The 144,179-nt window shown below is 39.3% G+C and overlaps 2 protein-coding genes across 2 annotated transcripts; one reads left to right on the forward strand and one right to left on the reverse strand.

The window, feature by feature from the left end:
- Positions 1-1,955: 1,955 nt before the first annotated feature.
- Positions 1,956-56,719, forward strand: cfap54 (cilia and flagella associated protein 54). The gene is made up of 69 exons (XM_063009243.1): positions 1,956-2,104; positions 2,189-2,294; positions 3,736-3,879; positions 4,808-4,976; positions 5,054-5,112; positions 5,209-5,352; positions 5,807-5,920; positions 6,007-6,108; positions 7,592-7,784; positions 7,864-7,962; positions 8,307-8,419; positions 8,509-8,635; positions 9,828-9,919; positions 10,023-10,160; positions 10,315-10,465; positions 10,996-11,054; positions 11,222-11,350; positions 12,278-12,428; positions 12,514-12,603; positions 16,241-16,362; positions 16,452-16,634; positions 16,993-17,085; positions 18,536-18,721; positions 18,804-18,949; positions 19,041-19,188; positions 20,268-20,423; positions 21,286-21,408; positions 22,241-22,369; positions 22,461-22,596; positions 24,001-24,096; positions 24,182-24,308; positions 25,844-25,940; positions 26,034-26,122; positions 27,073-27,270; positions 28,770-28,936; positions 29,732-29,925; positions 30,043-30,252; positions 30,330-30,508; positions 34,117-34,252; positions 34,350-34,458; positions 34,652-34,807; positions 36,387-36,572; positions 36,687-36,774; positions 37,727-37,897; positions 37,985-38,051; positions 39,003-39,182; positions 39,868-39,954; positions 40,579-40,695; positions 40,794-40,847; positions 43,262-43,409; positions 43,593-43,702; positions 44,506-44,657; positions 44,752-44,884; positions 45,651-45,807; positions 46,674-46,834; positions 47,424-47,570; positions 47,689-47,815; positions 48,588-48,749; positions 48,853-48,961; positions 49,893-50,007; positions 50,888-50,986; positions 51,077-51,203; positions 51,448-51,600; positions 53,174-53,343; positions 54,607-54,726; positions 54,848-54,954; positions 55,398-55,575; positions 56,030-56,107; positions 56,206-56,719. Exons 1-69 carry the CDS (start codon positions 1,956-1,958, stop codon positions 56,323-56,325), a joined length of 9,132 nt encoding a protein of 3,043 aa, XP_062865313.1. The 3' UTR covers positions 56,326-56,719.
- A 1,355-nt stretch (positions 56,720-58,074) lies between these two features.
- rint1 (RAD50 interactor 1) lies at positions 58,075-72,471 on the reverse strand. The gene is made up of 13 exons (XM_063006236.1): positions 72,298-72,471; positions 70,015-70,256; positions 67,489-67,662; positions 67,267-67,407; positions 66,179-66,335; positions 65,593-65,703; positions 63,447-63,672; positions 63,223-63,360; positions 62,551-62,750; positions 61,981-62,198; positions 60,779-60,959; positions 60,528-60,646; positions 58,075-58,621 (listed from the first exon to the last, which is right to left on the reverse strand). Exons 1-13 carry the CDS (start codon positions 72,412-72,414, stop codon positions 58,405-58,407), a joined length of 2,241 nt encoding a protein of 746 aa, XP_062862306.1. The 5' UTR covers positions 72,415-72,471; the 3' UTR covers positions 58,075-58,404.
- Positions 72,472-144,179: the final 71,708 nt, after the last annotated feature.

Consider the following 144,179-nt stretch of genomic DNA (forward strand, 5'->3'; position numbering starts at 1 on the left):
AAGTTACTCATTTGAAAACATTTCAAGCTGATACCTGGGTTGTTTTGACCACTTATTTTTAATAACATTTCAGAGATAATATAGTTTTTCATGCTTATTATTATAAACTGTTTAAGTTTATGACTTACCATCGAACTTCAGTTGCTTAGCAGGGCATGACGAACATCTTTTTTTCATTTCTCACTGTAAGTTGACGACAACAGTTTAGCCGTCGATGAGATCTTGTCAGATTCTTTTGACCTTCAATAAGCACTGACTTAATAACACATGTGGCAGGAATTTCATCTTCACAGAAGTACACAAGCACGTACTTTGGCAGACTCATGTTTCAGAGTAAAATAACTGAAAACACTACATTTGTATTTCGCTTTAAGGTCTGTGTCGAGACAGAGACGGTTGGTTAAAATAACGGTCTCAAGTCAAGTGCGGATGTGCGCATGTGCAGAACGAGGTGTCCGACCGTCTGTAGATGGAGACTGACGTGCTGTGTGAAGAAGAGAGGTTTGTGCATTTAACATAATACAAGGTGCTGTAAAGTCATTTAACTGAATGATATGTAATGTAATATTTGTCCTGTATGGATGGGTTCTGATAACCGCAGTTTTTAATGCAGTTTTTATAAGATCATGAAAAATAATGGTTTATCTTAAATATATTATTAAGTAAAATATTATATAAAGCAAAACTGTTCAGTAGGAAGCAATGAATTCAGTCTGACAGTGGTGCATATTATGACCTCTTTAAATCAATGTAAATCAGTTGACTATACATATATATATATATTTATATATATATATATATATATATATATATATATAATTTTTCCTAATATGCGTCTAAAGAATATCACACACATTATGCTTTAAAATTTTGTTTTAAAAAAAAAGTTCAAAGACCGTTCATATAACATTACACATTGAACAGAATATTTATCAAGGTCACGTAACATTTATAGAACGTTCTATTAACGTTATTGTGAGAACGTTTGCTTATAACATTAGGATAACTTTCACGTAACGTTAGTGAAAGTTGTGGGAACGTTCCCTGTTAGCTGGGACACTGCTTGGTGTCCAAAAGCCACTTAAATATAGAAGCTTTCAAGCAGAGATTGTTGCTATCCTGATTCTTGTGCATTTACAAAGGGGTCGATCATAACTTAAGGCCACACTTCCACAACCACCACCAAAGAGAGTCTGTGTTGGAGTTCCAGTTGATGGAGATCAGGTTGCACACTGTCCTGTGAAATGTGACAAGCGTAGTCGTTGTAAAGTCTGCAAAGTCAATGCAAACACCACCCTCTGTAAGAAATATGATATGCGTCTTTGCTTCACTGAAGAAATGAATTTTTTCAAACTTTAACATTTGGCTTAGGCAAGTTGTCAAGTTTTGTTTCCTTTCAACATTTCATTTGTTTGGCTTACCCAGCAGTGGTGTGGAAATGCAATTAAAAAGGCAAATCTGTATTATTAATAATTTTTTTTTTTTAATGAGGTATATGTTTACTATAAACACCCAATGTGACATATATGTAACATTACAGAGAGAACATGCAAACTCCCATTTAGAATCAAAAGAATCAAACCCAGGCATTTTATCTGTGAGCCGACCGCGCTACCCACTGAGGCATCACGTCACGCTGTTCAGGTTAAGCCTTTAAGTCCCTGTTTGAATCATAAATATTAACAATTATTCTGGATCGAACTCATCCCTTCAGGTCACACGTTACTCTGCGGCCCCCTGTTCATACCGGCTGCCTCTGTGATAAAATTTGGGTTTTTTTGCGGAATCGACTCTTTATATCGATTCATTTTATTCGTACAACTCGGAATCGAAATTGGAGTCGACACCAACGCTTTGAAAATTGTACTGCTCTGTGCACCACTGCGCTTGCGCGTCTCTACGGCAACATCTGTAAACTTCTCACTTCTAGCAGCTTAGCGTGGTAACTCTGAATGATGGAGCCTTTACCAGCTTCTTATTATGGAGCTATAGACAAATCCAACCCTGTTATATCTGCATTTGAGAAAAATATAAAAGAGTTAAAAGTGTTTATGAAGAAAGTTCGGGATTCTTCTAGCTTCGATCACTTTTCTTATTCTAGAGGGTAATAAAGTGCAGTAAAATATCGTTGATGTTTTACCATATTGCATTCTTAACCTAACAGTGTGATTATCTTTGTTTTTAACAGATCATTGAAACTGTTTGACATCTGGAAGAAACATGAACAACTTCTTCCAAGCATTTATTACCAGGAGCATCTAGTATACATCGCAGATTTCCTTTCAGAAAATAAAGTAAGCTATATTTATTATTTCCTCCTGTCTGATGTTAATTACTTTATTACTTTATTACTTTACATACATTATTCTGTATGTAAATAATTAATTTATTTTTAGATCAGGGTTCATTCATTTATATTTTGATCAGTTTTAGTGAGAACATCATTAGCAGGGCTGTAATACACCCTGGACAGGACACCACACACTCACCCATTAACTTATTCAAGTAGACCTAGGGGCAATTGAAAGCAGCCAATCCACCTACAGACATGTTTTAGGTAGTGTAGCTAGAATACAATTGCATTCTAAATACGTCACAAGAATAAAATACACTGTACCTATCATTATTATTTTTCTTTTTGCATTTTTCCCAATTTTCCTCCCAATCTAGTCGTATCCATTTACCCAATTGCATTACACTTTCTCTCTACTGATGCTGATCCGCACTTCTGATTGAGGTGAGCACACGCCCCTTCCGACATGTGTGCAGTAGCCGACTGCATCTTTTCACCTGCACGATGCAGGTTCATATGCGGATCAGCCCTGTGTATGGAGGGCCACACCCTGTCCACATTATCCCTCGACTCTGTGCAGGTGGCATCAATCAGCCAGCAGAGGTCGTAAATGCATCAGTTATGAGGTCCCTATCTGGCTTCCCGCCTTGTATGAACAACAAGCCAGTTGTTGTTTATATAGCCACCCAGCCCAGCCGGATGGCAGAGCTGAGTTGCAAACTGACGAATTCGAAGTGTCAGCTCTGGTGTGCTACTGTGTTTTACTGCTGCGCCACCTGAGCAGCATTTAAAATAAAAAAAACTATTTTATTTACAAATTTTGCTCCCAATTAGTCTTCCACTGCTGGGGACCCTGATTGCATCTGAGGAGGGTGTATTTGTACTCTCACAAACATTCCCTCCAACACAAGCACAGTCCACCAACCTTTTCTCTTTTGCCCATAATTTGGTGGATTTGGCTCACACACACAAAGGGTCACGCACTGATCTCCAAATTCCTCCAATCTGTCCAGGCACCTCAGGCTAGTAACAAGGGTCCTTACACAGTGTTGAAGACCCCTCCTTTTTTTTTAGTCTGGTCTTTTCCCACCCAAAAGACTAGTAGGCAATTTTGTCTGCTCCAGTCACTGGCAATTGTGGCTGCTAGCGGGTGCTCAGCTGACTGGTAGCAGAGATGAGATTGGAACTCTGCGAGTTTAGAATCCCAGCACTGGTGCATTTACAATTCTTGAGTATACCTAAATATAGTGTGTTCCTGCATGTTTGTTACAGTTTAATGTAGGAGTCTGGCACTGAATGTCCCCCTGGTGCCACTCAAGGTGTGATGGTCCTACATTTTATAAATATGGTGTTTCTTTTAAAGTGTCCACTAAGTGTGTATTCTTTATTAAGTCAGGTTATTATGTGGGTTACTGTGTTAAAAGTCTAATTTTTTTGTTTAGTTTTACAGACTGGCACTGTGGCAGGGATACAGACGATATCTGCAACTGTTCTCGTTTGCCAGCTTGTACAATATCAGAAATGTGGAACAGTTCAAACAGGCCTTTTTCCCACATGGCCTTCATGCTGCTGAAGCTCAGCTTATGGTACGGTTGCTGATATGGCAAAAATACATTATTGTCCTTGCACACCTTTTACAATTAACATCAGGTAATTTAGGTTTACTAACAAAATCCATGTGCAAGAATGTTTATAAAATATTAAAAACATTGATGTTGATGACTACACTGAACTTCTAAATTTCAGACAGGGTGAGAGTTTTTTTTATTAAACATAAAAACCCAATTTAGTTATTAAACTTAATTTAGAAAATGAAAAGAACCTATATTCAGGAGTCTGTAAAATTTAGCTAATTTGATACAACTGAAACCATATTAAACAGTCTAAGTAATGCTAGGCTTGGTCATAATATTTTTCAAGGTACATAAGCTATGGCCAAAAGTATTTTACCACCCAGAGCTTGTTGGACATCCCAAAACAAATGGTATTAAAATACAGTGCCACACTTATTAGAATGTTTCTTACATGATTTTGAAGTATATCTTTGAAAATGTGTGCCTTTTCAGTCAAAACAGAATTTGTATGTTTGGGTTCCTTCCAAATCTGTACAGTAGGGCTGGGGTCAAAGCTCTGTGCAGGCCAACTGAACTTTTCCTGATGTGTTTATAGAGCTTGCTCAGACCACTTTTGGGATATATTGGAATATAGATTATGAGCGAGGCCTTCTAGTCAAACCAGAAATGAATGAATAGGCAGAACCTTCCACAGACACACTCCAAAATCTTGTGGAAATTTTTACCTAAAGAGTGGAGGCTGATAAAATTTGGAGCAACTTTATATTGATGCCCATGGTTTTAAAATATTAAGTCCAACAAACTCCTGATCAGGTGTCCACATACTTTTGGTCATAATACACATTTTAAAAAGCCTCCTCAGATTCTGATAGAACAGTAGGGTTTGTAGCATGTCATGCCTGTTGAATGGTTTGTAACTGATGAATTGTATGTCTCTTAGTTTCGTGCTCTACAGGGAGAGTGCCTGTGCACCTTTCACTTGGAACAAGAGCGATGGAACCACCACGATCACAGCAGGTTGGAAAAGCTGCTCAGCATTTTGGGATTTTTGCGCATCATGATGCAAACCATCCTGCCCCATGAGAACTTATCCTGGTTATTATACAATGGTATGAAATACACTGTCATGTTTATAATGGTGTGAAGTGTTTCTGTAAATACTAAATACTTTAATTTTTCTTTGCAGGCTCTTTAAATATATACAACATATGCAGATTTCTTATGACGGTGGGCCATGCTGCACAGGTATACAGTCATGCACGTTTGCCTCACAATGCTGTATTATAATTTGTATGATGATTTTCAGTCAGATTTCAGATCATTGTATTTTATTTTTATTAGGCTTTAGAGTATTTGCTGTGGGCTTGTGTGTGTCTGGAGACCTGTATTCCACTGCTGACACCTAGGTTCCTGTGCTGGAGGGCCACACTGTACTGCGCTGTGTGTGAATGTTACTATGATGGCCAAGCTGCGGTTCAGGCAGAGGTCAGTTTCACAGCTTCATATTGTGTGATATATTGTGTGATAGGTAGTTTCTCTCTGATGATTCAGCATTGCTGGACTGTAACATTTCCACTTTCTGTACCGTTTCACTATCATTATCTTAAACTCTTGATGTATGGCTTTCTCTTTGTGTACAAGAGTTTCAGTTTTATTTCTTAATGTGGCGGACCATGTTAAGTGACAGTGGTTTTCTGACATACCTCCAAGCCTGTGTGCCTGCATTTATCACAAAACCCTAATGGTTTCTTATTTACTGCTGTCTCTGGGATTGAAGGGCACACACATTCAGTAGCAATGTCTGGCTTTGGCCTACATAGACTGAGATTTCTCTGGATTCCCTTAGTCATGCCCTTTCACAAGATTATGTATGGTAGATGGTGACCTAAATTATTTACAATTCTGGGTTGAGAAATGTTATTATTTAACTGGTTTTTAGGTGTTTGCTAGACGTGCTCTTGGTAAAATAAGTGAACTAGGGAAGCTGGAGGAGTTGAGTGGCTTGCCATCAACACAAGAGACACAGCACGCATTTAGAGAGGCCACTATCAAAGTAAGAATGACACTCACTGAAAACATTACTGAGACGATTCAAAGCATGATTTCTTACATTCTTCTTATTGTATTGCTGGAGTGCAGCTTGCAGTGATGGTATTTAAACGATCAGTCTATGAAACACGAAGGAAACCAAAGGGAATCTTCAGGCCAAAACAGAAGAACAATCTCAAAGAAGGTCACAATGTAAGTGGCCCTTTTCTCTAATTGTTACACTTGCTTATACACTCATCAGCAGCAGCATTTAAACACTGATAGATGAAGTGAATAACACTAATTATTTTATTATGGAGACTTTAAAGGTGTAGGAAAGAAGTGTGTGGTTAAAATGAGAAAAGTAGAAAAAGTGACAGTAACAGGGCAGAATCGACAGGTTCATAACTGGTGCTTTAGTTTTAAGTTATCAAGTTTTAAGTAAACAGCAACATAAAATTATTGACTGCAGCAATCACACATTAGCTACAGGTACTATTGATAAGAAAAATGCTGGATTATTAATAAATGTATTTATTAAACTCTTTTATTGATAAATTGTTTTGTAACTGTAATAGATTTGTAACTCCAAACCTTTCTGCAAAGCTAAATTTTGCATTAAATTAAGTCTATATCAGTTGAATGATACAGCAAATAAACAAAGATAATAAATGACATAATATTTTAGAGTAAAAAAATATTTTGTTAATACTATAATATCACAGTTATTCATACCCTAAACAATTTTGCTGATCTTAAAACCTAATGCAAGTCTGTTTGACCTAAAGTTGGGTTACAACATGATTAAACCATCAGAAACTCAAAAAACACCCCTCATTTCAGCACCGAGATTCTGAACTCCTCGGTTCAAAACTCGGCATTGTCACCAGTCGGCTGGGTGCCATCTAGCAGGCATAATTGGCAGAAGACACGGTTCTGCTAGGGCGGAATGATCGGACTATGTGGGTGGGGTCTTCAAATGCTGTGTAAGGACCCTGATTGGCAGATAGAGAGGTGCCTGTGCAGAGTGCATAGATGAAAAAGAGTTCCGCAAAGGGCTGCGCGTGGGTCAGAGGAGGCGTGAGTATCTACCTCGACTGCAATCAGGGATGCCCCAGCAGCGGAAGACAAATTGACTACACTAAATTGTGAGAAAATGGGAGAAATTGCATATTCATTTCATAGCACCTGAAGGGCAATGGGTATTAAACATTTCCAAGATCTTTAACATTCCTATAGACACCATTGTGCCAGAAAGAATTTGGATAGACCTGCGGAGCTCCATAGGACAAAGTTCTATAGAGAGATAAACTAAAACAGGAACCTTTCAGCCATATGGATCAGCAGTTTCTCTGGTGCAAGAAAGGTGAGGCTTATGCTTATGTGGTATTGGGTGGTGAAAACAGCTCAGAGCATCACTGGCACAGAGCTCTCGGACTTGATCGTGTTGTATGCTAGCCGACTAAAGAAGAAGGCCAGCAGCATCATTAAAGACACCACACACCACATACCTCTATTGGAGAGATGCCATACAAAATTTCAATGTATCTGTGTATAGTGACATTAAAGATTCTATTCTATTCAATCCTATTCTATTCTATTCCATTCCATTCCATTTCATTAGACAGTAGGAGTCACTGTTGCAATGTTCCATATTTTTTTACTTTAATTTTCATTTAAGTGTTTCACTCTTTAGAACACATGGCCACGTTCAGCGACAGAGCGCATCCTGATGGAAATGTTTGTGGGGAATGCTGCTCAGTTTCTGGCAGTCTTGGAGGCTTTGTGGGACAGTTCCCGCAGACCCCTGCAGACTGGCATACCAGACGAGACTGAGATCCAGGAGGTGGCACTTGAGCTCATGTCAGCCGGCATCAGCTTACTTTCTGGTACTGTCTCAACTTGTTTTTTAAATTCAGTCTTGTTTGCCATGGCTTGATATGCTGACTTTGTTTGTTTGTGCTGTAGGAAATGGTGGCTCCTCAGATCGAGTCCATAATGATAGTCTGCCTCTGTCTATAAATGCTGTTACACCTACCTTCAACCTAATGAAAAAGGCAATAGCTGGTAAATCTTCATTCATTCATTCATTCATTGTCTGTTTTACCACTGTTTTAACTGATTCAGGGTCATGGTGGTTACAGTTCACTGAGTGAAAGGCAGGAAACACTCTGACTGATGAGCCAATCATTGGCCGTTTAGGCGCCCAGCGGAGCTTAGATTCGAACTCATGAGTTCAGGATGACAGCTGTGGTATGCTAGCATGTGTTTTACTGCTGCGCCACCTGAGCACCTGGTTCTGTATTTTAAATAAATGTAGTTGTATCGCTATAAAATGTAAAAGAGATACTTGGGCAATAGGATTTGAAAGGTTAGTTGATTTAAGGCTGTTGCTTTTTTTCTGTTCAAAGGGGAGAATCAAATATCTATGGACGCCGCAGTAAAGTTTGTGAAGCTGCTGTTTAGATATGAACAGTGGGACATGTTCAGCAGTCTTTCAGACAAACTTGTGACAGTGTTGTCTGTAAGTCAGTATTAAAATATAATGTTGTTTTAAGGTATTTGTGAATAATTACCTGGCATTGCGTTTATATACCTGTTTTTCTGTGGCAGAACATGGAAGGTTGTCTCTTCAGGAAGGCTGAGTTAGAGCTCAGTCTGTTGGAGGCCATGGAACGTGTCATATCCGCTTACAAAGTCCGACTGGGCACCAAAGACATCATGACTGAGGCTCAAACTGGTACAAGTGTTTCTCCTTCTGAGACGCCACTTTCTTATGTTACCTTACTTGAGTCAAATTGTAGTTGTCCAATTGTAGTTGTATATATATATATATATCAGTAAAGGGTTTCTAAAACATTTCTAAAGCTCTAGTACTCCACCGAACTACAGCAAGAGTACTTGTGGGGAATCTACCCAGGAGTGGCCGACCTGCTAGAATTTCTTTAGGGCTTGAAAAAGTTCTAAAAAGCTTCTAAAAAGATTTTAGGTACCCTATAACCTCAGCTGACGTGTGTAATTATACTTCCACAATACAAACTTTTCATTTTAATGATTTATGATCTGAGGCTAAGGTGCTAATAAAAGTTTATCCAGTAATAGTCCTGACCTGAAAGAGATGCTTTGGTCTAGCAGTGTGTCTGATTATATGTAGTCATAAAAAAAACCTTACACATTAGGGTCAAAGACTAATACACACTTTTAGAAAGTGTTAAGTAGCAGTTATTGCTGCTAAAGTGGCTCTGTTTTTGTATTATATCCTGTCTTAATGTGTGTGAGGCTGTTGTTTGAAGAGAAAATGTACTGGGCAGTTTTGGACATACAGAGATACAATTAGCTTTACTTACAAAAATGATTGTACTATGATAATAAAAATGATTGTAAAATGATAATACTACTCTCTAATTGGCTGATACTATGATCAAGTTGCAGTGCTGTGAGTGTGGGTTATTAAACATCAATGCTTAGCAAACCTATTAATTTTATATAAAAGGTTTTGAAGAAAATAGATTACTTAGGTTAAATGAAGTAAACACATGTAGGATTAAGACCTAAACAAAATATTAAGCCATTGCCCAGTTGACTAATGGGTTTTTACATATAACATGTCTAACATATTATTATAATTAGCCTTTTTTCACAAATGATTGTTTTAAGTGACAAGAAATATATAGAAAACATAGATACAACAGGGTAGTGGTAGCTCAGTGATCAAGGTACTGGACTATAGTTGCCACTTTGGATAAAAGCATCTTCTAAAATATCATCTGTATAAATCTAAAGATAGCTGTTGTATAAATAAATGTTGTAGGTTTAACAGTGTGCGATGTATATATTGCGATTTATAAAATGTATCATGACAAATGCTAATAACTGGTATCATAACTTACATATTTTCTCATAGTTGTAGTTTACCTCTTTCCCACTCATAGATAAGGACAAAACTGTGGGGATTATTACCATGACGGATGAGCTCCTAAACTTGGTTCATATTCTGCATGTGTGCATCTGTGAGGCACCAGAGGTTATCTTGATATCTTACATCTATGTCATATGGTGGAATTTTTTAATCTGTGTTATAAAATATTGCTGGGTATGTGTATCCATGTGTCTTTATTTGTGTTTAGGATGCTCGGCCTGATGGCGACCTGGTGCTGGACATTGTGCTCTTCCTATGGGCTAAATGCAAGCTTGTGTTTCAGAGATCTCAGTCCAGACACTACGACTCTATATGTTACCTGGCCAAGATGGAGCATCAAGAAAAGGTTTTTACTGAATGTTAATTTGTTGTGCTCTTGTATTTTCCAGTTGTTTACATGTTTTTTTATGTGCAAATGAAAATTAAATCACATAGCATTTTGCATGAGATATCTGTGTGTGTGCATGTTGGAAATGAATAACAATACCAGTGTTATGCAGTGGGTGCAGACTCTGGTCCTGCTCTGTGAGGTGGCCTATCTGTGTCAGCTGGCTAATATAGATCCATTGGCAGTGGCTGAGATGACTCTTAGACTGGCCATGGTGCTGGAGGCCGGTGCAGACAGTGCATTACTGACTGAATCAAAACAAGGTATATAGACATAATCAGTTTATCATACATTTGCATAAGTGCCTGAATTGAGAATATGCTCTTTAAAAAAGATATTTTGATAAAATACACTATGTGGTCCTTTTCTAATTAGGATCAGGTGTTTCAGTCACACCCTTAGCTAACAAGTGTAAAATAAAAATAAATAAAGTGTTTTCTTGTTCCTAGTCAGTCATGACTGTGCCTGTGTGCAATAAACAAGTTCTAAAATGACATGATTTGATTAGTTAGATGTTAAGGAATTCTAATTTTGAAATTTGAAACAACAAGCTCATAGTCACATGTTCCCATACTTTTGGCTATGCAGTGTACATAACACTATTTTGTGTATATACATATATATGAATTGATAAACATGGCAGTTTTTGGTACTTAGACATGCATTGTTTTAGTAAATAAATACTAAAGGTAAAAATAATTAAACTTGACCTAAACAAAGATACTTTTTTAAATACAAATTTACATTCTAGTATAGACAATTCCCTTTCATGAACTTGTTTCTATCTCTGTAGACACAAATGAAGACAGCAGTCTGCCGTCTACTCCTGTTGAAATCTTTACACTGTTTATGGTATGTTAATGCCATTTCCACTGTCCTATTGCAATTCCTGTCCTGCTTATAATAATGACCTATTCCACTTTTCCATCTTAATTTAATGCATGTATAAAATATAAATTGTACTGTTAAAATTCTGGGCAATAAAATGACAGTAACTGGTTGTCTGTTTGTACTACTAGAAGACTCGAGTGGAGCATCTTGAGATGGCGTCTGCTGTTCTGGAGAGAGGCCTGGATTGTATTTCTAGAAGCAGAACTGTGTTTTCTCCCTGTGATGCCTCAGCAGTCTGTGACACTGTGTATTTACAGGTAACTATGGTAACAGCTGACAAGGGTTGTAGTGTATCCTGATTCAAACAGGGCACTGTCTTCACACTTACACCTTGGTACAATATAGAGCAGTGGTCCCTAACCACCGGGCCGCAGACCGGCACCGGTGTGTGGGTCATTTATTACCGGGCCACACAGAAAGAATAAATAATTAGAGATCGCTACAAGAGCAATTACATTTCCAATACTTTTCAGGTGTTATTGTCTCCAATCACCACTAGGTGGGAGCAGCGTCTTGTTGCTGCTCACTGATTTTCCTTTCTATTGTTATTCTATTTTAAATCCTTCCCGCCCCCGCCGGTCCATGAAATTATATCTTATATGAAACCGGTCCATGGTGCAAAAAAGGTTGGGGACCTCTGCAATAGAGTACGGAGCTCTAACATAAACTTCACTGCACACCTTTGAATTGAATTTAAACTACGGTTACGATCCAGGCCTTTCAGTCCAAGATTGTGCCTGACATCATGAATGCTTTATTTATTTAAACACAAATTTCCACAAGCACACTCCAGAATCGTGGTTTAGCCTTCCAAGAGAGTTAAATAATGTTGACACGACTGTTGTTAACTAATGTTAATGTTACCATTGAACTTTTAATGTCAATTATGCGTAAAATAATTATTTATTGGCTGCTGTATGCTAAAATTAAAAGCAATCTGAATTTAAGCTGCAAATTTTTAACCACATCTGTTTAAAAGTGGGTGGATATATTTATTTAACATTTATTTAAGTAAAATATCCTGAAAACCACTTTGGAACAGGAACTTGTTTTTGTTGTAAGAAAATAACAGACTTCACAAAAAGCAAAACTAGAGCATTTATCAGGTTTTATTTTTTACATATTACAGTATATTTTAAGTGTGAGTACTGTACTTTAATCTGCAGTGTTTGTGTCTGTTGCAGAAGTTTTCTGAAACACATGTGAGCTTGTCTGGATGTAAAAATAAAGAGAGCACTAACAATTCATGTGTGAGTTCTCTCTTAATGGACCTGCATGTTGAACTGCTGGCTTTCTACCACAGAATATCTCTCAGACTCCTAGATGTTTATCCAGGTAGCCCAACCTTACCACTTTTGTTTAAAAATGCATGTCATATTACATTCTGGCATTAAAAAAACTGCTGTTCTTTTATTTTCAGATGAAGATAATGCTGAAGGAAGAAAACGGCCTGGGATTCAGAGTACCCAGCGACAATCCTTAGATTCACGCTCAGAACGAGCCAGAATAGGTGAAATAAGCTATAATTGCTCAGACTGATACTTTCACTCTTTCAAAACTAAAAATGTTCCTTTAATTAAAATACAATAAATTCCATCTGGGTTAACGACTGTTACTTTTACAAGCATGTCTGCTTACCTTTAACAGTAGTCATATAATAATTCATTTTATGAATATATTTATTTATTTATTTATTTATTTTGGGAGGCACTGTCACCTCACAGCAAGAAGGTCCTGGGTTTGATTCCCATGTGAAGTGATCTGGGTCCATTTTGTGTGGTTTTCCCTGGGCGCTCTGGTTTCCTCCCACAGTCCAAAGACGTGCAAGTGAGGTGAACTGGAAATACAAAATTGTCCATGACTGTGTCTGACACTACGCTTGAACTGATACATTTTGTGTAACCAGTAACTACCTGTCCTGTCATGAATGTAACCAAAGTTTGTAAAACATGGCATTAAAATCCTAATAAAATAATATTTATTCATTTTATTTGCATTTAACAACCTGCTCAGCACGTATTTGTGCCATTTATGGCATGCTGGGTATTATGTTTCAGTCTGTCTCTTCTGTTAATAGTTTCCATTCTTTATATTTTGAGTCCACTTTTTATTTTTATTTTTATATTTATGGCTGCAAGATTTGTTATTACTGTTCTTGTATTTTCTTAAGTAAGAATTTGTTTTATGGTTCCAAGTAGAAGTAGTTGTTGCCTTTTTTTTATATTAGGGCATTCTATTAGGATGTGCTTTATTGTGATTGGTGTTTTTTTTCTCTTATCAGGTGTTGGTAGGTTATTCTAGTGTGTTGTGTGTATGACCTGGTTAATATGCCTTACTTGGTTTGTCCTTGGCTTGTTGTTGACGTTTGTGTGTATCTCTTGAAGCTTGTTTGTGGTTAGTTTATTCCATTCGGTTTTCCAGTTATCTTTGATACACATATTTATTAGTGGTTTTATATTTGTAGAGGGATTTTTTATTTATCCACTTTTTTGTTTTCTGCTATTCCAGTGTCCTGGAATCCAGCATAGCCTTATTTGTTGTATTTCAGGTCTGTTAGTTTGTTAATAATCATTTGTACAGTGCCTTGCAAAAGTATTCAGCCCCCTTGAACTTTTCAACCTTTTGCCACATTTCAGGCTTTAAACATAAAGATATGAAATTGTAATTTTTTGTGAAGAATCAATAACAAGTGCGACACAATTGTGAAGTGGAACGAAATTTATTGGATATTTTAAACTTTTTTTAGAAATAAAAACCTGAAAAGTGGGGCGTGCAATATTATTCAGCCCCTTTACTTTCAGTGCAGCAAACTCACTCCAGAAGTTCAGTGAGGATCTCTGAATGATCCAATGTTGACCTAAATGACTGATGGTGATAAATAGAATCCACCTGTGTGTAATCAAGTCTCCGTATAAATGCACCTGCTCTGTGATAGTCTCAGAGTTCTGTTTAAAGCGCAGAGAGCATCATGAAGACCAAGAAACACACCAGGCAGGTCCGAGATACTGTTGTGGAGAAGTTTAAAGCCGAATTTGGATACAAAAAGATTTCCCAAGCTTTAAACATCTCAAGGAGCACTGTGCAAGCGATCATATTGAAATAAAGGGAGTATCAGACCACTGCAAATCTACCAAGACCCGGCCGTCCCTCTAAACTTTCAGCTCAAACAAGGAGAAGACTGATCAGAGATGCAGCCAAGAGGCCCATGATCACTCTGAATGAACTGCAGAGATCTACAGCTGAGTTGGGAGACTCTGTCCATAGGACAACAATCAGTCGTACACTGCACAAATCTGGCCTTTATGGAAGAGTGGCAAGAAGAAAGCCATTTCTCAAAGATATCTATAAAAAGTCACCTGGGAGACACACCAAGCATGTGGAAGAAGGTGCTCTGGTCAGATGAAACCAAAATCGAACTTTTTGGCCACAACGCAAAACGTTATGTTTGGCATAAAAGCAACACAGCTCATCACCCTGAACACACCATCCCCACTGTCAAACATGGTGGTGGCAGCATCATGGTTTGGGCCTGCTTTTCTTCAGCAGGGACAGGGAAGATGGTTAAAATTGATGGGAAGATGGATGGAGCCAAATACAGGACCATTCTGGAAGAAAACCTGTTGCAGTCTGCAAAAGACCTGAGACTGGGACGGTGATTTACCTTCCAACAAGACAATGATCCAAAACATAAAGCAAAATCTACAATGGAATGGTTCACAAATAAACTTATCCAGGTGTTAAAATGGCCAAGTCAAAGTCCAGACCTGAATCCCATCGAGAATCTGTGGAAAGAGCTGAAAACTGCTGTTCACAAACGCTCTCCATCCAACCTCACTGAGCTCGAACTGTTTTGCAAGGAAGAATGGGCAAAAATTTCTGTCTCTCGATGTGCAAAACTAATAGAGACATACCCCAAGCGACTTGCAGCTGTAATCGCAGCAAAAGGTGGCGCTACAAAGTATTAACGCAAGGGGGCTGAATAATATTGCACGCCCCACTTTTCAGTTTTTTATTTCTAAAAAAAGTTTAAAATATCCAATAAATTTCGTTCCACTTCACGATTGTGTCCCGCTTGTTGTTGATTCTTCACAAAAAATTACAATTTCATATCTTTATGTTTAAAGCCTGAAATGTGGCAAAAGGTTGAAAAGTTCAAGGGGGCTGAATACTTTTGCAAGGCACTGTATATTACTGATGATGGGGTGGTCTGGTGTGTATGACTCTAGTGCTTTGAGGCATGACCTAGCTGTTTGGGTTTCTTCTACATATTTAATGCCAAAAGTATGGCATGGTCTTTTGACGGTGTAGCTGGAACTTAGTTGGGTATTATGAATTTAAGTCCCTGTTTTGCTGGACCACAACCGTTTAAGAAAATGTGTTTGTGGATGGACTGGTTGTTTTATTTTTCCACAAAATTCCTAAAACAGATTTCAAAACGTTACTTAAAAAAGAAATCCAGTACAAAGGACTATATTTCTAAAAAATGGGATTATGTGATTACCATACTCTATCATTCATCAAAAACTTCTTATTACTCTATAAAACCCATGTCCCCACTCAAGGATAACAGTCAACAATGCTTTTGCATTACACAAGAAAATAATTGAAACATGAGGAGCAGCTGTGGGTCATGAACTTGGTGACAAATCAGCAGGAAGGGGCGGAGACAGAGGGCCGTGTAACACAAACAAAAACATCAAGTCCATGTATTCTGAGAACAGAGGGGAACTGAAAATGTTGTATGTTTGTTTCTGTAGTGTAGTGGTTATCACGTTTGCCTCACACACAAAAGGTCCTTGGTTCGAAACCAGGCAGAAACAATGGTTGCCTTTACGGGGACAGTGGTAGCTTAGTAGGTAGAGCTTTGGGCTATCAACTGAAAGGTTGAGAGTTCAAATCCCAGCTCAGCTTGAGCAGGGCCCTTAACCCTCTCTGCTCCAGGGGCATCATACAATGGCTGACCCTGCACTCTGACCCCAGCTTCCAAACAAGCTGGGATATGCGAAGAAAGAATTTTGTTGTACTGTACACCTGTATATGTACAGTATATATGACAAATTAAGGCATTCTATTCTGCATTCTATATTGTTATGCTGTAATACATAATACAAGCTGAGCAGTGTTGCTATCTTTTTTTTTTTTTACAGAAAATGCACTGCTTGAAAAAATTGGGAAGAATAAAATCTTCAAAGCTCTCTTCCTGTCCCAGAAGGCATTGCTTTCCTACAAAAAGTATCCTGTTACTGAAGATGTTAAAAAGTTGCTTGAGGTCAGTATGGAAGCACACTATATAAAACAGCAGAACACTTCCTGTAGTAGTGCACTCTCTACATCCCTCTCTTTACTCTCTACATTCAGGAGGCTGCAGCATTAATAGAGAAAGCAGGGCTTGAAGAGAAGAGGATGCTGAGTTCTTCTGCCTTTGCAGTAAAAGCTTCAGGAATGGAAAATGGGTGTAGACCTCCTCCACCCCCTGTCTTGCTCTCCTGCAGAGACCAAACTTTGATCTTCACCCCAGCGCCGTATTACCTGGAAGAGCAGGTGCTTTTCTTTCCCTTACCAGACAGCATACTGATGCTATATTGATTTATTTAGTTTGTTTAATTATTCTTTACTTTTATGCAAATATTTTTTAAAGTAATGTAAATGTATGAAGTATTTTTGCTTAAGTAAAAAGGCACTCAAGCTGTTGTCTCTTGGGTAGTGTAGTATGTAGTGCATAATTGGACCTTCAGCATGACATTTAAATGGGCATTTCCTCTTAGATAAATAATTCCAATTATGTAGATGTATTATAAATACTGTAAAAAAGGTGCTGAGCTTCACCTTCGTGGCAAGATGTGCTTTTTAGCTTATGACTAAAAAACTTGTTTTTATTTGTAACTTTGCTTTGGTGCAGGTTTGCTGGTACCGTATTTATGGCAGAGAAGTAGAGGGAGTCAATCTAAAGGTGCGCATTGGAGACTGCCACCTGGTTGGCACAGGTGAAACGGTATGCTTTTTTTGGTTTACTCTGAGATATAGTGAGATATAGTTTTATTTTTTTGTTTACTAGGGAGGGTTGTGTCGAGAAGTCCATTTGGTATAAAACTGTGCCAGTTCAGGTATGCAGACCAGAATGATTAACTATGTTCACACACACACACACACACACACACACACACACACACACACACACACACACACACACACATATATATACTATATCTCCTCCAGCTAGTAGATCCAAACTACTCTAGCCACTTCTGGAAATGTACACTGATCGGAAAAAAAATTATATTATGACCACCCACTGAAAATGTGCATGGCGATGCCCATTTTATGACAGTTGTGCATATGAAAGTGAGGACTATACATTTTTGGCTGATTTTAGTTGCTCATAGTTCACCTGTTGAATGCAGCAGATATGATCATGCATAGAGACCTGAGTGACTTTGATAATGGCGAAATTGTTACAGCCAGACAACTGGGTTAAAACAGAAAGGAGTTTTCACAGGCAGCCGTGGTAAGTACCCACCAACTGTAGTACATGGAGGGAAAAGCTACGAACTAGGTTGTTGGATGGTTTTGGAGACTGGTACAGACCAACAGAATGGCTACTGTAGCTCAAATTGCAGATCATTTTAATACTGGTGCTGATTTGGTTGTGTTACAACACACAGTGCATCGAATCCTTCTGTATCTGGTGCCTATGCTAACTCCACAGGAAATGTAACTGGACATCAGAGCAATAGAAGAATGTCGACTGGTTAGAGGAATCATGTTTTTCCAAGATCATATGGACGGCTGGGCATGTGTGCATCGTGTACGTATGGAAGAGATGACACCTTGGGCACCGTTGGACAATCAGTCTTCTAACATACAGATGTTAAAGAACATACTGGCAATGTTCTGGTACCAAATATCCGAGTAATGTTTTGGCTCATCAGTGTATTATCTAAACAGTACAGAAAATCCCTGAAGTGACTAAATGCCCTGGCTGTCCCAGATACAGCAGAAATTTACCTTTTTCTTTTTCCTACTATATTATTCTGTTGTGCTACAGAAGGACTACACTATATGTCCAGAAGATCTGTTATGAAAAATGTCCAAATCCAGATTTGGAGAGTCTTAGCATATACTGAAAACCATGCTAACTTTCTGTATTCTTTCGCCACTTGCACTGGCACCTGTTGCATGCGCCAAGAATGCCAGTCCTTGTTTGACCTTTCTTCCCTTAGACAGGGCCCCTGGCCAGAGACTCACCTGAGACTCATGTTCGAGTATTAGACTGCTGCGTCACCTGTGTACCTCATTTGCTATATTTTTATTATTTTTATTATTTTACTATTCTTTTATTTTTTTTACTATAATGGTCTTTTGGGTCACTTATACACGATCTATAAATAATAAACCTTAAATAATTTATATAGTTGTTATAGTAAAACTGTTGACCCATTTAGATTCCGTCTAGAGGGGAGCGTTTGTTTTGTGTAAGTGGGCTTGAGCCCAACCAGAAGTATGTCTTTGCCATGGCTGCCTACGACGCTCAGGGTAACCTAATCGGTAACAGCATTGGAGAAACATCCAGGCCTGTTCTTGCCTCTCTGCCTTTGCCTCTTTTAACAACCTGGGCTTACCTGGCTCAGGTACGTGCATTTTTTATACAAATACAACTATTATGTCCTGTTCTAAATGAGGCTCCAATAATGATTCAATCGTTTGTGTCAGGTGGCTTACCAAACAGGCCAAAATGCACTAACCACAAAAGCCTGCAATGAACTTTGGAGCCACTTTACCTTCCTGCCAGCATCAGATTCTGGAGTATCTCAGGAGCCAGTAGATGAGAGAGAGCCAGATGGGCTTGCTCAAACAAGGTAAAGTCAGCAAATCTTCTGATGTTTTTAATGCTCTGTCAAAGCTCTGAGACCCTGCATACCCTAATGGTGTTGTTTTTTATCGATTAAGTCTTCACCAAAAGACCCTGCAGCTCTCGTCTTCCCTACTGCAGCAACTTTTTCTCACCTCCATCTTCATGCAGACTGACATCCATATCCAAGAAAAAGCACTCTACTGTGACTCCCTTGCTGATGGAACCCAGCTTATCTGGGGACAGGTGAGTGAAAATGTTACACCCAGCTACCTGATCATGTAAACTTGAACTTGTATTTCCACTGATAGCAGGTGTACTGGTGCCACACAACACAGGGTCTTGTGGGCCTGGGGTAAATCCTTTGAAAAAGACAAATGTTAAAAATACATTAAACTGTGTTTTAGTATTGGAAAAGAAAAGCAAAACATACAAACATGTTGAACATTGTGTTTCTTGCAGGGCAACATACATTTACCTGTTATCTCGGTTACTGACTTATGGTTAGGTCTTTTCTTTAAGAATGTTCTTTTATGTGGCTGCATTAATCAATGTCTCAAGTTCCTGTTTCCGGCACTGAGTTAAAACCTCATTTCATAATGCAACCACCACCATGTTTCACTATATGGATGGTATTCGCCCGGTGTTTTTGCTGGCTGTTCCGCCCAGAGGTTCAGTTGTCATCTAATCAGGCCAGTAAATATTTTTCCTCTTGTTGCCAGAGTCCTAACATGCTGTTAAAGGAACATGGTGGAGGCATCATAAGCAGCAGGGACAGGGAGACTAATAAAATTAAGGGACGGATGAATACAGCCAAGTACAGAAATGTCCTTGAATAAAACCCCACCATTGCACATACAAACTCTGAATGTGGTGGCAGTTCAACAGCCAAAACAATACTGCAGTGGCTTTAAGGCAAATCATGTATTGTCCTTAAGTGGCTCTGCCAAATCCAGACTTAAACCTCATCAAACATCTGTGGAGAGACTCAAAGACTACAAAACACGTATGCTCACTAGCCTATCTGACAGAGCTTACAATGATCTGCCTTGAAGAATCAGATAAACTGCCCAAATCATGGTGATTATTAAAGCTTGTATGACTGTGGACACCCATGTTTCACTTGCCTTTTTCTTTTTTTCCAAAAGTACTTATAAGTCCCTGTTTTACATGAATAACTGGGACATTTGCACTGTGGTGATTAAAATGAACTAAAAAACCACTCCGTATAATCTACAAATATATTTAGCCATTTTTGGAAGATGCTTTCATTCAACAGTGAGTAAATGCTGATAATGCTCATATTATTATCAATCCTTTAACAGGAAAGTAGACTTGTAGAGTGTGAGAGGATGATGGTGGCTGTAGACTTGGCTCTACATCTAAACGACAGCAGTACTGCCCTGCAGGCTGTAGTGACTTGCTATGGACTCCTGGCTCCTCTAATATACTATCAGATCCCATCAGATCCTCTCATTCAGGTGAATGTACTGTCTATCTGTCTATCTATCTTTTTTGGGGATGTTCACACAGTTAACCAGGAGTTAAGTGCCAGGGCGGCACGGTGGCTAAGTGGATAGCACTGTCGCCTCACAGCAAGAAGGTCCTGGGTTCGCTCTCCAGGTGGGGCGGTCCGGGTCCTTTCTGTGTGGAGTTTGCATGTTCTCCCCGTGTCCATGTGGGTTTCCTTTGAGTGCTCCGGTTTCCTCCCACAGTCCAAAGACATGCAAGTGAGGTGAATTGGAGACACTAAATTATCCATGACTGTGTTTGATATAACCTTGTGAACTGATGAATGTTGTGTAATGAGTAACTACCTGTTCTGTCATGAATGTAACCAAAGTGTAAAACATGACTTTAAAATCCTAATAACAAACAGCGCCAAATCACATTCTGTACATTACATCTGTAAGAGAGTGCAGGTGCTTGACTGGCCTGTCTGTAGTACAGACCTGTCTCCCATTAAAAAGGTAAATGGCATATATGACAACAGAAACCCCTGACTGTTGAACAGCTGAAGTTTTAAACCAATCAGAAAAAGAAAATACGCTCTCACACCTACAAGAGTTGGTGTCCTCAGTACCCTCTAAACTACAGAACAGTGTTAAAAAAGAATAATGTAATAGTGGTAAACATACCTGTCTCCCAAATGATCTGCAGCTATCAAATTTAAATACAAAACCTGTAAAGCTAATTAGTTAAATTACCGATTCCAATACAGGTCAAACAGTATTTGTCAAACAGTATTTGCTAACCCTTCATTTATATTTGCTTCTTTTACAACCCTATTTGGAACTGGATTCGTAATTATGAATAAGTAAGAACTAGTTCTGTTTGTTTCAGGTCTTGCTAAAGTGTCTGATTGTGCTTCAGGAGTTTCCAGATGTGTTTAAACAGAAACGGCCTGCTGCTACTAATGAATCTCTGTACCACATGGTGGCCTGTATTACACACTATGTAACCAAGGTAACACACATTTCACCATATGATTTAACCATATAAAATGACTATACATATTACTGTATTGCTGGGAATACATTTTAAATTAATTCTTTTTTATCGGTGTGTTCAAAAAGACAGTGTGAAATTTAGTGTGTGTTTGAATTGGACGTCAAATACCTTGGAGGTCAAATACCTTGGAGCCTTGGCAATTTGCAAGAATTGATGGAACCATGGATTTTGGGTGCCCTGGGATGGACTGGCGACCTGTCCGGGATGTTTCCAACCTTTTGCCCAGTGAATTGGACCCACCACGACCCTGAATAGTATAAAGCGGTGGTAAAACAGACAATGAATGAATAAATCAATACATTTTGGGTGTACTAGATAATCCTGAAGCAGAACATCTGGTGCAGTTTGAAATAGCCAATCCACCCTCAGCTCTTAACCCATCAAAAACAGCAAGAACGTGCCTCAACTTCACAAAATACTAAAAGACAAGGTTTGAACTTGAACCCTGGTGCTTCAGTATGCAGCACCCACTTAACCTGATTAGTGTTAGCAATATACTCCAACACTAGCTTACCCCCTTCTAATGTCTTTAAGATGCTTCTTCAGCATTCTAAGTTTAACTTGGATGTGATTTTGAGATAATTTAGACTCTTGGTAGAAATAAAATTTCAGTTTCTAATCAGCTGCTGTGAAGTCTATCTCAGCACAAACTGCAACCAAATGAAGACATAATTGTAGATTATAATTGCAGATTATAATTTAGACTAGCGGAGAGTATAAGACACAACCCAGTTTACTAATGATTATCTTTGTTTATAAAAAGCATTCCGTGTGCATGTGTATGTAGGGCCTGCGAGCCCTGAATGACAATGATATGGCATCATCAGTCATTAAAATGGGAAAGAAGCACATGCAAGAGATGAGTGAGAGCCTCCAGCAGTCCACCAGCAAGTCTGCACCAGTGGAGAAAGATCAGGTAGATAGGGTGAGTGTGTGATTATTGTCAGATGCCAAGTGAGCACAGAAAAGTGGTCAAGTAATCTTCATGTAAATGATGTGTGTCTCAGGCAGAGAAACTCCAGAAGAAGGGAATGTCTGTTCATGAGACAGAGCTCAGTAAGCAGATGGAGGCTTTGGAGGCTGTTACCTTCAAGCACAAGAAAGTGCTTTTGAATTGTGAACTCACAGCCCTTAATGAAGCAGGTTTGTTATTTGTTTGTGTATTAGGATTTTAACGTCATGTTTTACACTTTCGGTTACATTCATGACAGGAAACGGTAGTTTTATCTTCACACAAGGTTAATCAGTTCACAAGTTTATATTGAACACAGTCATGGCTGATTTAGTGTCTCCAATTCACCTCACTTGCATGTCTTTGGACTGTGGGAGGAAACCGGAGCGCCCGGAGTAAACCCACGCAGACACGGGGAGAACATGCAAACTCCACACAGAAAGGACCCAGACCGCCCCACCTGGGGATCGAACCCAGGACCTTCTTGCTGTGAGGCGACAGTGCTACCCACTTAGCCACCATGCCGCCCTAATGAAGCAGGTAGGCACAGGATAGAACATTCTCGTATAAGGGAGGGTGCATTTTCTCCAAATGGAATCAAATTCAGTTTATGTAGCTGCGACTTAGTATTACTTTTTTATTCTTAGTATTAGTATATTTAGATATTTTTACTTCATATAGAACACTTTTTAGGGCTTTTAATTGTCGTCTTGTTAAACTACTTTAAAAAGAATGACTCTCACACAAATAAATGTCACAAAGTAATTGTGTACCTCATCCATCTTTTTTGCTAATCAAGTTTAGTAGCCAATTAATGTTACTACTTGACAAAAAATGCTATCCTTTGGATATGATTATTTTTTGCATTTTCCCCCAGTTTTCATCCCAATCTAGTCGTATCCAATTAACCTACTGCATTACGCTTCCTCTCTACTGATGCTGACCTCCATTCTGACTGAGGAGAGCTGTGACTAACACACCCCCTTCGACACGTGTGCAGTACCGAATGCATCTTTTCACCTGCACGAGGCAAGTTCATATGCAGATCAGCTTTGTGTACAGAGAGACACACCCTGATCCTCATTATCCCTTAACTCTGTTCAGGCGCCATCAATCAGCCAGCAGAGGTCATAATTGCATCAGTTATGAGGTCCCCTTTGGCACTGCCATTAAACAACAGCCAATCGTTGTTCATATAGGCACCCAGCCTGCCGAATGGCAGAGCACTACTTGGATGATTAATATGTACCACAGTGTAATAAGTACAAGTATATAAGTGCTAATTAACACATTTGCCTGTCCCTACCTGCTAGTAATTTTTAAATGTTGGTTGTTCTGTTTAGTAACGGCTTTACAATACAAATTTCACTCATTCAAGTCCATGCAGGTTTTTCACACAGGGTGCCCACATGCTTTAAAAAATTCATTTCAATGATTGAAATCTCTTACGCTAGCCCACCACCGCTGAAATCCAGGTTTAAATCTCAGCCAACTGTGTCTGTGCAGGCACCCCTCATGCTAACAGCATGTGCAATGTCTGGGGGGTTAAGTTCTGTTGTGAATTAGATATTGAGTGTCAATACCTTTTTAAGCAGATGGTGGTCATGATCCTGTCCTGGCTGAACTGGAAGACCCTGCATTGCTCTACACCATTATTGGTTCTAGCTCTCTCTGTGACGCCTTCAAATATGGTAGACTGAATCAATACATATAATCAATAATTTGATTTGTTGATAGAGTTATTGTAATATGTGTATGTGTGTTTATCTGCATCAGTAATGAAGTTTAAATCGAAGCCTTTCTTCATGGAGTTTGCTGTGCTCCTGCTGCAAAGGGCCTTAAAGGAGGACCAGCTGGAGCTGCTGCTACAGTGGAAACAAGAGATCTTCAGCTGGATTAGCTGGTCAGTGTGTGTATATACACTTATTATTTAAAATTATTGACACCGTTGGTTAATCCATTTATTTGTTTTCACTAACTGGTTCATACTGGTCTGTGTTCTGGCGGGTTTCAGATACAGTAGTCGCAGGGCAGAAATACACAACCAGTCTGTCCCAGTTTAGTCCTAGAGCCTTACCCAATCACTTGTTTACTTACTTTCTTATTTATTCACATCCTCGTGCATTGGGACAGTTTAGAGCAGCCAATCCACCTTCTTGTATGTTTTGTGGTGGGAGGACTCTGGTATTCCTTTTGTATTGGTGATTATAGAGAGACCCATGCTGCTATCAAAGCAACGTCTTTTCTCAGAAAGTCCATGATTATTTCAACAAGTCGATGCCAGTCCTCATTCTGTACATGCTACAACAGTGTGACTTTGTAGACACAGAATGTATCTGTTAGACTGGCCTGCCTGCAGCCCAGATCTGTGTCCTATTAATATTGTATGACATATCATGAAGAGGAGACTCGGGCAGAGGGACTGCTGAGCAGCTGAAGTCTTATACCAAGCAAGAAGGGAGAAAGATTTCACTTGCAAAACTGCAACAATTAGTGTCATCAGTTCCCAAACCATTAAAAAGACTTATTAATAGGAAAGTTGGTGCTATCGATTGGTTGGGCGCCATCTAGCGGGCACAATTGGCAGTGCCTGCAGCAGACAGAAATTGGCTGACCGGAAATGACCAGACTAAGGTCTTTAAACATTGTGCAAGGATCCTGGTTAGCAGACTGAAGAAGAAGCATGGGTGTAAAGAAGGGGTCCGCTAGGACTGCACACGTGTTGGAGGGTGCGTGAGCAGCAATATACCCTCCTCTAATGCAATTGGGAATCCACAGCAGTGGGAGACAAACTCACTATGCTAAATCAGGAGAAAATGGAAGGAAATTCATAAATAAATAGAAAAAAAATATTGGAAAGTTGGCGAAGCACAGGGGTGAACATGCCAATGTACCAGATTTTTGAAATGTGTTGCAGGCATCAAATTCTAATTGTGTTTCTATTTACAAAATACAATGATCAGTGAAAACATTGGAAATCTTTTCTGTTTACTTTTATCAGTTAAATAAGATAAGATATCCTTTATTTGTCATATATACTTGTCAATGAAACTCTTTCTTCGCATATCCCAGCTTGTTTGGAAGCTGTGGTCAGAGCGCAGGGTCAGCCATCGTACGGTGCCCCTGGAGCAGAGAGGGTTAAGGACCCAAAAGTGGCTGCTCGACACTCGACAGAAATAGCGTAGCAAAAATTCTTCTTTTTACTGCTTTTTACATGTCACAACTTTATTGAAAATGTGGTTTGTATTTTTAAACCCTATTTAAACCTGTAAGGTAATCTGAACAGTAAAGTCTACAAAAGAGGACTTTAACCCCTATTTAACAAAAACATGTCAATAATTCTGGAGATGACAGTATGTGTGTAGATGAATGATTGTAAATGTGTGTGTACAATGATGTAGTTCTAGTTCAAGTGACTGGTGTGTGCTTTATCACTAGGCGAAATGAAGGTTTGACCCCATCAAAGAAGCATGACAAGAAATTGGGGAAGGATCAGGAGAAATACACAACATCTGTGATAGAATACACTTATAAAGTAAGTCTGGAAAGCATACACATGTGCACACAGTTGTTAACACACCCTGTGTCCTTGCCCCTCATGTTTCTGGTGTGTATGTGCATGTATCAGAAGCAGAAAATTAGCAGTTTTTCGAGTGATAAAAAGAAGAAGAAGTCACAGAAAGCTACTTTGATCCCAGGATTCGACAGCTCTGAGACGTAAGATCCTTTGGCTTGTGAAATATGTTAGCATATTTTATTATTTAACAATCTTATTTAATTCATTTAATTTAGTACATGGCCAGTGACTCTGGACAATATTTGTCAATAATATATTATTGAGCATGCATCAACACATTTAGCAGACACTTTTATCCAAAGCGACTTACAGTACTGTGACAGTAAGCAATTGAGGGTTAAGGGCCTTGCTCAAGGGCCCAACAGTGGCAACCTGGCAGTGGTGGGGCTTGAGCCAGCGACCTTTGAATTACTAGTCCAGTACCTTAACCACTAGGCTACAACTGCCTTATTCACCCATACTTCGGTGGATTTGCGCATGAGTCCAGTCTCACTCATGAAGAGTCACGCACTGATCTCTGCGTTCCTCCACATTTTTAAAGGCGCTTCAGGTCAAAGACCCTGTCCCCTTTTTAGTTCGGTCTTTTCCCACCCTGCAGGTACTACAAATTGTGCCTGTTTGTGGGCACCCAAATGACTGGTAGCAGAGCCAAGATTTAAACTCATGGAGTTCAGAATCCCAGCACTGGAGCACTAACGGAATATTCCACTGTGCCACCTCGGCCATTTATATTTTGTATTTATAAATTTATGATTATTCTATTTTTCAGACCATATTTTTCTAGTAGGGCGTATAGCTTCAGTATTTAAAAATAAAGGATCATCACATCTATGAATTAAAATGAAATAGCTTAATGTCAGTATTTTTAACTTAACAGGGCAAAGAAGTTTAAAATGTATTTATTATTTAAGTTTATTTATCTATTTGCCTATCTATTTGATTAGAGTCATATACAATTAGGTGTAATGGCACATTTTAAACATGTACAAAATGTGACTTTAATTATTATATTTAACTGTTATGGCCTGTACAGTACGGATGCAGTAATGGTAGAATGTTACTTATATTTGTGCACTATGTGGTGTGGCAGAGATTCCAAGGCATGGGAGACCCTACTGAAGCCGCTGGGTTCAGTCATCAGGAGGCACCAGCAGCGGAAGAAGCTAAGACGGCTCTGCTCGAATGCGTGGCCCTGGCCCTGCCACATCAACCTGATAATGGCTCAAGCCTATCTGGGTCTGCTGAGAAAGAGCCTGCAGCCCCAGAGCATAACATCTCTACAGAATCGGTATAGTTATATGAGCCAGTGCCAAATATACATTTGACAATGTTAATGTACAAAAATACATAAAAATGACCTGCATTTTACAATTAATCTGATCAGTACATTGACATTTGCTTTAAATCTTTTATGAATTTGTTTCCCAAGCTTGATGATTAATTTTACCGTTCAAAAAGTATACCTGTTACAACACCCCAGTGGTGACAATAATATTAGACGTTGATCACAATCTTTTGACTATCAAATGCACTGTACAATGTATTTAGTAATATATGTAATTAAAATACATAAGAAAGAGTAACACTCAGAATAAATCTGGAATAAATTTAAAATAGTTCTTCAAAATGAACACACACTACCTGTCAGTGTTATTAGCATGAGCGGCCAGGTCAAGGGGTCCAGCTTTAATAATGCATTCATGATGTTCATACTACATCTGAGTGGAGACCACAAGGCACCCCATGCAAATGTACATGTATATAATATTAATCTATTTTATGCAAATCTTATAAGATTTAACCTGCAGGAAAAAAGTAGAAGCGCTTCAAGAATAAATGTCACATTATGATGCATTACCCTGCTTACTTTTTCTTAAAAGCATACAAGACTTAGTTCTTATTTGTGTACTGTGCCAAGAGAAGCTTAAAAAAATCTAAATTTATGAACAAAAGATTTTCAATAAATGGAATATTAATGAAATAAACTGTCCTATTTTTTAGAAATGTGTCATTCTACAAGTGTAAGGCATTAAATGCCACTTACATTTTTTATTAACTATAAAAGCCTTAAGTTGATCATGTTCCCTGATAATTTGGAATTTTAGGATGTAAATATGCCGAAATGTACTTTTATTTAAAGACATTGGAGATGGGTTTTCTATGAAGTTGGTATTGAACAGTAATGTGGTAGTTTAAGAGATTCAAGAGGCTGTATTGTCATTTCAGCTGTATACAAGTACATATTGAAATTAAATTAAAACTTGTTTCTCCAGGAACCAAAAAGACACAACAAACAACACAATATACCCAGTGCATATTTCATTTATAAAAATATTTAAAGAATATAATAGACACAAAAATGTACATCACCATATGCCTAGATTTACAGTGTTCAACACCTACATTTTACCAACAAAATGACTGACACAAGAAGGTACTGGGTTTGATCCCCAGGCTGGGCGGTCAGGGTTCTTTCTTTGTGAAGTTTGCATGTTCTCCCCGTGTCTGTGTGGGTTTCCTCCAAGAGCTCCGGTTTCTTCCCACAGTCCAAAAACATGCAGTCAGGTTAATAAGAGACACTGAATTGCCCATGGTTAATGGGTGTGTGTATGTGTGGGCCTTGTGCCCATTGAAAAGCTGGGATAAGCTCCAGCACCCCCCCCCGAATAAAATGACTGACTGAATAGTTTAAGCTTAACAGTGATCCTGTATTTACCATAATGCCTTTCGAAACATAATAAAGTAATAACTTATTAGTGTTTTTTTTTTTTTTCATTAAAAATACAGGTACAGCAAGATGCCTCTGCACTTCTTCTCCCTCGCCCATACTGGAACACTGCTAAAATGGAATAACATTCCCAAACTGTATCATCAAATCACCAAAGCCAATCCACAACCCAAACACAGGGCCTTCATCCATAATGTTCCTCACAAAGTAAAGGATTCTAATCAGGGTAAGTAAACTTTAAAGTTGTATAGAGGATATGTCACACATTTCTCATTGAATTTAGTGTCTGTCCAAGGGTCACAAATACAGGACAGATTTGTCTGGCATGTGGCCTTTTTTTTTTTTTTTACAAACCCCTATTTTCATAAAAGCTGGAATATTTTGTAAAATGAAGTACATTATTAATACTTAGAACGTGAGATATATTTATGGCATGATTGCCAGTAGTCATATTCCAATATTTCGAGAAATGTGGCTACAATGGAATGTTACTGGAAAGTGGTTTACATGACAGGAAGTGTGTCAATTGCATTGTATGAGCTGCAAAACCCACTTTTAGCTGGTTTAGACCAGTTTATATGTTCTAGCTAAAAATCTCCACTGTCCTACAAGGTCACTGATGAGAGTATAAAGGGTGATTATTTTCTTTCCTGCTTATCACATTTACCAAGTCTCCATGTAAGACTTTTTTTTTATCCTTCTCTGCAGACAGGAATAAAACTTTTTTTTACTCATAATCCAGTCTCTGAGGTATTTTATCGAGAGTTTTTCCACCTTAGTATAAAAACACATCTTTATGGATCTTTTTGCACAGGCAATTTTTTGCATCTAGGAGTGTCTGAACTCAGTAAGTAGGAGTTGTCTCCACATACTTTTGGCCACATAGTGTACATGTCCCTTAAAAGTGTTTGTAAATGTTTGACTTTGATATTAATATTATGATGAATTCCAGTTTACCTGACTTCATCAGTCTGTCTGTAAATTTTATTTGAAGGTAATTAACCTTTTAATGTCATGTCAGGAGATCCAGACCTCACTGAAGAGGGGTTTATGGAAACTGTAATGGACAGCGAGCTGGACTATGCTCGCACACAGCTGACCAATGATTCAGGAAGCACTGAACCAGCTGTAGATGTTGCTCCTCCCTCACAGCGTATTCTCTTACAGCCACTGTACACAATCTACAAAGCCTCATTACACCTCAGGAGAACAATGGTGCACATCAACTTTAAACTTAAGCAGACACAGTGAATAAAAACACATTTTTCTCTCTGTGCCTTGGAGAGAAGTTTGTAATAAATATTTTCCTTGACATCTTCTTGCTTTGTGCAGGTGCTGGCTCATCGCGGAGCACTTTGGACATCTCTGCAGTTCGCATGTGCGACCCTGTGGGATCATTACCGCACCATAGCGTTGCTAGTGGAGTGCAGCCAAAGCCATAATTCTCCTAGCATGTTGACGCTGGATCAGTTCTACACAGTCTTTACTCCCCTGCTGGTTCTGGCTTCAGAGCTGCTCATGGACATGATGGAGAAGCTGCAGGTTATTTAGTGCAGAAGTGTACACTTTAAAAGCATTAACAGTTCTTTTGTATTAAATGCTGAAATATTTTTGTGTAGCAGTGGAAGGTGTATGATGAGGAACCTGATGAGTTAGAGGCCACGCCTCTGAGTAATGGACTGCTGATGGACCTGTGCTGGTTAAAAAACCTGGTACTGCATACCCTGGAACTCCTGCACTACCAGGCCAAGTGGGAAACTCTTGCCCACCTTGCCCTGCTCTACAACTCCTATACACGGTACATTTAAGTTACATTTAGGTCATAGGGGTTTACAATCATATTTGCTATCCAAGCTATTGGATTGGATTGCAATAGCCTTGCTTACGGGCCCAAAACTGGGCCAGTATCTTAACCACTGCCGAGGGTTCCATATCAGTTCCATTTTTCTGTCACCTACTGTTTTACCTGTAGCTTTTGGGCTAGTTAAGTATTTACATTTTTTGATACAACACTTTGTGTTGTGGATTTCATTATGAATGGATATATTTGACAATTTTACCCATTGGTCTATACAGAATCACCCATAATGGTAAAGTTAAAGCATTTAAAAATATATTTTAAATAATTAAAGACTGAAACCCTTTATTTATTATTTTGTTGATGCTCTTTTGGCAGCAATTACACCTGCAAGTCTTTCTAGACAGATTTCTACAAGCTTTATACAGCTCCCATTTTCTATGGCAGATCCTTTTGAGCTCTGTCAGATCAGACAACAAGAATCTGTAAACTGTCTTCAGAGGTTTAAGTCTGGTCTCTGGCTGGTCCACTTAATGGTATTCAGAGACTTGCCCTGAAGTCCCTCAATTTTTTTGACTGTATGCTTTGATGCTTTGGGTCTCTGAATTGTCTCTGAACTGTCACCCAAGTCTGAGTTTGTGTGCGCTTTTGGAGCTCATTTAGTGTTACTGTTGGGTTCCGTCTTACCTTCCTGACCAAGGCCCTTCTTATCCAGATGACCAGTTAGTTTGATGTTGTGCCAAGCATCTTCCATTTCAAAACTATTGAGACCACTGTGATTGTGGGAACACTCAAAGCCTTAGATATTCTTTTATTTTCTCATCTTGATTTATGCATTGCTACAATTTGATTACACAAGATAGTTTCCTTTACTTCATAGCTTATATTTTCTCCTTCCAATGCAGTCTAAATTGTGGGCCCGTATAGACCCAGCTGTGTATCTGCCAAAACTATGTCACTTATGCTTTAGAAACACTTGCTTTTAAATAACCTGAGGTATTCTTTGGCCGTCTTGGAGGTAGGGCTGGGTGTTATGACTAAAAAACTCATATCTCAATATGCTTTTAAGAAGTAGCGATATACAATACGATATCATGTAAACTTAACAAAGTACAGTAGCAGGCCACTGCCATTTTACTTCAAATAAATGAGCATTAAAAAAAATCCCGAAAAAGTTAAATATTTGATAACACTGGATCACAGAAAACATTTTTTTGTCTGCTACTTGGAGTGTTTCATGTGTCCTATACTAAATCGAGTGTGCAGAGTTTAAATCTGTAGACGAATTTTGCCTATGACGTCGGGTTCTGAAGTTATACTCTGTATCATTGGTTATTCAAACAGACGCGAGAAACTGTTTTTGTATCTGTTATACAGCCACTGTGCATAACTAAATTGTGGTTCAAAACTGCTAGAGATTACAAAAACTGCTTCACATTAACAAACGTGTAACTGAAAAGTTCTCGTGAGTCTTTATGCAATGCACAATTGCACATACAGTGTTCAAAAGTGCTTCAGGCACGTGCTTTTGCGCTTGTGAGTGTCTGTTGTTGACCGCTGCAGAAACCAGCAGTAGTCGCCCATCATGTTGGGGTTGAAGTGACTTTGATATCTTTTTTCCATGGTGGCAATATCCTGGTGGAATCGTTCCCCGTGTTCATCACTCACATCACCCAAATTTGAAGGGAAAAAATCCATATGAGAATGTAAGAAATGAATTTTGAGTGACATTCGGCAGCCGAGTTGCTGATACGCTGCTAACATGTTGCTCACAAGTTCAGCATGGTTGTCAGCCCGATGGTTGCCAAGAAAGTTTTGCACAACTAGCACAAATGCATCCCAAGCGGCGAGTTCAAGCGTGTTCAGTTTGGATCTGAATGTGTCATTATAAACACAAATTCCTGCTTTTAGTTTCATTCCCGCAGCATAAGCAATAGGAACAGAAGGCTTTTCATTGCCATTGTGCAGCAATACAGCTTTCAGGCTAGCTTTGCCAGAAGCAAGTGAGGCTTACCATGTTCAGATTCTGGATCATAACATGCGTCAGGAGCAACATCATCCTCATGATCTCCATCAGAACTGTCATTTTCAGAAGCACAAGATGCAGGTGGAATTGGCACTGTATTCTCAGCGTCATGTGGCACTGGCTTCAGAGCAGACTCACAATCAGGATAAACAATTTTTGACTTGTTCTTCTTTGAAAATCCAGCAACATTAGTCATGCAAAAATAGCAGTCCGAGTGATGATCTTTCGGTTCCCGCCAAATCATAGGCACAGCAAACTGCATTGCCTTTCTCTTGCCATTGAGCCACTGTGTGAGACCAGCGTAGCACACAGTGCAGCAGATGTGAGGTGCCCAGCTTTTGTCTTGATCTCCAAATTTACACCCGAAATATTACTTGTAAGCGATCATCACTCTCTTCGTCAGGTTTTTGCGCTGATCGTATAGGGTGTATTTACCACAAATGTAGCAAAAATTGTCTGGATGGTTAACACAGCTCCTCCTACTCATCTTTAGGCTTAAGCAGACATACTAGCAATATAAGAAAACAATATTGTCAACTAGCTATGGTGCAGCAATTACAATGTTGCCAAGCTGCAGAACATGGACAAATCTACCAAGCTGTCACCAAACTGCATTTGGCCTGTAACTTAAAATCTCGACGTCCTGCGCGAATTTTGACTTCATATTCGGAATCAGCACACTCGATTTCATGTAAATAGCATGTTTTATTCCAAGTAGCAAAATCTTTGTTATCCTGTGTAATCTTTGCTATCATTGCAAAATGAAAGCACACAGTAAACAGCAGCACCGCAACCCAGATCAACCACACAGCAGCATAAAATCATAACCGCTGCTTACCTAAGCTTCTCTTAAAACGAAAGAGAGTGTGTAGCACAGCACCTTTGAGCTTTGTTCTCAAATGGTAACCTGTGTATCCTAAGCATACTCAACATAACAAATATGGCCATCTTCAGTATTGTGTAAAAAGTAATATCTAATATATCGATATTTGCAATATACCGCCCAGCCCTACTTGAAGGGCAATTTCAAGATATACCCCTCAATTTTTACGCCATCCAAGAGGACTGGAAGTATGTTTTTAAATCACTGTACTGTTGTAGCCTAATTTGCTAATATGTACTAAAAGTCATTCTTCTATCCATCCAAGATCCAATGAGACTTTGTAACTGATATATTTTTTAACATCTGATTTAGTATTTCTGAAATGTATTAAATTTAAAGTAACTTTAAAATATTTTGGTACTTGCTGCAGGGTTTTGTTTACTTCTTTTCAAAGGGGTGCCCAAACTTTTGCAAATGTTATATTGTATGCCCTTTGCCCACTCATCCTTGAAATGATCAATGCTGCTGTTATTCTAGTTTAGGTTGTGAGTTTAAAATAGTTTGGGTCTGAACTCAAATGCTTGTGAATATCCATCTTTGCTTAAACCATCAGTGCCAAACTTTGCAGAGACAGTAACCAGAGGCGATGCTCAAACCCATGTTTACAGGGCCCTGTAGTGCCTCTTTGCTGCCACATTTCTCACCGTCACCTTGATGTTTCTCAATGCTAATGTTTTTGTCATGTGTCCTGTGTTCCAGTGAGCACCACACTCATGTGATAACCCCTTTACTGGTGCACGCTCAGAGAAGACTGCTAGAAAGGATCAGTCACTTTGGAGGTTCTTCAGTTCCTCAGCCTCACTTCATCTATACTGAATCAGTTACTGGAGAAAAGGTGAACAGCACTTGTTTAGCCTGAACTAGCATATTATGATTGACTGATTATATAATTATATTATTCTACTGTTATTATATTGTTGGCTGATTTACAGATCACCTGTAGAAACTATGCAGGCAAACAGTTGCTTTTGCCTCATCCCATCATTGACGAGAGCGCGCACAAGGGGATCTCAAGCAATGCGGCCACTCAACCTTTAGCAGGTAAGGTGGTGTGATTTTAACCAATTGATTTAATATTAGATTAGTACCTGCCATTCAGTCATATTATTTTACACACACACCTTATCTTTAAAAAATAAATTTTTACACACATTTTTACTCCAACAAAGAACAATGTGTGTCTTACTTGCTGTGGTATTTTGATAGAGTAATTCTCATGTTTTCGTCTCTACAGATGTAAAAAGAGCCATGTGTTTGGTGTCTGTGCCCCTGGATATTGAGGACACTTTATGCTGTTTTAGAGAGTCACTGGCCAAAAAACACCATACAATTCACGCTTTCCAGCACAGTCGCACATTGCTCCTACGTTTGCTGGCTGACACACAGCACTGTGAGTTTCTTTTACTGTCTTACATAATCTGCACCATTCAGACACACTGGTAAGAACTGGGTTATTTGTTTAATCAAGGACTTCAGGTTTGCTTGAGATAAAACGCATCAAATACCTGGACTGGCTAGGGGTTTGTTGATCGATAATTAAGAGATAATTGCTTTGCACAAACAAGGAAAAGGATACAAAAAGATAGACAAAGGCCTTGATTGTTTCTAAAGATACAGTTGGAAGCACAGTTTGCAACTTTAAAGTTAAAGGACCTGTGGTGTCAAAAACTCAACTTGCAACATACTTTAACTAAAGAAAACAAGGTAACGACTGACTTGCATTGACTCTGGTCCTCTGTTTATTCTACCAAAAACAAGGGCTGGTTTAGGCGGGCCTCTTTTCACCTACTCCTATTTTAGGAACAAACATACAGACCCCGTATTTCATATGTCACTTGTTTATGACATGGGCCCCTCTTTCTCACACTTTATGGTCCCTGGGCATCTTCTACTACCACAATAACTGAGTTCAGCTGATATCTTCTCACACATAAGACTATACAAAAGCAGTACAGACTATGACCAGAGATAAACGCATCTGACAAATATATTAATGATTTACCATATAGGATATTATTTTAAAATTATGCACTTATATTGATTAAATATTTCACTGAAAAGTCACTTCAGAACACTGGCTACACTACCTGGACGTGGCAGAAATAGGAAGCTATTATCGGCTGCCACCAGATTCCTGAGAAGGCAGGTGGTCAAAATCCTTTACTGTTCCAGCATGGCACAAAGCGAGGTCCATAAAGACACTGTTTGATGAGTTTGGTGTGGAGAAACTCCACTAACCGGCACAGAGTTACCTCAACCTCATTGAACACCTTTGGAATAAATTTGAACATTGCCAGCCAGGCATCACCCTATTTAGCAGCACTGAACAGATTTGAAATGAACTGGAACATCACTTGAGTGCATCCACTGATTCAAACCTCCACCGCTGACTAAGGGCGCTTCTCAAATGACACACGCCCCCTCCGACACATGCTCAGTACAGACTGCATTTTTCAGCTGCACGAGTCGAGTTCATATAGCATTATTCCTCAGCCCTGTGCAGGTGCCATTAATCAGCCAGCAGGGGTCATAATTGCACCAGTTATGAGGACCCATGATCTGACTTGTCCCTAACCCTATGAACAACAGCCAATCGTTGTTCATGCAGCCGCCAAGCCCAGCCAGATGGCAAAGCTGAGATTTGATACAATGTATTCGAAAACCCAGCTCTGGTGTGCTAGTGTATTTTACCGCTGCGCCACCTGAGCGGACACTTGACGGTTTCTTGACCAGCATCATTGCCCATATACAGTATACAAATGTTCTTTTGACTGAATGGGCACAAATTCTCACAGACACAGACATACTTTAAAGTCTTGTGAAAAGAAGAGTGGCTGCTGTTAAAGCTGAAAAGATCACATAAAGGTCACTCTATTTTAATATCATTTGTTTTTTAAATTGAATTCCAACAAGCTAGATCAGGTGTTCAACTACCTTGGTTATATAGTTTATATTTGTCGGCTCTGTAGCAAAAGAGGTGCCATTCTGTGAGGAGTCAGACAGACCGGAGTTGAACATGGCAACCAGCGGTGCACCGTCTATCGGTCCTCCAGATCTGTCCAGCGAGGACTACAGCTTTGTGCATGCTGTGTACAGCTCCACTCTGCCTTCATCACACATCCAGACTGTCATTTCTTCCTACAGCAGCTCTATCAGTAAGAATTTTCCTAGAACTCTTAAGTACATAATGTTTTAATACACTTCTATACTGAGATTGGATTAGTTTAGGTTGTGAATTAAAAATAAGTTCTTTGTGTTTGCCAAAACAGAATATCTTCAGGCAAATCATTATAACTCATTACAAATTCAAGCCCTGCACGATCTTGGAAACCTGCACTACTACAACAGGAATTACAAGTAAGTACCATACATAGTTTATACATTATATGGCCAAAAGTAGGTGGACACCTGACCGTGTGCTTGTTGGACATCCTATTCTAAAATCAAAACACCCTTTGCAGTAATAAAAGAACAAGTGAGTTCTAGCCTTGAAGTTATATGAGACCTAACTGTTCTTTCATTCTCCTGGTCAGGGTTACGGTGGGTTTGCTTTCTCTGAAGTCACTGGGCACAGTGCAGTAACACACCCCGGCCAGGATGTCAATCCATCGCGGGGCCTCGGCCACCCCACTCTCAGACATAGCCTATCATGTCTGTATGCACACACCTGACCGATATGCTTGCACCACCAGTAAAACCTAGCAAATCATGTATTTTGTAAATAGCAGTAGTTGTGGCTAACACTACACCTAAATATTAATAATTAGGATGGGTTATGATTAAGGCCCTACCTAATTTGCGTCACGGACCGTGAAATGAGCCATTTTCCGTGTAATCTGCAATTTGCTGTCATCCATCGCTGCAATTCGCTTCAAGTGCCTCACGTTTACTGGTTAATTTGCACTCTGAGGTAGACTTTAGAAGTCTAAAGCAGCTAAAAACAGTACTTAGACAACCGAGATTGGAAAACTGCCAACCAATTCTATGTCAAAACACGGACGACAGTTTTTTTTCTGTGACAGAGCCTCACACTGCTGCTGGATGTTCTAGGTTTACATTCAAATGTTAAGGTAGGCTGTGCTGTGTATTGTAGCTTCTATTTATTCTGTCATTTAATTTATGAGTGTAATTTAATGACTGCCGTGAAATCTGGGATTTTTGAAAGACACATTTTTCCATTAATTTAGGAAAGCCCTAACTATGTGATATGGATGTCCACACACTTTCGTAATAACTGACTGTGGGTATTTCAAACAAATTCATAACAAAATTAATTTAATTTAATCAAATTATTCCATGTTATATTCAGGGCTGCTCACCTACAGTGGAGTAAAGCTGTCGACTGCGCTCTGCAGACCTCAAAAGTGCTGGAATCATGGGATGGTGATTCATGGGGAAGCAGCTCCTCTCAGCAGCCCCTGAAGCATGCAGGGATATGGGGTTGTCTTCAAGGAGCATTGTTTTCTGCCAAGATTGCTCAGTGTGTTAAATTTTACAACAATAATCTCATTGATTTCATTTGGTTGTACTTCTGTGTTAATCATTGTTTTTTTGCCTCTGTGCTCAGATATATCTTGACATCTAATATCAACCAGCGTACACAGTGCTGTCTGCTTTCTGCCAAACTCTTTAAGGTACTTTACATTAAAGGAAACATGTATTATTATTTACCTTTACTACATGTACATTTTTCATTCCTAATTGTCTAAGAAGTGCTAACAGGTGTAATATATCAAAGAAATTATATGCTTCTAACTTTGTAGCAACAGTTTAGGAAAAGTCAATTTCCTGTTCCAGCATGACAGCAAGGTCTATAAAACATGAAGAAAAGCTTGGTTTAAATAAACTTCAGTGGCCTGTACAGAGCCTTGACCCCAACCCCACATGAACAGGCTTTCTTGACCAATATCAGTGTCTAGTCATACAAATGCTCACAGACATACTTGTGAAAAGCCCTCTGAGAAGAGTGGCTATTATAGCTAAATGATTATATAGTAGTCACTGTATTTTATTACCATTTGTTTTTGAAATGGGATGTCCACCAAGCGTATGGTCAGGTGTCTAAATATATAGTGTACCTCTTAATAGAGATTGGTACAGGTCTCTGTAGGAACCTGCCTCCTGCCAGTCAAAAGAGGCAGTCAGCTAATGCACATGTGTCGGAGGGGGCATGTTAGTCACAGCTCTCCTGGGGTAGGAGTGGAGGTCAGCAGTAGGAAGCAAAATGCGATTAGGTGATTGGATACAACTAGATTGGGAGGAAAACTGAAGAAAACACAAAAAATGATCAATGCATAACTAAGGTTAAGGACAACAGAGACAATTGAGCCACACAATGAAACTGATGACTGACTGGTATTCAATATTCTTCACAGTAAATAATTTTAAAACATATCACACACACACACAAAAACACACCAGATTGTAAGTGATTTTAAAGAGATTTTAGAGTTATAAGGTCAGTACTACAATCAGTAATTGTTTACCCAGTTACTATACATATATAATACTGCCCTACATTACACAAAAACAAGCACAAGCAAGTACTGTTTAGTGTGTAAATACATTCTGTGTGTGTTCTGCAGTGTCTGCTGATGGCGTCCCTGCCCCATCCCGATAATGATATAGAATATGCATCTTACTCGCTGAGCATGAAGCTCATCCCTGGAGTGGACATCTTCTCAGATCAGAGTCTTGTCAGCAACACTGTGGCCAGCCTGGGCTTTTTGTGTCACTGGCTCTACACATCAGGACATCACCTCACAGTATGAAGGCCACAAACACACCTGACACCACTGACACTAACAAATAACAGTTTAGCCACAAATCAACCCCACATTATTTCAGTTAACCAACCAAGTTTAGTTTTGAAGTTTAGGAATTTAGATATAGAGTGGAGCTAATACTTCACTAAACTTAAAAAACATGCTATACTCCAAGTATTCCTCCACCTCTTATGCCAGCACCTTGAACAGGCTTGAACAGACTAAACAGGTGATTCCAATCTGACTTTCCCTCCCTCAGACACGGCCAATTGTGTCTACAGAGTGGCTACTAGGTTGATGACACTGCTGAGACTTGAAACCTGGTCCCTGCAGTTGTGGGCTAGTGTAATAAACTGCTGCACCATCCAAGCGTCTGTTACACTATCATAAATAACACTATCATGATCAATCTGTAAGATGATATGAAGGTGCTGCACAGCACCAAGGGCCTGTGAATCTGAGTTCAATCTCTGCCTTTGGTTACTATATATGTTTTTGCATGTCATGTGGGTTTCCTTTGGAATCTACAGGGACTAAAACAAGCATCTTAGACTGACTGCTTTAAATAGCCTCTACTGAGTGTGTATGTGAATAAGTAAAATATGTGAATTAATAATGCATTGTTAATTCATTTTAATGCACATATGTTAATATACATATGTTATGTTTTTGTATTTGGTTGCAGACTCTTCCTCTACTGGCTCTCTATCAGTATGTAGCCAGCAAGGTGTGTCGTGACACTAAACTCACTGTAGGCTGCAGAATACTAAAGGTGTGTTATCTGACAATTCTGTGTATTACTACTGTCATTTAAAAAAAAAGCAACAAAAATGGTTGGGATGATCATGAATTTTAAGAAGAATGCACTACAGTCATACAGTGCTTGTAGAAAATTACTTCACCCTTCAATTGTTTGACACATTACACACATTATTATATTTAACATCAAAGGTAAAATAGCAAAATAATAAATATGGTCATGTATTATAATGAAACTCGGTCTGGGTTTAAATCCCAGTGGTGCTATTGGCCAGGTTTCTACACAGACACAGTTTGAAGGGGGGGATTAGCGTGCTGTCCAAGATATTGCTGCCTTGCACACTGTGTGCAACCACCCAGAATACATTATGGTGGTGGCAACATTATGTGGGAAATAAATGGGTACTGTTAAGTACACACAAATTTTTGGTTGTACATGCAAACATGCAGCCTTAGATATTCCAAGACGGACAGATGTTTTACTTCCCAGTATAACAACAACCCTAAACACACCACCACCACCATTAACAACTACAAAAAATAAATTTTTTAAGTTAGATCGTACTTATTGGGTTTTGTTTTAAGCTGATTCATTTGCCAGTCTAGTTATAGCTTGTATCCTATTGTCCGTGTACAGGTGAAGGTGTTGACAGAGCTGAGTATGTTTGGTGAGGCGGTACGAGAGATCCACAGTCTCACATTTGAGAAAGTCCCCTTTACTCATTGTGGTTACACTGGATCAGAGAAAGCTATGGTACAACACATTTCATTTAACAATATAATCAGTTTTTTTGTGATTTTTAGATCATTCAGCTTGTTCAGAGTCTATTTGAATGAATATATTCTTCACAGACACAGGAGAAGTTCAGAAATAGCATGCCACTTGTGGATCCTACTAATCTTCAGGTAACAGTCTTTCTTGCTGTTTTAACACAGGCATTTTGTAATTGAAAAAAAATATATACAGTGTATCACGAAAGTGAGTACACCCCTCACATTTCTGCAAATATTTCATTATATCTTTTCATGGGACAACACTATAGACATGAAACTTGGATATAACTTAGAGTAGTCAGTGTACAGCTTGTATAGCAGTGTAGATTTACTGTCTTCTGAAAATAACTCAACACACAGCCATTAATGTCTAAATAGCTGGCAACATAAGTGAGTACACCCCACAGTGAACATGTCCAAATTGTGCCCAAATGTGTCGTTGTCCCTCCCTGGTGTCATGTGTCAAGGTCCCAGGTGTAAATGGGGAGCAGGGCTGTTAAATTTGGTGTTTTGGGTACAATTCTCTCATACTGGCCACTGGATATTCAACATGGCACCTCATGGCAAAGAACTCTCTGAGGATGTGAGAAATAGAATTGTTGCTCTCCACAAAGATGGCCTGGGCTATAAGAAGATTGCTAACACCCTGAAACTGAGCTACAGCATGGTGGCCAAGGTCATACAGCGGTTTTCCAGGACAGGTTCCACTCGGAACAGGCTTCGCCAGGGTCGACCAAAGAAGTTGAGTCCACGTGTTCGGCGTCATATCCAGAGGTTGGCTTTAAAAAATAGACACATGAGTGCTGCCAGCATTGCTGCAGAGGTTGAAGACGTGGGAGGTCAGCCTGTCAGTGCTCAGACCATACACCGCATACTGCATCAACTCGGTCTGCATGGTCGTCATCCCAGAAGGAAGCTGACGCACAAGAAAGCCCGCAAACAGTTTGCTGAAGACAAGCAGTCCAAGAACATGGATTACTGGAATGCCCTGTGGTCTGACGAGACCAAGATAAACTTGTTTGGCTCAGATGGTGTCCAGCATGTGTGGCGGCGCCCTGGTGAGAAGTACCAAGACAACTGTATCTTGCCTACAGTCAAGCATGGTGGTGGTAGCATCATGGTCTTGGGCTGCATGAGTGTTGCTGGCACTGGGGAGCTGCAGTTCATTGAGGGAAACATGAATTCCAACATGTACTGTGACATTCTGAAACAGAGCATGATCCCCTCCCTTCGAAAACTGGGCCTCATGGCAGTTTTCCAACAGGATAACGACCCCAAACACAACCTCCAAGATGACAACTGCCTTGCTGAGGAAGCTGAAGGTAAAGGTGATGGACTAAACCCAATTGAGCACCTGTGGCGCATCCTCAAGTGGAAGGTGGAGGAGTTTAAGGTGTCTAACATCCACCAGCTCCGTGATGTCATCACGGAGGAGTGGAAGAGGATTCCAGTAGCAACCTGTGCAGCTCTGGTGAATTCCATGCCCAGGAGGGTTAAGGCAGTGATAATAATGGTGGTCACACAAAATATTGACACTTTAGGCACAATTTGGACATGTTCACTGTGGGGTGTACTCACTTATGTTGCCAGCTATTTAGACATTAATGGCTGTGTGTTGAGTTATTTTCAGAAGACAGTAAATCTACACTGCTATACAAGTTGTACACTGACTACTCTTAGTTATATCCAAGTTTCATGTCTATAGTGTTGTCCCATGAAAAGATATAATGAAATATTTGCAGAAATGTGAGGGGTGTACTCACTTTCGTGATACACTGTATACATTACTGAATTTTAAATAGTTACGTCTGTCACCTTTAATAATCATCAAATTGCAGCTAATTTAAGCTAACCATGATTTAAGATGTCGTTCAATTTATTGTTAAGTTTCACAATACTAGAGAGATCCTATTCATCATAATCAATTCATATGTTAATCCTTAATTTCAGTTTTATGTATTTTTATTACATTTCGTGTGTAATTCTTTGTAGCAGTGGTAGCTAAGTGGTTAAGGAACAGGACTAATAATCAGAATGTTGTTGGTTCAAGCAGCACCACCACCAAGTTGATGTATTTAATGTGATAATTATAGGATTTAATTTACTGTCCATGTTACTGTACTATATTACATAATTTGTGTAAATATTTGCATAAAATATGGTATAATGTAAAAAAAAAAAAATATTTATAAAAACTTTTTTATAATTATTACAGGTCTCTGTATGGCTAAAAATGCCCAAGTTTTAATTGTCCAACACGTCAAAACTACCTCTATACATATTAAACAAGTTTAATCTATAACAAACTTTTAAACAAAGAAAATTTAAACAAAGAGTGTACAGCTAGCTTCACTTTGGGACGATTGTGATATTAAATTCTTGCAATGCAACAGCAAGTCTAAACCCCTATTCTGATTAATTCAGACAAACTAAATTTGTTGTAGTATTTGCTACAGATCCAGAATATTTTTTATAAGCTTATTTACCACCCACTAAAAATGACATTCTTTTTTGAAATTGAGTAAAACATGTTTTGCTGTGTTTAGGTTCTTGAGAAGCTTTTGAACAGCAGACTCACTGAAGACATGATTGCTTTATATGGAACCAGACTGACCCATCGACTCCTTCTGGCTAAAATTCAGCTCATTTTGGCCATGTGTAGCATGATTCATGATTTACCTGAACCACTTTCAGGTAAACATTTCACTTTTGCACTGTAAGTATTGTAAACATATCGCTCTGAGATTCAAACCCTGGATCTCAATGGTAGTGGGCTAACATATTTTACCACTATGCCACTCTAGCACTCTTTTTCTAAACTATATATTCAATATGTTTATGTTTGCTGTGTTTTTGTGTGTATGTGTGGACACACAGACGTGTTAGAGACACCTGAAGTGGATGAGTCTTCCAGCATGAAAAACAGGGAGTCCACAGGCCTGTGGTTAGATTTCCAGAAGGACAAGCTTACCCAAGGACAAGTCAAGGTCATAACCTGTTATTTTAATTTTGAGTCACAGAACCCTTTGCTTTTTTATTGTGAATTTGATATTGAGTCAATCTAATTGTCCCCTCAATCTATAATTAACCACCCATAATGACAAAGAAAAACATGTTCTTAAGGCAAGGGGTCATGATGCCACCTGCCATGGAACTCAGCAGGGGAGTGTGAATTGCAGTATCATGCTCACCTGCCATGCCATAGAGGCACAGATGAATCACAGTGCCAGTGTCTTTTTATATCAATTTCTATGCCTCAACAAGCATTAATTCTCTTCAGGTGGATGAATGTCTATATAATCATGACTTCTTTTCCAGACGGTTGCTGGCTTCTCTGAGGCTGTGATGCCTATTTTTTGCCCAGCCAGTTGTTCCGTGACTCTTGGCCATCATGAAGAAGTATGTGTGACAGCACCTTTATGAGCAGGCACAAGAAGTGCATCCAGCTCATGGAGCCCCCCCACCTGTGAACATATGAACCCAATGGCAGGATATTTAACCAAGGTCAAATAATAATGTGGCTAAAGAGCAAACAACAGAAAAGGCAAATGTTTATATGATTGTATACAACCATCAGCAACAGGTGTGGCTAAAACACCTGAACTCAGTATTTAGAAAAAGTGTTGACCATATATTAAATATTTGGTGTCAAAAGTTTGCTTCTTTAGTTTTGCACTGGATCTACGGGGCCAATCCTATATAATATACACTTTCTACTAGTTGAGTGTAATGCAATTTCAGATATTAGTTTTGTATACAATATGTGTAATGGCAGTGTGTAATTCTGCAGGCTGTGCTACTGAAGGAGGCCTCTAAGCAGTTAAATTTTAAGCTGTTTACCCTGGACCACATCAACACAGACCCTGAAGAGCTGGAGCTGGCCGTGGAAACCAGACTGCTGTTGTCTAATCTCAAGTTGCAGCAGGGCAAAAGTGCATCTAGGTAAAAAAATGAACTCTTTTGTATATAATGTGTGCATGTACACATACAGTATATGTGTGTATTTCTATGTTAGCATTGTTGCTTCCTGTTACAGTGCAGATCTGACAGCCTCCGCTTTAAGGTTACTTCAGGACTCAACTTTTTTCCAGAGTGACGATACCAAGGAGGGTTCCCCCAGAAAACCACTCTATCTATCTGTGCCTATTAACAGAGCCAAACAGGAGCAGGTAACCTTACTACTGTATATTAGAGCTATGCTGGACTAAATACTGCAAACTCACTCTCTTTGTCTAGTCTTAATTTTTTACATTAAAAATATTTGCACGTATTTTGAATGAAAAATTATGTTTTGTATTATTGTGTATTGCATTTTGGGCTATAAATATATGAAACATAATTAGAGTTAAAGTTAAAGGTTTACATACATTTGTAAGAGACATGAATGCCATGACAGTCTTGGGATTTTATTGCTTTTCAAATTGTTTTTTTTTTCTGTAATTAATTGATTAATTAAATACCCCCTTAATATGTGCAGTCGTTATAGACAGTAGTCTGTGTTGAAGTATCTCTGAATCAGCCCATGCTGTTTACAGGCAGCCACGGTGATAACGACACACAGACAATGACCTGTGTTTGAACCTTGCCTCCTGTCTGCTTGTGTTTCCATTAGGGACCCATTTACTTCCTACCTGACAGTTGTATGCAGGTGGACTAGCTACAGAAATTAACCCCTAGGTATATATGAGAGGGTGTATATTGAGGTGAAGCTTAGTGTTACAAAAGCAGTTACTTAAAATAAATAAATAAATGAATTAATTGTAGTTTTGCTCCTTGGCACATACTAGAAGTGCTCTGTTTTTGAGAAAATGTGGCGCTGCAAAAACTTCCCAAATATTGGTATAGTTTAGGTTCTGCATTCTGATCTGATATGGCACAGTTTACATCTAATTACCTAGTTTAACCTCTCTTTGACTTTTGTTTGTTTCTGTACAGAAGAGCATGCAGGAATCGGACCCTTCACCTCAGCTGTGTGATATGCCTGATGCAGTGAATGCTTTAGAGCGCATGGGCTGCTCACTCTGGTTGCGCTGCACTTTGGCTTTGATCCAGAGCCTCACTGCGCACATCCCTGGCACTGCTATCTGCCCAGGTCAGCAAGATATTTTACAATTTAAACCACAACAACATCAACAAGTGTGCTGTCTCAGTGATAATTTCAGTGGACATTAAGATTTGACCCTTATCAAAGTCACTCAGGTCTTTATGCTGCCCAAATCTGCTGCATTCAACAGGTGAACTATGAAAAACTACCATAAGCCCAATATTTAATATATCCTAAACCTTTACATGCACAATTGTTACAAAATAGGCATAGCTAACATTTTTGGGGGTGGTCCTAATGTTTTGGCTTATCAGTGTGTACTGAAATATACTAAGATATACTGTACATTAGTTAATTAATGTCTGCACTGTTCTACTTAAATTAATTCCTTTTTATGCATTTTCCCCCAGTTTTCCTTCCAGTCTAGTCATATTCAATTACCCGATCGCATTTCACTGCCTCTGCTGCTGCCACCCTCAACTCCTGACCAAGGAGAGCCGTGACTAACACAGGTCACCATTGTCTCATTGTGCAGGCACCATCGATTAGCCAGCAGTGACCATAATTGCAGCAGTTATGAGGAATCCCCTCCGACAATTCCTACCCTCAGACGAGCCAATCATTGTCCATATAGGAACCTGGCTTGCCAGTAGCAGAGCTGAGATTCAAAATTGTGTGTTTAAAATGTCAGCTTTGGTGTGCTAGCATCTTTTCCGCTGTGCCACCTAAGTGCCAGGTCTTAAATTAATTCATGACTAAAACACTTAACTGACCAGCTAGACTTGATCAAGCAAACAGTTAATGTTGTGGTAATTGTGAGTCACTGGACTAAAAGGTTTTGATCTAGATTGCTTTGGAGTAAGCAAATGCAGTTTTTTAAAAATGTGTGTGTGTGTGTGTGTGTGTGCATACAGGTGTGGACAGCAGTGTGGAGGCTGAGAGGTTGCTAAAGCAAGGTCTTGATAAAGCTGAGGAATGTGGAGACCCAGACACTCAGGCCCTACTACTGCTGCAGGGTGTCACACTAAACACACATCGTGGGGGAGCACCAGAGAAAAGTGCCTCTTTATTACAGGCATGTAGTAACTAGATTTGTGGGTTCAAATCCTGGCTCTGCAATGCAGCTAATGTTGGGCCCTTAAGCTAAGCCCTTAACCTTCTTGTGTCCAGGGGCGTTGTACAATAATTTTCATTTCATTGTACTGTACACATGTATATATGGCCAGTGATAGCTCAGTGGTTAAGGTACTGGACTAGTAAACAGAAGGTTGCTGGTTCAAGCCCTGCCACCACCAAGTTGCCACTGTTGGGTCCCTGAGCAAGGCCCTTAACCCGCAATTGCTCATCGTGTTCTGCTCATTGTGTAAGTCGCTTTGGATAAAAGCCTCTGCTAAATGCTGAAAATGTAAATGTAGATATATGACAAGGCCATTCCATCTACCCTTGATTATCATTATCATTAATTTACTATACAAAAACAGCCTTTAAGTATTTTTTTAATCTACTCAGCATACGTACCCCTAAACTTTAATTAATTATTCAACAGAGAATTAACTTATTATTAATTAATTATGCTTATATTTCTATAAATAATAGACTATTTTATTAGCATTTAAGTAATTTAAGTAGCATTTGTGTTTGTTTTTTTACATTTACATGTTTAGGAAGCTGTAAGTTTGCTGTCCGGGCGTAAAGCCCTTTCACATCGCTCTGGTCTGGTCCTTGCCAAGTGCACTTTGCTATTAAGTGAATTGAGAGGTTCAGGTGGCCAGTCACTTGACCTGCTTACTCAGAAACTACTGCAGCAGCAGGTCAGTCCTGTTACTAGTAAACTCTGTGTTGTTGATTGTAAATATGATTACATACCCAGTAATTCTAGCAAACACATCATTTAACACAACATTGATGTTGATTCTCTTTCACTGACAGCTAAATACTTTAGGGGAGTGTGTCATCCTGAAAGCAGGTGGAGGGATAGGGCTTGCTCCCACTCACAGTTTAAGGAATGTTTACCTCCCACAGCTCCCTCTACTGGCCAGGACAACCATGCACCTGGGTAAATCCTTTAATTACATTACATTTTCTTTACTTGTAATAGTAATTAAAGGAATTATGAATGTATGCACGTAAGACACAGATAGCTTTCTTCATGATAGTACTAAAATATGTAAACAATTACAGTAATTAGCACAGACTTTTCTTTCTAGCCGTTACATTTGAATATGCATTACTTCATGTCATTTCATGCTAACCTTTCTGTTTAGACACCAACAATACAAAATTCTGAAATGTAAACTAGCAACTTACAACAATCCACAATACATGAAACTTAAAAAAGTAAAAAAAAAAACACTAACAAACAACATTCATTTGTTCACTCATTGTCTGTATTACCACCACTCAGGGTCGCAGTGGGTCCGATTTATTAGGCAAAAGGCAGGAAACACTGCAGACAGATAGCCAGTCCATCACAGGGCAGACACACACACACACACTTATACCTAGGGCAATTTTAGTAGCTCCAGTTTGCCTGACTGTACCAGAGAACCTGGAGAAAACCCACAAAGACACAGGGAGAACATGCAAACTCCACACAGAAGACCCTGGTTGCCTGGCTGATGAATCAAACCCAGGCTGTGACAGGACAGCGCTAACCACTGTTACACCGTGCCACCCTAAAATAATATGAAATTTGTGCATATTAAATATTTTATTTACAATAAATATTAATTTCAGATTAGAAAGAGATTTGCTATATCCTTTAATCATTTAAATATTTATTATAATTAATCATAATAAAACTTATTTGTATTACTTGTATACTTTAGGTCAGTGTTTGGCCATGCAAGCCATGGCAGGCTTCTCTGAAGAGAAAGAACATGTGAAGTCGTGGCTCTTGGCTGATGAGGTCCTGCAGTCTGCACTCACCATCTCACAGGCTTCGGCCAGCAGGGACCTTCAGCTGGAGGCTGACATCCTGTATCTTAAAGGTCAGCAGGATGAAAATTAAAGTCGTTTGGCTGCGGTGCAGTGCTTTTTTGTTCTTTTCAGTCTGCTGAATGTTTGTGTATGTACATTTCTGTGTTTCTGTAGGACTTTTGGGACGATTTTTAACGTCAGAGAGAGAACTGCAGTTCCAGACAGTGGTAGAAACGTTCCTGGAGAGCATCACACTTACTCATTCCTACAGCTATAACTTGAAGTGAGTTTTGTAACTGGTCATTTGCGATGGTACATCTGATTATAGACATATAGGTGACACATTAAAGAAAATACATAAACAAATGAGTTGCAGATGCTCTCAGGCAGTACGACACAATACAACAAAGATCCTATTGTTTTCTTTGAGATGCATAAAATGCTCAATTGACCTTTGGAGCCTTTTCGGTGGCTTATAAAAACATTTCTGCACAAGTCCACAGAGTTGAGGAAGAAACTGATATGAGTCATCCTTCATCATATGCTAGTCAGGTTGAAAGTGCATGTGTGAAATACACCAAGAAAAGATTACAGAGCTGAATGCTTGGACCCTACAGAATGTAGACTTGGTTTGAGTCCACTTATTCTCAAAGAACAGTGGTTCTCAAACTGTTGTATGTCTGATGACCTTGAAATTTTGTAAGTGCCCCAAAATAAAAATGAATGATTTTATTAGGTAAAGTAATTTAATTAATTAATTAATTTTAAATTTAAATAGCATGTTTACCAAACAGACTTTTGATGCTTGCAGTTAAATGAGGGTATGCACAGTGTTTATTAAAAACACATTATAGGCTACATAGACACTTCAACTTCAATACAACCTTACATCACTTATACTGTTTCTCGATCTTAAGACTTCCAGGACATGCAAGCTCTAATGAATCAGACATACCTCGTGAGAATGAGGACGTTGGTTGGCAGTTTTACATTGTAAATTAATCAAAATGTATTACTTATGAACAATGACATGATGGAACATTGGATTTTTAGAAATGAGTAAATGTTATAATTTCCCATACATAATTTATATTGTTTAACAATAAATACAATATTATCAATTATACAATATTATCAATATTATGTAAATAATTTATTCATTCATGTAATAAGTATATTTTATATAATTCTGTATTTGTGCATATGTTTTGCAGGTTGATCCACAGTTGCTTTATGGAGATGTCTTTAATATACCTGCAACAGTGGGAGAGAAGCACAACTGCTCCTGATGAACCATCACCCCCATTAATACCAGCTAATTATGACAAGGTAATGATGGGAGAGTGAATTGCAATAACGCATAATTATTATTATTTTTATTATTATTAATGTACAGTTAGTCTGAAAATAGAACTATATACAGTGAGGGTAGAAGAGTATTCAACCAATTTGTACTTTCATTGGGTACGTCTACTTTAAATTACACACATAATACATATGTGGACTAAATGTACTGTATGTATTTATAAGCATAAACAAATAGATTTAAAAACATATTTTGAGGCTCTTTGGGTGACGCAACGTTCTAATGTTCTAGCCCATCCCCACTTAGAATCAAGTTTTAATCTCAGCTGTGCTATTGACCGACTAGGCACCTATACAGACCAACATGACAGAGAAATGGCAAAAAATTCAGATTTTTAAACTGGATTCATTTTTGTCTTTAATCTTCAAATGATAACTAGATGTTGCTAAAAGGAACGGTGAGCTTGCTCCTGTCTCTACTGTTTTGAAGCATTTTGCAGACATTACATTTGGGGTGACTGTACTGTATATCGCCAAAATAAATAATTTTATTAGGTGGAACATCAAATATGTTTTACATGCTACTGTAAAAACATTTTGTTACTGAATTTTGACGTAGTACTGGTATTTACAAATCAATACTTTTTGTTTGTATTTGTCTTTCATTTTCTATCCCAAACTTTTTGGAATTGAAGGTTGTAATTTGATAAATGCATTGAAAATATACTAAATCACAAAAAGATAAGTGGTTAACTACCTTTTTTGTCTCACCGATATAGTATTGATATACAGTATTATTATTATAGTTATTATTATTATTATTATTGTTGTTATTATTTTATTATTATTGGATGGTAGTAGAATGCTGTAATTTATGACACTATTTTTATTTACTGTTTACTAGACCAAAGCTTTGAACCTTGTGAAGGCTACTTTGAGTGAAAAAACTGTGACTCCCAGTCATTTGGTTCTCTTCTGGGTTTGTCTGAGAGCTGCATCCAAGGTAAGATAAATGCACATACTAAATTAATTTGTTGTAGTTACAATTTCTGGGTTATTCTTTTAAATCAACGATTCTTTTCATGTTTTATAGACTAGAGAAACTCTTACAAATTGTGACCAACTGTCTGGCATCACTGGAGCTGTAGAAGGGCATCTTCCTCTCGTGTCACTGAGAGCTCTGCCTGATTTTGCCTCCAACGATCTACTTAATCCTTGTGGTAAATGCTCAGCTTCAGTCAGTAATACAGTCAGTAAATGATCATCCGGTAATTACATATTTATCACTGATTGTAATTTTTAATATTTGTTTACTGTACTACTATAGTCCACTATTACACCTGATTAGCTTCAGAGTGAGCTGTACCAAACCTGTATTAACTAGCACCCTTTGCTTTGTTTTGGCAATAAATTAATATGGATTTTTAACTGTACTGTTTATATGTGTGTGGTTTTGCACATCAGGTGGAATGGAGAACCTTGATATTAGGGACACCACTACAAATTCAGATGCAGACAGTGGACTAAGCAATGATAAGCTCTCTAAGATCACCTGGGTGCATCTCTCCAGATACTTTTCACATCTGCTCAATCTGAGGCGCATCTCCACAAAGACAAGTACATCAATCCATTCATTCTCACATCTAATTATAGGTTGGATGTTTTATTCAGTGCCTTTAAAAAGTATTTGGTTCTTTCCTGATATCTTGCATTTATAATATTAATGATAGTATTGTATTTTATTTGTTATACTTAGTTGTTCAGAGATTCAGAGATTTTTCATTGACGATGTGTATTATTGAAAATGTTATACAATACCCACTGACCCAGTATGAAAATGTCTTTGCACCTCTAAACTCAGTAACTCATTGTGTCACCTTTGACAGCATTACCTGCACCCAAAACCGCCAAAGGATCAGCAAGTTTTGGCCTGTTATTGCACAATCCTGTTAATTTAGCAACATTGAAGGACCTTTAAGCATGCATGTACTATCTGTTTAAGCTCCAGCCACAGCATCTCTGGAGTCGCCTAGACAAAGTCCTAACTTAAACCCCACTAAGCTGATAACAGACTTACAGAGAGAATTTCTCCTTAAGGAGTTTCTGGTAGAGAGCAGCATAGTTTATTTTATTCATAGCAAGTCTTCCAGGCTTTAAAGCAGCAAAGCATCCCCACATATCCAAGTGTTCCTAGAGTGCCACTACTAAGTTCGACTTATGATGTACACATTATGTAATGATGTTTTAGGTTCAATGTAATGCGACCCATGTCTGTCAAAAAGTTTGCATTTCGACATATCGGTTAACGAATCATATTAAAACACTTAAGGATCATGATCCATCTGTGAATTATTGAAAGAATTTTGGTAAACTGGCAAATTTTAGGAATTTAGTACATTTTTCCCAATTTTTCTCCCAATCTAGTCGTATCCAATTACCCGATTGCATTACACTTCCTCTCTGCTGATGCTGATTGAGATGAGCGAGACTGTCACACACCCCCTCCGACACGTGTGCAGTAGCCGACTACATCTTTTTACCTGCACGAGGCGAGTTCATATGTGGATCAGCTTTGTGTATGGAGAGACACACTGACACACCCTGTCCACATTATCCCTTGACTCTGTGCAGGGGCCATCAACCAGCCAGCAAAGGTCGTAATTGCATCAGTTATGAGGTCCCTATCCGGCTTCCCGCCCCGTATGAACAACAAGCCAGTTGTTGTTCATGTAGCCATTTTACCCTCTTTCAGATTTTTTAAAAAAAGGCATAGTGTTTATCATACTGGTTAGAAATCCCATTGCTACTAATGTTCTATTTAAGTGATGTTGAGACAGGGTTAAAGGGGCTCACAGTTACCAAACCTGGGTGTGTTTAGTCTAATTCAATAATAAATTCAATAATTAATTAAATTCGGTCTATTTATGAATTGAGCAGCTTAGAGGCAGTTCCTTTTTACACAAGGCCAGCTGGTAATAGATAACCTTTTTCTTCAATAAATGAAATCTAAAGCAAAAAAGTGTGACAAATATGAAAAGAAAATCTAAAGGGGGCAAATATAATTTAATGACAAAAATAAAAATAAGTAAATACAATTTTTAAGTGTATTTGACTTTGTAAATAAGTGTGAATGCAAGATGATGTGTTTTAGGATTGTTTTGTACAGTGTGTATATTTGTGTTTTATGCAGTGATGGAAAAGTGTGAGGAGAAGTTTATGTTGGCAGCTGGTGATTCTAGTTTAACTCTTAAACTAGCCCAGCTACATGCCTTCTTCAGTGGTCACCTAGAATCCTACAAAGATCAATGTGTTATATCTGATCCTCCAGCTGCTTTTATCCTAGAGCCTCACAACATACAGGTGCACAAAAATACATTCAAAATGATTTACAGTGATGTTGGGGCCCATGCTGAATGTTATGATTACTCAGCTAGCTATATGTCAAGTTATTCAAGGTAGATTTTTGTTAGGCCTCGTAATATTCCAAGTACCTTCTAACTTTTTTAAAAGAAACTTGCCAGTTTTTCTAAATGTGTTTTATTACGTTTGTATAGATTTGTAATTTTTCTTATGAGTAACATAGAGTACAACTTTACATTTAACTGAAATGTTAGCTGGTGATTTATTGAGGGATTGGAACTGATAACAGATTTCTACTGAAGAGTACTGTATTTGACACTACAGGTCATGATATTTCAATAGACAAAATAAGATAAAATTCTGTTATTGATTCTACTTTGCAAATGGTTTTAAATTTGTTAATGTCAATAACAAATGTTTTTTTTCAACCTTAAGGCAATAAGTTGTCCCACAAGGTTCTGTTCTGGGTCAAATTGATTTTTATTTCCAGTACTGTTGATTACACAATTATTCTAATTTCTAATAACTTGCAAAAATACAAGGTTCACAAGGTTCTTTTTGTGTCTATGTGGGGTTCTTCCAGAAGCTCCAGCTCCCTCCCACAGTCCAACCACATGTAGATTAGGTGAATTGGAGATACAAAATTGCTAATGGTGTTTGACATTGAACTTGAACTGATAAATCATGTGTAACCTGCAATTACCTGTACTGTCATGAATGCATCCAAAGTGTAAAACGACCTTAAAATCCTAATAAACACTAGTGCACCTACTGCACCATTGTAACCATAAGTAATTTTAAAAGATGGCTGTGACGTGATAAAACAAAACATTTGGAAATCAGTCATTTTTAATATGAATAGAGGCTAACAGCTGGTAAGAGGCACTAATTCAACTTTATATATTATATTTACACTAGTTTATTACATGTCTCACTCAAATAGAGAGAGGGCGGCACGGTGGCTAAGTGGGTAGCATGTGGGGCCTTTGTGTGTGGAGTTTGTATGTTCTCCCCGTGTCTGCGTGGGTTTCCTCTGGGTGCTCAGGTTTCCTCCCACAGTCCAAAGACATACAAGTGAGGTGAACTGGAGATACTAAATTGTCCAAGACAATTTATGTTTGATATAACCTTGTGAACTGATGAACCTTGTGTAATGAGTATTTACCGTTTCCTGTCATGAATGTAACCAAAGTGTAAAACATGACAGTAAAATCCTAATAAACAAACAAACTCAAATGGAGATATGGGTATTTATGTTTGCAGCTGTCTCATCTCAAGAAGCCTGTACCAGACTTGTATCCATGGGCTGCTCTAGACACACAGCAGCTGTGCATCCAATGGCACTGTCCCACACTGGAACTCAACAGTCCTTCACCCAACATGGTATTGTTACCACTTCTTTTCTACAATGCACAGTGACAACTTCATCTAACTAAGTATAAAGCGTTATGCTGTTGTTTTTTTATTTGTACTTTTTATAAGATTTTATGTTGATTGTTTACAGATGATGCTGGTTTTTGCGATGAATAAAACACCACCATCTCCTGTGCAACCCAATGAGAAGGCTGTTGTTGAATTAGAGGCTGGACACAGACTCATCTCTGCAGACAGGTTAGCATACTGCTTTAAATTACCCTTTTTAAGGCCCTGCCACAAGTGGACCTTCAAGCTTCAAATTCTCACTCAGGGCTTAATTTGCTTAAGCAATTTAAGGGTGGTTATTGAGTTTCCAATGGTTTAACCATGTTGTAACCCAACTTTAGGTCATACAGACCAGCAGTAGGTTTTATAATCAGCAATATTTTGTAATGGTTGAATAACTGTGACAGCAGTATTAACAAAATACACTGCTGCTCCAATACTACATTATTTATTTTGCTCATTTGCTGTGTCATTTAACTGATAAAGCAATGTTTAGCTCTGCAGAAAAGTTATAAATCCCTATTTTCCTTGGGGAAAGGGGTTGAATATAATTGAAACAAAATACTGTTTGAAGATTAAAGAAGAAAACTTTTATTGCATTCCTTAGATTTTTGTTGTCTTTTCTCTGTCAGTGTAAAAGCTCTTCATGGACAGTTGATGGTGGCATGCATGGAGACTGAAGTGAATTTGACTGTTTCTACCTCACCTGGATTAAGCAGCACCTCCTCCATCAGCCACAAACAAGAGAGTCAGCAGAGCAGTAAGAGCCCTGTTAAAGTCAGCAGCTCCAGCTCAAGTCTGCATCAACAGGTGCATTACAACAGCTACATATTTCTGTTAGTATAATAACCAGACCCTTTCACTCATTATTGGTTAACTTCCTAACTAAAGCTAAAGGCCATGAACATGTTTTACCATGTTCAAATGATGATAAAATATTAGGTATGTTTTACATTTTACATTTACTGTCTGGTTTTTAGTCAGCCCAATCACTGCCACATCACCCAACTGCTGCGTTGTTTTCACTGTCTTCCTGTAGCTACTCACATTTAGGTTAAAACACTGATGCATGGCTACAAAGCCAGAAATGGACTCCAACCTACTTTAGAGAACTTATCAAACCCAGTTCCGTACCACACTCTTCAAGCCTCAAATTTAGCTCATCTTGATCCACCAATCAGAACTCAGGGAAGACTCTTTGTATTAGCACCCATTAGGACTTGTTTGTTTGGAGCGAATGACATGTTTTTATTGTTGGTATCAGATGCTGATGAAGAAGATTAAACAGATCTTTACTGAGATACAGAATTTACTGAAGCCTGACTTTAAATCTCATCTAGAGGTAAGCAGCTTCAAAAACTCTCACCCTTTAGACTCACTCCTGCATGTGTATCTGGCTGGTAGTTTCTGCTCTGATTAGTTTGCTTGGTTGTGTGGCAGGTATCCTTTGAGCCAAGTATTCAGAATTTAATTCAGCTGGAGCGCTGCTTTAATCCTGCGACAGGAGGCACTTTGGAGGACAGAGATCTGAGTGACTGGCTCTTCTCACTTCTTAGCTAACATGACAATACAAACATCAATTATGTAGTTGTCTAATGGTAAAAAATAGCTAAAAGCACAAAACATACACAATTTTCCACGCACCATAAATGTGGTCAACTGGTGGACTTTTGCATCTACATTAGACCAATGTAGCTAACAAGTTGAAGTAAATTTAATCCAAAGTCATTTCTGTTAATTTTTGGATGTTTGATGTGGCACTTTGATAGCACTGCTTGGGATTCAAAGCCTGGATACCAGCAGAAGTGTGCTAGCATAATTGGCCACTGCACTATCTAAGTAAAATAAAGATTATATATTATTAAATACCATTCTGCAAATGACTAATTAAAAACACAATTATAAATCTGTTGTCGTTATAGATGTCATTAATAAAACTTAAGTTTACAAGCCATCATGTTTCTGCCTCAAGTTATCATAATAGAATAATTAATAATGTCCTGTAAACTGATATGCAACTATTGTAATGTTATAAGCATTTAAGCAGGGCGGCACGGTGGCTACGTGGGTAGCACTGACGCCTCACAACAAGAAGGTCCTTGGTTCGAGTTTGCATGGGTTTACTCCGGGTGCTCCGGTTTCCTCCCACAGTCCAAAGACATGCAAGTGAGGTGAATTGGAGATACAAAATTGTCCATGACTGTGTTTAATATAACCTTGTGTGACCTGATGAACCTTGCGTAATGAGTAACTATCGTTCCTGTCATGAATGTAACCAAAGTCTAAAACATGACGTTAAAATCCTAACAAACAATTAGCATTTATGCAACTGATAAACTGCCACAATGTCAGGCAGCCTTGCATGCTAGTGTAACACAAAATTGTCACAGTCTATTTGGAATGAAACATTTGTTAAATGTTAAAAAATATATATACTGTGTATATATACGTATATATATGCAACATTATTAAAAATTTAATAATTGTTCACACTTTCTTTGTTAACATCAGTTAACATGCTTGCTGGTCTGATTTAGAATTTATGTGTATTTTTTCCCCAGTTTTCCTCCCAGTGGCCCAATAATAGTCATACCCAATTACCTGATCACATTTTGCTTTCTCTACTGGTGCAGACATCCACTTCTGACCAAAAAGGGCCATGACTAAAACACGTCTCCTCAAATGTGTGCAGTAGCTGTCCGCTTCTTTTCACCTGCATATGGCAGGTTCATCTGGAGATCCGTATTGCACATGGAGAGTCACGCACCAATATCCATTATCCCCAGTTTCTGTGCAGGCGCCATGGATCAGCCAAGAGAGATTGTAACCGCAGCAGTTATGAGGAATCTCTTCCGGCATTCCTTCCCTCAGACAAGCCGTAATTGTCCGTATAGGTGCCTGACTTGCTGGTAGCAGAGCCGAGATTCAAACTCGATGTTAGCTCTGGTGTGCTAGTGTGTTTTTCTGCTGCGCCTCCTGAGCACCTCATGAGTGTTTTTTTATTTCCATCCTAAAGGCTGACTGCCTTTCCATGCTTACAAACTCTACTGTTGAATATGCCTATAAAATCATTATCAGGGCTCAAAAAGAAACAGGTGTACTGGGAGCTGGGAACTCTTCAGAACACTTGGCCTTTAGGACATGGGCCAAGAAAGACTGGTTTGGGACTCAGTACAAGACCTATATAGATAATCGCAGGAATAGACGAACGCTGGTAATTTTACGATGTTAAACAACTGGAGACACTTTTTTTTACAGAATGGTACCACAGAAACTTAAACTTTTATTACATTATTAATTTAATGTTTGAAAAAATTGTATAGACCATACATCATGTTTAAACAGAAAATGAGGAGGAACCACATGTAGTGACAATTAATTTTGAGAATGAATACACAGCCACTAAATTTATAACATATGTTCAAGCTTAAGACTTGAACTTTCACGGCTTTTTCCCCCCCAAATAAATTACCGCTTAAAACAGCAGTCGCAATATAGTGGATTCCATCACCCACCCAAACTTATGTCTAACTTTATTCTGTTGCCCATTTTTGGTACATCCAATAAAGTTTTTTCCTCAGCTGAATATTTCAATATTGATGATCCATGATGCTGCATTAGTTAGTTACATCTTATCGGTCAGTGGTTAAGCCAGGCAGAACGCAGGTTCAGGAGGATCTGCACATCAGCCGGGGACAGTTTATAAACCCCCAGTTCATTCAGAGCTGACTCAGGTGTGGGCTGCTCTGGTCTGAGAGACACCTCTCCCTCCTCTGGTTCATCCTGCTTCAGCACATCGCTCAGCAATAAAGCTGGGCCGACCTTCAGATTCAAAATGACGCAGGCTTCCTTTACGCTGCCATGAAAAAAGAGCAAGGTTAATAAGAAGTCTGCAGGAAAACCACCGCAGTTACAAGCTTTATTGAATGGATAAATAAATGAATTAATGAATAAATACAATGCAATATGGTTCACTTTTACTGAAATAGTTTAAGATGTTCCACTCCGGCGTCTTAGTAATTTGAAGGGAACACAGTCACCGATTCATTTTGAAAAGGTGCCTAAGGTTCTCTGATATTTTTTAGCATTAAATATTTTCCTAAACTTGCTGTATATCAGGCAAGGTGGTTAGGTGTCGCAGCTATCCACCACTGCTACGATCCTGAGGTGATTCAGCCAGTTGGATGTCTACATAAACATGATTGGTTATGTCTGGGAAGGGAGGGTGACCAAAGCCCTGTGATGGATTGGCTTCCTGTCTAGGGTATTCCTTGTTTCCCGGTGGACCCGGACTTGCCGTGACCCTGATCATGATAAAGCAGTTGATGAAAATGGGAAAAAAAAATGAAAATGCTGTATCAGGCAGCACACGGAAAAGAGGAGAGCTGCAGTGTTCTAAATACCATACTATATACTAAACACTGTCCCAAATTGTGTACAAAACAAAGCCTCTATTATAGTCTGTCTTCCCTGAAGTGGGTACCACTGCAAATTCAATTTCAAATTCAAAGTTTGGACACTTACGCATAAGTCATGGCGGGTGTCCACACAAAACACTAAACTGCCAAAAACACTGCTTTTTTTTTATAAAGATAGTGACACTTTTACATAAGCAATGAATCTCATTTGGTTTGTAAAATGTTGGTTTACTAAATCTGTTTTTTCTTTTTGTTTTATTCAAGGTTTTTCATAAGTTTATAGAACTTGGTCAGGACCACAGAATTATTATTCAGTCCTGATAAAAAAAACATAGATTGAAATAGGATGTACTTTCTATTTACAGATGAGTATATATAAATTTATTGTGCTTTTTGTTCTCTCTAACTATACTGTCTTTCATTTGTTTATTTTTAAAGATCATGTTTTACACTTTGAATATGTTCATGACAGGACAGGTTACTAAAGCAATAAGCCACGAGAGGCCGTACGTTACTGTGATTTTAGCACGGGGATGACGTTTTGGCACGACGCGAAGCGGAGTGCCTAAAACTTCTTTCCCCGTGCTAAAATCGTAACAGTAACGTACGGTCTCGAGTGGCTTATTGCTTTTATAAAACGGCGGTCAACATAAAATATAATAAATACAACAATGTTTAATTCATAAATGTATTTATTGTGTATAAACTTACATTAAAGCATTCTTCCGCGACGCAAAATAGTTCGATTAACAGTGTTGCTAGGCAACATGAGGGCGAAAAGAACATTAAATTTTTCTTTTCAGTGGCGTATTAATATGGAATGATGTGAGGTGGTCATAGGTGTGAGTTTATCGGGGATTTTACAACGGCTTCGAACGCGGCTCAGCCAATCAGATTTTAGGACCGGAACTATCCGTTTTATAAACATGTTTTATCAGTTGAAGTACATTGTAAAACAGGAATTTTTTTGCATATCCAATTCACCTATCTTACATGTCTTTGAACTGTGAACTCCTAGAGAGCACACACACACAGACACGGGTAGAACATGTAAACTCTACACAGAATGGACCTAGATCGTTCCACCCAGGACCTTCTTGCTGTGAGGCAAAGGCTCTACCCACCAAGCCACTGTGCCACCCATATGTTGTCTTTCTACATGGTTTTATCAGACTGTGTTCCTATACTGGTTCCTTTTTCACTAGAGTGAGGAGGAAATGTTTACTAAAAAAACACAAAGCACTTTTGTAAGTTGCTTTGTAGTAGTGTTTTTCATAAATGCTGTAAATCTGAGATTTTCACTTTCCTAATTTTGTCTAATAACTAATACACTAATGCACTTACTGTTTGAAGAAGTTCTCGGGTCTCTTGCAGTAGTGTCCGAACAAGGGAAAGAGATTTCTGGACATGTCAAACTGAAGCTGTGCAGCACCACCCTCATTAAAGTGATTATACAGAATTACCTGTAAGCATGAAGGAAAAACAAACATACTTGAATTTTGTGTAAACAGCTGTACAATGTGTGGTGTACAATATATTTAACATTGAAAAGATAAGATTAAAAAGAAACTGCTGTTGAGATGTAAGAGACGTACGTCTTGATAGAGGAAGAGATCAAGTCTCTCTGCCAGGCCTTGCCAGAACATCTGGAAGAGAGGCAGGCAGAGTAGCTGCTGCAGTTGAAGCAGATGATTTCTCAGGCACAGCAGCATGGGACATGCAGAGCTGGACAGAGACATGGTGGCCTGGTCACTCTGCGATGGCAATGAGATCCACCTGCAATGCACATGTAACTGAGTCAGGAAACTAATATCTTTTTATGTTGGCCACAAGCAATATCTTTTAGTTATTAAATAATTAAAGTATAATTCATTCAACAATACAAAAAATTTCATTAATATTATATTTCAAATATACAAATAATACAAATCCATTTTAAATAAAAATTGAGACAATATATCAATGCAAATAAAAACAGAAATATTTAGTTATTACGTAATTAAAGCATAATTCATTTAACAATACAAAAAATATCATTAATAATTTTAAAATGTAAAAATACAAACCAATTTTAAATAAAAGTTGGTACTACAGATAAATGCAAATAAAAACAGAAATATTTAGTTTTTAAGTAATTAAAGTGTAATTTATTCAACAATAGATAAAACATCATTAATATATTATTTAAAATATAAAAAACAATACAAACCAATTTTAAATAAAAGTTGGGACAATAGATTAATACAAATAAAAACAGAGATTAGTCTTTTACTGATTAAGATTTAAGAACCTTGTTTTTTAAACAAGCAATGACAGCTTTATGTTTGCCACAGGACAAAAAACTGTGTTTCAATCCACAATTGCAAAGAATTTCAGGAATTCTCAATCTACTGTCAATAACATTATTAAAAGTTTCAGAAAAACAAACTGAGGCAAAAATCAATCGAATGCCCATGATATGTAATAAAAAAACACATGGACAGATATATTTTAAAAAACCTTTTGTCAGTACACATTTTATCTCTGCCTCAACAACATCAGGTTAAGACAAGATCTGCTGTGTAAAAAATACATACAGCAAACTGCAGTGTAATAAAGAAAAGTTCTATAATTCTCTGTACTCCAATTATTAATAAGTAAAACTGTTGCACAAATAATTGACGTTAAATTGACAGAAAAACTACCATGACATGAATCTGACTTTAATTATAAATGCTATTAAGATAAAGCATTTTAATTATTCATAATAACAGTCAAATAAAGCACTAAAACATTTAAACCGAGTGATGTGCAGTACCTGTCTCTAATATACAGTTGTGCTTTCTCCTTCACATCTCTCATAACTGCATCCAGCAGGCGGCCCAGCATGTCACCTCTTAGTCTCTCGAGCAAAGCCTGCAGCTCCTCAAACAGGGAGCCCTCAAGAGAGGCCAGTCGCCCAGTCTCTGTGGCACCCAGGGGCCCCAGCACTTCATCACCCACTGACACAGCGGCCTGTTGCAACTGCAGGAAAAACTAAAAGAAAAAGACCAGTCTGTATATGTGCTTTTGTTTCAGAATATTTCTGTACTGAAATGAACTTTTTAGGAATTGGATGAGAATATTTTTGATGCTGTCATTATTATTATTATTATTATTAATAGTAGATAGATAAATAGATAGTACATTAACTATAAAAATTACATTAATTAAAATACAGTATATAATACTAAAATATTGTAATACATAAACTTAAAATTATATTAAAAAAGTAGATGAATAATCAAACAATTATTTTAAATATATATAGTATATAATAATTAGCATATGTACTTTGTTTCAAAATAAACATTTTTCTTTTTTATTTTATTTACTTTAAAACACTAACCACATTGTCACTCCAGTCGCTTAGAACGGTGGATATGTAGTTGGCAGCATTCAGGATGGCACAGTAGCGGGAACCCAAAGGCTGTCGGGATTCTTCCTTCATCACTTGGGTGAGGCGGATACGGAAATCATCCACCAGTTCTCTCTGTAGAGCCAGGAAGCTGAGCTGAGCTCGAGGACAAGGCAAAGAACGGTACCGATCTGACAGAGACAAAAATTATTTATCAGTTCAAGTTTAATGGTGAACACAATCATGGACAATTTTGTATCACCATTTCACTTATGTCCTTGAACTGTGGGAGGAAACCTGTGGGGGTGGGGGTGGGGTTATGCAAACTCAACACAGAACGAAAACAGACCACTCCGCCTGGAAATCTAATCCAGGACCTTCTTGCTGTGAGGCGACAGTGCTACCCACCGAGCAACCGTGCCACCCCCGCTCCGATTAAGGAAAGCGAACTGACACACCATTTAATGATTGAATTTGATTAATTTAATTTGCTATATGAATTTCTGACTCAAATCTGTGAGTGTAATATGTAAAATTATATATAAATAATAATTTGAATTTTATTTCTGAGCAAGTATATGTGAACAAATAATTTCCAGAACAATAAACACAATAAACAACTGATGGTTTAAATATATTTGAAAAATTGAAAAAAAACCATACCTGTGATGACCAGCAGTAACGTCATAAAAGTCTCAGCACAGTCTGGTGCTTTCAGTTCATCCATATCAGTGATGTCTTTGTACTGAGAGCTCCAGGCTCCCTCTACAGACAGCATGGCATCCATCTTCTCCAGTGCCACTATATCAATGCATACAAGCACGTGGGTCATCAGTTCAATAAGACAAAACAGATTTTAATCTAAACAGAACTTCCAGACAGCTTACTTTTCCTTTCTACACTCAGCCACTTCTGGAAGACGCTCTCCTCCAGCAGGATGTGCAGTGCTCCGGGGTGGTCGCTAGGGTAAGCATGTGTACTGCGCAGCTCCTTCTCAAACTGCAGCACCTCATCCACCAGGTGGCAGAAGAGTCCGTCATCGTAAAGCAGCCGAGGGGCATCATGGGTAAGCTTTTCCTGGGCCAGTGTGAGAAGACCTCTGCAAAGCTCCACCTAATGAAAACAGAATCAAAATGTATCTCTGGTGCTTATAGAACAGTGGTTCTCTATAGGTACTTTGTCCTGGTGTAATTACACTATATTGCCAAAAGTATAAATACACCTGCTAATTAAGTGTGTAAAACGTTCAGCCAGACACATTGCACACCGTTTAAAAACAATATAAACAATTATGCTTCCAACTTCGTGGCAACAGTTTACATAAATGTGCATCTATGCACAAAGCTAGGAGTACACAGACATGGTTTGATAAGTTCGAAGTAAAGAATCTCCAGTGGTCTGCAAAGAGCCCTGAACTTAACCCCAATCTTAATGACCACATTTGGAACTAACCGGAACAGCAATGGTAATGCCTTCTCATCCAAAATAAGTGCCTGACCTTACTAAGGCCCATTCATCTAAACAGGCTCAAATTCACATGTGCCATGTTTAAAAAAATTAGACATTTTTGAAGTGATATTTCTGACATCAATTTTATTCTTACAGTACTATGCAAATGTCTTATACACGAATTTAAATACATCTTTATTATTTTAAAATTGTATTTAAATCTTATTAATAATTTATGAATAAAAATATTTTACTTATATAATTTATCATTTTAATAACTTATAATTTTACTTAGATTTACATCTCTAGGTGAATCCATAAAAATATAAAATTTTACAATTATAAATTATTTTTTATAAACCTTTTATTTTGAGTTATTGAAAGATTAAATTTAAGAAACATTAAGCTAACATGATAGACCATTTTTTACATAAATTATAATGATTATTTTATAAATTCTATGTTATTACAGTCTAATAAAGTTTATTTTCTAATTTTAGCTCAAATGTTTCAGTCCCAAAATGGATTTGGAAAATATAGTCTGCCAGATTCAACCATTCCCATCCAGGCCAGTCAAGAGAAGCAGTCAAGCCACAAAGCATGCAGTGTTCCAAACCATACTCCCATAGTAAGTAAAATGATGACATTTATTGTTAATACTGTATGCTGTTTGGAATTTAGATGTATATGATTTTTTCCAGTGTATCCACTAATAACTCGACCATGTGTAAACACTTTCATATGAGGAAAACTGTTCTTATGACAAGGCAAAGCACACATCAAAAAACTTGTTGATAATTTAACACCAAATGGGAAGTTTGTAATGTAATAAAAACAAGAACCAGTTATTTGTTTATTCACTTAAACCTTTCTAATAAAATTATAAAGAAATGACTTTTAATGTTTTGAATGACCAGCTTGATTGCATTGTGTTAATATACACAAAATATGAATTTTATGCATACAACACACCTTGCAGATTTTATTCCTTTCTATTCTTATGCATTTTTTACCTAAATCCTTCACTGTTCACACAAAGCATTATTTGTCTAAAACATTGTCTCACGGTTGCACTGTGTGTAGTGCTTTTGCCTCATAACAAGAAAGGCCTAGGATTGATTGCCCAGCTAAGCAATGGGGTCCTTGCATGTTCTCCCTGTGTCAGTGTGGGTTTCCTCTGGGTGCTCCGGTTTTCTCCCACAGTCCAAAGACAAGCAGTCAGGTTAATTAAAGATTAAAAATTATGCTGTGTGAGAATGTGTGTGTGTGTGGCCCAACCTGTCTGAGGTATTTCATGTCTGTTGGCCAATGAAATAGACACACCTCACTGTAACCATGATAAGAGGTGGTAAAAAAAAGACAATAAACTAATTTTCTCCCACTAACACAAATATTTGCAGGTCTCAATTTAGTGAAAGTACACACACACATTTATATGCATTAATATCTATTCATATACATACATGCATTAAAAATGCATTAAAAAAGTGATGCGTATTGTTTACTGCATACTGTTAGGTAGTATACTGTATATACTTGTTATATGCTTGTTTTTGAGATTTGACTGTTTTTAGCATTTATTACCTTGGCATTGACATTAGCCCCAGCACGATCGAGAATGGGCTGAATCTTCTCCTCCATGAAGGTCGAATTATGTCCCATCCACATGAGGACCTGGGTTAGAAACCACTCTGGCTGTAATGGGAAAAAAACTTAAATGAATATACCCTTGCTAAAACATATTCATGCTAGCAAATATATGCAAAAAAAAAAATAGATTGGAAGACTCCACAATGAAGTGGCAAAAGTCCACTGGTATGATGAGACCATGTGGGACATTTTTAAATCTAACAAGCTAGGTAACACAATCTTAAGTTGTCTGTCTTTTAGCAGAAAAATCACCTTGCAGAAAAGCAACACTACTAGTAGCAAAAAGGGTCAGATTATTAATTGTATGTGTCAGGATCTCAAACTGCTGTACAATAAAGCTCTCTGATTAATGTAGAAGAATTTGAAGAGCAGCAACTGTAGCCTAATTTCAAGAATTATTGAACAAGACTTAAATAGACTTCTGCTGTTTACTTTTTAATTAATTAATGTCAAAACAGGTTAGGAATAAATACTTTTTCAAGGCAACAGTATCACAATTACGATATAATTATGTTCTGACCTTACTTAGTGAGTTGGTCTGCCGGTTCCCAGTAAAGTGGTACCTGAACCTCTTACTGAGGGGCTGCAGCATGATCTGAACAGGAAGTGAGAGTGGAGGAGTCTGAGGCAGGCCGGTGTGTGTGGGCACCTCTTTGTTCTCAGATATGAGGTCATCACTTAAGTGGGTTAAAGACAAAAATCTGACACCCTTGTCAGTGTTTAGCTTGTAAAACAGATTACAATTACACTGATCAGCCATAACATTAAAACCACCTCCTGGTTTATACACTCACTGTCACTATCAGCTCCACTTACCATATAGGAGCACTTTGTAGTTCTACAATTACTGACTGTAGTACATCTGTTTCTCTACATACCTTTTTAGCCTGCTTTCACCCTGTTCTTCAATGGTCAGGACCCCCACAGGTAATATTTAGGTCATTCTCAGCACTGCAGTGACACTGACATGGTGGTGGTGTGTTAGTGTGTGTTGTGCTGGTAAGAGTGGTTCAGACACAGCAGTGCTGCTGGAGTTTTTAAATACTGTGTCTACTCACTATCCACTCTATTAGACACTCCTACCTAGTTGGTCCAAGTTGTAGATTTGAGTTGGTCATCTTCTAGACTTTCATCAGTGGTCACAGGACACTGCCCATGGGGCGCTGTTGGCTGGATGTTTTGGTTGGTGGACTATTCTCTGTCCAGCAGTGAAAGTGAGGTGTTTAAAAACTCCATCAGCATTGCTGTGTCTTATTCACTCATACCACCACAATACACACTAAGACACCACCACCATGTCATTGTCACTGCAGTGCTGAGAATGATCCACCACCCAAATAATACCTGCTCTGTTGTGGTCCTGTGGGGGAAAAACTGATGGACTACAGTCAGTAATTGTAAAACTACAAAGTGCTTGTATATGGTAAGTGGAGCTGATAAAATGGACAGTGAGTGTAGAAACAAGGAGGTGGTTTTAATGTTATGGCTGATCGGTGTATGTCCTGTGTAGCATATCATGATTGACAATTCATATAAACTTAATATGAAGAGCTGAGCATGCATTACTGATAGGTGTATTTGTGTCTGTGTGTAGCACAGAGAGGATACGAGGTCTGCAGGGAGATGAGCTGTGAGACCAGCAGTTCCAGCTGGCTGTTAAGTTCCTGAGCGTTAGCTGGTTGGGAGAGAGACTGTGTCGGGGGAGAAACTATGGGCCAGTGCAGCTGAGTCAGCACCTCCTCAAAATCACTAAAATGAAAGCAACAGTTAAAATCAATTTTGCCAGAGTAATGCTGATGAGGTGTAATGACATTTAGACATAACTAATACCTAGCAAGCTTGTCTTTTAGGATCTTGTGCCAGAAGTGCAGCGTCTCTCTAAGGAAGGCTTGCAGGTGGGCACAGCCTGACTCTTGAAGACCCTTGTCCAGAGTCGTCATGTGGCCTACTGCACCGATCGCCTCCCATATACAGTTAGTCATCAGAAACTGCTGAATGTTGTCACTGTTTTAACATAGAGAAAGACAACAAAAGATCACTTGGTTTTGCCATGTAGACAGGCTGACTATGACTACTAAGAAGCACCATCAGCTCTACAACCCACTCATTACTTGTTTACAGCATACACAGCATATACATACATATACAAAAATACATAGTCGTATCCAATTACCCTGATTGCGTTACGCTGACTGAAGAGCTTCACATCTGGCACACGCCCCCTCCGACAAGTGTGCAGTACCGACTGCATCTTTTCACCTGCACGAGGCGAGTTGATATGTGGATCAGCTTTGTGCACAGAGAGCCACACCCTGATCAGCATTATTCCTTGACTCTGCACAGGAGCCATCAATCAGCCAGCAGAGGTCGTAATTGCACCAGTTATGGGTAACCCTGGTTCAACTTGTCCCACCCTGTGAACAACAGCCAATCGTTGTTCATGTAGCCACCCAGCCCAGCCAGATGGCAGAGCTGAGATTTGATACGATGTATTCGAAATCCCAGCTCTGGTGTGCTAGTGTATTTTACCGCTGTGCCACCTGAGTGGCAAGTACACTGATTTGAAAAATGTTAATGCTGAGCAGCCGCTCGGTCTGGGTTCAGATCAACTTTCCTCACTGTACTTCCATTGCACTGCAAAAGTCATCGCATGTGGATGCATGTATATACAAAAGGATGTGGATACCTGACCATGATTCTTGCTTTGTACACAGGGGCACAGATATGCTGGCACATAGAAGCATCTGCCAAAAACCTCCTGCTATAAATTATATACAGCTATTTTGCACAACTGTACTAAATAGTATTTCAAATAAGTGCACTACCCATGGTGTTCTTACTATAAATTATACAGTCATTAACAGATCAGCTAAGCTTGTCGATTAGATAATTGCACAATTTTATTACTGGAGTTTTAAATCATTACATTCACAGTGATACATTTATTAGTAGCCAAATATCTCATAATATACTATAATTTTAGGTGGATAATGCTGGCAAATACTAAAGCAGGGTGACCATACGTTCTTTTTTCCAGGATTTGTTTTTGCACCGATTTCACCTTTTTCTTTAGGTCCCACCTTCTCGCACTTCTCTTAACAATGCTTAAGCATGTGGCCGCTCAGGTGGCGCAGCGGTAAAAAACACACGCTGGAACCAGAGCTGGGATCTCGAATACATCGTATTGAATCTTAGCTCTGCCTGCTGGCTAGGCTGAGCGGCCACATGAACAACGATTGGCCTGTTCAGATATGTGCGGGACTAAGCCGGATGGGGTCTCTCTCTCTCATGACTGGTGCAATTACGACCTCTACTGGCTGATTGATGGCACCTGCACAGAGATGAGAAAAGAGTGCTCTCAGGGTGTGTCTCTCCCTACACAGTGCTGAGCTGCACTGCACTCGTCAAAGTGTAGGTGATAAGATGCATATGGTATGCTGCCCACGTGTCGGAGGGGGCGTGGGTTAGATTCGTTCTCCTCAGTCAGAGCAGGGATCGACATTGGTGGAGAGGAAGCATGACGCAATCGGGCAGTTGGACAATGCTTAAGCATAAATGAAAATATACAGACGAATTACAGAATGCATGGCCTGCAAAGCTGACACGTACGCGTTGGTGTCAAATAAAGGTGGCAGTTTAGAAAACTGCAGCTAAAGGAAAGAGAGTTTGTCAGGTAAAAATCGAGTAACACAGAAGATGTTGTTACTGCTGCAGAGGGAGTTTTTGCATTTCACACCACAGAGCATTACAACAGCTACAGATCAGTGGACTGCAAACTGTTTTATTTGTTGTTATTATTATTTATGTACCATAAATACATTTGTTAGATGTCTTGTTAAAAAGTAACTGTTTATTTATTTAAGTTTAATAACATATTTGACAAATGCATCAATAACTATGCAACTATTTAAAACCCTACTTTATACACATTGCCATGATGCCACTCTGTGTCGGGTGTCCGTCTGGCCTTCCTGCCAAGTGTCCTCTTTTTTGAAAACCAAAATATGGTCACCCTAACTAAAGATACCAGCGGCCACTTTTAGCATTAGCAGCATAGCATACTATAAGCAACCAAAACACTAGGCAGGTAGAGATTTAATTAACATGAATACATTCCTAACTATTTACTTAATAGTACTTAACCCTAGAATGTCATGACCTCGATTTTATGTAGACAACCCTGTCATATACAAGTGTGACCAAAAGCCATTCGCTATTAGTATTAGCATAGCAAAGCATAAGCATATTACAATTGTAAATATACTTTCTGTTTCTGTCACTGTCTGCAGTCTGTAGTCAGAATGACTAAAGCTTAGTTGCTTTTTAATGTTAGTTGCAGGTGAAAAAGTTCCTCACCTGAGCTCCTCAATCCGAGACAAACACTGAAGGTACTTCATGTGTCTCTCCAGTATGTCCAGCTCTCCCAGAGTTCTCCCGAGGCTGTCTGCCCAGGTCTGTGCACCCTGGAGATGTTGCTGCAGGGTGTTCGAGAGGAGTCTTTCTCTCTGATGTAATGTCTCCAGTTTGGCCCGGGATTCCTCCGCAGTAGCAAGAGCAGCTGATACACGCAAAGGTACTGAGCTGGATACGGTCACCACCTATATGCACAAACAGTACTGTCAAGCTTTAATAGCATGGCTGTATATAATACAGTAATCACAAAACATTAGAAAAAATATATATCAATAATTTAACAAAAACAATACAGTGAAAAAAGATAGATTGTAAAAAATTGTGGTAGGAATGTAGGGAAGTATTTGGGGTGGATGGGAGATAGGTAAGTTGGAAGAAGTACTGAAATGGTTACAAATTGTCTCCCAGTGGGAGGAAGGAAAGTGCCCATGGAATACATGGAAAATGTAGTTGTAAATGAGAAAGGGTCTCTGTCTCAGCCTCACCTGTCGGGCAATGGCCACATAGGCTCTCCACTCCGGGCAGACTAAATATGTGTGTCTGTTCCTTTTTATAAAAACACTTACCCATAGCAAACTTAACTATTATCCTTAAGCACTACAAAACACTGGGCACTAAGACTGCACTTAGGGACAGTGGTAGCTTTGGGCTATCAATCAGATGACTGTGGGTTCAAATTCTGGCTCTGCCATGCAGCCACTGTTTAGCCATTGAGCAAGGCCCTTAACCCCGCTGCTCCAGGGGCGTACAATGGCTGACCCTGTGTTCTAACCCCAGCTTCCAAAAAGCATGGATATGCAGAAAAAAAATCATTGTACTGTACACATGTATATATGACAAATAAATGCATTCTATTCTGTTCTCTATTCCATTTTATTCTATTCTATTCTGCTTGGTTAAGATCTGTATTTCTCTGTATTTAATACTGTGGAGATAAGCTGTCCATCTCTAGTTGGACACATTGCCAGTGTCCTAAATAATTACAACCGCAAATCAGAAAAAGTTGGGACAGTATGGAAAATGCAAATAAAATAAAAATGCAGTGTTCCTTACATTTACTTTGACTTTTATTTGATTGCAGACAGTTTGAACCCAATATATTTCATGTTTTGTCTGCTCAGCTTCATTTCATTTTTTAATATACCTTCATTCCTGCATTTCAGAAATGCGGCCCCATTTTTTGTTGTATTTTAATTCTCTGATTGATATGGATATTTGGTTGTCATAGGTAAATTTCTATTATATTACCGTACACACTGATCAGCCATAACATTAAAACCACCTTCTTGTTTCTACACTCACTGTCCATTTTATCAGCTTCACTTACCATATAGAAGAACTTTGTAGTTCTACAATTACTGACTGTAGTCCATCTATTTCTCTACATACTTTTTTTTAGCCTGCTTTCACCCTGTTCTTCAATGGTCAGGACACCCACAGGACCACCACAGAGCAGGTATCATTTAGCTTGTGGATCATTCTTATCACTGCAGTTACACTGACATGGTGGTGGTGTGTTAGTGTGTGTTGTGCTGGTATGAGTGAATCAGACACAGCAGCGCGGCTGGAGTTTTTAAATACCGTGTCCACTCACTGTCCACTCTACTAGACACTCCTACCTAGTTGGTCCACCTTGTAGATGTAAAGTCAGAGACGATCACTCATCTATTGCTGCTGTTTGAGTTGGTCATCTTCTAGACCTTCATCAGTGGTCACAGGACGCTGCCGACGGGACACTGTTGGCTGGATATTTTTGGTTGGTGGACTATTCTCAGTCCAGCAGTGACAGTGCAGTGTTTAAAAACTCCATCCACTCATACCAGCACAACACACACTAACACACCACCACCATGTCAGTGTCACTACAGTACTGAGAATGACCCACCACTTAAATAATATCTGCTCTGTAGAGGTCCTGTGAGAGTCCTGACCATTGAAGAACAGCATGAAAGGGGGCTAACAAAGCATGCAGAGAAACAGATGGACTACAGTCAGTAATTGTAGAACTTCAAAGTGCTTCTATATGGTAAGTGGAGCTGATAAAATGAACAGTGAGTGTAGAAACAAGGAGGTGGTTTTAATGTTATGGCTGATCGGTGTATATCGTCAAATCGCCGAGCCCAACAGGACAATACGGTAACATTTATACTGCTGCTTCAATAATGCTACATAATCTGAATAATATTGTGATATAATCAGTATATTACAGAACTGTTGGTAACTGACCTGCTTCTCTAACACTTTATTCTCTGCTGTGAGTTTTTCCAGCAGCGTATGAACTTTCTTTAGAGATTTAACATCTCCACCAATCTCTCTCTCCACCAGTTCAGCCACATAATCCATATATCCTTCATCCACTGCTGCATGTTTAGAATCATTACTGTTATTATTGTCGCTACACTCCACACCGGGCGCCGCCATGCTTTCCTTTTTAACCTTCCACGTCATCAGCTGTCAGTATATGCGCATGCGCCCTCTGTTGCTTGGGTAGTACATATTCGTACCTCTTCGTTTCGGTAATGTTCCTCTCATTAACACTACACTAAATGTTTATTAATTATTTGACAGTGATCACTTCATTCTGGTAAGGGTCGCAGTGTGTCATACCTGGAAACACTTGGCACAAGGCAGAAATACACAATGTGTATTTATTTATTAGGATTTTAGAGCAATGTTTTCCACACTTTGGTTACATTTGGTTACACTGGGAACAGGTAGTTACTCGTTACCCAAGATTCATCAGTTCACAAGTTTAATGTCAAACACAGTCATGCACAGTCATGGACAATTTTGTATCTCCAATTCACCTCACTTGCATGTCTTTGGACTGTGGGAGGAAACCAGGGCTCCTGGAGGAAACCCACACAGACACAGGGAGAACATGCAAACCCGGACCGCCCCACCTGGGGATCGAACCCAGGATCTTCTTGCTGTGAGGCGACAGTGCTACCTACTGAGCCACTGTGCCGCCCCCAATCCAATGTAGTGATACACACACAATGCACTTTCCTATTTACACCCGGGGGCAATACACCAGAGTAGCCAAAACATGATGTATCTTTAGGGAAAACTTTAAAAAGCCCTTTATTTAAATATACTATGCCACCACGTAAAGAGGTGTGCTCTAGTCTTAGTGTCTGTGGGAGGAAGTGCCGAATATGGAATCACCTTCTTGGCATTAAAATAGCAACTCTTACAGAGGTATCCACGCAAGAGGTGGATGAATATGTCCTATATTAGGACTTTAGGAATAGTTTTATTTGAACAACAGTATTTAAGTGCCCAAAAACTGTTTAAATAATTTTTTTAATGGCTAAATTCTATTATGTTTTTGTTTATGCAACAAAAGTGTAAAGTTAGTGATCACAGTGCAGAAGTAACATGTTTTGATTTAAATCTGGCACATACCAAGTACTTCTAAGCAAAGCTGACCTTTATCTTTAGACTGGAATTTTTAAAAGATATATACGTATATATATATATATATATATAAATTTCTAAACTAATTATTTATTTATTTATTTATTTTCAATACCTGGTTTATCCTAGTCAGGTTCACAGTGGGTCCGAAGCCTGGATAAAAAGGGAAAGTTATCCAGTGTAAAAACTGTGCCATATCACGTATGCTGACTGAAAGATATGCTGTTGCGACCCCTAAATAAGGAAGCACCTAAAAGTTAAAATTTTTCATTAACTGCTTTATAGAGATCAGGTTTGCAGTGTGCTTGCCCAAAACATTGGGTGCAGGCTGTGAACACACCCAAGACAGGATGCCAGTCCATCAGAGGCCACCACATACTCACCTATTTACCTATTTATTCACTCAGGGGTAATTTAAAGTAGCCAATCCTCTTTCTTTTTGAATAGAGAAAGAAAAGTACCCATGAACTAGATCAGTCTAAATATGAGTTTTTAAATCTGGATTAAAAAGCACCTATAAATGTTACATTGCGTGTTCTTTGGTTTTTCGGTTTAAGAGTATTACTGAACACTGCTGTTTGTTATTTTTTACTGCCTACCTTCACAGTAAGCCACTTAAAATGTCTAAGGTTGGCTGATAGGCATATTGCAGGGCTATGTCTGCTCTGGATGGCATGCAGAGAGGATGTTTGGCTTAGAGCACACTTGCCAAAGTAAACCTTGCTTGGAGCGGCAGCTATAAAGACATCCATAAGCTGTCACACCACCCTTCAAGGCCACAGCAGAACCACCACGGTTCATCACACATTCGCTTTGTTGTTGTGTAACGTGCACATAAAGTCTGCGAGAGTTTTATTACTTGTTGTCTTAGTGGTACCTGTGCCTACTGATGACCCAGCTGGGCTGTGCAATTTATCATCAACTTTACAGAAGCAGAACGCTGCCCTAGAGGCACTTCAGCATGCCCTTTTACCTGTTGGAACCATAAAACTGTCAGAAAAGTGAATAATAAGTCTGTTGTACCCCAGCCACCAAACAATGATGCCATTGATCAGATATTATAACCCTTCCAGTGTGATAAGGCCAAGTGATGGTATCAGAGATAAATAAACATGACCTGCACTTGGTATGCAACATGTACAGGTATGTGATATATACATAAGTGTATAATTAGCCCTTCCTAGAGTGGCTGTAAAAACACTTCAGCAAAAAATTCAGTCATCAGATAACATGAAGTGAGCATAAGAACTTACTTGCTAGCAATAAAGTCTTATATGTGTCAACACAAAGCCAAATATTCAACAAGATCCCTCTATGTGATAAAACTTTTGAAAACTTGATGTCAGGTCTGTAAAGCTGTAAAACTCGTAAATTTTATTTATTAGATATGTTCTTTTTTGCATAAATCATTAATCATTTTACTTGATCAGTCATAACGTAAATGTGGGGTGTGAGCAGACGCGTGGGCATGCAAAAGTGAGTCAAAGTTGTGTTGTTTTTCCCAAAAAATTAATTAAAATAGCACACAACTACATCGATCAACCATAACATTAAAACCACCTCCTTGTTTCTACACTCACTGTTTATTTTAAAAGCTCCACTTACAATACAGAAGCACGTTGTAGTTCTACAATTACTGACTGTAGTCCATCTGTTTCTCTGCATGCTTTGTTAGCCCTCTTTCATGCTGTTCTTCAATTGTCAGGACCCCACAGGACCACTACAGAGCAGGTTTTATTTGGGTGGTGGATCATTCTCAGCACTGCAGTGACACTAACATGGTGGTGGTGTGTTGTGCTAGTATGAGTGGATAAGACACCTCACTGTCACTGCTGGACTCAGAATAGTCCACCAAAAAAAAAATATATCCAGCCAACAGCGACCCATGGGTAGCGTCCTGTGTCCACTGATGAAGGTCTAGAAGATGACCAACTCAAACAGCAGCAATAGATGAGCAATCATCTCTGACTTTACATCTCCAAGGTGGACCAACTAGGTAGGAGTGTCTAATAGAGTGGACAGTGAGTGGACACGGTATTTAAAAACTCCAGCTGCGCTGCTGTGTCTGATCCACTCATACCAGCACAACACACACTAACACACCACCACCATGTCAGTGTCACTGCAGTGCTGAGAATGATCCACCACCTAAATAATACCTGCTCTGTGGTGGTCCTGTGGCGGTCCTGACCATTGAAGAACAGGGTGAAAGCAGGTTAAAAACGTATGCAGAGAAACAGATGGACTACAGTCAGTAATTGTAGAATTACAAAGTGCTTCTATATGGTAAGTGAAGCTGATAAAATGGACTGTGAGTGTAGAAACCAGGAGGTGGTTTTAATGTTATGGCTGATCAGTGTACATGCATTTTATACATTGTTTTTGTATTGCAAGTTATTATCTAACAAAAGTATGAAAACTAAACAGCAGAGACATACAGCGTTGCTTTGTCATTCATGTAGGGCCTCACCGGAAGCAGTGGGCACAAGGCAAATGACATTTATCTGAGCACATTACTTACTCACACCTTAACTCACATACTTACACCAATGGAATAATACCGACAGTCAATTCTATGTTTTCAGTAGGTGAAAGACAACCTGAGAACCTGAAGGAAACCCAAAGGAACACAGGGAGAACCTGCAAAACTCCTTACAGACAGTGACAAAGGAATTGTTTTATTAAACTGATTTGACATTTATTTTTTTCGCCATATTCAATCTCAATCAGACCTCTAGCTTAAGGTGTATTACAACCCCAAATCAGAAAAAGTTTGGACAGTATGGAAAATGCAAATAAAATAAAAATGCAGTGTTTCTTACATTTACTTTGTCTTTTATTTGATTGCAGACAGTTTGAACCCAAGATATTTCATGTTTTATCTACTCAACTCCATTTCATTTGTTAATATACCTCCATTCCTGTATTTCAGACATTCCAAAAAAAGTTGGGACAGGGGGGCAATTTAGTAAAATGTGGTAAATGCCTTACTGTCCAAACTTTTTTTGAAATGTGTTGCAGACCTGAAATGCAGAAATGGAGGTATATTGAAGTTGACCAGACAAAACATGAAATATTACAGGTTTGTACTGTTTGTACTGTTCCTAATTTAAAGTGTCAGATTTGCTTTTGTCCCCATGTTTCCATTTCATTTTTACTGTCTTGCTGCTCTATCCTGGTCAGGTTAGCAATGGGTTCGGTTTACTTGGAATCACTGGGTGCAATGCTGCAATACACCCTGAGGTGTGTAATACACCATCAGATTTTCTTTTGGTCTAACATAATAAGTAAAAATAATTGTTTTTTTTATCAATGAAAGTGTTATCCTAAAACAAGGATACACAGTGACACAAAAATGACACTCATGAACTAAGAAAACGCTCCTGTTTGTGGATTAATTTTCACCTTTCAAAGGTAAGTTAGGAATTCCATGCTGGCTTCTTTTATATATTGTTTACACATTTTCTCCCTTTTTTCTTCCTTTTAGCGCATCCAATTGCATCATGCTTCCTCTCCGCCAATGCGACCCCTGCTCTGATTGAGGAGAACGAAGCTAACCCACACCCCCTCCGACACGTGGGCAGCAGCTGTATGCATTTTGTCACTTACACTTTGACGAGTGCAATGCGGATCAGCACTGTGTACGGAGAGACACACCCTGACAGCACTCTTTTCCCGTCTCTGTGCAGGCACCATCAATCGGCCAGCAGAGGTCGTAATTGCATTCGTTATGAGTCCCTAACCCTATCCGGCTTTAATATCCCACCCCTATCTGAACAACAGGCCAACCGTTGTTCATGTGGCTGCTCAGCCCAGCTGGCTGCGCCACCTGAGCGGCCATGCTGGCTTCTCTTTACATCTAAAATTAATAATATTTGACGTAATTAAAAATGGCCTGCGATGAATCCTGTCCTATCCTGTCTAGGGTGTTACAGTGATTCTGTGGAGGCTGGACCCACAGCAACCCTGACCAGGATAAAGCAGATAAAACATGAAAATGAAATAATAATTTAAACTGACAGTTGGCAGATGTCTCCTGACAAGTACACTACAATACAGTATGTGTGTGGCACTTGGTCATACATGAGATTTTATATTTTATGGTTGACAATTTTGGGATTCTGTGGATTCACCTTGAATCTGTATAATTTTAATAGAAAGCCAGTTGCAATAATCAAGTCAGTCAATGTAAATCTATTGTACTTTAAGCTTTGTATTGCGGATTAGATTCTTTGGTTTAAGGAGAATGGCTCTAAGCATCTTGGCATGTCTTGTACTGGACTGGCAGCAGGTTCAGCATTGCTCAAAATAGAGTGTATAGAGTGTATTTTCTCTACATACCTCACCAAGCTGTTTGTGTGTGATTGAGCAAGGATTAATTTCTGACTGTTATTTTCCTTGTTCCTAATGGCAACTATGGCTATGTCACGGCTTGTTAACTAGGCATGTTTTCTTATTAGAGGATATTGCTTTAGTTATATATGCACACTGTGAATTAGGTGTTATTACATCATGGAAGGTAACAGGTTGTTGGTGTACACACATGGATAATGAGAGTGAGCTTCTCTATGGGCTTCTGTGTCTGGAGTGTCTCTAAATGCCAGTGAAAACTTTAAAGCTCGTGAGTGAATGCCAGCTCTTAGACACACAGTTAAGACCTCTTGTAATGTGGCCTTTGATCCACTGCTGCTTTGAGTTTCCAGTTCGGTTAATTAAACAGCTAAGTACAACAAGCAACCTTGTAACGAAAAGCAGACGCATTCAGCCACAGCCACCATCGCTAGAACCAGCAATAAACCCTTTTCTTTGTGATCTCTGGCTGGAAGGTACTCAGTGAGCCTTTCTGCCATAAAGTGTCAGTTTAATTAAAGCTTTTAGCAGTTAGGTGACAAAAGTTTTAAGACTGGTAAGGGGCTGATGCCCGTCCCATTCAGTGGCGGTTCTGGGAGGGGGGGGGGGGGGGGGAGCAGTGACAACCAGCTTGGCTCCCCATACGGTCCCCCTAGGAAAACAGTATATGTAACTCAAATTGAATATGAAAAAGAAAAGGACTGAATAAATGTCATTTCAGCAGAACAAATGATGCCTTAAATGGTGATTCCTTGTTGATCTGGTAACATCAAACTCAAGAAAATGCAGACTGAAAACTGCATAAATAAAATGTTGAATTCTATTGAATATCGACTGTTTCCTCTTAATGCCCACAATGCACATTTGGGCAGAAAGTAATTGGCCCCTCTAACATAGCCTCTGGCCCCTGCCTGGCCTCCCCACCTAACATGGTCTAGTACCGCCACTGGTCCCAGTCTCAGTCGCCGGGATCCTCGTTCTGTTAGCTTTCTTTGTTCCTAACCATCACTGAACTGGAGGTAAAAGTCCACAGCTGCAGCAACAGTTTTATCCTCTTAAGTGTTTACCGAAATTGGTTCAGCTTGTGATTTTGGGTAGGAAAGCATGCATGTGCAAGTACGAGGGTGGGTCTGTTTGCTTCTGCCTGGCAGCTTGTTTTTTTTATCCAGCTCTGCTTACGCTGCAGGTGCAGTTTGCAGCTGCAGCTCTGCCACGCACTCCGGCAGCATGAATCATTTCCCCCTTTTTTAGAACTGCACAATCAAAGCATAAGGATGACATGACTGAGACAGAGGCCATGTTTTATCTGGATCTGTACCATGGATTTCGTACCATGGCTCCAGTAAGCTGGATTACTTAGGTGGAAAATAAAACAACAACACTATGTACAGACCAGTCAAAGCAAAGCAAATTATGAGCCAGGCATTCAATGGATAAGCAAACTTTGCAATATGAATGAATAAAATAACATTTATCCCACCATTGTTTTAGGGCAATCGAAAATGCCACCCAACTTGCAAAAATTGAATTGGTTGGTTAAAATTGCTCCTAGGTGTTCCTAGGTGTTCTAGTAAATAAGTTAGGGACAGTGGTAGCCTAGTCGGTAGAGCTTTGGACTATCAGTCAGTAAATTGTCGGTCTAAATCCAGGCTCTGCTATGCAGCCACTGTTGGGTCATTGAGCAGGGCCCTTAACCCTCTCTGCTCCAGGGGTGCCATACAATGGCTGACCCTGCACTTTGACCCCAGGATCCAAACAAGCTGGGATATGCAGAAAAAGAATTTAATTGTACTGTACACATGTATATAAATATATGACAAATAAAGGCTTTCTTTCCCAGGTGGCGAAGCGGGATATTCTGCTAGCATACCAGCGCCGAGGTTCTAAACTCCTCTGTTCGAAACTCGGTGTTGCCACCGGTCGGCTGGGCGGCATCTAGCCGGCATAATTGGCAGTGCCTGCAGCAGACACATTTCTGCTAGGGTGGGATGACCGGACTATGTGGGTGGGGTCTTCAAACGCTGTGTAAAGACCCTGATTGGCAGATAGAGAGGCGCCTGCTAAGGGCTGTGTGTGGATCGGAGGAGGCGTGAGCAGCAATGTACCCACCTCGACTGCAATCAGGGATCCCCCAGCAGCAGAAGACAAATTGAGTACGCTAAATTGGGAGAAAATGCATAAATAAAATAGAAAAAAATATATATATATGAAGAGCTGTGGAGGAGGAGGAGGGTATGAGGATTTATTTACAAAGACTTTAGTTCCTTCCACAATTCAGCTTTATTATTTACTCAGTCTAGCCATACAGGATTAGGATTAACATGACCCACTAGTGTACCAAGGCCTGGGTGTTTGCAGGGAAGTGCCTGTTTACTTTGCCGCCCACATAACCTGGTTGGGCTTAGCCAGAGACAGCAATGTGAAGCCAGATGTGAGCTCACCACCTGCAAAGTGAATTGTGTGTGTGTGTTAGAGGGGTCAGTTTGTGATGACAGATGGGCATCAGGCATGTGTTGAATTGTTTCGTTTCAGGAAACTGGCTCTGGAAATGTTTAATATTACTTAACTGGAAAGCAATGTTTCAGAAAATGGTTTTGGACCAAATGTAGCCACACACAGTATAGAGGCACACATTACAATCAATACATTACAAATCTGGTACCATTTACAATCAGGGAAGCTATCTTTCTTGATTGGAATACTTGTAAAAGGGCACTTGTAAGACAGTAATCGCCTTCTTTAGCCTCTTAGGAAAAGTACATATCATAATGCTATTCATTTGCATACCAGTATTAAGATTCGGGCTACAGTGCAGCTTTTGTTAATGCATACACCGATCAGCCATAACATTAAAACCACCTCCTGGTTTCTACACTCACTGTCCATTTTATCAGCTCCACTTGCCATATAGAAGCACTTTGTAGTTCTACAATTACTGACTGTTGTCCATCTATTTCTCTGCATACCTTTTTAGCCTGCTTTCACCCTGTTCTTCAATGGTCAGGACCCCCACAGGATCATTACAGAGCAGGTATTATTTAGGTGGTGGATCATTCTCAGCACTTCAGTGACACTGACATGGTGGTGGTGTGTTAGTGTGTGTTGTGCTGGTATGAGTGGATCAGACAAAGCAGCGCTGCTGGAGTTTTTAAATGCCGTGTTCACTCACTGTCCACTCTATTAGACACTCCTACCTAGTTGGTCCACCTTGTAGATGTAAAGTCAGAGACGATCGCTCATCTATTGCTGCTGTTTGAGTTGGTCATCTTCTAGATCTTTTCAGTGGTCACAGGATGCTGCTCATGGAGTGCTCTTGGCTGGATATTTTTTTTTGGTTGGTGGACTATTCTCAGTCCAGCAGTGACAGTGAGGTGTTTAAAAACACCATCAGCATTGCTGTGTCTTATCCACTCATACCAGCACAACACACACTAACACACCACCACCATGTCAGTGTCACTGCAGTGCTGAGAATCATCCACCACCCAAATAATACCTACTCTGCAGTGGTCCTGTGGGGGTCCTGGCCATTGACGAACAGGGTGAAAGCAGCCTAAAAAAAGGATGTAAAGAAACAGATGGACTACAGTCAGTAATTGTAGAACTTCAAAGTGCTTCTATATGGTAAGTGGAGCTGATAAAATGGACAGTGAGTGTAGAAACAAGGAGGTGGATTTAATGTTATGCCTAATCGGTGTATTTGTCACAGTTCATTATTTCAGATCATTACACAAAACATTATACAGAGAGACCAAGTGTATTTTACAAGAGAACACATAAAAAACAACACTTGTGTTAAAAAATTACCCCCTTCAACTTTAGCACTGGTTGCACAATTTCTAGTAAAAATAATTGTAACTAAGCACTTTTTATAATGTGATTTCTGTATTTACATCACTTTGGAGGAATTGTGCCTGACTCTTCTATGATCTGACACACTGTGGGGTATTTTTGGAATGAACAGCCTGCCACAGTCTACACTGTAGATGTAGAAATGACATTATTCAGTAACAGTAATACATACAGTACATCAGTAAAATTATCCATTCATTGTTTGTTTTACCACCACTTCATTCTATTTAGGGTTGCGGTGGGTCCAATTCACTGGACGAAAGACAAGATGGACAGGTTGCCACTCCATTACAGGACAAACACACACACACACACATACACACACTCATACATAAGGGCAATCATATCTCCAATTAACCTGGCTGCATGTTTTTGGTATGTGGGAGGAAACCAGAGCACCTGGAGAAAACCCACACAGACAGAGGAAGAACATGCAAACTCCACACAGAAAGGACCCAGACTGCTCCACCTGGAAATCAAATCCAGGGCCTTCTTGCTGTGAGGCGACAGTGCTACCCACCGAGCCACTGAGCTGCCCCAGTAGAATTATTATACAGTAATAGTAATGTGATTGTGTGTGTTTAATTGTTTGTTTATTGGGATTTAAATGTCATGTTTTACACTTTGGTTACATTCATGACAGGAACGGTAGTTACTCAATACACAAGGTTCGTCAATTCACAAGGTTATATAGAACCCAGTCATGGACAATTGCGTATGTCCAATTCACCTTACTTGCACGTCTTTGGACTGTGGGAGGAAACCCACGCAGACACTGGGAGAACATGCAAACTCCACACAGAAAGGACCTGGACCGCCCCACCTGGGGATCGAACCCAGGACCTTCTTGCTGTGAGGCGACAGTGCTACCCACCAAGCCACCCGTGTCTGTGATTGATGATTTGATTACTGGTATATGTGCATTACTACTCACATTTTGCAAACTAACTGTAACTTACTGTATGTACATAACAATACTGTGTATAACAGAGAGACATTTGCACCAAACAAGGCAATGAAAGCACCCTCTGTCTGTGTGATTTACAGTTAGTTAAGCACACACTGAGTGACACTGCTCCTCAAATATAGAAAACTGATAATAGATGGGTGATTTGTTCATCATGCTGGAAAATCTTTCACATGGACAGTGTAGTAGAGAAGACTTACATCTAAGCTTTTGCTTGCAATTGTTTGAAATAAGAAATTGCATCAATTTTATCAGCATTTTTGATAAGCAACCAATAAGAAAAAAATCCCCAAAGAAACCAGTCACAAATTGGCAAAGTTCAAGTAGCATAAACTTACTTTAGCACTGTACTGACAGGAATTTGTTACAATAATACCCAACTGACTCCAAATCATTTCATTCCATATTAATCTTAAGCTACAATAAACCTGTGTTTTATGGATGTAGCTTAGCTTATCTTGGTAACAGCTACTCAGACTCATGAGGCAGATAACCCCAAATTCACACTGTATAAATCTTCATGTACACTTAGGAGCAGATTTGCTTCCTCTTATAAGTGCAAGTATTGGGGGGAGGCTGTAGTCACACTTGAATGAGTAGAGAAAGTGAAAAGATATAAAACAAATAACACAGATTACCTATTCACATCACATAATATATCAGTATGCAACTTGCTGTATCAGGCTGCACCTGGAGTGGACAGGAGCTGTTGTGTCTCAAGTAACCATCCTGTGAACGAAACAGTGCCCTAAATTAGATTTCAACCAAATGTAAGGCTACTGTTCTCTAGCACACTGTATAGGATATTGTGTGCGGACTGAAACACAGCCCTTCGCCTCGCCTGCTTATTCAAGGTACCTTGTAACTCGACGTCCCCTAAACTCGATATCTTTGAAACTAGACGCACTTAGTGAAGAATTGTGCACCCTTAAACTAAACGTTTCCCTTAAACTCAACATGTTCAGCTTTTTAAAAAAATGTATTTATTTCATTTCAAATTAACAATGAACAGGGCCTGCCTTGTAGGTTTGTGGTAGCTCAGCAATTAAGGTACTGGTCTAGTAATTAGAAGGTTGCTGGTTTTAGCACCACCACTGCCAGATTGCTTTTGTTGGGCTGTTGAGCAGGGACCTTAATCCTTAATTTCTTGGATTGTATTTACCCACAAGGTAAGGTAAATGCCAGATAGGGCCCTCATAACTGATGCAGTTACGACCTGGCTGGCTGATTGATGCCGTCTGCACAGAGTAGAGGAATAATGCGATCAGGGTGTGGCTCTCCGTACACAAAGCTGATTCACATATAAACTCGTCTCGTGCAGGTGAAAAGATGCAGTCGGCTACTGCACACGTGTCGGAGGGGGCATGTTTCAGTCTCGCTCTCCTCAATTGGGGCGGGGGTCAGCACCAGTAGAGAGGAAGCATAACGCAAATGGGTAAAAATCCGTGCAAAAAAAAAAGGGAGAGAATGTATAAAAAATCCTTGCCATTTAATTCTATGTGTATTTTTGGCCTGCAACCACTGTTTTTGGAACAGGCTCTGGATCCACTGCAGTCTTGATCAGGAAAAAGAGTTTGTTGTAAATAAATAACCAGTTATTTCACTCATTAAACCTTTGTAACCTGTATGCCTTTCTTTAAGGCATTTTCTCTCTTTTTCTCCCGATTTAGTAGTCTTCCACTACTGGGGATCCTGATTGTGTCCAAAAAAGGTATATTGGCCTGACACATGCTCCATCTGACGCATACACAGTCCACGACCCCTTCTTATCCACCCACACTGTGGCAGATTCGCATGTGAGGCCAGTCTCACTCAGGGAGAGTCACGCACTGATCTGCGCAATCATCCACTTTTGCACAGGGCTGCTAACTAGGGTTTTACACAGCGTTGAAGACCCCACTCCCTTTTTAGTCTGGTCTTTTTCCACCCAGCAGACTTAGTGGCCAATTTTGTCGGCTGCAGACATTAGGGGGTGCCAGGCAGACCAGTAGCAGAACTGAGATTTAAACTCGGGTTGTGTGCTGGTGTGCTAGTGGAATATACCGCTGCGCCACCTAGGCCTGTATGTTTTTAATAGCCCAACCCATTCACAACTGAATGGACTTGTTATGTGACTCGTTAAAACAAAAATGATTGACCCCTTTATCCCTTCAATCATTTTCCTATTTTGGGTGCAACAATTAGTGGGGCGGCAACCTAAAACCACATATTGAACAAAATACCCCTGGTTTTAATGCATTAAGTGTGTCACATGGAATTTAAAGCTTTCATTATCTGTCAGCGCATCATTATTCCCAACATTAATAGCACATGGCAGATACAAAAAAAAGTGTTGTGTCTGCTGCTTTTTTCATTCACAAGTTGGGTTTTTAGAAACGGTGATAAAACAAATGACTCAAAGACAAGTGTTTACTCAGGTGGCTGTAACTGAGGTAACTGGTAGCAAGATCTAATACCTCTCATTCCTCCGAATACTGCTCACCTCCTAAACCAAACACAGCAGACCTTCAAGAGCTGGGTGAATGTTCATCAGGGCTTAAACACTGCTGAGAAGTCAGGAGGGAACTTGGCATCCGGCTCATCTCTGGTAATTTTGTTTTGACGAGCCACAAATGGAGCCAGAGTATATCTCTGACCAGCATGTGTGAAATGTGAAAAACAGAATGGGGAGAGCAGATGAAATTACACCCTTTAATTTCCTGATGAGCTGGAAAGAGAATCTGGTAGGCATGCCACGGAAAACATCTGGTCTGAAGCAGATGTTTCTCAAACCTATTCACTCTTATTTATGCCTGATTATGGCTGATTCAGCACACTTTAACGTTTTCAGCATGCGATAGACCATTGTTACACTTTTCAGACTTGTTGAGTTAAAGAATATTGGGTTTGTGTTTTACACCGGTTTGGTAATGGAAAAAGGTCAGCAAGCCAAAAGAAAGGGTTTACCAAATACTAAAACCACAGATTTCTGGAAACCATTTTTAGTGCTTGCACATTTTCTAACACAAGCTTGTCCTTCAAGCTTTTTCTTTTTTCATGCTCATCAGCATTCAAATAACTGGCTTGCGTGGCTGAAAGAAAACAAAACAACTGTAAACTGCTTCACTTTGCGTTACTCATCTGGCAAGATCAGTGTTTTCGGGAGTTTGCTCACAAGTACATCATACACCGCAGTGAGTCTTTTTAAATAAAAACATGATCTTCTCCAGCAGAAGCACAGACTGGGTCATGCTCCTGTACATTTAACCAGCTAAACCTTGGAGAAAATGAGACTCTAAAAAGGAATTATACTATTTAAACACTGATTCACTGCAGAACTGCATCTGATGAAATATGGTGTTTAAAAAGGTCCGGGTGATGTCATGAACAAAACTCTCTATGAATTGAAAATCCATTAACTCTACATTAAAATGGTTTGAAAGGAAATAGCGTGTGTTCAATATGTTTTCACTTATGAGGGCTGACAGGTTTGAGGCTAGGGAGGAGGGAAAAAGCCGAGCAGGCACGTGGCATAAAGATTTAAGCAGAGGCTATGAGGGTTAATGGGATTTGGACTTGAGTCACTTATACGTTTAACCCTTTCCTATCTCTAATGTAAAGTATGTCAAAACATTTTAATGACACAACCTGGTACAACCTCAAATCAAAAAAAGTTGGGACAGCATGGAAAAAAGTTTCTTACATTTACTTTGACTTTTATTTGATTGCAGACAGGATGAACCTGAGATTTTCATGGTTTGTCTGCTCAACTTCATTTCATTTATTAATAAACATCCATTCCTGCATTTCAGGCCTGCAACACATCCCCAAAAACAGTTGGGACAGTAAAGCATTTACCACTTTGTAATGTTGATATTCCTTTTCACCACACTTAAAAGAAGTTTTGGCACAGAGGATCCCAAGTGATTTAGTGTTTCAGCTTTTATTTTGTCCCATTCTTCCTGCAAACACGTCTTAAGATGTGCAACAGTACTGGGTCGTCGTTGTCGCATTTTTTGTTTCAAAATTCTCCACACATTCTCTATTGGGGACAGGTCAGGACTGCAGGCAGGCCAGTCCAGTACCCATACCCTCTTCTTCTGCAGCCATGCCTTTGTAATGTGTGCAGCATGTGGTTTTGCATCGTCTTGTTGAAAAATGCATGGACGTCCCTGGAAAAGATGACATCTTGAAGGCAGCATATGTTGCTCTAAGATCTCAATGTACTTTTCTGCATTAATGCTGCCATCACAGAAGTGTGAATTACCTTTGCCAAGGTCACTGACACAGCCCCATACCATGACAGACCCTGGCTTTTGGACTTTTTGCTGATAACCGTCTGGATGGTGCTTTTAGTCTTTGATCCGGAGCACACGCAACAGTAAAGCATTTACCAGTTTGTAACGTTGCCATTCCTTTTCACCACACTTTAAAGGCATTTTGGCACTGAGGATACCAAGTGATTTAGTGTTTCAGCTTTTATTTAAGATGTGCAACAGTACGGGCTTGTCGTTGTTGCATTTTTCGTTTCAAAATTCTCCACACATTCTCTATTGGGGACAGGTCAGAACTGCAGGCAGGCCAGTCCAGTACCCGTACCCTCTTCTTCCGCAGCCATGCCTTTGTAATGTGTGCAGCATGTGGTTTTGCATTGTCTTGTTGAAAAATGCATGGACGTCCCTGGAAAAGATGACGTCTTGAAGGCAGCATATGTTGCTCTAAGATCTCAATGTACTTTTCATGCATTAATGCTGCCATCACAGAAGTTTTAAGTGGCATTTGTGCTTGTAACTCTGTATTGTAGTGCTTGACAAAGGTTTGCCAAAGTAATCCCTTGCCCATGTGGTTACAGTGGGGTCAAAAAGTATTTAGTCAGCCACTGATTGTGCAGGTTCTCCTACTTAGAAAGATGAGAGAGGTCTGGAATTTTCATCATAGGTACACTTCAACTATGAGAGACAAAATGAGAAAAAAAAATCCAGGAAATCACATTGTAGGATTTTTAAAGAATTTATTTGTAAATTATGGTGGAAAATAAGTATTTGGTCAATAACAAACAAGCAAGATTTCTGGCTCTCACAGACCTGTAACTTCTTCTTTAAGAAGCTTTTCTGTCCTCCACTTGTTACCTGTATTAATGGCACCTGTTTGACCTCGTTATCTGTATAAAAGACACCTGTCCACAGCCTCAAACAGTCAGACTCCAAACTCGACCAAAAAGCTGTCGAAGGACACCAGGAAGAAAATTGTAGACCTGCACCAGGCTGGGAAGAGTGAATCTACAATAGGCAAGCAGGTTGGTGTGAATAAATCAACTGTGGGAACAATTGTAAGAAAATGGAAGACATACAAGACCATTGATAATCTCCCTTGGGGTCAAGATCTCATCCCGTGGGGTCAAAATGATAATGAGAACGGTGAGCAAAAGTCCCAGAACTACACAGAGGGACCTGATGAATGACCTGCAGAGAGCTGGGACCAAAGTAACAAAGGCTACCATCAGTATGCACACTACGCCGAGAGGGACTCAAATCCTGCAGTGCCAGGCGTGTCCCCCTGCTTAAGCCAGTACATGTCCAGGCCCGTCTGAAGTTTGCCAGAGAGCATATGGATGATCCAGAAGAGGATTGGGAGAATATCATGTGGTCAGATGAAACCAAAACCATACCTACTGTGAAGCATGAGGGGTGGAAACATCATGCTTTGGGGCCGTTTTTCTGCAAAGGGGACAGGACGACTGATCCGTGTTAAGGGAAGAATGAACGGGGCCATGTATCGTGAGATTTTAAGCCAAAACCTCCTTCCATCAGTGAGAGCATTGAAGATGAAACGTGGCTGGGTCTTCCAGCATGACAATGATCCCAAACACACCGCTCGGGCAACGAAGGAGTGGCTCCGTAAAAAGCATTTCAAGGTCCTGGAGTGGACTAGCCAGTCTCCAGACCTCAACTCCATTTAAAATTTGTGGAGTCCGTGTTGCCCAGCGACAGCCCCAAAACATCACTGCTCTAGAGGAGATCTGCATGGAGGAATGGGCCAAAATACCAGCTACAGTGTGTGCAAACCTGGTGAAGACTTACAGGAAACGTTTCACCTCTGTCATTGCCAACAAAGGTTATGTTACAAAGTATTGAGTTGAACTTTTGTTATTGACCAAATACTTATTTTCCACCATAATTTACAAAAAAATTCTTTAAAAATCCTACAATGTGATTTCCTGGATTTTTTTTTTCTCATTTTGTCTCTCATAGTTGAAGTGTACCTATGATGAAAATTACAGACCTCTCTCATCTTTCTAAGTAGGAGAACTTGCACAATCAGTGGCTGACTAAATACTTTTTGGCCCCACTGTATATCAGCTATTGTTGAGTGGCGGTTCTTGATGCAGTGCCATCGGAGGGATCGAAGATCACGGGCATTCAGCTTAAGCTTGCACCCTTGGCCTTTACACACTGAATTTCCTCTCGATTCCTTGAATTGTTTAATGATATTCTGCACTGTAGAGGGAGAAATATGCAAAAGCCTTCCAATCTTTCTTTGAGGTACATTGTTTTTAAACATTTCAATCATTTTCTCACACATTTGTTGACAAACTGGAGATCCTCTGATCATCTTTGCTCATCAAAGACTCAGCCTTTCCTGGATGCTGCTTTTGTACCAAACCATGATTACAATCACCTGTTGACATCACCTGTTTGGAATCACATAATTATTTAGTTTTTTCACTTTATTAGTAGCCCTAAATTGCCCCTGTCCCAACTTTTTTTGGAATGTGTTGCAGGCCTGAGATTAACAAATGAAATGAAGTTGAGCAGACAAAACATTAATGTAAATGTAAGGAACACTGCATTTTTATTTTATTTGTATTTTCCATACTGTCCCAACTTTTTCTGATTTTAGGTTGTATTTTCTAAGCATACTTTAACTGTTTTCTACTAAAAAAATGCCTCTCTATTTTCCATTTCCTCCATACACATACATGCTTTCGTACAAGATTGAGAAACACCTGCTTCCCAGGTCCATTTTTTCTACTGATTGTAGAGCGTTAGGCATACACAGAGACCTGTACCTTGTCCTACATACAGGTGCTGGTCATAAAATTAGAATATCATGAAAAAGTTGATTTATTTCAGTAATTCCATTCAAAAAGTGAAACTTGTATATTATATTCATTCATTACAAATAGACTGATATATTTCAAATGTTTATTGCTTTTAATGTTGATGATTATAACTGACAACTAATTAAAACCCCAAATTCAGTATCTCAGAAAATTAGAATATTGTGACAAGGTACAATATTGAAGACACCTGGTGCCACACTCTAATCAGCTAATTAACTCAAAACACCTGCAAATGCCTTAAATTGGTCTCTCAGTCTAGTTCTGTAGGCTATACAATCATGGGGAAGACTGCTGACTTGACAGTTGTCCAAAAGACGACCATTGACACCTTGCACAAGGAGGGCAAGACACAAAGGGTCATTGCTAAAGACGCTGGCTGTTCACAGAGCTCTGTGTCCAAGCACATTAATAGAGAGGCAAAGGGAAGGAAAAGATGTGGTAGAAAAAAGTGTACAAGCAATAGGGATAACCGCACCCTGGAGAGGATTGTGAAACAAAACCCATTAAAAAATGTGGGGTAGATTCACAAAGAGTGGACTGCAGCTGGAGTCAGTGCTTCAAGAACCACCACGCACAGACGTATGCAAGACATGGGTTTCAGCTGTCACATTCTTTGTGCCAAGCCACTCTTGAACAAGAGACAGCGTCAGAAGCGTCTCGCCTGGGCTAAAGACAAAAAGGCTGCTGAGTGGTCCAAAGTTATGTTCTCTGATGAAAGTAAATTTTGCATTACCTTTGGAAATCAAGGTCCCAGAGTCTGGAGGAAGAGAGGAGAGGCACAGAATCCACGTTGCTTGAGGTCCAGTGTAAAGTTTCCACAGTCAGTGATGGTTTGGAGTGCCATGTCATCTGCTGGTGTTGGTCCACTGTGTTTTCTGAGGTCCAAGGTCAACGCAGCCGTCTACCAGGAAGTTTTAGAGCACTTCATGCTTCCTGCTGCTGACCAACTTTATGGAGATGCAGATTTCATTTTCCAACAGGACTTGGCACCTGCACACAGTGCCAAAGTTACCAGTACCTGGTTTAAGGACCATGGTATCCCTGTTCTTAATTGGCCAGCAAACTCGCCTGACCTTAACCCCATAGAAAATCTATGGGGTATTGTGAAGAGGAAGATGCGATACGCCAGACCCAACAATTCAGAAGAGCTGAAGGCCACTATCAGAGCAACCTGGGCTCTCATAACACCTGAGCAGTGCCACAGACTGATGGACTCCATGCCACGCCGCATTGCTGCAGTAATCCAGGCAAAAGGAGCCCCAACTAAGTATTGAGTGCTGTACATGCTCATACTTTTCATGTTCATACTTTTCAGTTGGCCAACATTTCTAAAAATCCTTTTTTTGTATTGGTCTTAAGTAATATTCTAATTTTCTGAGATACTGAATTTGGGGTTTTCATTAGTTGTCAGTTATAATCATCAACATTAAAAGAAATAAACATTTGAAACAATCAGTCTGTGCGTAATTAATGAATATAATATACAAGTTTCACTGTTTGAATGGAATTACTGAAATAAATCAACTTTTTCACGATATTCTAATTTTATGACCAGCACTTGTATACACTTTAAAAAAAGATTCAAGAAAAGACCAAAGTGCTAATAAGTTTTAGCGCAACTTGGCATAGATTCTACAAGTCTGTGGAACTGAACTGGAATATCACGTCCTCCAGAGATGTTCCCTCAGCTGGTGTTTTGATGATGTTAGTGGATAGAGCTGTCCAACACATCAGTTCAAATTATTTCACAGTCTTCAAACTGGGTTGAGATCTGGGGACTGTAAAGGCCACAACACATGATTTACATCATTTGCATACTCTCCAAACCATTCAGTAACCTCCTGAGGCCTTTAGATGGTCGGATGAAAAGAGCACTTAAAATAAAAATAGAATTGTTCCACCATATTGACATGACATATAATTTATTCATTACTTATTAATTAGTATTCTATAACTAATTATAGGTGGTGGTATACTGTAATATTCTATTCTATCTATAATGGCATAGTTTATAATGTACTTTTGGAGTTTCCAGAGTGAAGCCACATGAACACAGGAAGAACATTTAAATTTTTATACAGACAGTAATGTCAGCTTAGGATAAAACAGAGTACCCTATATTCAGACATGTGTAAAGCATCAAAGGTATTGTCGAGTGTTAGCAGACACTAGCTCTAACTGTATAAAGAAAAAGTAAAGAGTAACTATTAATGAAAATGCTCTTCAAGCACTATTGGAAACCATTTGTGAAGAACGTCAGGACCAAAATGTTTCAAGTAAGATTGTGTTTTATTTTATTCATGCATTTTCTCCCATTTTTCCTCAATTTAGCGTAGTCAGTTTGTCTTCCGCTGCTGGGGGATCCCTGATTGCAGTCGAGGTGCGCAGCCCTTTGCAGAACCCTTTTACCTATGCACTCTGCACAGGCACCTCCCTATCTGCCAATTAAGGTCCTTACACAGCGTTTGAAGACCCCACCCACATAGTCCGGACATCCCGCCCTAGCAGAACTGTGTCTGCTGCAGGCACTGCCAACTATGCCTGCTAGATGGTGCCCAGCCAACCGAGGAGTTGGCTGGGCGTGCTAGCGGAATATCCCGCTCCGCCACCTGGGCGCCTTTAAGATTGTGTTTTTTTTACAGGAATTTCTTGTGATTGTTTGGTGGCTACTACGACTCAGGCAAACACTAGTTACTCAGTAAAGTCTTTGTTTACAATATACAAACTCATTTACATGATCAGAAAAGTTGGGATTTAGTAAATTTAGTAAAATGCAGAATCTGTGATTTGTTAAAAAAAAAAAGTCGAAGAAAACGATTTCCAATGCTTTCAATAATCAACTTCATTGTAGTTTTTAAATATAAACACATTTAGAATTTGATGCCTGCAACACAATGCAAGAAGTTTATGAATTTTACCATCTACAGTCCAAAACAATGCTAAAATACTCAAAGAATTCAGAATATTTCTAAGGATAGGGCCAAAAACAATATTAAACGGCTGTGACCTTTACTTTATTTAGACTGCATTTTTAAAAATAGACATAAAAATGGGTTTGGGAATACTTAAAAAACATCTTGTCAGACAAAAAGGGCAAATGTGTACTTCTGTGGGATGAGTCCATGACCTTTCAAATTGTTTTATAATGGAAAATAATGAGGCACCCAGGTGGCACGGCGGGATATTCCACTAGCACACCAACGCAGAGATTCTGAACTCCTCGGTTTGAAACTCGGTGTTGCCACCAGTCAGCTGGGTCAGCACAGTTGGCAGTGCCTGCAGCAGATACTAATTGGCCACTGTATCTGTAGGGTGGGGGCCGGACTATGTGTGGGGAGGGATCTTCATACGTTGTGTAAGGACCCTGATAGGCAGAGGAGACGCCTGTGCAGAATGCAGGGGCGAGAAGAGGAGGGCTGTGCACGTGTCGGAAGTGGCGTGAGCAGTTACATGCTTTCCTCGAACGCAATCGGGTATCCCTCAGCAGCGGAAGACAAATTGAGTGTGCTAAATCGGGAGGAAAATAGGGGAGAAAATGCATAAAAATAAAAAATAATGGAGAATAATGTAGGTTGCATTATCCAGGCAATAGGTGAGACCTGATCATTAGACTAAAAACAGCATTTGTCATCATACAGGGTGTGTAAGGGCCATGGAAATGGACATTTTCCACCTGTTGAGGCACCATTGCTTGGGGGAACATTTTGAGGAGCATTTTGGAGCAACAAATACTTCCATCTAGACAAAGTCTTTTCAGGGACATTCCTGCTTGTGTAAGCAAAACAATGCCAAGCCAAATGCTGCATGCATTACAATAAGAGACTGTCTGTGTTCGACTGTCCTGTCTGGAGTTCAGAGCTGGTTCCTATTGACAACTACTGTGAAGCATCATGATGCACAATATATGACATTATTTATATACACTGATCAACCATAACATTAAAACCACCTCCTTGTTTCTACACTTACTGTCCATTTTATCAGCTCTACTTACCATATAGGAGCACTTTGTAGTTCTACAATTACTGACTGTAGTCCATCTATTTCTCTAAATACTTTTTTAGCCTGCTTTCACCCTGTTCTTCAATGGTCAGGACCCCCACAGGACCACTACAGAGCAGGTATTATTTAGGTGGTGGATCATTCTCAGCACTGCAGTGACACTGACATGGTGGTGGTGTGTTAGTGTGTGTTGTGCTGGTATGAGTGGATCAGACACAGCAGCGCTGCTGGAGTTTTTAAATACCGTGTCCACTCACTGTCCACTCTATAAGACACTCCTACCTAGTTGGTCCACCTTGTAGATGTAAAGTCAGAGATGATCGCTCATCTATTGCTGCTGTTTGAGTTGGTCATCTTCTAGACCTTCATCAGCGGTCACAGGACACTGCCCATGGGGCGCTGTTGGCTGGATATTTTTGGTTGGTGGACTATTCTCAGTCCAGCGGTGACAGTGAGGTGTTTAAAAACTCCAGCAGCGCTGCTGTGTCTGATCCACTCATACCAGCACAACACACACTAACACACCACCACCATGTCAGTGTCACTGCAGTGCTGAGAATGACCCACCACCTAAATAATACCTGCTCTGTGGTGGTCCTTTGGGGGTCCTGACCACTGAAGAACAGGGTAGGATTTTACAAGAATGATTTGGTGTCCTTAATTTTCAAGGTGATGTAGCACCATGGTAAACATACAGTATATAATAATAAATACATATATAATTTGCTGTAGCCATAACATTTTAAATAAGCATACAGTATACACTAAATTATAAAGTTAGCTATTCTGAGTATTTAAATGATGTAAACCATATGCTGTTTAAGCTTACCAAGATCTCAACCCAGCTGTACACCTTTGGAGAATGTTGGGCCCTTGTGTTAAGACACTACTTTTCACCACCATCAACATGATATATATTTTTTGAAAGAATGATGTTTCATTCTTACAGTAAAATTCCACTAAATTTATGCTAAGGTACATTGATGTTTGTTCCCCTTAGACTTAGTCATCTGTTTCTATATAAGAGTTCACTAGATATATTTATTTCTATACATCAACTATCAATATATTTTTACTTGGCAATGATAAATGTTTTCAGTTCTGAGTAGATGTACTTTTTCCATGTAGACATAAAACTCTGGCCTCACTGTGAGTTTTGAAAGGTTTTCCAGAACTTGCAGACAGAAAACACATTTATTTTAATACCATTTATGAATTATGATTTAGAACAAATTACACTGCTTTCCACTCCACATTCATCTCACTGCATCTCTGCATATTTTCTTTTCACAAAAATCATACATAAAACAAGATTTGTTCATTTAACCACAACTATTTTGTCTCGAGCTGGTTATCATAAAGCCAAGTGTAATTATTTAATACTGATCCAGAAAACCATGATCGGTGGAGCTACTTCAGAAAGAGCCACATAACTCAAAACATTACAGTAACCCACACTGCTGCCGAAGAAACCTAACTGTTTTTGGGACCCTGGATGCCTGAGTCTGATTTAGTTGAAGAAAAGCTGGCAGAGATGTTAGCTTCTTCAGCTGAACCCGTGCTTTTTAGCACGCAAGCTCCTAAGGGAGCTGTTCCCAGTGTCCTCAGCTGAACCGCTGTGCTGAGTGATTTGTTCAGAGGCTCAAACAGACCCGCTGCCTATAAGCAGCAGGTGTAGAGTGTGGGTGACATAATCCAGAACAGCAGGACCACTCCACTTACTCGAAAGGTTACTGGCACCTGACCCGTCAGGTCCTGAATCTATAAAAATAAACAATTGTTGTATTAAAGTCACTATAGTGTTTCCTATACATGTATGCAAAGTATAACCTCATAATTTTACTAATAATTTAACAGTTAATATTTTGTAAGCTTCAGAAATACTGGCACCCTTTAACAAAATTGGTCAAAATGTTATGTGCAAATGTTTGTAAGCTCAAAATATGAGCAAAATCACAGTCAAAAAGCACCTATTTTTAGAATACTCCTGCATTTAGTACTTTGTATTTCCTCGCTTTGCCAAGAGAACATTGGTCTTCCACTATAATTCTTAAACAGACTGGCAAAGCAAGGAATCAGATAGCACTCCTCAATACAGATTTTTTCCAGATCCTCCAGACTGTTGGGTTTTTACCAAAAAGGTAGAGAGTAGAATTTACTACTCAGGTGGTGCCCATCACTGCTAAGATCTGAATTCAAATCTCAGTTATGCTATACATTTACATTTTACATTTTCAGCATTTAGCAGACGCTTTTTATCCAAAGCGACTTACACAATGAGCAGAACACGATGAGCAATTGAGGGTTAAGGGCCTTGCTCAGGGACCCAACAGTGGCAACTTGATGGTGGCGGGGCTTGAACCGGCAACCTTCTGTTTACTAGTCCAGTACCTTAACCACTGAGCTATCACTGGCTATAAAAAACAAAAGTTAAATAAAAAAACATAACCTGAGTTTGTTTAACTAAAAATTATTAAAAAAAAATATTTTTGTTTTACAATATTTTTCCCAAAAACATCTGACTGATCGGACTGATCAATCAATTCTCCACACATTCTCTATTGGGAACAGGTCAGGACTGCAGGCAGGCCAGTCCAGTACCCGTACCCTCTTCTTCCGCAGCCATGCCTTTGTAATGTGTGCAGCAGTTGGTTTTGCATTGTCTTGTTGAAAAATGCATGGACGTCCCTGGAAAACATGACGTCTTAAAGGCAGCATATGTTGCTCTAAGATCTCAATGTACTTTTCTGCATTAATGCTGCCATCACAGAAGTGTAAATGACCTATGCCAAGGGCACTGACACAGCCCCATACCATGACAGACCCTGGCTTTTGGACATGTTGCTGATAACAGTCTGGATGGTGCTTTTCGTCTTTGATCCAGAGCACACGGTGTCCATTTTTTTCTTCAAAAAAAGATCTGGAATGCTGATTCATCTGACCACAATACACGTTTCCATTGTGTGATGGATATTTTTGTTTTACAATGTTTCTTCCAGAAGCATCAAACAACTGATGGACCAATCAATCAGCCTGCTAACCTGCTTATTGTAAAAGAATGACAGTAAAATTAACTATAAAATATGAAAAAAAAAAAAATACTGCTAAAGATTTGGGTGCAATGTTAAGATGTTTATGCTGTAAATGAAAATGAAATAAGATGTTTATAACTTTATATTTATATTTAAGATTTATATATATATTTATACACTCAGTCTTCTAATGATTGGAAGGGGTAGAAATGCTATTTTCCTTTTGGGTAAGGCATTATTATTCATTTTCAGTAATCCTGGTCATGGCACACAACAGACACACACACCCTGGACAGTTTGCCAGTTTATTGCAGTACACACACACACTCACATGTTTTCTCACTTATAAATGAAGGTAACTTAGGGCAGGGCAGCACTGGTGCCTCACAGCAAGAAGATCCTGGGTTTGATTCCAAGGTGGAGTGGTTCAGGTCCTTTCTGAGTGGAGTTTGCATGTTCTCCTCGTGTCTGTGTGGGTTTCCTCTGAGTGCTCCACTGTAGTCGAGTCAGTTGAAGATACTAGTTACCCTAGGTATGAGTGTGTGTGTGTGTGTGTGTGTGTGTGTGTGTGATGGACTGGCGGCCTGTGCAGGATGATTCCTGCCTTTCGCCCTGTGAATTGTACCCACCACGACCCTGAATATGATAACCAGGTGAAAACACAGACAATGAATGATGAACTCAGGGCAGCCAGTCTACCTTTGTCAGTGTTCGGGAAGGTGTGAAAAAACAGCCTACACAAAGGAAACCCTCACGGAAAAAGGGAGAACCATACAAAACTTCTCTAAAGCTGTGACCAGAGACAGGGATCCCCAGGTTTTCCATGTTGTGTGGCATCAACTCCATCAGCTGTGCTGCAAGTAATTACTAATAAATAAATAGAATTAAATGAAACAATACTAGTATGCTAAAAATACAATAAACTATAATGATTTTTTTCCTACATCGTCTTCAGTTGGACATAAGGTACACTATATGGCCAAAAGTATTTGGACACCTGAAAATAAGCTTGTTATTTAAAAACAAATGGTATTAAAATAAAGTGACCTTTCTATAAAATAAAGTGATCTTTTCTATAACAACAGCCCCTCTTTTTTATGCTTTTTCTCCCCATTTTTAGCAAGTTCAATTTTTACCCGATTGCGTTATGCTTCCTCTCTTCTGGTGCTGACCCCCGCCCCTGATTGAGGACAGCAAACGGCACAGCCACTTTTTTGAGAAGACTTCTCATAAGATTTTGAAGCATGTCTTTGGGAATTGATGTTCCAGTTAATTTCAAGCCTGTTCGATGGGGCTGAGTTCAGGGCTCTGTTCAGACCACTGAACTTTTTTTAAACCAAGCTTCTCTTCATGTCTTTATAGAGCTTGCTTAGTCATACTAGAACCAGAAATGATCTTTCTGAACTGCTAAAAATCAAGTATTAAAGTATAATTTTCATAATTAATTTGTTATACCTGTTGGCAAATAGTGTGGCTGATGAATTCAATAATTAGAAAAAGTGTCCCAATTTGTGTTCCTATATTTACATTTCTAGCATTTAGCAGACGCCTTTATTCAAAGCGACTTACAGTACTGTGACAGTATACTGTCTAAGCAATTGAAGGTTAAGGGCCTTGCTCAAGGGTCCAACAGTGGCAGCCTGTTAGTGGTGGGGCTTGAACCAGTGACCTTTCCATTACTAGTCCAGTACCTTAACCGCTAGGCTACAACTGCCTAAAAAAATGCTAAATCAATTTTCTATTGGAAAAATTCAAACAAAGAAGAGATTTGTCTTCTGTTTCAGAACAGACTAGTTTGCAGACATTGTGCTTTCATACATTAAATAATACCATACATCATGCTGTTATGCAATACTCATCATTCATACATCTATAAGAACATTAAAAAAGTTTTCCATGACATAAAAGTAAACATAATTCAGAGTATTCACAGTGGTGAGAGCAGATGCACCTGTGTCATGTGTTTTTCAAGGAGCATTCCTGCAGAATGAGGCAGTGGACCATTGGAACATTTTGTGGTTTTGGGAAGCTGTGTTGGAGTTGGGGGAAGCAGGGGTGGGGCAGGCAGTTATTAAAGTCACCACTTTCATTGAGAAATATGCCTGGCTACAGAAAGGTCTAGCCAGTAGTACAAACACATCCACCCAGTCTGTGCTTCCAGGCCATCCGTGCTGGTGCAGGTTCCTCTGTAGAGCTTCATTTGACAGCACTATTTGTCAGTATGAGGCTGGTAGGCTGTTTGTTTAGTCTACAGTCTACAGCTTGAACACAGTGATGTGATCACTTAGATACTGCATTTGTGTTGACAGTGTAACCAGGTGGACACTTAAAGCAGTGTGACAATGTGTGTTAAAGTGTGTGAGTTGTGGTTTATTTGGTAATGCCTTTACTGGTTTTACTGCCAGTAGATTTTGTAATTTTATTTATTATTAATTCATTAATATAAGTATTAGTCATACACGTAGTGGTAGTGGGCGCAAAGTAGAAACAAACCCTAAACAGGGTGGCAGTCAACTGCAGGATCACAAATACAGTTAATTAGGGAAGATGTAGTCTAGCGGTTAAGGTACTGGCCTAGTAATTGAAAGGTCGCTGGTTCAAGCCCCACCACTGCCAGGCTGCCGCTGTTGGGCCTATGAGCAAGGCCCTTAACCCTCAATTGCTTAGACAATATACTGTGACAGTTCTGTAAGTCGCTTTGGATAAAAGCGTCTGCTAAATGCCGAAAATGTAAATGTAATTACCCACTCAAATATTGAGTCAATATTCAGAGCAGTTAGTTCACCTTCTGCATGTTTTAAAAAATAAAGGGAAGCAAGATTACCCAGAGGAGAATCTCACCGATGGAAAACAAAGCCCCTCACAACAGACACTAACCAGGGCGAGAATCAAACCCAGGAGCTCAGAAACTTTGTTGCTTTGTAGCATTCACATTCACCTTCAGCATGTTTTAGAGGGTATTAGGAAAACAAAAGCACCCAAAAAATAATTGACTGTGTAAATTGCACTTAAATGGTCAGCAATGTCATGTTTCAGAGATGTGACCACTGTACATTGCAAACTCTAACCTTTGTCCATGACGGGTGTAGAAATTAACCACAGTCTTATGCAGCAGTTTGGACAAGCCTTGTCAAATTCTGTAAGGAGGGGTGGTAAAACCCAAGTAAGTCCCAAATGAAGGGAACAGTTTCAAAGAAAACTAAACCCAAAAAAGAAGACAACAACAACCACAAAATAGTATGTGGCTTGATGAAAAGTATATTTATTTATATATTAGAATTTTAATGTCACATGGTTACATTCATGACAGGTCGTTACTCGTTACACAAGATTCATCAGTTCAAAAGCTTAATGTCAAACAGTCAATTGTCAAAGGACAATTTTGTATTTCCAATTCACCTCACTTGCATGTCTTTGGACTGTGGAAGAAAACTGGACATGGGGAGAACATGCAAACTCCACCCAGACCACCCCACCTTGGGATCGAACCCAGGACCTTCTTGCTGTGAGGAGACAGTGCTACCCACTGAGCCACCAAGAATCAGCATGGATCAAACTAGTGACTAGAAAAACAAAGGATTGATAACTTAAAACACAATCAGCCCCGGGTACTCCGACATTGCTGATCAGTTCAAGATTTTTCTCACTGTCTATTATTTTTGTTATAAGTACTTCTTTCTATATGTTTTTTTTATGAAACTGTGAATTATTTTAAAATGGCAGTTTACATTACCGTGTCAATGCAAGACAAAGACTCAGCACTGGGTTGCAGTGGTGAGCCGTGTATTTGCGTCTTGAAAATGGGTTTGTAAGTAAATCTGCGACCAAATCAATTTCTTAAAGCTTAAATCAAGAAAAATATATTTTCTTGTGTGCAAGTCACTACAGATAAAGTTAGTTAAGTCTGACACTTTATGTTCTTTAACCATCCAATCAGAGGACTTAAAACGCCAACGTAATTGCACACCTGCTAGATGGCCTTGGCAACGCCAACTCAAAATTTGATTGGTTAAAGTATCAATTTCATTGCCATTTATTTTAGGTTAGAGGCGCCCGCACTACTGATTTTGAAGGCCTTAAGGCAGATTTATTTGACCCTGGCAACACATGATGACTGAAGTATGATTGGATAATAGCTCTAGTTTATATATACACAGCTGGAAGCAGCACAACCAAGAGAAAATCTATGAAAGAAAGAAAACTGACTATTTGGAATTAATTTATAAATATTCATGGAAAAATATATTAAAACAAAAGTCAGTGATTCTGACAGTGTTTAGGCCAGCAGAGAAGGCCTTGCTGGCCCTCACAGTCCACCACTGCTGGGTTGGTAATCAGAGATTACACTAATATACAATATTATAATGCTGCGGTCACCCAAAGGAATTGTAGTTTATTTAGGACTACAATGCATCGATCTGCATTTCCTGTTGCTGATGGATATAGTGGAAACAGATCAGCCCGTGACATAATTCCATCTTTTGTTGACTTTCTAAAATAAAATCACATTCTTTACAAGAAACAGGAATGTGAATCGTATTTCCAAAATTATGGACATACATATAGTTAATAAAGAACCCTGCCACCAGGGTGCGCTTTTGTTGCACATTGGGAACATAATCTTTCCTGATGATGCTGCTAAATGTTAGCAAGATTAAGCCCTCATATAAAGAGCTAATTTTATTCTATTTATATCTACAATCAGTTTAGGGCTTGTCTAAGAACATTCCAAAAATGCTAAAAGCTGTACTGGGAAAAAAAGATTGGCTCTACTACTTATTAGCACCATGTCCTATTAGAATTGATCTCTTTACAGACAAGGTTTGCAACTTACACAAAAATTAATGCACATGAACTTCAAACCCTCATATTATTATTATTATTATTTTAGGTCATTCCTAAGATTAGATAGACATAACAGAAAGTCTTACCTAAGCTGCTCATATTTCTTTGTATCCATTCTTTTCAGCCATTTCTGTTATATTAAGCCTAAAATATTTCACTAAATAATTTATTCTAGGTACAGCATGTTTTATGCCAAAACACTTTACATTATATACATTTATAGTAAAAAAAAAAAACATATTAAATGTATTTAAACAAAATGTAACTGAACAATGTTTCGATTTACCATGAACTTTTTTTTATTGGTAAATAAGTATGAGATGACAAACATTAAATTCCTTAGGAAATTCATCGACATCAAAAAGAGCAACATGAGAACAAATGCAAACTTGTTAATCCTTACTAATCACAACTGGAACACTTTTCCAAGAATCACGATTCAAGATTTAAAGAAGATCAGAACATTTTAAGTCACCAAGTCTCCAGATCTACAATTACATGCAAAGATTTTTAGAAATGTGCCAGAAGAAAGCCTTTCCTTTTTTCATCTAACCACAAATAAAAGCCCGTAAATTATTCACACATTAATAATAATAATAAGGTTTCAAAATATTTTAGCTACAAATATTAAAGTTGAATTTTGCATAAAAGGATGGTCTTACAGAAAAAGGAAACAATCTTTACTGTTAGGAATAGTGGCATTAAAAAGTACTGAGTGGTTTTGAGTGAAAATCTGTCTGTCTCTGCCAAGAATCTAAAACTGGGTCATGGTTTGCTCCTCCAGCAGGACAATCATACACACATAATTCACTTCGGCTCTGGTTATCCCAGTCCGCTGATCTTCTCTAAAAAGCTGTCTGGTGAGCTGAAGAGGACAGTCTACCAAAAGTACAGGGAGAGATTCTTTATTAGGGAGTGCTCACAAAGTTCTTCCTTTGTAGTCTCCAATGTCATCTATCACTGTAAGTGATACACAAAGTACTAAATACTGAATCTCCAATAATAACAAATTTTTTCTTGAGTTTTTTATTGTTAAAATGTTTTAATAGTTTTTAAAACTAGAAATAGTCTTAAAATTATTTACTTCAATAAATGTACACAGATCAGCCATAACATTAAATCCACCTCCTTGTTTCTACACTCTGTCCATTTTATCAGCTCCACTTACCACATAGAAGCACTTTGTAGTTCTACAATTACTGACTGTAGTCCATCTGTTTCTCTACATACTTTTTTTAGCCTGCTTTCACCCTGTTCTTCAATGGTCAGGAGCCCCACAGGACCACCACAGAGTAGGTATTATTTAGGTGGTGAATGATTCTCAGCACTGCAGTGACACTGACATGGTGGTGGTGTGTTAGTGTGTGTTGTGCTGGTATGAGTGGATCAGACACAGCAATGCTGCTGGAGTTTTTAAATACCGTGTCCACTCACTGTACACTCTATTAGACACTCCTACCTAGCTGGTCCACCTTGTAGATGTAAAGTCAGAGACGATCGCTCATCTATTGCTGCTGTTTGAGTTGGTCATCTGCTAGACCTTCATCAGTGGTCACAGGACGCTGCCCATGGGGCGCTGTTGGCTAGATATTTTTGGTTGGTGGACTATTCTCAGTCCAGCAGTGACAGTGAGGTGTTTAAAAACTCCACCAACGCTGCTGTGTCTTATCCACTCATACCAGCACAACACACACTAACACACCCAAGTAATACCTACTCTGTAGTGGTCCTGTGGGGTCATTGAAGAAAAGCATGAAAGGGGGCTAACAAAGCATGCAGAGAAACAAATGGACTACAGTCAGTAATTGTAGAACTACAAAGTGCTTCTATATGGTAAGTGGAGCTAATAAAATGGACAGTGAGTGTAGAAACAAGGAGGTGGTTTTAATGTTATGCCTGATCGGTGTATGTGGTGTATAAAAACAAGTGTGTTTGTGTTTAAATGATGTGTAAATACTTCTTGCTGCTATAACGGAGTCCTTACAGACCACTTGTATTTGCTCTGAACCCAAGGTCAAATTTAGGCTTTTCTACCTAAAATGTTTTGCAGATCAGGGTCACCCTAAACTTTCTAGTCATCCACATATTCAGTAAACATTTCTCTCTTGCTACAGGACTAAGCCACCACTAACACCTCCACCCTCACTCTGCTGGACATCTGTGTGCAGTAGCTTACTGCTTCTCCTGCCAGAAACCTCCCTTGTGACCTGCAGGCTGCTGTCAAAATACACAGGCTTGGCAAGACATATGAGTTTCAGAATCCAGCTTTAATTTAAGCATATTTTATTTTGTCTCTGTTTTTATTTAAAAACATTTCAGTGAAACGGTCCCAATGGAACCGTGGTAAATTTTTATTCATTCTGGACCCAGTGCTAATCAAAGTCACTTTGGAAAACAGTCTGTTTATCAGTTTGAAGTGGTACCACATTAAAACATTTAACATTAAAAGAAAGGTAGATCATGGATGAGAAGTGGGCAGTAATTACAGCCAGGCTTTAGTAACTGACAACAGTCAGCTCTAGAAGTATTGGCAACCCTAAGAATATAAATGAAACAATATCTTTGTACACCCTGTGATAGACAGGTGACCTGTCCAGGGTGTTACCTGCATTTCTTCCAGTGAATTGTTCCCACAGCGACCCTAAATTGGATAAAGCAATGGTAAAACAGACAATGAATGAGAATCTTAAGAGTTAGTTGGCTTCATCTCATACAAAAAAATACATGCATGTGTATTATAGGGCTGGCCACTTTTTTATGTCCGATACGATACTGCAAATAGAGTATCTGCTGATATAGATACCAATCCGATACCGTCGTTTCTCCTCTGAAACAACTAAGCAGTAATAATACATGTCTCATTGCACCATGGTTACTGTGAAACAAATATTCTAAAAGAAATAAATACAGAACCTACAACATCCCACTTATGCAAAACTGCTGTTTTTATTTTAACTTTTACACACAGAACATGTAGCAGCATTTTGGGTTTCACTTACGTTCGAGCTGTTGTTCACGTGACACATCTCGCTTTACGAGAGATGGATGTCAATCAAACGTGATGGACCAATTAGAATTGACACAGAGTTGAGATTTTCCGTTAAAGTTCTGTCACGTTTTTAGATTATTAAAAACCAAGGCGTGCAGGCCGCTCAGGTGGCGCAGCGGTAAAAACACATGCTGGAAACAGAGCTAAGATCCCGAATACATCGTATCGAATCCAGCTTTGCCTGCCGGCTGAGGCTGAGCGGCCACATGAACAACGATTGGCCTGTTGTTCAGATAAGGGCGGGACTAAGCCGGATGGGGTCTCTCTCTCATGACTGGTGCAATTACGATGCAGAGATGAGAAAAGAGGGTGTGTCTCTCCATACACAACGCTGAGCTCGTTAAAGTGTAGGTGATAAGATGCATACGGCATGCTGCCCACGTGTCGGAGGGGGCGTGGGTTAGCTTTGTTCTCCTCAATCAGAGCTGGGATCGGCATTGGTGGAGAGGAAGCATGATGCAATCAGGCAATTGGACGCGCTAAAAAGTAGAAAAAGGGGAGAAAATGCATAAAGAAAATATATTAAAAAAAATAAAAAAAACGCGCTTATTAAAAAACCCTGCTGGATTTTGAAGAGGACATCTGTGGCTAAACGGGAAATGGTGTATTTTGTTTTATTTTAAAACACTAATGGATTAATGATTAAGGATGTGAGATATCTCCAAGCCGGGACAAGATAGGTTTTCTTTATCTCAGGTGAGCAATTTATCATTTATAAAGTGATTTTTATTGTGTTTAAACAGTGTTTTAGATGTGGCAGTAGTAGATGATTTTTATTGTGTTTAAACAGTGTTTTTAGATGTGGCAGTAGTAGATGATTTTTTTAAATGCTAAAAGTTTAAGTAGATCAGTGTGTTTTAATTTCTGAATGGCTGTTGCAGATGAGTTGTAGATCAGTGGCACATGTTAATGATGCATCTTGTTACGGCAGTTGCCGAGTGAGCTGGCAATAAACGGCACTCCGTTTCTTTGTGTGTTATTTGTGTGCTTTACACACAAACAATGGCCTAATTTACATGGTGTTATTTACATTAAGTGTTATTTATATTAAGCAACAGTATCGGATCGGATTACATGTTTTTTTCCTTCCAATATCTGATCCAGTGATTTGGGCCAATATCGGACCGATATCGATACAGAGTATCGGACCGGTACCAGCCCTAGTGTGTGCACTGCAACATGGGTTCAGGTGTGCTTGGTTTGATTCTTATCTGTGGTTAATATCTGTAAGGATTTTTGCACATTCTTTTCCATGTCTGTGTGGGTTTCCTACAATAACTAGGGTTTTTCCTACACCTTCCAAAACATGCGGAAGGTAAGTTGGCTGCGTTCCATTTTCTCCAGATGTGAGACTAGAACTTTAGAGGAAGCTCCTTTACTTTTACCATGATTACTACTTCTTCCATAGGTTCTTTTTAACCATTGCCAAAACCTTTAATAATAAAAATTCCAGTAGACCCAGCACAAGTTTTTTATTATTATTATTATTGCAGCATTTAAATTATATATTATAAACCCTGTAAGTGGAGCTGATAAAATGGACAGTGAGTGTAGAAACAAGGAGGTGGTTTTAATGTTATGGCTGATCGGTGTAGATTGCAAGCCATGCCTACTAGTTCAACATAAGTGCTTGACCCTACAAATATATTTTGACTGAATGGGCACAAAGTCCCACAGACACACTCTACAAGAGCAGAAGCTGTTATAGCCACAAAGTAGAGGGGACAAACCAAGATTTTAGAGAGGGGTGTTTAAAGCTCATGTTTACGTTTCGACACACGTTTGGCCAATGCATCTGCTAATTGGGGACAGTGGTCCTGGGTAGAGCTTTGGGCTAGCAATTTCAAAACTGTCGGTTTGAATCCAGGCTCTACTGTACAGCCACTGTTGGGTCCTTAAGCAAGGCCCTTAACCCTGTCTGCTCCAGGGGTGCCGTACAATGGTTGACCCTGTGCTCTGACCCCAGCTTCCAAACAAGCTGAAAAATAATTTTATTGTACTGTACACATGTGTATATATGACAAATAAAAAGCACTCTAATTGAGCTAGATTAGTAATAACTGTATACTTAATATAAATAAGTAAATAACTGGTAGTATGACAATGTAAATAAAGAAATCCCTCTTCAGTCTAGCCATAAAAAGACACGTTTTACAAGAGGGCAAGCTATTCTTGGTGACGGGAAGATATGTGTTTAATTTCCAAATTTAATATTCCAGCATATTTTCAGATGATGTAACACAGCTCGACTGGATCACTGAGCGGAAACCAAGAGGCAGACACACACACACAGACATTCTAAACGTTTATTGACAAAACAAAGGAGAACACAGACTAAGCTAAACTATTCTAGGCTAAGGCTGATTCTAATCGCTAGTTGCTATCAAGGTTTACATGATACATGATATAATCCTAAACTGATACATGATATAATCCTAAACGGATACGTGATATAATCCTAAACTGATACATGATATAATCCTAAACTGGACTAATCTGTCCTTACTACTATCTCAATGAAAAAGCGGCTAACTACTAAGCTAAAGACTATGTTAAGCAAATTCTAAACACTTACTAGACAAAAAACATATACAGTGACACCTCGTAACTCGATGTCCCCTAAACTCAAAAACTTTGAAACTCGACGACCCTAAATTTGTACCCTTGAACTTGACGTTTTCCTTAAACTCGACGTGTGTGCGACTGCTATTTTTTCATCACTTGGCCTGAGCAGTGCGATAAAACGTCATCAAAGTGCGAATATGAGATGAATCTGCATTTGTGTGGAATAACCGTCAAATCCACTCTGAAAGCTCCACATGTATCTGTGTTTAGCTGGATTTTCCTTCTGTTTCACTTTTAAACTTGTGTTATAGCTCAAGGTGCTGAGAAATTGTAAGAATCAGCTTTTTTCGAGTAAATCTAAAATGCTTATTGTAAAAAAAAAGCTTAATGTGACCTAATATATTAACAGAATGACACAGGAACACGAAGACTCTCTTAATTATTACTGCTCATAAGTTCTCTTCACTAATGAAATTCCTCGCTCCTTGTTTAAGTACAATATGTCACATTAAGCTTTGTGCACCACCACACTAAAAAGCTATTGGGCCGCTTCTCATGTGAATGCGCCCTTACTAAACAGAATATGGTATTCCAAGATCAAGCATCTCCACGATTAAGAAGCATAAGGAAACAATAAAGAAGTAAAGGTATTAGTGTCAAAAACAAGCACATTGTTTTAGGAAACCGGAGCTCTTAGAGGAACCCACACAGACACAGGGAGAACATGCAAACTCCAGACAGAAAGGAACCGGACTGCTCCACTTGGGGCACGAATCCAGGACCTTCTTGCTGGGAGGCATCATTGCTACCCACCAAGTCACCATGCCGCCCCTATTGTTAATTAATGTAACCATTACGGTATAGATTTTGACAATGTTATTTATATTTAATCTTTCTTTAACACTAACATTAAAGTATAATATGTTATAATGGTTAGAAAAGGCTACAAATGTGCCAAAGTAAGCATCAAACTAATAACCAGGTCTTTGTTTAGTTGGTTGGCAACATTATGAAGAGAACCCTGATCTGGACAAGAAACTTTATTTTACCCATTTTAGGTACCTACACCGATCAGGCATAACATTATGACCACCTTCCCAATATTGTGTTGGTCCCCCTTTTGCTGCCAAAACAGCCCAGACCTGTTGAGGCATGGAGTTTGACACCTTTCTATCAGAACCAGCATTAACTTCTTCAGCAATTTGAGCTACAGTAGCTCGTCTGTTGGATCGGCCACACAGGCCAGCCTTCGCTCCCCATGTGCATCAGTGAGCCTTGGCCGCCCATGACCCTGTTGCCGGTTTACCACTGTTCTCTCCTTGGACTACTTTTGATAGATACTGACCACTGCAGACCGGGAACACCCCACAAGAGCTGCAGTTTTGGAGATGTTCTGACCAAGTTGTCTAGCCATCACAATTTTACACTTGCCCATTTTTCCTGCTTCTAACACATCAGCTTTGAGGATAAAATGTTCACTTGCTAAAATATCCCACCCACTAACAGGTGCCGTGATGAAGAAATAATCAGTGTTATTCACTTCACCCATCAGTAGTCATGATGTTATGCCTGGTCAGTGTATGTTGCAATGCATCAGGAGACCATGAACTTATTTTATTAAAGCAAGACAGGGTTTATAGTATGAGCTAGGCCTTCACCACTGATTTCAAAATATGCTGTTTCCTGTTAGCTAATGTAGTGGAAAGAAATCCAGAGAGCCCTCATTCATTTTCTATTAACCTTACCCACAACATTTCCCTTCAGTAATGCAGGCATCAGAATAAATGTTTTTAAAATAGCGGCGAGGTTCAGCTTCCTCACCAGCGAAGAACCTGAGGTCACTTGGCGTGTTCGTGGCACACAGGCTGTCTTTAAACAGGAAAGCATAACAACCACAGTTCGCACCACTTCGGTTTTTAATAGCGTCAACTGGGTGTTTAGTCAAAACATCATGAGTATGTGCATATGCAAAACCTTTAGTTAAAAGCATCCTGCATTAGTGATTAGGCTTATTATTGGTATTTATTACTTGATGTTGTGACAGAAATCTTGTAGAGGCACAATTATTAGCAGAGTTATGGTGTTTCATTTTACATGGATCTCTCAATGTGATTAGGCAAAACAGGAAGTGAACTCTCAGAACTGGGTCAAATTGCAGTTCCTGTTTCGTCTCCTTTAGCGCCGTCTCAGACGTGAGTTAGGTTCAACACCAACGTTTTTTCTCATATTACCTTTTTCAATACCAAAATTGTTTTAAAACCATAATTAATTGTTTTTATTTTTATCCAGTATGAGACTACAGGAATATTAAATTCAAGAATGCAATATTATGACAATGATAATGATTGTTATTATTTGCTTTTATTGCTTTTTTTAAATGCATTTTCTCCCCTTTTTCTCCCCCTTTAGCTCGTCCAATTGCCCAATTGCATCGTGATTCCTCTCCGCCTATGCAGATCCCTGCTCTGTCCAAGGAGATTAAAGCTAACCCATGCCCCCTCCGACACGTGGGCAGCAAGCCGTATGCATCTTATCACCCACACATTGATGAGTGTTGTGCCACCTAGCGTTGTGTACGGAGAGACACACCCTAAGAGCACTCTTTCCTCATCTCTGTGTAGGCGCCTCTAATCAGCCAGCAGAGGTCGTAATTGCACCAGTCTGACAGAGAGAGACCCATATCCGGCTTAGTCCCGCCCATCTGGACAACAGGCCAATCGTTGTTCATGTGACCACTCAGCCGCAAGGCAGAGCTGAGATTCGATACAATGTATTTGAGATCCCAGCTCTGGTTGCAGCGTCTGTTTTTACTGCTGCGCCACCTGAGCGGCACTTTTATTGCTTTATTAGCTAATTATAACATGCCCTCCTGCCGTGCCAATGGAGGAGCAAATTGACTATTGTGTCATTCCTCTTAAAAGGCACTTCAAAAGCAGTATCTGCACCTAATTGGCCTTAATAACCATCCTCGTTTCTCTGCCTGCTTGTTGGTTGTGTTTGTTTGACGATTTTTAGGCTTTTGTCTTTGTTTTTCCTCAACTGTTGCAGTTGTAGCCTAGCAGTTAAGGTACTTGACTAGTAATCACAAGGTTGCTGATTCAAGCCCCACCTTTGCCAGGCTGCTGCTGTTGGGCCCTTGAGCAAGGCCCTTAACCTGTATACTGTCCCAGTACTGTAAGTCCCCTTGGATAAAGATGTCTGCTAAATGCCAAAAATGCAAATGTTTTTTTTTCTTTGAAACACTATCTGTCTCATTACAGAAGGGGCTGACCTTACAGAAAAAGCTGGCCAGTATATGAACCCAGCAAAGTTTGACCAAAGTGAGCAGCTCACCTCTATTTGAGATGATTTGTTGCCCCATGTGAGCAGCTCTTTTTTCAAATTTTGTTTGCCTGCATTTTTTCCACAGCCTGCAGCAAACGAATGCCCCTTCTTGCATCAGACAACAGTGACTTACACCGATCAGCCATAACAATAAACCACCTCCTTGTTTCTACACTCACTGTCCGTTTTATCAGCTCCACAGTTCTACAATTACTGACTGTATCTGTTTTTCTACTTACTTTTTTTAGCCTGCTTTCACCCTGTTCTTCAATGATCAGGACCCCCACAGGGCCACCACAGTGCAGGTATTATTTGGGTAGTGAATCATTCTAAGCACTGCAGTGACACTGACATGGTGGTGGTGTGTTAGTGTGTGTTGTGCTGGTATGAGTGGATCAGACACAGCAGCGCTGCTGGGACGTCCTGTGACCACTGATGAAGGTTTCGAAGATGACCAACTCAAACAGCAGCAATAGATGAGCGATCGTCTCTGACTTTACATTTGCAAGGTGGACCAACTAGGTAGGAGTGTCTAATAGAGTGGACAGTGAGTGGACACGGTATTTAAAAACTCCAGCGCTGTGTCTGATCCACTCATACCAGCACAAAACACACTAACACACCACCACCATGTCATTGTCACTGCAGTGCTGAGAATGATCCACCACCTAAATAATACCTGCTCTGTGGTGGTCCTGACTATTCAAGAACAGGTTTAAAAAGTATGTAGAGAAACAGATGGACTACAGTCAGTAATTGTAGAACTTCAAAGTGCTTCTATATGATAAGTGGAGCTGATAAAATGGCCATAGCCACCGATGCTCCGATTATCATCACATGAAAATGTTCTTCCCCTTAAAGTTTCTTTAAGCATCCAAAAAGGTGGAAATCAGATGGCACTAAATCCAGACTATAAGCTCTCTCAGTCTCTCAGACACGACCAATTACTAGTCCTCCCACCCTCACTGTTTCCAGCAAAAATATAAAAGTGTGGAAACTTTTTGAACATCCCTTGGAACTAGAAGTATCAGTCACACCAAATGCTAACATGTATAAAAATAATTTTACTATAATTTCATTTTCTTTAAACATTTTGTTCTAGTCAGGGTTGTGGCAGGCTCAGTTCCAGTGGAAAATACTGGGATCAAATCAGGAATGTCCTGGACAGGGCGCCAATCCATTGCAGTGCTTCAACCATCCCAGCCTCCTCAGACATAGCCAATCATGTCTGTGTAGGTGACATGTGTAAAAGACCCCAAAAACACATGGTGCACATGGTTCTCCTATTAATCACACAAGTCTGTCTGCAAAATATACAGTGATGGCTTCTTGCAGGTGAACATGTGCAGATTACATGCATGATCACCCCCAGTACAGTTTTAAAACACCTGGTTGAAGTGAACTTCATTTCAGCCGGTTGAGTGAAGGAAACACAGCCAACAGGTGCTCAGCATTCGCTTTACCCGAGTTCTCTCTCTCTCTCTCTCTCTCTCTCTCTCTCTGTGTGTGTGTGTGTGTGTTTAATCTTTTTTTACATGTATTTTGTGTGTGTGTTCCTGCTCTCTGTCTACTTATGGGATTCGAAAGTCTTCCTCATAAGTCTACTTGCATGTCTGTTTTCTCCCTGTGTGATTATCTTGCTCACTCTTCCCTGGATCATCTATGTGTATGCAGGCATTTGTACATACAGACAGGAAAGTAGTGAGTGTAATTAATAACAATTTACTAACATGTTTAAAACATCCTGTGCTTTCTATTTCATTTTTAATATGTCTGCTATTTAGTGGTGTTGCCAGCCTTATGCCACTTGTTTAGAGTTATGTAGCCCTCAGACAATTATCCAGTCTATTTAGTGAGGTTCAAGCCTGTATAACGGCCTCAAAAGAAGAGGAGGATGTCTGTCTTCTTGTTGGTAGAGGTGGGCGATACCGGGAATTTTGGTATCGATCCGATACCAAGTAAATGCAGGGCCAGTATCGCCGATATCGATACCCGATACTTTTTAATATTTAAGCTATATAGATCCAAAGGATCCAAAAGACCTAAGATAGAATTTCGCCAAACATTGTATGTGACAACAAAATACTTTATTATCACAATCATTTTTGTTTACAAACAATGGAACAGTAACACTGTGTGCACTTGCCTGTTGCTTTAATTCTATAAAATTCCCTGTTGTGGGATAACATAATTATCTAATGTTATCTTATCTTTGATAACACTTTGCAATGGAATAAATGTACTAGGTTATTTCAATGTCTTAATTATATATTTTTTTTGAGTTGGCTCCAGTAACATATGACTTAAGTAACATGCACTTTGAAAGTTAATATGAAGTGATGCTGAAGATGACCATTCTTATCTACCTGGATATTCTCTGCTGCTAGACTGAAAGGCCTCTGCCAGTGACTTCTGTCTCTGGGTCGAGGGTCTGGGTCTGTCGGGGCCAGGGAATGGGGGATGTCTCTCCTCTTCTCTCCGTTTCTGCAGCTCCGCGTTTTCTGCTGCATGGTTTTTCATGTGCTTGTACAGGTTTGTTGTGTTTCCACTGTATTTAACAGCCCTGTTGCAAACTATACAGCTTGCTGTAGTTTCATTTTCTGCAATAAAATAAAGCCAAACGGCGCTTCTCTTCCTCTCAGACATTTCAATACTCCGGTGGTGTCTCTCTCCGTACTGTGACGTGTGGACTCGAGGAGAGCGCTGAGTGGGCGGGCCAGGCTGAGCCTACCTGCATGGCTGTTTGGCTGGCGCCGCTGAGCCACGTGACGGTGCAACAACAAAAGACGAGAGGGGGGAGGGTGCGCTGCTCCGTGCTGTGCAGTGTTGCCAACTTAGCGACTTTGTCGCTATATTTAGCGACTTTTGTGACCCCTCTAGCGACTTTTTTTCAAAAAAGCGACTAGCGACAAATCTAGCGACTTTTTCTGGTGTTATTGGAGACTTTTGGAGACTCGAACGTGAAAACACACATTGTTCTGCAGTTACTGTCCTCAACGAGCAGCGGGTCCTGCCGTGAGCCCCTCCCCCTTCCCAAAGCACGTGCGGTCAGTATCACAGTCAGTGTTGCCAGATTGGGCGGTTTTCCACCAAAATGAGCGGATTTTGGTGGAAATTGGCAGGGAAAAACACACTGGCAGGTGGACAAAATTTGGGCTAGTTTGTAATTATTTCGGCAGCTTAAAATATAAATAAAAAAAGCTATTGCTAAAGCAGGTGGAATATAAACAGGTCTCCCTTCTCCCACCCCATCCAACCCGTTGTCAAAAGTTTGATTGACTGGTTACTCTTTCCAGTCCAAGACACTTGCCACGCCCATAAATACACTGATTCATATGTTAGACAAGTGATTTGAGTTGAATATGAAGGTAAGCATGTCTCGTACATACAACCTCTCATATGTACGAGAGGGCAAACTTTCATTGCTTGCAAGTTTATTTTTATTTACATGCAAAGGGTTGTTTTTCCTAACAAATAATGCATTTTACAAACTTGGTAGGCTACTTTAAAGACATGCAAGCAAAAAAAAATTTGTCCTTTATAATGTATAATTACTGATCTGTACATTTTAAGATATTAATTTGTAAGTCATGATGGTTTAACTGGTTTATTATTTGTGAAATGCTAAACATCATCTGCTTATCCTGTGTTTTGGGCGTTTTTTCATGCATTTTGCTGAAAATTACTGTCGCAATCTGGCAACCCTGCCCAGAGTAGCTCAGTGTTTTCTTAAAAAACAAAAACAAACCACGAATTAACAGAAGAATGTTCATTTGTAGTTCTAAACATATTTAGGGTGTTTTTACCCACTTTTTGTCTCTCCCACGATGTTATTCCTCTCTTCTACAGCGTCAATTACATGCAAATGGATCATATGCAAATTAGGCGATGACGTCATTTAGCGACTTCTAGCGACTTTTAGGACAGCCAATAGCTACTTTCCTTACTGAGGAGTTGGCAACACTGGTGCTGTGTGATACAGCGCAGCGCTACTCTTACAGACAGAGAGACTTTGATGAATCCGCGTGCGGAGCAGTCAGTGCTGGCACCCATTGCACACAAATATCTGTCAACGCCTGCAACCACAGAAGAATCTGCGTTTAAAATTAAAAAGATACAATTAAAGAAAAGTATTTGAATATAGATATTATTCCATTGAGTTTATTTTACAATTAAATGAACATTATTAAAAGCTTCAGTATTAAGGAAAAATGCGATTAATCGCGATTAATTACAGCAAATTGTGCGATTAATTAGTTACTTTTTTTTAATCAATCGACAGCCCTAATATATATGTATATATATGTATATATATATATATATATATATATACAGTATTTATATATATATATATATATATATATATATATATATATATATATATATATATATAAATTCGGGCTGTCAAACGATTAAAAATTTAGTTAATCGCGATTAATCACTTTTTTTTTTTTAAAAGAAAACAAGGATTTTTAAGTGAAATGTTACAATTAAAATGGTGAACACATTTTATGCTAAATGTACTTATGTTAAAAACGGCTGGGACGAGAAAACTGTAAGGTTGTTTTATTCACTCACATACTAGGCAGTAATACTATCCAGCAGAGACCCTTGACTTCGTATAAATGTCAGATTGTAGGTTAAAATTTCACCATCAGCAAACATTGTAGCTCAGCGGTGCTTTAGGTGGGATAAGGCGTAGTTATTGTAACAGACTTTTCTGTGGTTGTATTGTGACAATGGTTTGATGGACGTTTCTACACTAAGTGAGTGTGTTTTGACCCTTTGGGGCTTCCATAGTTCATGGAATAGCATGCTTGGCTAGCGTGCTTGACTCTAGCTGTCCGCTATTCGGTACCGTAACAGAAGGAGTTAATAAAGTGTTAAATGCTCCCGACAATTTGTGAATATACCGTGTATTTATGAGTGCATCACTACGACGCTCGGTTACATTATGTTAACAAACCGCAAATGAAAAACGGTGGCAAGCCTCAACATGAACTACCGATGACTCGCAGGGCCAAATAGAATTTGCGTTAACGGCACTATTTTTTTTTTATCGTGTTAAATTGAGATCGCGTTAATGCGTTATTATCGCGTTAACTTCGACAGCCCTAATATAAATATATAGTGTAGCTGATAAAATGGACAGTGTGTAAAAACAAAGAGGTGGTTTTAATATTATGGCTGATCGGTTTATATATATAAAAACCGATCAGCCATAATATTAAAACCACCTCCTTGTTTCTACACACTGTCTATTTTATCAGCTTCACTTACCATATAGAAGCACTTTGTAGTTCTACAATTACTGACTGTAGTCCATCTGTTTCTCTGCATGCTTTGTTAGCCCCCTTTCATGTTGTGCTTTAATGGTTAGGACTCTCCCAGGACCACTACAGAGCAGGTATTATTTGGGTGGTGGGTCATTCTCAGCACTGCAGTGACACTGACATGGTGGTGGTGTGTTAGTGTGTGTTGTGCTGGTATGAGTGGATCAGACACAGCAGCTCTGCTGGAGGTTTTAAATACTGTGTCCACTCACTGTCCACTCTATTAGACACTCCTACCTAGTTGTTTCACCTTGTAGTTGTAAAGTCAGAGATGATCGCTCATCTATTGCTGCTGTTTGAGTTGGTCATCTTCTAGACCTTCATCAGTGGTCACAGGACTCTGCCCACGGGGTGCTGTTGGCTGGATATATTTTTGGTTGGTGGACTATTCTCAGTCCAGCAGTGACAGAGAGGTGTTTAAAAACTCCAGCAGCGCTGCTGTGTCTGATCCACTCATACCAACACAACACACACTAACACACCACCACCATGTCATTGTCACTGCAGTGCTGAGAATCATCCACCACCAAAATAATACCTGCTCTGTAGTGGTCCTGGGAGAGTCCTGACCATTAAAGCACAACATGAAAGGGAAGAACCAAGAAGGTGGTTTTAATGTTATGGCTGATCAGTATATATATATATATATATATATATATATATATATATATATATATATATACATACAGTGTATCACAAAAGTGAGTACACCCCTCACATTTCTGCAAATATTTCATTATATCTTTTCATGGGACAACACTATAGAAATAAAACTTGGATATAACTTAGAGTAGTCAGTGTACAACTTGTATAGCAGTGTAGATTTACTGTCTTCTGAAAATAACTCAACACACTGTCATTAATGTCTAAATGGCTGGCAACATAAGTGAGTACACCCCACAGTGAACATGTCCAAATTGTGCCCAAAGTGTCAATATTTTGTGTGACCACCATTATTATCCAGCACTGCCTTAACCCTCCTGGGCATGGAATTCACCAGAGCTGCACAGGTTGCTACTGGAATCCTTTTCCACTCCTCCATGATGACATCACGGAGCTGGTGGATGTTAGACACCTTGAACTCCTCCACCTTCCACTTGAGGATGCGCCACAGGTGCTCAATTGGGTTTAGTCCATCACCTTTACCTTCAGCTTCCTCAGCAAGGCAGTTGTCATCTTGAAGGTTGTGTTTGGGGTCAGTTTTCGAAGGGAGGGGATCATGCTCTGTTTCAGAATGTCACAGTACATGTTGGAATTCATGTTTCCCTCAATGAACTGCAGCTCCCCAGTTCCAGCAACACTCATGCAGCCCAAGACCATGATGCTACCACCACCATGCTTGACTGTAGGCAAGATACAGTTGTCTTGGTACTTCTCACCAGGGCGCCGCCACACATGCTGGACACCATCTGAGCCAAACAAGTTTATCTTGGTCTCGTCAGACCACAGGGCATTCCAGTAATCCATGTTCTTGGACTGCTTGTCTTCAGCAAACTGTTTGCGGGCTTTCTTGTGCGTCAGCTTCCTTCTGGGATGACGACCATGCAGACCGAGTTGATGCAGTGTGCGGCGTATGGTCTGAGCACTGACAGGCTGACCTCCCACGTCTTCAACCTCTGCAGCGATGCTGGCAGCACTCATGTGTCTATTTTTTAAAGCCAACCTCTGGATATGACGCCGAACACGTGGACTCAACTTCTTTGGTCGACCCTGGCGAAGCCTGTTCCGAGTGGAACCTGTCCTGGAAAACCGCTGTATGTCCTTGGCCACCATGCTGTAGCTCAGTTTCAGGGTGTTAGCAATCTTCTTATAGCCCAGGCCATCTTTGTGGAGAGCAACAATTCTATTTCTCACATCCTCAGAAAGTTCTTTGCCATGAGGTGCCATGTTGAATATCCAGTGGCCAGTATGAGAGAATTGTACCCAAAACACCAAATTTAACAGCCCTGCTCCCCATTTACACCTGGGACCTTGACACATGACACCAGGGAGGGACAACGACACATTTGGGCACAATTTGGACATGTTCACTGTGGGGTGTACTCACTTATGTTGCCAGCTATTTAGACATTAATGGCTGTGTGTTGAGTTATTTTCAGAAGACAGTAAATCTACACTGCTATACAAGCTGTACACTGACTACTCTAAGTTATATCCAAGTTTCATGTCTATAGTGTTGTCCCATGAAAAGATATAATGAAATATTTGCAGAAATGTGAGGGGTGTACTCACTTTTGTGATACACTGTATATATGTATATATATATATATATACTGTACATATGTGTGTGTGTGTGTGTGTTTTTCTTTTATTTGAGATATTGCATGATTCAATGCAAGTGTGATACAAAAAGGCAGAAAACACCGAAAACAGACGCAGAAACCCTGGTAGTGTACCACCAGGTTACATATGCTCTGTAACAGGAGGGGTGTTTCCTGACCCATTGTTCTTGTTCTGGGAAGTCAGATAGGTGCAGCATGATGACCTAGATATTATTTTGAGCTAAACACTTTATCTGTCTCTCTGCAGCTAAGCTATGCAGGTGTTAGATGTTGCTGAGACTTTAGCTTGGCTGTCTTCCAACTCTATGCGCTGATTGACAAAACACTGCTGGGTGTATGGACAATGTGGCATGGTTTTTAAATCACACTGTTTTATCTCTCTCTAAAGTTTTCACTTCTTGTTGGTACACCACTTTGACAATGTGGTTTGTGTTTGATTATTTTTGGTCATAGTGCTTATTGCATCATGGAAAATGTTCTCCTCCAGTGTGTCTTCACAACTCTTGTGATTACAGAATTTTTCCAGTCCTTCTGACCCAGCCAGTAAAGCATCTGCTTTCCACCTTCCTAAACAAGAGCATGGGCACCAGGTTGGCCAATAAGTTCTGGCTCTCAGATGGTTTTTTATCCTAAAGAAGTGAAGAGGTTGAAGTACAAGCCTATTTACTTTATATAAAATATTTAACAGATGCTTTTATCCAAAGCAAATTACAACTATGCCTGAGCACATTGCAAACAATTGAGGCCAACAGTTGCTAGTTGGCAGTGGCAGCTTGAACCAGTGACCTACCTATCAAAAGTCCAGTACCTTAAAGCTAAGCTTCCACTGCCTACTTATTATATGTGGCCACTTAGATGTTAAAACAGGAAAGGGCCTTCCCCAAACTTTTGCCACAACAAAAGATGCCCACAATTCACTTCCTAGTCACTGTAGTATGCCATAGTATTAAGATTTCCTTTACTGGAAATAGCCAAATCCAATCTACAGAAACAGACACAGTGGGTAGCGCTGGCCTTACAGGAAAAAAAGCTCATTCGATTTGATCCCGTTGTTCGATTCCCCAGCAGTCCTTTCTGTGTGGTGTTTGCATGTTCTCCCTGTGTCTATGTTGGTTTCCTCCTTGTTCTCTGTCCAAAGACATGTAGTCAGGCCAAATGGAGCTACTAAATTGCCTAAAAAGTGTGTGTTTGTGTATGTGTTTGCCCTGTAATGGACTGGCAACTTGTTGGAGTTTCCTGGCTTTTACTCAATAAATCAGATCCACCACGACCCTGACTAGAATCAGACAATCAGACCATAATGCCTCCTTAATCAAACTGTACATTTGGCGGTGATGCAGAAAACTAAATCAGATTGCCAAATTAAGTGTGATTTATTAATTTATTTATTAAACAAAGCTTAACGTGATTTATTGTACTAAAACAACGAGTGAGGAATTTCATTAGTGGAGAGAATACATAAAGTCACATTAGGCTTTTTTTTTAACAATAAGTGTTTTAGACTTAAGCTGATTCATTAAGCTGATTCTCACCATTTCTCAGCACCCCATGCTGTAACACAAGTTTAAAAGTAAAACAGAAGGAAAATCCAGCTAAACACAGATACATGTGGATACTTTCAGAGTGGATTTGACTGTTATTCCACACAAATGCAGATTGGTCTCATATTCGCACTTTGATGACGTTTTACCGCACCGCTCAAGCCAAGCACTGAGCAAAGCAGCAATCAAGATTAAGGGTACGAATTTCTTAACAAAAGGCGGCGAGTTTAGAGGACATTGGTGATGGGATAGATGTTTCACAATACACAGAGCATGTGCCGGTCCTGTCTATTGTCAAAGGCACCAACAATGGTTATGCAAGCATTGGACCTAGTCATTGGAGCAGTGGGAGAAAGTTGGCCATTTAGACAAATCCTGTTTTCTCATCATGTGGACAGCCAGTGACGTGCATTGTTTACCCATTTCTATGTGCTGACATTTCTTTTGTAATTTCCAATGTAGTCTGGTAAGTAGGTGTTGCAACAAACAATAGACCATTTTTACGCTACCACTTTGGCAATCTTATTCTGTTTGCTTTGTGGCTAAGATGGAGTTGTTGGTTTTTACCTCACAATAATAGCAGTCAAGGGAAGTGTGATTTTTAAAGGCACAAAGCTTTTCATTATAACATATTTTACTGCAAATATTTGTCTATGAAAGTGTATCAATTTACAAACAGAACAGTTCAAATGCAAACACTTTCCATAATACACACTTCCCGTTCTGAGTAATTAAAGTACCATTCATATGATCACTTGTTTACTACAGACTTGAAACAGGGAGGGAAATCGAATGTGACAGATTTAAGATACTTTCACTACATAATCACAGAAACATAGTACAGCAGTTTAACCAACAGTAAAAGGCTTGAATTAAAGCTTCTTTGACAAATATTGTCTTTGGGCTGGTTCCATTTTTTTCCTTCCTTTTTTCTTACTGATAAATCTATGCCAAGTAAAAAAAAAAATCTTCCAGGCTTTAAGCATTCTCAAGTGGTCTAAGTTATGGAAAGTAGTGCAGAGAAGAAAAAGATACCCTGCCAAGATGGATACTACAACTGATTTTCTGCAAAACCGGCATTAAAAAAAATACACTTTGTTTGACAAGGTTTTAAACATTCAGATCCGACTTGTAAACAAAAACAGAGATCGCTACTTGGATTTTTGTGTCATGGAAAGTCAGCAGATTTGTCAACGCTGTGACTAAACCCTATTGTTTTAGTGTGTGTGTGCATGTAATTTGCAATGATTGTGTCAACAATGATTATCCTGTTTTTACTGTTTTGATTCTCATGAGACAAAATGCACAGAATTTGGTCTTATCTGCTAGTGAGCGACCACGACTACCTGTGGATATGTACAGGCTAGTGAACAGTAAGAAAGAGCTAAAACTGAAGTGGATAAATATATTTCTCACTCAACACTTTTTGAGGACCATACAATTCTATAGTTTTCTATATTGTATTATACATTTATTGCCATAGAGGTTTTACAAAAACAACACAATTATTAATCTTATTAATGCCTTTATATGCTAATTAGACTACCAGTTGGGTTACACGACTACATATACACTGATCAGGCATAACATTCACATTTTCAGCATTTAGTAGATGCTTTTATCCAAAGCGACTTAAATTATACAGTCTAAGCAATTGAGGGTTAAGGGCCTTGCTCAAGTAGCTACAGTAGCTTGTCTGTTGGATCGGACCTCACGGGGCAGCCTTCACTCCCCACGTGCATCAATGAGCCTTGGCCGCCCATGACTCTGTCGCCGGTTTACCACTGTTCCTTTCTTGGACTAATTTTGATAGACATTTACCACTGCAGACTGGGAACACCCCACAAGAGCTGCAGTTTTGGAGATGCTCTGACCCAGTCGTCTAGCCATCACAATTTGGCCCTTGTCAAACTCACTCAAATCCTTAATGCTTGATCATTTTTCCTGCTTCTAACACATCAACTTTGAGGATAAAATGCTCACTTTCTGCCTAATATATCCCACCCACTAACAGGTGCCATGATGAAGAGATAATCAGTGTTATTCACTTCACCTGTCAGTGGTCATAATGTTATGCCTCATTGGTGTATATTAACAAAAATTTTTGCATGTTTAAATAATAAATATGCAATAAACACATAAATATTTTCTTAATGCCGCAGTTCAGTAAATCAACCAGCTTGATATTTGAATGACAAAAAACATCTGTAAATTGCCTCTTAAACAAAACAACCCATTTAAAATAGTTTTAAACCACTACTGCTTCCCCATGCTTTGAGCAATCAGTGGTTTGTAAACATACGAGAAGAGCACTTTATAGTACATACATACTCTGCAGCAGACACTTTACTTAGTAACTTCACTTAGCAGCAGACACTTCACTTCAACCCAAGTAACTTAACATTGTTAAGTTAATTCAGAAGTGTTAAAGCAAGCCGCTCAGGTGGTGCGGCGGTAAAACACGCTAGCACACCAGAGCTAACATTTCGAATTCGTCAGTTTAAAATTCAGCTTTGCCATCCGGGCTGTTGTTCATACAGGGTGGGAAGCCCGACAGGGATTTCTCATAACTGATGCAATTACGACTTCTGCTGGCTGGTTCATGGCGGAGTCGGGGGATAATGTGGGCTCTCCGTGCACAAAGCTGATCCACATATGAACTCGCCTCATGCAGGTGAAAAGATGCAGTCAGCTACTGCACACGTGTCGTCGGAGGCATGTGAAAGTCTCGCTCTCCTCAATCAGAAGTGAAGATCAGCATCAGTAGAAAGAAAGCGTAATGCAATCGGGTAATTGGATACTACTAAATTGGGAGGAAAACTGGGAAAAATGCATAAAAGAAAAAAAACAATTGTGTTGTAGCACAGAGGCAACATTTAAAATCCCAGATTCTCCCAGAGACTCCGTCTCTCAGCAACAGTGATGACCTACTGTCAAGTGAGTCACAGCAATTAATCAAACTCCTCTCCAAGTGTATGTCAGTGAAAGTAAAAGCTACAGTTAACAGCGTGATACGTGCATGTTTGCGTAAGTTTGTTTTAGTGTCTGTGCGAGGGTCCTGACCTCACAGTGTGGCTGCATAACAAGTCTTGCATAGCTGCACGGTGTCAACATCTTTCTCATGGCCCGTAATTGCACACAGCCCACATCATTATCAAAATATGCAAAAATGTTGTATTTTTTGTATCTGAACGGTCATGCATCTTGCATTATTGATACATTTTTTCTAACTAAGACCCCCATCCAGGGTGACTCGCATAGCTTTCATTTTTGTATACGTCTTGTTTGCACAGCTGCCGCAGGGCTGGAAGCAGTCTGGCTTCTTTGCGTCAGTGCTGATATTGGCTGCCTGTGCCATCTGGAAGCTGTGAGGAAATTTAGCTTGAGGTGAAGTCTCATACACCATCTGGGCTTGGGAGTGGTATTTGATAAAGGAAAGGAGAAAAAATGTGTGTACCAGTGGATCGGTTAGTGCCAGCATGTGGTCAGTGGTTGCTTCTTTCACATTTTTCCATCTACAGGCCCCCTCATGTGTTTTCTGTCATTCATTATTGCTGTTGCACTGGGATCTACACGTTCTTCACAGCAGGGTAAATAAATACCACTTTTCCTGAGCGTAGGCTCTACGAATGTGTAAGTATGTATACAATTAACTGAAAATTAGCTGAACTTTTTTTAGGATGCAAGTGCTGACTTGGCACTCTTGCTGCATCGTGTGCTAATTCAGTTGGCTAGTGACAAATTCATTAAACCCCTGAACCTGACTAATCAGTACCTCATTAAAGGCGTTTCAGTGTCTCAAAAAGTGCTTTTGATCAGATATTGATGTTCTACGCCTATAAAATTTCTTATGGAGAGCTATAGTGCTCTGGCTTTTGATGTCAAGTTTCTGTCACACCACATTAATAAATATACAGAAATTGTACACCGATTAGGCATAACATTATGACCACCTTCCTAAGTGACTGGTCTGCAGTGTAATGCATTGTGTATTCTGACACCTTTCTATCAGAACCAGCATTAACTTCTTCAGCAATTTGAGCTACAGTAGCTCATCTGTTGGATCGGACCACATGGGCCAGCCTTTGCTCCCCACGGGCATCAGTGAGCCTTGGCCGCCCATGACCCTGTTGTTGGTTTACCACTTCTTCCTTGGACCAGTTTTGATAGATACTGACAACTGCAGACCGGGAACACCCCACAAGAGCTGCAGTTTTGGAGATGCTCTGACCCAGTCATCTAGCCATCACAATTTGGCCCTTGTCAAACTCGCTCAAATCCTTACGCTTGCCCATTTTTCCTGCTTCTAACACATCAACTTTGAGGAACAAAATGTTCACTTGCTGCCTAATATATCCCACCCACTAACAGGTGCCGTGATGAAGAGATAATCAGTGTTATTCACTTCACCTGTCAGTGGTCATAATGTTAAGCTTGGTCGTTGTATAAGCATTTTCAATCAAAATGTGGAGAACTCTCTTAATCTTTGTATTAGCAAGAGCCCAAGGTCAAAAAAACCCCATAAAAAACAAAAATGAACAACAAATAGAGAACATTTCTAAGCTGTTCAGGATTTAACAACGATTAACTGTATCTGCACAGGACCATGGGTACAATAAAAAAGGCTGCAGCTGCCAGTAAAGCCTCAGGGCTGGGATTAATGCTTTAATGGATGATTTATAAGACAGTGAAAAAAACTAAAGGAAAGCCCAGATCTTAAAACTAAACCAAGCATACACCAGGTTACATTGACTGTCATGTTGTATACATGGGAGTGATGTACAGTGGTACCTTGAAACTCAACGTCAATTGGTTCTAGGAGTGGTATTAAGGTATTAAAGGTATTTTTCCCGATAAGGATGTATGGGAAACCTGTTAATGCATTCCATGGTCCCGTGGAACTGCATATATTTCAGGCTTACATAAAATATTGGGGTTGTTTTTGACACTGAAACACTGAAAATAACACAAATATAATATTAAAATAACACTGAAATACAATTGAAAACAGTTAAATACCTACAATAAAACCTGCACTTCACCTTTAGGTCTTTATTGTTTTCCTACCCTTCTTAATCACTGAGATGCTTTATAATACCGTATTCCGTTCAGTAAAGGTGCATTGACTGAACTTTTGCGCTGGCTGTGCTGTTGTGGCGGTGCACAAAGCTTAACGTGACTTATTATACTAAAACACTGAGTGAGGAATTTCATTAGTGGACAGAACTTATAAGCAGTAATAATTAAGAGAAGTTTAGTGTTTCTATGTTGTTCTTTTAATACATTAAGTCACATTAAGCGTTTTAGATTAGAAAAAAAGCTGGTTCTTACAATTTCTCAGCAGCCTGAGCTATAACACAAGTTTAAAAGTGAAACAGAAGGCAAATCCAGCTAAACACAGATACATGTGGACGCTTTCAGAGTAAATTTGATGGTTATTCCACACAAATGCAGATTCGTCTCATCGCACTTTGATCACGTCTAACTGCACCACTTAAGCCAAGCGCTGAGCAAAGTGGCTGTTTATTGTTAATTTGAAATTAAATAAATACATTTTAAAAAAAGCTGAACACAATGAGTTGAAGGTAAAAATGTTTAATGGTACAAACTTCTCGACGAAGGGCGTCAAGTTTTAAAGATTTTGAGTTTAGGAGACGTCGAGTTACAAGGTACCACTGTATTAGGTTTTACTGTAGGTCTAAATCTGGATCTAGTCTTCTAGTGACATCAAAAATTCCCTAAACAATGATGCTAATGCTGCTTCTAGACTTTAAAAACTAGAATAACATTCCTGTCCACCTCAACGGTGACCAATGTAAGATGAACACTACTAAAGAGGGGTTGTTGTATAAGTGATGGTGACTGTCTGTTAGAGGCTTTGAATGTTCTCACCATGTCCTAATGCATGTACAATGCCTCTTAAAACATGCAGAAAGTGGATTGTCACTTTCAATTTAGCCTTAGGTATAAGTAAATGTGTCACAAGATGGTGAGCGCCTCATGACAAAGGGACCGGCCAAGTGTACCTCCACACCTGAGATATTAAAGGGATGAACCCAATCTTAGGAGGCTCAACCAATGCAAAAACAAAAGACATTTTATTTTACATTACATTTTTGGCATATAGCAGATGCTTTTATCCAAAGCAGTACTGTGACAGTATATTGCATACTAAGCAATTGAGGGTTAAGGGGCTTGCTTAAGAGCCCAACAGTGGCAACCTGGCAGTAGCGGCGTTTGAGCCAGTAAACTTTACCACTGCCAGTACCTTAACCACTAGGCTACCAATACTAAGTGAACAAAACAATAAAACCCAAGAAATATACAGAACACTAAATCAGCTGAAGTGGGACTTCACATCATTTGAGCAGAAACACTGCACTCCATGTAAGGAAAGAAGAAAAAAATAAGGACTTGCAGAAGACAACAAAGGCTGCTTATGTGCAATTTTGCGAATTCAAAAAGAAACGCACCAAATTATGTAGTTTGTCTGATAAGACAAGAGTTTTTTAACCTGCTGCAAATGGGCCACATGACACATGGAAATGTGGGCCACTTTTGTTTACTTTACAACCATTAATTCCACACTACACACTAACAGTTGTCTTAGAATGTTAAATACACCAGTGACCCTTGATGCAGTTGTATCACTTACCTATTTTAGAAAGATTGATTTATTAGGAAACATGTTTTGTTACTAGTCTGTAGTTTGTTGTAGACACTGCTATTTGCCAAGCCATTTGGTTTTTGTAACCTGTGCCTGTCAAATATATTGTTTCGCAGGCATTGAGGTCATGGACCACATGTTTAAAGACACAATCTAATGGCAGGCATTTAGTTTATTTAAGTTATACATAGCTTGGTAGAACAGATGTTTTTACAATAGTATAACATTAAGCTAACATTTCAGACCTCCATTTCAGTGCTGTTTGAGCGATTGGATTTAAATACATACGTATCAAAAGTTTAGTCATTTTCATGTGAAGAATTCTGATATAGGAATTATTCATAATGTATAACTGTATGCATAAAATAACCAGATGGAATATGAGTTTGCATTCAGAACATCAGATACTTAAGGTGAAAAAAAGAAATGTCAGCTTTCTTATCAGTTTTATCAGTCATTTCAATGGATTGCAATGAGTCAAAAGGTTTCTTAGTCACACTTACACACTCATTTGTGAAAGTATTGTTTGAACTAAACCACTCATAATTGTAGTATCAGGATGGCAGTGAGGTAAAAATGAACGTAGACACATGTGGTTTTTAGACTCTGTGGTAACCCATTGTACACTGGCACTATGCAACAGCCGCGGATTGGACTGAACAATAGGAGGTCGTGTTTTAAGCTATGCATGATGCTCATAAAAACTTAAGCAAAGCAAGTCCTAAATGTGATAGATGTGACGCCAATTTGATTTTGTCCTAGAATATTCATTTTCAAAGCCTCTGAAACAAACAAACAAACAAAAGAAAACAGGAATCCAAATAATAATGTTATAGACTACTATTACATTTTATTTTCTAAATGATATTTAATGACAAACAACACAATTATGCTAAACAATAATACAGTTGCCAAACAAAAGTTTGAGCTTTTAATTAACAGGAATTTTGCAATAATTAATCATAAACTCAGATCTAATATTCATCTTGGTCTTATTAAATGACAAACATTCTGTGAAGAGATAATGAGAATCTGTTATAAGAATTCCTCTTTATTAAATTTTATTTTATTTTAGATTTAGACATTTAGAAGACACTATTGTTCAACTATGCTGGATACAATGTAAGCAATAGTGTGACTGCAGTCCAACACCCAAACATCTGGTCAGTGGGGATCCTCTGAGGGGGACTTTTAATAAATAAATGGGGCACATGGAGTGACAAAGTGTGCAGAGTAACATATTTTACAGTTTCTACAAAATTCCATGTAAATGCTTGATGAGGGTTTAGGTCAGGTGACTGTGGAGAATATAGTTTATAAGAGTCAGGACTCCTTTTTTTGGTGATCTTTCATCTTTAACTAGTTGTTGCAAAGATTTTAGGTGTGTTTGATGCTTAGAAGGTCCCTCTACACTTAATTACCACATTTACTTAATTCTGACGGCATAATGCTCCAAAATATAGATTATAAAGTATGGGTCACCTGAGCATGTCCTTCAATTGAAAGAATAAGACTCATTTTTTTCTCTTTTGAATAAGGTAATTGATTATTTTTTAAAGATCCAACTATTTAAACTTAAATTGTTATGCTGATTTGATTAGTGATGAAAAACATAGTATTAAATTGAGTAAAAATGCAAATACTAACATTTTCACTACCGGTATCAAACTTTTGGCCCCTTCTAAAAAATTTTTTATTTATTTATTAAGATTTTAAAGTCATGTTTTACACACTTTGGTTACATTCAGGACAGGACAGGCAGTTACTCGTTACACAAGATTAATCAGTTCAAGTCTTTAATGTCAAACACAGTCATGGACAATTTTGTATCCCCAATTCACCTCACTTGCATGTTTTTGGACTGTGGGAGGAAACCCAGGCAGACAGATGCAAAATTTCACACTGAAAGGACCCAGACCTCTACACCTGGTAATCAAACCCAGGACCTTCTTGCTGTTTTTTGGGACTGAAAAAACTAATGTGCTCTTTGCTCTTTTTAAATTAAATACTAATAAACAATAAGGGGGGATTGGCCGAGGCCTCATGATGGATTGGATGCCCTGCAATGGATTGCTGCCCTGTCCAGGGTGTGTTACACCTAGTGATTCTGCGGAAATCAGACCTACCATGACTCTGACCATGATACAGTAGTGGTAAAACATGTAAATGACATAATATTAACTAAAATAATTAGGCTCCCTCCTGAGACATTAGGTAGCTTACACTGCACATGCACCAGCCTTTTTCACCATCTTTCAATAATACAGTAACATTATATTATGTTGTGGCATCTGCATGGAAAAAAGCACACTCTTGTAAATAGTCAATCTTCTATAAATAGTCTATATATACACATTTCTGTTCTATCATTGGGGTTGTGGGAGTTGTTTATGTATTTTCACTTGTGTTTATGTGTATGGAGATGGGGTAAATCTACATCTGTGTGCTCGCTGTTAATTTTGGTTAAGCTGTTGCCTTTTTGTGTTTATGCCATGTACTGCCCTGGGCTGAGTTGAAGTTTCTATGCATCTTATTTACAGCATCTGTTCCACCTGGTTTTCTTCTGTTCTGCTCAATAAAAGCCACAAGTATAAATTTAGACCTTGACTCAGTCTGGTTGATAGCTGGTTAGAGCCCAACCGAATCTTCTGTACATGGTTATTGTATGTATTGAACATGCATTTTTGCAATAAAAGTTACAAATAAAATCGATTCTACTAAAGAGTAATATCTATGACCTATTTACAAATTCATTTATGTATTTGGGTTGAGTTACTCACTTTAGTCAATACAATTTGTCTGTCTTAACTGTCACTGCTGGACTGAGAATAGTCCACCAACCAAAAATATATCCAGCCAACAGTGCCCTGCGGGCAGTGTCCTGTGACCACTGATGACCACTTTACATCTACAAGGTGGACCAACTAGGTAGGAGTGTCTAATAGAGTGGACAGTGAGTGGACACTGTATTTAAAAACTCCAGCAGCACTGCTGTGTCTGATCCACTCATACCAGCACCACACACACTAACACACCACCACCATGTCAGTGTCACTGCAGTGCTGAGAATCATCCAACACCTAAATAATACCTGCTCTGTAGTGGTCCTGTGGGGGTCCTGAACATTGAAGAACAGGGTGAAAGCAGGCTAAAACAGTATGTAGAGAAACAGATGGACTAAAGTCAATAATTGTAGAACTACAAAGTGCTTCTATATGGTAAGTGGAGCTGATAAAATGAACAGTGAGTGTAGAAACAAGGAGGTGGTTTTAATGTTATGGCTGATCAGTGTAAACTATTAAGATTTTTGTTGGACTCATAAACTTTAAGGGTTAAAAGGTCTCAATTAAAATTACATACAGCCTCCATCAAAACAAATGATTTTAAGATTAAACTGTTTTATTCCACTAAAAAAATATCATGTAGACGTGCTTTGAAGTTTAGCGCTGATATTGCTACATCGCCTGCCAGTGCATGATCAACAGCAACGTCCTCTTGGAACATTTTAGACACGAAAGAAAACAAACAGATGAAAGCATGACAACAAGTCAGACTGCACATGTTGTCCTGGGCTATTTTTATCTATTTTTATACTTACAAAAATTTGAGAAACATCAAAGAACCCATAAAGGAGCTAATGTATCATAAACATGTTTTAAACATGTCTGAGTAAATAATAATAATGGGTTAGAAACATCACTATTAGGAACGTCCTGAGAGAATGTCTTCTTCTTTCTCTCTCTCACACACACATAAATATTTACTTATTGTGTCTGTTTGTACAAAAATATATAAAAGCTCCACAGAGAATTCAGTTTTCTCCTCAAAAGTCTCCTGAGGATGGCCTGATGTTGTGTTCAGCTAGCAATTTAGCCATGACTTTGCATTTCAGCAAACCTAACTTGTAGTTTAAAAATACAATGTGGTTTTGATAGCCTTAAAAATGCACTTTTATACCAGAAATAACTTGGAGATCCAACATGTACATAAAGTTTTAAACTTTGGAGGTTTGTTGGAAATTTTCCTCTTTTGTCTAAGCCACTGTTATCATGCTAACGTAGCCACAGTAAACAATGAGAAAACACAGCTATGGATAACATTTACAACCTATAGTCCATATAGTTAAGTCACAGTGGGTACAATTTACTGGACGAAAGGGAGTAAACACCCTGTACAGGTCGCCAGTCCATTACAGGGCAAATACACACACACACACACACACACACACACTTCACCTATGGCAATTGTAGTAGTTCCAGTTAACCTGACTACATGTTGTTGGACTGTGAGAGGAAACCAAACACAGAGAAAGGACCCGAACCGCTCCACCTGGGATTTGAACCCAGGGCCTTCTTGCAGTAAGATGATAGTGCTACCCACTGAGCCACCCTAGATTTTTTCTATAATTTTTCTATAATAATAATAAATCAGGTTACTGATCAAAATTGGTATAATAATAATAATAATAATAATAATAATAATAATGAATAGATTTTATTTTTAAATATTAGCCGGTGCACAACAACAGTAAATTCTCCCTCTATTTGGGATCAACATTGCATTTATATGAAGCAGAACAGTTTTGCTGTTGTTCACAAATAAGAATTTGAAGGTCAAAGCTCAGAAATAAAGATACTGGACAAGTAATCAAAAGGTTGCCAGTTCTATTAATTATCTAACACCTTGCACCTTAGCCTTCTGGAAAACTAGCACATCTTGCATGTGTATAGCCTAGTGGAAAAACATATGGCAATATGTTGCTAAATTTATTTATTGGGGTTTATCTTATTCAGGGTCACAGTGGGTACAATTTACTGGACGAAAGGGAGGAAAGGGAGGTACAGGTCACCAATTCATCACAGGTCAAATGCACACACACACACACACACACACACACACACACACACACACACACACATTCACACCTATGGCAATTTTAGTAGCTCCACTTAACCTGACTACATGTCTTTGAAATAAGGAATGAAATGAGAAATGAGGAAACCCACTCAGACACGGGGAGAACATGCAAACTTCAAACCAAAAGGACCCGGACTGCTCCACCTGAGAATTGAACTCAGGGCCTTCTTGCTGTAAGGTGATAGTGCTACCCACTGAGCCACCCTAGATTTATTCAATAATTTGTAATCAGGTTACTGATTAAAATGGGTACAATAATAATAATAATAATAATAATAATTATTATTATTATAATAATTATAATAATAATAAATAGATTTTATTTCTGAACTTTAGCCGGTGCACAACAACAGTAAATTCTTCCTCCATTTTGGATCAACAGTGTATTAATATGAAGCACAGCAGAGCAGTTATTCTGTTGTTCACAAATAAGAATTTGAAGGTCAAAGCTCAGAGATAAAAATACTGGACAAGTAATCAGAAGGTTGCTAGTTCTATTAATTATCTAACGCCTTGCACCTTAGCCTTCTGGAAAACAAGCACATCTTGCTTGTGCATGTCCCAGTGGAAAAACATGTGGCTATAGTTTGGCTAAATTTATTTATTGGGGTTTTTACTGGACGAAGAGGAGGAAACACCCTGTACAGGTCACCAGTCCATCACTGGGCAAATGCACATACACACCTATGGCAATTTTAGTGGCTCCAATTAACCTGACTACATGTCTTTGAAATAAGGAATGAAATGAGAAATGAGGAAACCCACTCAGACACGGGGAGAACATGCAAACTCCAAACAAAAAGGACCCGGACTGCTCCACCTGGCATTTGAACCCAGGGCCTTCTTGTTGTAAGGTGATAGTGCTACTGACTGAGCCACCCTAGATTTATTCAATAATTTGTAATCAGGTTACTGATTAAAATGGGTACAATAATAATAATAATAATAATTATAATTATAATAATAATAAATAGATTTTATTTCTGAATTTTAGCCGGTGCACAACAGCAGTAAATTCTTTTAAACACATATTGCATGTGTATGTGGTAGTGGAAAAAACATATGGCAATATGGTTATATTTTTACATTTTATGTTACTGTTACTATTAAATTGTCATTAAAACAGTTAAGTCATATTATGGAAATAATTTTTTTCAACTACTAGCTTATGCTCATTGTGCTTTTTGTACTGAAAACTGTAAAACTAAATTAGTTAAAATTGCTGGTACAACAACAGCTAGCAAAATAATGATTTTAGACTGTACACATGCACATAAAGTCACATTAATCGCTTTTACACACACACACACACACACACACACACACACAGACACACTCCTCTGCACGCACACACACACACACTCAAGCACTTCTCAGGACTTGTCTGGACTTGTTTGTTGGCGGGGTCACGATGCAGGTCTGTACATGCTGGCATTAGAGGGCAGTGTGGGTACTGATTTCTGCACAGCTGTACAGCTGAGGGTGGAGCTGAAGGAAAATTGGCGGGAAAATTCTCAGTCAGAGTTTCCCCGCCCTGCTCTGTTAACCCTTTGTACAGCACTCAGCAAGATACTTACTGAGAGAGTGGTAAACATTTTAGAAAAACACCCCGGAGGATTATGGGACTGTCTTCTGCTAATAGTAAAACCATCTCTCTCTCTCTCTCTCTCTCTCTCTCTCTCTCTCTCATGCTGAATCCAGACTGAGATCCATTCTTGTTGATCACCATGTTACAGTAATTTATTTGTTCATTTGTTATTTAAAGATTCATTCTTGTTTGTACTGCATTTTATAAACTGTATTGTATTATTCAAATAATAATAATATGGATAATTAAGAATTACAAAGTACACCGATCAACCATAACATTAAAATCACCTCCTTGTTTCTACTTTCACTGTTCATTTTATCAGCTCCACTTACCATATAGAAGCACTTTGTAGTTCTACAATTACTGACTGTAGTCCATCTGTTTCTCTGCATGCTTTGTTAGCCCTCTTTCAGCATGAAAGAACAGCATGTTCTTCAATGGTCAGGACCCCCACAGGACCACTACAGAGCAGGTATTATTTGGGTGGTGGATCATTCTCAGCACTGCAGTGACACTGACATGGTGGTGGTGTTTTAGTGTGTGTTGTGCTGGTATGAGTGGATAAGACACAGCAATGCTGATGGAGTTTTTAAACACCTCACTGTCACTGCTGGACTGAGAATAGTCCACCAATTAAAAATATCCAGCCAACAGCACCCCGTGGGCAGCATCCTGTGAGCACTGATGAAGGTCTAGAAGATGACCAACTCAGACAGCAGCAATAGATGAGCGATCATCTCTGACTTTACATCTACAAGGTGAACCAACTAGGTAGGAGTGTCTAATTGAGTGGACAGTGAGTGGACACAGTATTTAAAAACTCCAGCAGCGCTGTTGTGTCTGATCCACTCATACCAGCACAATATATACAATACATACTGAGAATGACCCACCACCTAAATAATACCTGCTCTGCAGTGGTCCTGACCACGGAAGAACAGGGTGAAAGGGGGCTAACAAAGCATGCAGAGAAACAGATGGACTACAGTCAGTAATTGTAGAACTACAAAGTGCATCTATATGGAAAGTGGAGCTGATAAAATGGACTGTGAGTCTAGAAACAAGGTGGTGGTTTTAATGTTATGGCTGATCAGTGTATATTACAGTACACTGTTTTGATTTATCTGATATAAAGCGAAGACTGCATTTTATTGTTAAGTCTAGTTATGTAGACATTTTTAAATGCCCCTAACCCAGAAAACACATCATTGCATGGCATGAAGGTGATATGATAAAACTCAATTTCATTCCACTAGACCATTTTTTTAAATTTAATCTCTATCTTCTAACAAAGAAATGCATTTTATTAAAAATTATAATTGTTTGACTAGTGTGTGTGTGTGTGTGTGTGTGTGTGTGTGTTGGGGAAGTGTGGCTGTGTGAGTTAATTCAAGCATGTGTAAGTTAATTCATGCACAGAGATTAGTGATATGTTTTGTCAAGCCCTGTTGAAGGTGAGAAATGGATTTCATTTACCTGCAGCATTTCTAATTGTGAATATGCTGATCATATGTTCAGAATAATATGCTTTAACAGGTCACTTCCAGATTTAAAATGAGCAGTGGCTTAGCACCAGCCCACATTATCTACGTTTCATTGTCCACACACCTGATTGATGGTAATGACCCTTAACAAATAAGACTATTGTAAGACAGTTACAGTTTAAGCTTGATGAGATGGAATCTTAGACATTGGCTGTACCAGCACCTAAATTAAAGCCACTTTTTCTTCTATTCAACCACCCCCTCATCTAGGTGAGATTCACATGAAACTGACATCACAGGCAAGGCTCACACACGCATAATAACAATAATAATGCAACTAGTTGTGGTTTATACAACTAGTCACCACTATTGAGCGTGCAATGCCAACCAACTTTTGGTGTTGTGTTTGTAAGCTTGCGTATGAACAGGGACAGTTGGCCATTGACATTTTATTTTTCATTTAAACGCGTAAATAAATATATTTTAAATGATCTTTTAAAATGATAATTAATACTTAATAAATTAAATAAGCACCATATTTCTAAAGAAAAACCCAAATGCATCTACAACAATAACTTTCTGTTATTATTCACAGGTACACCAGTTGAACACAGTGTTGCCACATATTCCGCCAGATTGGGCGGATTTTGTTGGAAATTGGCGGCGAAAAACACGCTTTGGCGGGTGGACAAAATTTGGGCTGGTTTGTAATTATTTTGGCAGAATAAAATTTAAATATAAAAGCTATTGCTTTTTAAAGCAGCTGGGATATAAATAGGCCTACCTTCTCCCACCACATCCAACCTGATGTCAATAGTTTGACTAACAAGTTATTCTTTCCAGGCCAAAAGACACAGTTGCCATGGCCATCAATACAGTGATTCATATGTTAGATGGCAACGGCATAGGCTAGGCTTTTTTTTCAACTCGTTTCTAGGCTAACGGTTTTTACATAGTTCCTCATAATAACTGTACATAGTTCTCCTGTTGGAAATTGGAATGACAAGTGATGCTGAGTTGAATATGAAGCTAAGCAAGTTTTATATGTACAAGAGGTTAAATTTATTTCATTGCTTGCAAGTTTATTCTTATTTACTAACAAAGGGTTGTGTGTCCTATCATAAATAATGCATTTCATTTATTTTATTATTTTTTTTAATGCATTTTCTCCCCATTTTACTACCGATTTAGCGCACTAAATTTTTGTCTTCAACTGCTACCAGAGATACCAGATTGCATCCGAGGAGAGCACGTCGCTGTACACGCCTCTACCGACACGTGCACAGCCCTCCTCTTCTCGCCCATGCATTCTGCACAGGCGTCTCTTCCGCCAATCAGGGTCCTTACACAGCTTATGAAGACCCAACCACCCACACACAGTCCGGCCCCCACCCTGCAGATACGGTGGCCAATTAGTATCTGCTGCGGGCACTGCCAATTATGCCAGCTAGATGGCACCCAGCCGACCGGAGGCAACACCGAGCAAGCAGAAATAATTTGTCCTTTATAATTCATAATTAATGATCTGTACATTTTAAGATATTAATTTGTAGGTCATGGTGGTTTAACTGGTTTATTATTTTTGAAATGCTAAACATCATCTGCGTACCCTGTTTTGTTTTGGGTGGTTTTTCATGCATTTTGGTGGATTTTGAAAAGGTTTTTGGCTGGAAACCACTGTTGCAATCTGGCAACCCTGGTTGAACATGAAGTGTTGTGTTTTAAAATGCAGTATAGATATATCCTTTTTTATGTAAAGAAAAAAAAAACATAACCTGGTTATACTACAGGCAAAAAAATTTAAGCACATTGTATTTTATTTAATACTTCAAGTTTTCAGCTAAAAATAACCATTTTCACGCAAAAATAATATATAGAGCATCACATTGGCACAGCTGGAAAAGTGGGTGATGCATAACAATGTTTCTGAGGAACTTTGCACTGCCTGTAAGGAGTTTTGTATGTGCCTACTGTGTTTGCAAGGGTTTCCTGTGAGCACTCCAATTTCCTTCCAGATTTCAAAAAATTTGAACTGGCTACACTAACTTACTCCTAAATGGGTGAATGTATGAGTGTGAGTGTGTGTCCTGCATTGCAGTGTCTGGGGTGTGTTCCGAACTTTATTGAACATTATTGAATATTCCTGTAGGTTTTGTACTACTTACTGTTTACAAAGTCTATAGTTCCCTGGCATGTTATCCCCCATCTATCGTGTCAGTATAATGCTTGGCCTCCAAGTTCAGGAAAGAAGTGCAAGAATTAGTTTATTATGCGTCTATTTTCAGTGAGTTAGCCTATTTTCAGTGAGAAAACATACAATTTTCCTTGAGGAATCTGTGTGGAACAATGGTGAGGTGAAAATCTGAAGATTTTTGCTAGGCTGCTTTTTGGCAGCTGCTCTTTCGCTAGCTGCTGCTCTTTGGCCCCTCCTGTATTATTATAGAAGAAAAAAAATCCAAGAGGTCTCAGTGCATGCAAAAAGATGTGGAAAGATATTTTATTTGCCATGTAAACTTAGAAGAAGTGGATTTGAATTACTAAATCTGTTCTACTGCCGATTTCTGTTTGTTTAACTGAAAGGAAACTGAACGCTTAGCCCTAATTGTGTGGTTAGTTTATTTGTGTTACTGTGCTGCTTTTATGTTTTCCATGAACTTTTCTTGCTCCCTGCATAGACTGACTTACTTGATTTTAACAGTTTTCCTGTTAAAAGAAGCATGTTCTGGTATTTAAATTGTGAAAGATGAATGAAGCCACAGGAGGAATGCAATTGCCTTTAAGGTCACAGCCTGGGAATTGTAAAGTCCGTTACAATATCCAGGAGTTGCCAAAAACATAAAGTGCCTATGTACTTGAAATGATTATGTTGCTTAAACTTCTTGAATTTTGGTCATATACAGTGGTTTTGGGGTTAAATTAATAATCAAAGTGCAGATGTGCTATGTTTTCATTTTAAATGCAAACATTCTGTGGCAGGTGTGGTGTGGTGTAGCTGATGGCTGCAAAGGCCGGAAGGAGATTGGTTCATCAATGTGAAGGTTAATCTGTGGATACATCTGGTGGTATTTTTCAATTTACAAAGTGGTATTTTTCAATTCAGAAAGTTTTATAACACTTATACTTTGTTGCAAACCCATTACAGTGGTACCTTAAAACTCAACGTCAGTTGGTTCTGGGAGAGGCATTGAGTTTAAAAGGTGAGTTTCAAGGTATTTTTTCCCATAAGGATGTATGGAAAACCTGTTAATGCATTCCATGGTCCCGTGGAACTGCATACACACTGATCAGCCATAACATTAAAACCACCTCCTTGTTGTTACACTCACTGTCCATTTTATTGTAGTTCTACAATTACTGACTGTAGTCCATCTGCTTCTCTGCATGCTTTGTTAGCCTCCTTTCATGCTGTTCTTTAATGGTCAGGACCCCCACAGGACCACTACAGAATAGATATTATTTGGTTGGTGGATCATTCTCAGCACTGCAGTGACACTGACATGGTGGTGGTGTGTTAGTGTGTGTCGTACTGGTATGAGTGGATCAGACACAGCAGCGCTGATGGAGTTTTTAAACACCTCACTGTCACTGCTGGACTGAGAATAGTCCACCAACCAAAAATAGGTTGCGTCCTGTAACCACTGATGAAGGTCTAAAAGATGACCAACTCAAACAGCAGCAATAGATGAGCGATCGTCTCTGACTTTACATCTACAAGGTGGACCAACTAGGTAGGAGTGTCTAATAGAGTGAACAGTGAGTGGACACGATATTTAAAAACTCCAGCAGCGCTGCTGTGTCTGATCCACTCATACCAGCACAACACACACTAACACACCACCACCATGTCATTGTCACTGCAGTGCTGAGAATGATCCACCACCTAAATAATACCTGCTCTGTGGTGGTCTTGTGGGGGTCCTGAGTGAGTGTAGAAACAAGGAGGTGGTTTTAATGTTATGACTGATCGGTGTATTTTAGGCTAATGTAAAATAATGTGGATGTGTTTGACACGTATACACTGAAAATAACACAAATAACACTAAAATAAAAAGCTTACTCACAATTTTTTAGAACACAGAGCTGTAACACAAGTTTAAAAGTGAAACAGTGAGGAAAATCCAGCTAAACAGATACATGTGAACACTTTCAGAGTGAATCTGACGATTATTCTATACAAATGCAGATTCGTCTCACATGCACACTTTGATGACGTATTACCGCACCGCTCAAGCCGTGCACTGAACAAAGCGACTGTTCATTGTTATCTGAAATTAAATAAATACATTTTTAAAAAACAAACTGAACACGTTGAGTTTAGGGGAAATGTTGAGTTTAAGAGTACAAATTTCTTGATGAAGGGCGTTGAGTTTCAAAGATTTTGAGTTTAGGGGTTGTTGAGTTACAAGGTACCACTGTATTGGCAAATACAGATTTGAGATGTCAGCGATTACGAATAATTTTCTTTTTGCAGCATTGGCCCAGGTGGCACGGTGGCTCAGTGGGTAGCACTGTTGCCTCACAGCAAGAAGATCCTTGGTTCGATCCCCAGGCGGGGCGGTCCGGGTCCTTTCTGTGCATGTTCTCCTTGTGTCTGCATGGGTTTCCTCTGGGAGCTCCCCCCCATGACCTTAACTGGATAAGCGGTTAAGACGGTGAGTGAGAGTGAGTGAGTGAGCATCGGCCCTATTTCCCAAGGACTAGAAATTTCTAAAATCACCTGTAAATTCAAGTTAAAATATTGGTAAGCATCATCATTATAACATCATATTTGTGGTGAGATTTACTCAGACGTGGAGTGGTTTTAAATGAGCTCCAGGCCTGACAGGGCTATCGGGTGCACCAGACCCCATAATGGAGGAGGGGTGAGCAAGGGCATATCATAAAGTGCTAACCTCACTTATCCCAGTAACCTGACTTGTCCAGAACCCAGAATGCAGAACGTAGGAGTTAGAGTTAAAAGATACAGCTGCTTTATTTTTGCTAATAAATGTAGAGCAGGTGTGGTGTTACTCATCAAGCTGGCACCAATAAAGCAGCAACACAAGTTGGCTGCCAAATTAGACTTGCTTGTGCATGTCAGCAAATGTGTAATAGGAGTATAAGTAAAGCTATATTAAGTTTTTTGTAAAGAGGCAAAAACAATGTTTGGAATATATAATTAAAACTCAGATCCTGTGCTGACATGTTTTTAAATGAGTTTTAAATGAGTAATTCCCCTGGCATTAACCTTTATTTTAAAGTGTAAAGTTTAATTCAGCTCATCTTTATGGCTCTTACAGATTCAGCAAAAGGGAAGAAACCTAAACCAAGACTAAAGCAGCCTGCTGAGTGAACAGTGCATAATTTACATAATTCTGAAAGCTGGCTAGCTATCTGTATAAAGGATGTGCTATATTTAATTCGTGTCAGTGCCTATGCTGAGTCTTAGTGAGTCTTTTGTTCCAACTACACATTTGTATTTTGAAATTACAATCACTATGTCACTAAGTTTACTGCTGGAAGCACGGTTACACTAATAAATGCTAACTATTATCATATTGTTATCATCATCATAATTGTTTCTCTGAACAGACAGGAGCTGCTATGCTTAACTACGCTATGCTAAACTGGATGGCTGTGTGACGTCTGCATCATCTCAAGGACAGACCAGCTGCAAATTTCATAAATGAATGTATTTAACTTTTTATTTAATTTATTAAAAGATAGGGGAGGCACGGTGGGTAGCACTGTCACCTCACAGCAAGAAGGTCCTGGGTTCATTCCCAGGTGGGGCGGTCTGGGACTTTTGTGTCTGCATGTGTTTCCTCTGGGAGCTCCGCACACTCCAAAGACATGCAAGTGAGGTGAATTGGAGATACCAAATTGTCCATGACTGTGTTTGATATTAAACTTGAACTGATGAATCTTGTGTAACCAGTAAATACCTGTCCTGTCATGAATGTAACCAAAGTGTGTAAAACATTACGTTAAAATCCTAATAAAATAAATCAAAATAAAATTGAAAGATACTTATCTGTGTAACTGAGTCGGGAATACCTTGTGGCAGTATTGCTATTAAATTAAACCCTATATACAAAGTTTATTAATCACTAAACACTAGAACATGCCATCACCAAACACAAATTACACCAAAACCAACAAGGTCACAACACTAGCAGTTTCATAGGAAGAAGTGTTTTTTACACCGATCAGCCATAACATTAAAACCACCCCCTTGTTGCTACACCCACTGTCCATTTTATCAGCTCCACTTACCATATAGAAGCACTTTGTAATTCTACAATTACTGACTGTAGTCCATCTATTTCTCTGCATGCTTTGTTAGCCCCCTTTCATGCTGTTCTTCAATGGTCGGGACTCTCCAATGACCACCACAGAGTAGGTATTATTTAGGTGGTGGATCATTCTCAGCACTGCAGTGACACTGACACTGGACCATGGAAGGTGTGTTAGTGTGTGTTGTGCTGGTATGAGTGGATAAGACACAGCAGCGCTGATGGAGTTTTTAAACACCTCACTGTCACTGCTGGACTGAGAATAGTCCACCAACCAAAAACATATCCAGCCAACAGCGCCCTGTGGGCAGCGTCCTGTGACCACTGATGAAGGTCTAGAAGATGACCAACTCAAACAGCATCAATAGATGAGCGATCGTCTCTGACTTTACATCTACAAGGTGGACCAACTAGGTAGGAGTGTCTGATAGAGTGGACAGTTAGCGGACACGGTATTTAAAAACTCCACTCATACCAGCACAACACGAATTCACCACCGCCATGTCAGTGTCACTGCAGTGCTGAGAATCATCCACCATTCAAATAATACCTGCTCTGTAGTGGTCCTGGAAGAGTCCTGACCATTGAAGAACAGCATGAAAGGGGGCTAACAAAGCATGCAGAGAAACAGATGGACTACAGTCAGTAATTGTAGAACTACAAAGTGCTCCTATATGGTAAGTGGAGCTGAAAAAATGGACAGTGAGTGTAGAAACAAGGAGGTGGTTTTAATGTTATGGCTAATCAGTGTATATAGAAGTGTTGCAATGAATGGCACTGTTTAAACTTGTACTTGTTTCTTAACTTAGTAGCCCAATCTGGTGGGGTTTGAGAAGGCGGTGGCAGGTCGGTTGGGCAATAAAGTAAATCTTGCCTAGGGTATCGAATTTGCTAGACCCAACACTACCCTCATCCTTACAAGCACAAACTCTATAATAACACCTGCACTCGATCCTTATGCATTGGATTTAGTAGGAGAGGTGATGCCAAGACATGCTGAGCTGATACAATCAGCTCTTTCGCTCTCCCTGTCTTCTGCCAAGTTCCTCCCACTCTTTTTTTCTCCCAATTTCTCTCTCAATATCTCACTTTGTATTTCTTTTAATCTCCCTCCAGTCTTTTTACAACCAACCTACATATGATTATGCTCTACAAATAAATGTGTGAATATGCTTGTGTATGTGTATGAGCTTGTTTATATAAAAAAAAGGGGAAACTAACCTTTATAATTTGGTAGTATTTAGAGTTTGGTTTTAGTGGTTTCATGGTGTTATCGCCTCAGATAGTAGTTAGCTGTGTGTGCTTTGTGTGTGTGGGGGTGTGTGTTTGTGTGTGTAGCTGCAGGGCACTGAGGTCCTGACTAAATTACTGTTGTCCAGAACTGAGATAAATGTGCAGTTCTAAGGCCACTCATTTTACTGTGGCATACAGATAGAAACGGTATGTGCTTTAACAGCTAGGGCATGCGGCGAGTAAGCGGCGAGCAAAATTATGATTTTATGGTGTATTTGGTGGACCATGGTGGACCATGTTTACATATGGTAGAGTGTGGAACCCAAGAGGAACTGATCCTAAATCAGTGACATGGTCAGACAGACAGTTCTTCATTCAGCATATGCTTTCTCTATGTGTATTTTCTCTGATGTGTTATACACCGATTAGGCATAACATTATAACATTATAACCACCTTCCTAATATTGTGTTGGTCCCCCTTTTGCTGCCCCATACACAACAAACTGTGATTCACTGTGTATTCTGACACCTTTCTATCAGAACCAGCATTAACTTCTTCAGCAATTTGAGCTACAGTAGCTCATCTGACCACACGAGCCAGCCTTCGCTCCCCACGTGCATGAGCCTTGTCCGCCCATGAACCTGTCGCCGGTTTACCACTGTTCCTTCCTTGGACCACTTTTTTTATATATATATTTTCTTTATGCATTTTTTCCCTTTTTTCTCCCTTTTAAGCACGTCCAATTGTCCTATTGCATCATGCTTCCTCTCCACCAATGCTGATCCCTGCTCTGATTGAGGAGAACAAAGCTAACCCATGCCCCCTCCGACATGTGGGCAGCATGCCGTATGCATCTTATCACCTACACTTTTGACGAGTGCAGTGCAGCTCAGCGTTGTGCACGGAGAGACACACCCTGAGTCAGCAGAGGTCGTAATTGCACCAGTCATGAAAGAGAGACCCCATCCGGCTTAGTCCAGCCCATCTAAACAACAGGCCAACTGTTCATGTCGATACAATGTATTGGAGATCCAGCTCTGGTTCCAGCATGTGTTTTTACCGCTGTGCCACCTGAGCGGCCTCCTTGGTCCACTTTTGATAAACACTGACCACTGCAGACCGGGAAAACCCCACAAGAGCTGCAGTTTTGGAGATGCTCTGACCCAGTCGTCTAGCCATCACAATTTGGCCCTTGTCAAACTCGCTCAAATCCTTACGCTTTCCTACCTCTAATACATCAACTTTGAGGATAAAATGTTCACTTGTTGCCTAATACATCCCACCCACTAACAGGTGCCATGATGAAGAGATAATCAGTGCTATTCACTTCACCTGTCAGTGGTTATAATGTTATGCCTGGTTGGTGTACCTCACTTTTGCTCAGATATCACAGGAACAGATTTTATATGTAACAGGGCAGCTGCCAGGTGACAGCCAGCAGGCTGTCTGCATTGCAGAGTTGTGCCCTTGGCTAACATGGGTAGCTTGGCTCACATGGGTGGCTTGTCATTCTCTTAATGACAGCCACCTGTGACTCACGAGCACTGATGCACTCCATGAGGCATGGCCTTCTATTTATATTGCGGCTTCACCCTGTCAACGCGTTAGCTGGCACACCTTTTCTCGTGAAGCCATGATGCCGGGTTATGGGGTTTGCTCTGGTTTGTGCTGATGAAGGATGTCAGCACTCTGTTTATTTTCCTGTTTATTTCCACCCCGGTTTTGGTGGTTATGGGCTTCGCTGCATATACAGCCTGGGAAAGCAGAATGCCCATTTAGCTGGATGACCTGTTATAGACTGGTGCCAACCCAGCGTTTATTCCCACCTTTCACACGATCCACATTAACCATCAGGATGAAGTAGTTACCAAAGATGTATAATTGAATTATGTTGATCCCTAGTTTTTTAGGTTCAGGCAAATATTCATTTAAAAACAGGAATGAGTATAGCTTTTTGCAAAGATGACTGTTAGTAAAACCATCAGATTGTCATGAATTAAGTCTCTTTGTGCTCCTGGAACTCAGGTTGATGTGACACCCCCTCTCTCCAGGAGCACATGTTAGAGGTTTTGTTTATGGGATGAGCCAATGCCCCCTTAATTGTGATTGGTCAATAAAGCTAATGATCCACAGCTGCTGCTTGTTGCAGGTGTAATGATCAGGGCATTTAAGGAAGCAGCTGTGGATCCTTCAGTGGAGACTTTTGGTTTAGTCATGATTTTGGTTTGTCAGGCTTGTCACGAGTTTGGTTTTGTCATGCTTTTGGTTTTAATGT

This window comes from Trichomycterus rosablanca, chromosome 1 (genome assembly GCF_030014385.1).
Source record: "Trichomycterus rosablanca isolate fTriRos1 chromosome 1, fTriRos1.hap1, whole genome shotgun sequence".
NCBI classification, from domain to species: Eukaryota; Metazoa; Chordata; class Actinopteri; order Siluriformes; family Trichomycteridae; genus Trichomycterus; species Trichomycterus rosablanca.

What these genes read in the sequence shown, in the direction of transcription:
- cfap54 (XM_063009243.1), top strand. Translation starts at nt 1,956, where the DNA reads ATGGAGCCTTTACCAGCTTCTTATTATGGAGCTATAGACAAATCCAAC. An exon ending in ATCTTCAGCTGGATTAGCTG is followed by an intron (nt 24,309 to 25,843) that starts GTCAGTGTGTGT and finishes CTTTATCACTAG; the next exon opens with GCGAAATGAAGGTTTGACCC. An exon ending in ACAGTCCTTCACCCAACATG is followed by an intron (nt 54,727 to 54,847) that starts GTATTGTTACCA and finishes GATTGTTTACAG; the next exon opens with ATGATGCTGGTTTTTGCGAT.
- rint1 (XM_063006236.1), bottom strand. Translation starts at nt 72,414, where the DNA reads ATGGATTATGTGGCTGAACTGGTGGAGAGAGAGATTGGTGGAGATGTT. An exon ending in GGGCTAATGTCAATGCCAAG is followed by an intron (nt 63,673 to 65,592) that starts GTAATAAATGCT and finishes TGTTTTCATTAG; the next exon opens with GTGGAGCTTTGCAGAGGTCT. An exon ending in GTTACTGCTGGTCATCACAG is followed by an intron (nt 62,751 to 63,222) that starts GTATGGTTTTTT and finishes TGTCTCTGTCAG; the next exon opens with ATCGGTACCGTTCTTTGCCT.